The sequence below is a fragment of the Cinclus cinclus genome, chromosome 16 (assembly GCF_963662255.1).
Source record: "Cinclus cinclus chromosome 16, bCinCin1.1, whole genome shotgun sequence".
Taxonomy (NCBI): domain Eukaryota; kingdom Metazoa; phylum Chordata; class Aves; order Passeriformes; family Cinclidae; genus Cinclus; species Cinclus cinclus.
Window position 1 is genome coordinate 24,367 of NC_085061.1, and position 134,030 is coordinate 158,396.

At 39.3% G+C, this 134,030-nt stretch overlaps 7 protein-coding genes across 15 annotated transcripts; 1 reads left to right on the forward strand and 6 right to left on the reverse strand.

Moving 5' to 3' along the window:
* Positions 1-302: 302 nt before the first annotated feature.
* GNPTG (N-acetylglucosamine-1-phosphate transferase subunit gamma) lies at positions 303-9,539 on the reverse strand. Its single transcript, XM_062503410.1, has 11 exons — positions 9,499-9,539; positions 9,364-9,421; positions 9,040-9,107; positions 6,894-6,948; positions 6,701-6,784; positions 5,582-5,675; positions 4,181-4,295; positions 3,573-3,655; positions 3,191-3,319; positions 1,734-1,815; positions 303-613 (listed from the first exon to the last, which is right to left on the reverse strand). Exons 2-11 carry the CDS (start codon positions 9,393-9,395, stop codon positions 489-491), a joined length of 867 nt encoding a protein of 288 aa, XP_062359394.1. The 5' UTR covers positions 9,396-9,421; positions 9,499-9,539; the 3' UTR covers positions 303-488.
* Positions 9,540-9,593: 54 nt separating this feature from the next.
* On the forward strand, positions 9,594-13,675 carry TSR3 (TSR3 ribosome maturation factor). The gene is made up of 6 exons (XM_062503411.1): positions 9,594-9,686; positions 9,778-9,994; positions 10,824-11,017; positions 11,830-12,003; positions 13,390-13,453; positions 13,533-13,675. Exons 1-6 carry the CDS (start codon positions 9,605-9,607, stop codon positions 13,663-13,665), a joined length of 864 nt encoding a protein of 287 aa, XP_062359395.1. The 5' UTR covers positions 9,594-9,604; the 3' UTR covers positions 13,666-13,675.
* A 1,190-nt stretch (positions 13,676-14,865) lies between these two features.
* Positions 14,866-28,104, reverse strand: UBE2I (ubiquitin conjugating enzyme E2 I). 2 transcript variants are annotated; one of them, XM_062503370.1, is made up of 7 exons: positions 28,022-28,104; positions 24,026-24,104; positions 23,695-23,778; positions 20,943-21,015; positions 19,224-19,333; positions 18,977-19,056; positions 14,866-16,287 (listed from the first exon to the last, which is right to left on the reverse strand). In XM_062503370.1, exons 2-7 carry the CDS (start codon positions 24,089-24,091, stop codon positions 16,224-16,226), a joined length of 477 nt encoding a protein of 158 aa, XP_062359354.1. In that variant the 5' UTR covers positions 24,092-24,104; positions 28,022-28,104; the 3' UTR covers positions 14,866-16,223. The 2 variants fall into 2 exon arrangements, with proteins under 2 accessions (XP_062359354.1, XP_062359355.1); XM_062503371.1 differs by lacking the exon at positions 28,022-28,104 and adding an exon at positions 27,689-27,811.
* A 2,713-nt stretch (positions 28,105-30,817) lies between these two features.
* Positions 30,818-62,433, reverse strand: LOC134050627 (BTB/POZ domain-containing protein KCTD5). 5 transcript variants are annotated; one of them, XM_062503802.1, is made up of 8 exons: positions 62,200-62,433; positions 55,103-55,211; positions 53,953-54,044; positions 53,043-53,138; positions 49,867-49,983; positions 43,925-44,050; positions 41,395-41,453; positions 30,818-36,862 (listed from the first exon to the last, which is right to left on the reverse strand). In XM_062503802.1, the coding sequence occupies exons 1-7, from the start codon at positions 62,431-62,433 to the stop codon at positions 41,409-41,411; spliced, it is 819 nt and encodes a 272-aa protein (XP_062359786.1). In that variant the 3' UTR covers positions 30,818-36,862; positions 41,395-41,408. The 5 variants fall into 5 exon arrangements, with proteins under 5 accessions (XP_062359786.1, XP_062359788.1, XP_062359789.1 ...); XM_062503803.1 differs by lacking the exon at positions 30,818-36,862 and adding an exon at positions 38,621-38,746; XM_062503804.1 differs by lacking the exon at positions 41,395-41,453.
* A 215-nt stretch (positions 62,434-62,648) lies between these two features.
* On the reverse strand, positions 62,649-94,283 carry PDPK1 (3-phosphoinositide dependent protein kinase 1). Of its 4 annotated transcripts, none has more exons than XM_062503329.1 (14): positions 94,263-94,283; positions 83,111-83,380; positions 79,414-79,456; positions 79,087-79,224; positions 77,703-77,847; positions 75,311-75,408; positions 74,598-74,673; positions 73,091-73,159; positions 72,546-72,642; positions 71,112-71,285; positions 70,476-70,693; positions 69,598-69,655; positions 68,519-68,671; positions 62,649-67,923 (listed from the first exon to the last, which is right to left on the reverse strand). In XM_062503329.1, exons 2-14 carry the CDS (start codon positions 83,321-83,323, stop codon positions 67,816-67,818), a joined length of 1,590 nt encoding a protein of 529 aa, XP_062359313.1. In that variant the 5' UTR covers positions 83,324-83,380; positions 94,263-94,283; the 3' UTR covers positions 62,649-67,815. The 4 variants fall into 4 exon arrangements, with proteins under 4 accessions (XP_062359313.1, XP_062359311.1, XP_062359310.1 ...); XM_062503327.1 differs by lacking the exon at positions 94,263-94,283 and adding an exon at positions 94,064-94,157; XM_062503326.1 differs by lacking the exon at positions 94,263-94,283 and adding an exon at positions 93,998-94,087.
* A 185-nt stretch (positions 94,284-94,468) lies between these two features.
* On the reverse strand, positions 94,469-104,739 carry LOC134050644 (interleukin-9 receptor-like). Its single transcript, XM_062503850.1, has 9 exons — positions 104,661-104,739; positions 104,146-104,254; positions 102,692-102,885; positions 101,864-102,009; positions 101,347-101,530; positions 101,003-101,105; positions 99,871-99,955; positions 98,790-99,313; positions 94,469-94,670 (listed from the first exon to the last, which is right to left on the reverse strand). The coding sequence occupies exons 1-9, from the start codon at positions 104,737-104,739 to the stop codon at positions 94,469-94,471; spliced, it is 1,626 nt and encodes a 541-aa protein (XP_062359834.1).
* An 8,610-nt stretch (positions 104,740-113,349) lies between these two features.
* IL21R (interleukin 21 receptor) lies at positions 113,350-123,723 on the reverse strand. Its single transcript, XM_062503670.1, has 8 exons — positions 123,660-123,723; positions 120,478-120,583; positions 119,667-119,863; positions 117,881-118,032; positions 117,295-117,472; positions 115,909-116,005; positions 115,020-115,101; positions 113,350-114,506 (listed from the first exon to the last, which is right to left on the reverse strand). The coding sequence occupies exons 1-8, from the start codon at positions 123,712-123,714 to the stop codon at positions 113,601-113,603; spliced, it is 1,773 nt and encodes a 590-aa protein (XP_062359654.1). The 5' UTR covers positions 123,715-123,723; the 3' UTR covers positions 113,350-113,600.
* Positions 123,724-134,030: the final 10,307 nt, after the last annotated feature.

A 134,030-nucleotide genomic window follows, 5' to 3' on the forward strand; every position in this document is an offset into this window, starting at 1 on the left:
AAAACCCCAACTGCAGCCAAATACAAACCAACCCAACACTCCCTCTGAACCACACTTGGGTCCTTCCCCTGCTCCCCTTTCCCACGTGTTCTACGGCCACCCCTCCCTGGGAATGTCCTGGCACCCGTGGGTCCCTCTGGGGGAGGGCACCCAGCACGGATCCCCCCCCCCCCCCCCCCCCATTCCCCACTCCCCTGCTCCTGCGCCGCAGCGTGGCTCCCTCTGCCGGGGACCTCGGGCTGCCCCGAAACACATCGGAGCCCCCCGAGTCTCCACCCCGTCCCCCCCTCAGCCTTATTCCCTCACCCCCAAAATGAAGGCACAGAACCGCTCCAGCTGCCCTGGACGGCAGCACGGCCCTTGATGGGAACCCTCCCCACGGGTCCATGCCCTCAAAAAGGGACCCTGCTGGCACAAGGAAGTGGGGGACAGCCCTCAGAAAGGCTAGACGTTCAGTTTAATTTACATTCTGTACCACCCAAGCTTCTTTATACAGTGTAATTCCAAATTCCTGTATCGCCATGCAGGTGCTCATCGTCCGTTGACCCTTTAAGAACTGATGCTACTGCTGTAGCCAGTTGGTGACTTACATTTTCAACACTGGTATTTCCAGCTGTAAAATTTATTCAAAAAGACATCAGTTATTTTGGATTTTAAACACCAAAACATTTTTGTCAGAGAATTCAATAAATAATGTTGAAATAAGTCATCTAGAGTAAACTGAATTCTGCTTTTGATTATACAGTGCTAGTCTGCAATAATTAAAAGAACTGCTGCGATACTGAAAGAACTACCAAACAGGCAGAAATACTGTGCAAATTACATTGTTAGCAGTTTAAACGTACAGATAACATGTTCTACGTAATTTTTATAAAAGTTTTTTCCTAGGAATATTTCTCAAAGCAAAAAGAAAAAATTAAGTGTCTCACTAATTTTAAGCTAATTTAATTAGCTAAAAGGTTCTTTGTTTTGTTGAAGTGCCAATTCTGAACATACAATCTGTGAAAGATAAGTATTTATGTATATACATGTATTCCTGGACATTAAATTCTCCTTTAACAAGCAGTTAATATAATAAATGGCATGATGGCCTGGAAGGAATGAGGGAAAGCAAACAAACAGAAAACTAAACTACAAACCTCTCCACAAAACAAAAACAAAAAACAAAAAAACAAAACCCCCACTCTTTTGCAATTAATCAAGATAAGCTGTGCCCCTTCACAGCTAGCACCAGTCCTTCCTACTAAAAACTGCATGTGATATGGTACTTACCTAACAGAAGAGGGGGAAGAAAGAAATAGGGAACTTAGAAAAGGGAAAAAAACAATACAAGAAGATACAGAGAAAACCTCAAGTATTATAAAATCAGGCCTTGCGGATAAAATACAGAAAGTGGAGTTACTTAAAAGACATATTTGTGCTATTAATGATGTAATATTGATTTCCTTTTAAAGTGGCACATTAAGGACTGGAGACAAACTCCAGTTACAACAGCAGTCAAAATTTTTCTATAAAGCTAGAATTTCAAGTCATCAAAAGATTTTTTTGAGGACAAAGTCCTCAATTCCTTGTGCACAGGCATCAAAATCTAAATACTTATTAAAATCTTTGTCTAGGGAATTATACCTCCATATACACCAGATTATTTGACAGTTGCTGTAACTGAAAACAGCATCAGGGTACTCACATTCTGAGCAGACAACAGCAGAAAACAATGATACCAAAAGACTCACCAGAATTTCCTCTGTATGCAATACCATGCTGACCTAATAAAACTCTAAGTTTTTTTATTTCTTCAGAAAGTTGCTTGTATTCCTAAGAAAGAAAGTACATTAAAAATAGTTCTCCCACTTTTCAAATACATACCTAAATAGGGAGCTTTTAAGAAAAAAGTGCCTCTGCACACAGCCGCTACACCTTTTGGCTTTAAAGATCTTAAAATGCTTACTCCAAGAACACAGAGTAAATTTTAGAGAATGATATATGTTTTGCCAAAAGAGGAGGCAGCTTTTTTCAAGCCCAAGAGTAAAAATTAGTAATGCTTTCTGTAACTATTTCAAATCTGTCCAGTAACTATCATCCTATCATAGAACAAATCTTAAGTTTGATTCAGGACTACCCTTACTTTATAATTATCAAAATTCTGCAGTCTGGAAATTTGTCAGCTCCTCAACTCTTGACCTAGTAACTTCATATTCTTGCTCTCAGCAGTTTCTGTCAACTGACAGACAGGGATTGCTTAGCTCTTTTGAGACACAAGCCATGTACCTGAACTCTTAGAAAAGCCTGTATTTTTTGTTGTGTCTCAGTGTTTACATGCATAAAGACAGAGCAAAAGAATAAGTATTTAAGATTCTGTGGCTACCAAACCAGCCAGTTTATGTCCATTAGGCTATGATGAAGCCAGAAAAAGAAATAGAAATTACTAAATACTGTGTTGTTAAAGCGTAAAAAAAAATAACCATGTGACTGTTCCAGCTCCTATGAGATCAAAAAGGTGATCTTTATATTAAAGTATATTCAGCTTAACCATGGTTTTATTTCGTTATATTCACTAATTACTTCAGGGTGTTTGGTCTTTGCTGTGTTTTTCAAATAAAAAACAACAGCAACTGCTTCTCTGCACTATAATGAATTAATTCCCTTCCATGCTCTTTTTCTGATGGTCATTTCTCTTTTAGGCTGAACACACTTTCCAAGTCTGCTGCAGAACTGCTCACATACACAAGTCATTCAGAAATAAATGCAGCCGCTCTGCCTTTTGCTTGTGCAACAGCCAATGCATTCTTACAAAAGTCTGGGTAATTATCCACAGAGAGAAGTGTCAGCATTCTTGAGTTTGGTTACACGTGTACCTTCACTTCAAGTAATTTCTTCCTGTCTCCACTGATATTCCCCAGAAAGAGTACCTACAAGGTGTTCACAACCCAAGTGCAAACAATAATTCCTTCGTAAACCCCATCTTCTTACTGGGCATTCATTTTTTGCTGGTTTGTTTTTAACGTAGGGGCTATAATAAAGATACCAAATCACACTCTATGCAGGCTTTTGCATATTGAAACCAGAGAAGATAATAACCCCATGAAGAGATTAAGCTGAATACCAAGTGCGTTCACATAATGCCCTCCCACTGATACTGTCATACAGTAAAAAGATGGCATTTCCATATTGTAAATACTATGCTCTATACCTTACTGCACTTTTCCACTGTTTCAAATTCCAGAGTTATTTTCTTACTCTGTTTTTCAACTTCGTTTTCTTCTCTTGCTTTTAGAAGTCCTGCTTCCTCAAAAATCTCTTTCAGAATTTTTTTGTAACCCTAAAAAAGAAAGTTTCCAAAAGGTGATAGATAAATCTATTCAACTCTCATCTCTGCTTGTAATTTGCACTGGCCATTCCAAATCCTCAAGCTTCATTACCAGGTCATACAGTAGTTACAGAACACGAAATTTACTACTTGCCAACTGCAGAATATATGCATCTACTCCAAAAGAAGAACCTACAGAAGCCACGCTTGACTATTTGACAGTAATTGATTATTTACCAAATAGAGTTGGAAAAAATTAATGAACCTGATCAGTTATTAGTTCATCGTACAGAAGCTGCTCTGCTTCATCCCACTTCCTTTGCAGTGCTTCAGTCAGAGTTGGATAAACTGAAAAATGGAAGCCAAACCACGTAAAAACCAAGAGCAGTGTCTTGCATTAGTTAATTCCTCCTCTAGTGTCATGCACGAACTTAATGTCTCTACACAGTACACAGTCTCTACTGCTTTCAAGAGCTGGGCTTACACAAATTGCACAAATTGCACTTCATATGTTTAAAGTTTCTGGAGAATGACCAGTAATTTTTATTATTTCCAGATAAAAGACCTCATATTACTTCGCTCAATGAAATTCTAGCCAACCTTTTTTGTAATATACGTAAATGGGCAGATACTAGAGGGCTTATTCCTACAGTCCAAGAAAAGAAAAAAAAAAATCATTCACTGGGTCCACACTAGCAATGGCAATTTATTTGAGAAATACCTATAAGTTACGACTGGGATTTAATAAACACTTCATATTATATATAAACATTTAATACTAATTTATATTAAGGTACTAACTTAACCTAAATATGGATGCTCTGAGCATAGTGTAATATGCCACTGTTACACAAAGTATATTTTAAATCTTACCTAAAAGTGAGTGGGGATGGCACACGAGAGGAGTCTCAAATGTCAGAGAGTAAACACAAGTACTTGGCTCAGACACATAAGCCAATTTATTGCTCTTTCCACAAACAAGATGAACCTAAACATCAGTAAAAACAAAGATGAGAAAAAAGTCTACATGAAACAATACCATCACTAATGATCAGTTTGCTGTGTTCCAATGCCAGCAGATGCATTTCTGTACATACTGTCATGTCAAAGCTTCCAGCGCCTTTTTTTACTTTTTCCGAAAGAAAAAGCATCATAGCAAGCACATTGTCCATTTATTTTATCAAATGTGAAAACTCTTTTGTCTAATGGGAAATTATTCTCCCCACCAACTATTACTCCTTGGACTATTAAGCACCATGTTTACAGCAAGAATGAGATTAAAAAGGACGGTGAATAGGATACCCTTTAGAACCTCATCTAAGATAAGCACTATTTTCTTAAATTTTATTTCTGACGTCTGTGCTAATTTAAGAATACAAGACGCATCTGCAGAAACATGTTTTTATCTTTAAATATGCAGCACAATATTTCCTGTCTTGAAAACGAAATGCCAGTGAAATATTTCAATCACAATATCAAAGGTCATACAAGAATATGAATTCTTTCTGCAGCTTCTATGGGAAATAAAGCTGTTAAGCAGGGACCTCCGTTAGAGTATAACACTTTCACCCTGGCCAGGATACAGCAGCCACGTTGGCAGCTACTCACAAGAGATTCAACAAGACCAAGTGATGGGTACTGCACTCAGGTCATCACAACCCCCGTGCACTGCTCCAGGCTTGGGCAGGAGTAGCTGGAAAGCTGCCTGGTGGAAAAAGGCCTGGGGATGCTGGTTGACAGGTGCTACTCATCAGGCTTGGGCTCCAGACCCTTCCACAGCTCCAGTGCCCCTCTCTAGACATGCTCCATCACTTCAAAGTCTTTCTTGAAATGCCCCTAGCTCTGGTTCTTACACCATGCTTAGCCTCTCGGCATGCTATTGTTAACTGCCTAATTCTCTTCCCTCCTCCTTCCTGGATGTTTTTAATAGTCTGACATATTGAATTCAACAAAGAGCTCTTTTCTTTATTTTGCCCCAGACACAAATTACAAAGCCCTGTACTGTATTTCTACAGTCGTAATTATGCCACTCTATCAAGGAAAAAAAGAAGTTGGCAGTAACCAATGAGAAACCATTAATAAATGTCTTCAAAATTTTATCCTGATTCTAGCCTTCCTCTTCCACTCATCCACATAGTTCCTGTAGGAATTCATCTTTGTTTTCTATCACAGCTTAAATCATGACTTCTTCAGGGTAGGAATGTTTCAGTTTGTAATCTCACAAGTGCATGTAGAGTCATACTGAATGAATTAGCATAGTCTAAGTTATTATACCTTTGTCTGTCTGCTCTTAGTTTCACAGGAGTCTCCTTCTCTCATCCACATTCCAACAAATGTGTTGTTGTCAATTTCCCATTCATGCCAGATTCTGAAAAAAGAGGACACAATTTTGCTTTAAGTTACTGGACAGAAAAAGATGAACCATAAGGAAGAAAACCAATAATACCTTTATACCATCTTCAATTTAAGTGAATATGCTTCATTTTTGTCTTAGTATGTACATTTCCTACAGCAAACACCTTGGAAGTAGTGGTTTGTTATCCAGGTTGCTATATAGGACATGTCAATAGCACTTTTTGAGAGCAGAGCTTTGGATCAAATTTCAGTTTACAAACCATTTGCACTTAGAAATCTGTGTTTAAGTCCAGTGAAATACAGTTTATGAGTTGATTCCAGAGCAAATTCCATGAGGCTAAGTACCCGGTGCAACTCATTTTGATTGCAGGATTTTTAGTACTGGTGAGAAGACCTACAAAAACTACTCTACTTCTGTTAGTCCTAAAGCAAATGATAACCCTCAGCATAGTGACGTACCAGTTTCTTCACATAATGTATTACCATTTTGCACATAGGACAAAAGGAGACATCTATATAGAAAATATCCAAAAAAGAAAGGTCTGGTTTATACTTAGATTTATTTTAGGTATTATGATTTGGTGGTATTATGATCCAGGGTCTTTAATTCGGGATACTTTTTTCTTGGGTCTACATTGAGCATTTAATAATTTTTTATGTTTAACAACCATTAGACATAAAATACCTTTCATTTTGTAATTTTTGTATTTTAACTCAAGCTGCAAATAGTTAATGGACATGAAATCTGTGTTAATGTAAGCTGTAGTTAGGCATTACTGAATTTCTCACATGAACATATTACACTTGCAGTTGGCATTGGTTATTAATCAGTCTCCAGCTAAAATAGGTGGTTAGTAATTATCAACAAAAAAAATCTGAATTTTTCAAGAAGGTATTTTTATGCCTAATGCCTTGGGAGCTACCATGACCTAGGATGACCAGTGGAAGAATCCTAGTTTTAAAACTAACTCCATTTTGCAATCTGTGAAGTGGTCAGCTGACAACATAGCTAAAACGTAGAAGGTCTAAATGCCTCACCCTAAAATCCCACTATAGGCATTCCATCGAAAAGTCTGCTCGTGTTGAGTGACATTATGGAAAGGACAAAACTCGTATTTGTACCTTAAAAGGAGAGAAAAGAGAAAGAAAACAATAAATGTTTCAGACTGGAATAAAAAACTAGTTAAATTGCTAGTAAGTATATAAATAAAGATCCAAATCCATTACTCACGTGGATTCCACAAAACTGAAACACTTGCCAGCAAGCCTAAAGAGATGTGCAGGGCCTAAAAACATCACAACATGACAAAAAGGAAAAATAATGTTTTCATTCAATTTAAGCAAGCTACTGTGGTGACAAAAGCACAAGGAGTATGTGACAATTTTAGTTTTCTGCTGCACATAAGGAAATCTTTATCTTCCATATAAATTACTTCAAGTTCTTGCTAGCACTGCACTGGTTTGCGTCAAAATCTTTAACGTTTTTCATTCCCACTACCCGGTGAAATGGATACGCCTGTTTCGACAACAAAAATGAGAAACATTTGGAGGCTAGGTCCATAAAAGGAATTATCAGTGCAGATCCTGCCAAAATCTAACACTGAAATCACTGAAACTTGCTTGGCAGCTGTCTGTCTCCAAATTCATTAAAACTCTGCAAGTTTGTACCAGAAAAGCCTGTTTGTTCAAAACATTGAGAATACTGCACACTTGAGTTTCACTGAGATTCTCAAATTGGATACTCTTTTTTGCTGTTTGCCTTCATGGTCTGATCCAGGTAGTATTCAACAAGATAAACCTATTGCTGTCAGACAAGTCAGCAGCTGCAATTCTACTCTTGTAGCATTGACTATGAGGCTTGCTGTCAAAGGAATCCAAGATGTGCAACTTGTCATGTAAAAGAGGGCAAAAGGTTCTGAACTACATGATAGAGGAATACTTCAGTATCTCTTGTATAAGGAAGTTTTCCTTGGAATTACTAAATATTTATGAGGAAAGAAGAAAACGGATTACAAAGCATATAAAGTAAAACCTCATCCTGGATTCTAACTCCCCACTGTCAGGATTGTGCAGGTACTTTTTCCAAGTATCTAGACAAGCAGTCCTAAAAAACAAAGGTGAGACCACCAGAATCATGCCCTCCAGAATGCTTTAACCACTGGCATATAGGCAGGTTCTCTTTCCCAAGTGTTTTTCTGACTGTATAATCTTGTATTTCAATCTACAGATGGGCTTGGCCAAAGGGTTTGCCCCCCTACTACATGAAATCCATGCCCCAGTGATTAGGATGCTCTCCCTGCAGATGAAAAAAAGCAAACGTGCATTTACATGAGGAATGCATTAAACTCATGTATGCCTTTCAAGAGCAGATAGTGTAGAAGAGAAATTACCAGAACTATTACCCCAACTGTTTTGTAGAAGAGAAGAACAAGTACAGTTTTCATGCTAAAGAAGTAATTCTGCAAGGCAGGGTTCCATGCCCTAGGTTCATGTTCTATACACACAGTCCCAGTTTTTGGCTACATGTAACATCCCACAGCAAATAAAGAAGGATTTCTGGTGTGCTGTCCTATTTTCCAGCTACTTTGGGCATGTTCCCATTCAGCATTCTATTACTAATCCCATTTCTAATTAATGCACATTTCACAGGCAGTACATGCAGAATTATACACTTGGTTTGAGTTTATAAGACAAGACAAAAAACACTAAGCATAATCACATTCAATGTCATCAAACTCTTCTTGATTCTTAAACACGGTTTAAGTCTGTGCCTAAGGTTAGCAGAAGGACAAGAGTTACTCCCTTTTGCTAAGTCTTTGCCTTCAGCGTTTATCTGTTCTCCTCTACAGATGGCCTAGATTTTTTTACATTCCTGTTTATTTTGCTTGTGTGGTGTATTTATGTTGCAACATCTAGGCTGCGTGTGAAACTGATTCCAGGACTACCCTTAGGACTTTTTTTTTTAAACTATTTTTGGGTATTACCAGATGATGGGATGACTTTTATTTGATAATCTCAATGACATCAAAGATTGTGTCAACAAGAAAAGAGTGTTTACTGTGGGTCAAAAGGATCTGTGACAGGCTAGAAAAACACAGAATAAAACATATGGATAGTCCTGTCACAAAAACAGTATTAACAGCACTGGGACCCAGAACCACAGGTGAAGTTAATCTAGGTTTTAATGCTTTAGGAGCATAATGAAATTTATTTGCCCGTGCTTATTTCCCATGATGCTTATAAAATCACATACAAAATTCAGTTTTGTGTGCATAAATTCGAAATAAGGCTATTTGCACTGCAAACAACTGTTGCTAAACGATAAAAGCTGAAAAACAAAAATTAAAAAACAAACAAAAAAAACCGGTTGCATATACCTGATACTGCAGACGGCGACATCTTGGGCTGCAGCCTATTTGTCTGAGGCAAGAACGGGTTATTCAGCCTTTCAAAAGAAGTAAAGTTAAACGTTTAAGGATGAGTTATGCATCTGGCCGTGCACACACCCTCCCCTACCTGCGTGCCTGAACACCGACGGCCGCTGCCCGCAGGCCAACAGCGGGGTCTGCGGCAGCGGCCCGGGCCGGCACCCCATCCCCGGGAAGAAACGGGCTGGAGCGGGCACAACGGCAGACATGAACAACGAATCCGCCAAGTGCGGCTGAATCGCGGGACGACGCGGCGAGCACGCGGCCACGTACCCGAACGCATTCGGCTCCTCCACGATCTTCATCTTCCCCGCCGAGGCGAAGAGACCTGCTAGGAGAGACAAGTTGGGTGCAGCGGACGGACCAAGCCGCTGGCGCACCCGCCCGCGCCGCGGCCCCCTCACCCACCCAGCGCCGCGTTCAGAACCGCCAGCAGCAGCGCGGCCGCCATCGCCTCTTCCGCCGGAAGCGGAAGTGTGCGCGCCGCGGGGCGGTGTCTCCGCCGAGCGCGGCCATGGAGCGCGGCCGGCGTGGGACCCGGCGTGGGACTCGCAGCCTTGAGACTTTCGCGGCAGAAGCGGAGGCCGCGCTGAGAGGTGCGTGTAGGCGCCGCGAGATGCGGCATACGGGTCCTGCCTGGCTGTGCCGCGTTGCCGCTGGGCACTGATGTACGCCTGCTGTTTTCAGCTTGCTTGGAGGGCGAGAGGGCCGAGGATGCGGCCGCTCGGGAGGCCAAGTTCCCCTGCCCCCTTGCCATGTGGGAGCTCGGACACTGCGATCCCAAGAAATGCACCGGGAGAAAACTAGCCCGGAAAGGGTTGCTGCGAACCCTGCGCCTCCGCCAGAGATTCCCGGGCGTCGTCCTGAGTCCGCTGGCCACGGAGTACGTCTCTCCCGCTGACAGGTGCGGTCCCGGTGCCTGTTGGCAAAATCCGGGCGGCGAGGGAAGTGGAGGAGGCGCAGACTGTGAAGGAGGGCGGTTCAAATACCGTCCTGATGCTGTATTAGGGAGATTCATGGCCGAAACTTATACGGAATAAAGTTAACCTTCTTATTACATTACACAGATGTATGAACATGAGAAACAGAGCCCTTTTATTAAATCAACTTGACATTTTTACACAGCTAGTATCAGATGAGAAAAGCATCTGTAGATCCCAATGGAAAATAAAGGTGTACATCTTGCAGGTTAATTTCTTCAGATCACAGCCCTGTAGTTACTGTGTCTTTTATCATGCCACATTTATTTAAGTTCTTCGGTGAGACAACACAATGTGTTAACCAGAAAATTTTTTATGGAAAATGAGAACTGTCTTCAGATGTGTCTGCCGAGTTTTTATAACGATATACTTACTCAGAGAAAAGATTTGTCTCTAGAAGCAGAGACAACCTAGCAGAGAACCCAAATCGGAACTTTGGTGCAGTTTCAGGTGCGAACATTACTATTAACCACACTTCTCTGTCACATTTTTAAACCTAGAATTATTTACATTTCATTTTGAAACACATGGATAAACCTTTTTTTGCCATTTGCATGTTTGGAGGAAAACCATGCTACTGTTCTTTCTCATTGCATCTCTATTATAGGTTATTGGAAAGCATACAAGTTCTGATTGACAAAAGCAGAGATCGTATGCAAGATTGTTGCCAATATAAAGCATGAATTGGAATTCTCACTTCGTCAGGAAAAGGATGACAGTTTTTTAAATACAGTGATGTTTCTTTTTTTTCAGGCATGTCATTGCTCAGAGTGGAATTGCAGTCATAGATTGCTCATGGGCCAAATTAGAAGAAACCCCCTTTAAGAGAATGAGGGGGAGTCATCTGCGGTTGCTGCCTTACTTGGTGGCTGCAAATCCTGTAAACTATGGTCGGCCGTGCAAGCTGTCCTGTGTGGAAGCTTTTGCTGCAGCGTTTTGCATTGTTGGTAGGCTCAAGTTGTTGTTGGTAGGCTCATACTTTGTGAAGTATGTTGCTAGCAATTCCTACATCTTTAATAAATCAGAAGAGACAGTCTGCAACAAAATAGAATGTAATGCTGTCACGTGGGTTATCACTTTTGACTTTGGGATCAGACTGTGTAGCTTTCTTCCGAGTTCGTGTTATCAGTGGCGCTGAGGTGTCTGTGGAGTATTCATGTCAGGTACTAAACAGGACACAACCTGATAGTCCTCATTTTGTCTGGATGGTGCATAACACTAGAAAAACCAATTAGAAAAAAAAAGAGAGAAGACAACACGCATTCTTAGGCACCTTTGCCTTAATGAGAGGTAGCAGCTGGCTGTTAATAGGGCAATGTCTGGGTAAGAACAAAAGAAATTGCCCCTTCTTGTGATGTTTTGCACACTAATCACAGACCTTTGATAAGAGAAATGCTCTACCGTACTGCAGGCAAATCTTCTGAAAATACTGTATGTATAATTAGTCTTGTACTGAAGGGCTGCGGGACCTTGAATTCAAGAGCTTGAATCATTCATTACCCATGCAGAATATTTTTATGTAACAGTTGCCAAAAGGCTATGAACTATACTTGAATTCAGTTCTATGTTTCAAGTTAAACTGAAGTTTGAAAATATTTGTAATCTTTCCAAAAGTTTTAATCCCCAAACACTGAAAGAAACAGTGGCAAGTACCTTTTTATTGTATTGACATGTATGCAGATACTGAACTAGAAACAATGTAAACCGAGTGAAATCTCACACTGAAGAAGAAAACTGATAATTTTTTTTTCTGTTTTAGGATTCCCAGATCTAGCCACCATTCTTCTAAAGAAATTTAAATGGGGTAAGGCATTTATTGACCTGAACAAAAATCTCTTGGAAAAATACGCAGCCTGTCATTGCCAGGATGACGTGCTAAGCATTGAGAAGGACTTTTTAGCCTGTGTCCAAGAAAAAAAAGATGAAGAAGTAGGTAAGAGAAAAACACAGAAACACTACACCTGCCCTTTTTCTAACTCATTTCTTCGGTTTTCTCCTTGAAGCTCATAAAAATACTAGTAAGGTGGAAGATAAGTGCTTTACTGATGTGTGTTGTTCTGTCTTTATACTGTGCTAAGTGTGTTCGTTTGCCCATTTTTTTTCCAACTAAAACAGGTAAAAATTACTAATGAATGTATAGAGGATGTAAATGTATAGAGTACTGTATTCACAACTGAAGTGTGAAGCAGTTACCCTTATTTGACTAACCAAATTAGAAAACTTAAAAGAAAAAAGAAAATACGATGCTTCCTTTGTTTTATATACAGATGTTAAAAGCAGAGTATGAGTAAAAAGACTAGTAATTGAGAAGGAACTGTCAGAGAAATATAGGCATACAAGTTAAATATAGATAAATAACAAGTTAATTACACATAAGCCTAAGAAGGAGCTTTAACAGACATATTTATATAGTCCTCATTCGAGATGTTTAAAATCAAACCTATAAAGATAATTAAAATAATTTATAATAAGTACAAGTAGTTTATTCCCAAACTGCCAGTAATTTATTGGAATCCCAGTATTTCAGGAGGTATTCACAGGTGATTGCTTGGTTTCATTAAAGACAACACAAAGAAAGGCAAATAATCAAGTACATGTGAAAAAAAATATTATCCTAATTAACATTTTCCTTTCATGGTGATTAAGCCCTGTAAAAAAGGCCAGGGGCTCCTACTGTAAGATGATGGTTAACAGCCTTTAGTTACTCTAAACTTTGATCTCTTTGCCATGATACTGAATTAAACCATCCTCTTGGTGGAAACCTAACTAGGTAGATTAAACTGAAGACAGCTCTTAAGGGGCAACATGGCTGTGGCACTTAAAGCACACTTCCACCTACAATCCTATGTATTTTATGGCTGAACTGCAGAATCAAGGCTGTCGCGCCTTGTTTCACTTTTCTGAGGCAACAGTTCTTCCCAGATACTCCAGCCAAAGTAAGCTCAGCCTCACCCTGACTCAGCAAGAGCTAAACCTAGAGAGCTGTAGTTTACTTCTCAGTGGACATCAGCTAACTAGAGAGCTGTTTTAGAACTTAATCCACGTTTTCTTACCCTAAGCTTTAGAAACCTACTTACACCAACTGACTACCTCTAAAGAGTTACTGAACTCCTTGCAGGGGGTGAGGGAAAAGAGTGAAAAGCAACTTGGGTTATTTTCTCATCTCTCCTCTCATCAAACAACTATGGTAAACTTACGAGAGATGTGAACTACACTACTTTCTGTGCCTTCCCCTCCCTGGAATTCATCTATGAAAATGAAGGCAGACCATAAGGAAAATGTTTTTTTCATCTTCTGCATTTTTTCCTTCTTTTTACAGATCCATTTGATGTTGACTTAGGAAAAGAATTTTCTAATCCCAACAGGCCAGTCAATTCCTCAGGGTAATGAAATTTCACTTAAATACTGGTTTTACTTACTGTGAGCTATTTTGCTTTTATAATCCTGAGAAATGTTTTCCAGTCTAGCACAAAGGAACGAAGACTCTGAGGAGGACAGCGTGAGCAGTCCAGATGATGCCAGTGAAAGCAGTGAAAACAATGATGAGAGCAGTCCAGAAGAAATAGAAATCCCCAATAATCCCAAAGAGTCGTAACATCTTGTATAAAGAACTTTTCTTCTGAATACTTGAGTGTGTCTCATTGACCTTGTAATTTGGGGCTTAAGAAACCTTGGTCTCTAGGCAGGTTTGTAGGTCTTTGTATGCACGAGGGTTCTAGGTTCTTTAATTTTTAGGGAAGTATGGAATGTTGAATTAGTTACAAGTTAAAAAATAACCCTGGATTCTAATCAACCTATCCGGAAAGTGGTTTATAGGGGATTATTTTTAACTAATAATATATCCAGTGAACCTCTGGAAAACATGGACTAGGGAAAACATGGAAAACAAGAAAATATGACTAAGCTATTGCCCTGTTCATGGTGCCTACCACCTAGGGAGTCTCTGACTTTTTGCAGGCTTGAACCTGCCATATGTATTTCAACAGCTTTATCTATTTAGAATAAACTGAGCTAAGATTGAAAGGAAAAAATGCTTGGAATTGCTTTAACATCTCAGTATGTCTTTTCAGGAACTTTATTGCTCATTTTATTTACTCTCATAGTCCCAAGCATTAACACAGTGTTTTGGCACTTCACATTCAGAACTGTACTGTGAAATTTCAAGATCACAGGTTCATCAGTGCTATCTGTGTATTTTCATCACTCAAAGTGGCAGTGTACCAAGTAGGAAATACACATTGTCTGGCCCTTAAAGCTTTGTGGCAGATTCATACCAGCATTAGTATCTTAGGTCACTTTTCCCTATGCCTGCCACTTTGTATAGTGAAAATGAGCTGCTAGTTGTTGTCGTCTATATATTGAAATAGAATACTCTCTGGAGTTTAAAGCACCCAACTGAAACCTAAACTTTAGCAATCCTTCAGCAGAATTGGAGATACTAAGGACAATTTGTAGACTCACCCTAATAAATCAAAGTTCTTCACATCACAGGACTTTCTCCTCTTGTTCCTCTACTACTAGAGGGATTTCATACTAGCACCACTGGAGCTATAGCTGGGAGTAACAGCAGCAGTTTGAATGGTACAAATACTCAATATCCCTTTTAAAAACAAGAAGCACAAGTAAATTAATTCTACAAGGAGACTTTTCCTTTGATTAGTTTTTTTTTTTCAATAACTTCCCCACCCATATCAAATATTTCCCAAATGTGTTGTTTGATCAAAGTCTTCTCAGATAGTAACAAAACAATTCAACAGAATTTTTGAAGGACTGAGAACAACGTGAGCATGTCACCTACTGTAATCTGGGGGAATGCTTTTATTTTATAAAGCTATAGCAGTCAACTGCAGAGAAGCAAAACAGATCTGCGAACAGAGCTCTGTAACTTAGATTTAAGTGCTGAGCAGTAGTCATTTTTTAATAAAAGCACTGAATAAACTAAGCTCAGATGGAACAAAGCTTTTCACTTTTTTTTTGTTTTGCAGAATGATTTTGACTTAAAAATACAATTAAAATAAAAGCAGTGAAAGTTTAATAGAAGGCATATCAGCTTCACATACATGAAAATAACTTACATAATTTAACAGATTTCCTTTACAGAAGGAAACTGTAATTGCATACAGCACATCCTTTCCCTAGAAGCTATATGCATTAGCATATTGAAAAAGGCGCAAAATTATTTCTGATAAACAAGCACCATTAAAAATCCTCAGCATTCCTTGGTCAACTTCTATTATTGCTCGTATCAGTCTAAAGCTCGCATAATTTTATATTAACATGGTGACACCAGTATGCTGATCCCATTATGCACAGTAATTGGTCTCTGCCTAAGGAACTGATCAGAACTGACTTGGTGCTGTTACCACACACGGCCCAAAGGAAGGGCCACATACCTGCTCAGGGTCAGGGACACGCAAAACAAATGAAGCCAACATCTAAATAAAAGGTAAATGCAGCATCACAGGCCTTAAAAACAGGACTTGCACTGAATTGGGTTCAGAGCCATTTAAATGGCAGCCTTTTAATAATTTTAATGAAGATAAATGAAACAAAGCCCTTTATATAAACAGTTTATTTACTCTAAACAGCAACACAGACAGAATGCCATATAAACACAAAGAAAGTGATGCAGAATAAGGATGCTGGCTACCTTTGGATCTCAGAGGCTCTTAAGCAATAACAACCTAGTTTCTGAAAGATAGAAAAAAACAAATTCGGGGAGGGAAGGGGGTGGAGGGCATGATTTTTTTTTCATACAGCCAGCTAGAGGCTAAATATAGTTCTAACATTTTAAAGCATGCCTGCATCAGATAGCAAAGTAACTAGAGATACTAGTGAATTTATAGAAGTATAAAAGTTTATAATTTTACAGCAGTTGAAATACTGACATCAATATTAAAATAAAAGCAAGTTTTACATAACAATCAAAAATACAAAAGACTGAAGGAAGAGACCCTGTATGAAAAAACTGGGGGCAATTCAGCAAATTTAGAACTGTATACAACTGGCAAATATGGAAAATGGCACACATACAACCCCCTCCCCTTATGTGGGTATTAATTGTACATAGCAACATTACATTTTGCAAAAGTTTTGTAAACAAGTTCTTGCCAAACCAATCCCTTCCTTTTTAAGATGCTGCATGACATATGCTTATGATGGTGCAAACTTCTTGGCTTGTGCTCGAACCCTCTTTTCATATTCCACTCTGTTTTGGCTGAAAAGAAAAAGGAGAATTATAGCTGGAGAAACCAGAGTTAATGTCATACTGAAGAGAAATAGAAGTCATTGCTGAAGGCAAACCCTTTTGATAGCAATTCATGTAACACTACAATTAACGGTTTCTCTGGGCAAGTATGGTACTGTTCACCTACTTACTTCCCAAACATCACTTGTTAAACGATAGCACTGACTTCCTACTGTACCAGTCTCTTGAACAGGTTTGCACCTGCTCTTCTCAAGACCAACTGTATTTCACGTGCAAACAATCAGTCATTCATCTGAAGTTTTCTACTCCCCACTCACATGAAAAGCTGAAGTCATTAACAACAAATTCCAGTATTCTAACAGTACAAAGTGAGGAGAGCAGTTCACTAACTGCTGGTGAATTTAATATGGTTTTTAAATTATCATCTTTACTGCTTTGGAGAGAGAATTGTCCTGTTCCTAAGAAAAGGTAAAATGATAACGGTGTGGTAATTTCATCCTTTATCTCTACAGACCCTGACCCACAGACTTAGGTTTTTATCCTAATCTTCATTTGGGAAAAAAAAAAAGCTAGCTCAACATAGCTAAGTGTAGCATGCTTGCTGCAGATTCATTAAACAAGTACTACTTGAAGGAACTATGTCCAGTCACTGAGCCTGAGGCTCAAGATATAAAAGGGCAAGTTTTTTTGTTTTCTGTTCTTGTGCCAGCAATGGATAGTAGTAGCATAGTAAAGCATCCATTTATTTTCAGTTGTCCATTTTGTATTCTCTGTCACAAGTGTGAATTGAGCTAAGCAAAAATTTGCAACCATTACTCTTTTGCCAGAGATAGTTTAGAGTGACTAGATTTTGCAGACAGCTCGGCAGTAAATTTAACTTGCTTTCAGCTATGAAGGCTTGCTGCAGTGAAAGGAAAAAAAGGGCAGGAAATTGTATCCTCAGAATCTGACAGATTGAGGGGGAAGAAGAATGGAAACCAATTTTGGTCACATGCAATGAAAAATTGGTAGCAGAGATTGAAGATACTCTTTTCTCATGAACAAAGTTTATTCTACATTTTTTCTCTACATTACATTGCATTGCCACACGAGAACGTAGCCTAGCTGTTAAGTCTCACACCATAGAATCCACACAGAGGAATGCCTTCCATAAGAGACCCTGAAAGCCTATAGCAAAGAGGAGGAAGTAGATTAGCACATTAGGAGTGCTAAAGTTACTGAATGATAGTACTAAAGGTATCATGAGAATAAGTATTCTTATTTTGAATTTTTATTCTTGAAAGTTTAACAACTTGACTAAAAGATACCTATGTAAACAATGGTGCATCTTCTGCAGTATTTATCAACTGTGCCAACATGCATGCACAACACAGCTGTTTCACTTCTACTAGATATTTACTAAGTAGCAAGAGAGATGCTCTCAGACTGCAGAATAATAGTAAACCATCTGACATACTCTGCATGTCCAAGTGACATGAAAAGGATAAATGGGAGACTATACATCCTTGAAGTAACAAAAATCATATAATATTTCCAGTTCAACAGATATTTTTTCCCCCAGAAGCACTTTAAATAGAAACAAGACTAGCCAGGACTGGTTTTGTACATACAGGCACGTGGGAGGTGATTAAAAAAAAAATAAAACACAGACTATCTAGACTATCTAGACATCCAGAAGTATATTACTGAGGCCTCTCTCATCATTCCTAGCTCCTACAACTGTGGCCACTTCACTGTCTTCCATATGCACTGAACTCCATCAAGCCCTCAGTAAGTACTTCAAAACATAACACTGAGTGGAGCCATTAATTAAATGTAAGAAACACTACCCATCCCTATGCTTCCTTTTCACTAGGACCCTATAAAAAACCATATTTAACATAGCTTGCATGTGCAGTCACATAAAATGTTATTTTTCCAACTTGGCACTCTACCGGAGGCCTCTTCTGTCCAGAACTGTAATTCCACAATTCCATCTTGGTTCTTATTTCAGTAGCTGCCAATGCCAAAAGCATTTGTTTAATATGTTTTGCTTCCCTAAAGATTATAGAACAGATACTATTTCTAATAGTGGGAAAACTTTTAAGGTTAAGCCTAAAAGAACAAAAATCCTAAAAGTCTCTTCAGCTCACAAATTATTCCCTCTCCTAATCAATGCAAACTTCATTCTGCTAAAGCTACAGGCATTCGGTACTTTTCAACCTATTCTTTTGGAAGATGTAGTTTTCCCAAAATGCCATGTTTCTTACAGTGACCACAGCTCTCCTTTATCCTTCAGGCACAAGTTCTTACAGATACACACAACTGGGCAGAAGTAAGTTACTCCTGTACTGACAAATGTGACTCATTACCTAATCCAGTCTCCTCCTTGTCTCATGATACCATTACACCTCGTTCAGCCTTTAAGGGTAATGACTCTGTGTTGGGCTAGAACCACAATGAAAATCATGATATAAGGAGTCTCCACACATTATTGCTGTTGCTTTGCTGTTTAAAGCTCCACTAGCCTAACAGCCAAGAAGTGAACATTTTGTTCAAGTTTAGCACAATTTAGGCATCTCCACAGAATACGTGTAGAGTCATGAAGGTAAGAAAACTCCCCAGGTCATTTGTGAAAACATTTGCATGTTATACTACAAGTAACAAAACAACTGTAGGCAATATGACAGCTTTCAAGCTCATATGCAAAGACACTTACCAGTAAATTGTGTAAGCCTCTGCTTGAGCTGGGTCTTGAATATTTGGTTCATTTAGAAGTTCTTGTATTCCTAACAAGATCTATGGAAAAATGAATACAAGTAACAGGCATATGTTATGGGTATTACTAAAAGAAATTCAGTGAAAACCCGTTAGAAACCAATTTAGGAACAGGCAGTGAACATCTTTGCATCAGATAAGCAAACAAAGCAAAAGTGTTAAGAATATATCTAAGTACAACTAGTGACCTGTTTAATTGTGATTGCTGGCCGCCAGTCCTTATCCTCTTCTAAGATGGAGAGACACACTGTGCCTGAAGGATACACGTTGGGGTGGAATAACGGAGGCTCAAATTTACCTGATAAAGAAGAGGAAATTACTTGCATACAGTGCTAAGAGGAAGATCAGAGAGTTGGGAGAAGAAAACCCAAAAATCCCCAAACCAACACTGACAAAAGACTACCAAGCCCCAAATAAAACCCTACAGATTTCTGGAGCATTAATACCAGTTTTCTTCTTGGCTCAGCCTGTACCTAAAGCAGAAGCTCCATCATATCTATGATATCAATCCAGGCAATCTAACATTGTCTTTTTGACTGGTAATCTTTTGGTTAAGGAATGGAAACTGACCAAGTAATTCATAGTAGCTTTGTGAAAAAGACCTTTTAAAAACAATTCTCTCTTTTCAGCCTCACATACTACTATGTAAAGATACTACCCGTCACTCATCTCTTCTGTCCTCACTTTTAAAAAAATGAAAGTTTAATACAAGGAAAACTTAAAGTTCCTAGCATATTTTCCAGTTTCTTAGTTTCTTATGTATAATGAAGATGCAATGAACAACAGGAAGAGGAACCAAGTTTAAGTTACGACACTAAGTGAAGGCTTGTGCAGCTTTCCTTCCGCCACTCAATCTATATTCTGGCATTGGTTTTAATCTTCACAGGACTTAAAAGCAACAGCTGGCATCTTGAGTAAAGTAATGAGTACTCATTTTGCAATACATGAAATATCTACATATTAGCGCAGTTCTCTAATTCGTCTGACATCGCAAATATTCACAAGACATTACAGTCTTGATACCCTATGAAGTTCAGCAGTACTTCAGAAACTGCACTGCTCGTGAGTCTTATCGGTCACATATAAATCTTATTTTAAGGCATGACAATTCCTTTAACACTGTCAGGATGTGAAAACTGGTATTTTTCAAGAAACTAATGTGAAATGTTTTCAGTTAAGAGTTGTTTCTCCTTGTGTCACATGTATTTAGGTGATATCAAACAAAACGAGTAGCCAGGAGCTGACGGAGCTGAAATATGCTGATGAGCAATTTGTAAAAGATTTGAAAAACTGCAATTTGTAAACACTGTCATTGAGATGACAGCCAATTTAAGAACCAAGAAACCATGCAAGGCAATAGATGTTTTCACGCTTCTGTAATATCTAAGCTTGAGATAGTGCAAGGAAAACTCAGTTCAAAAACTTGGTATCTGAAGATATGAGTAGTTATACATAGTAGCAGAAAGAGAACAGATTAGTATTTTAGATCCAAGTTGATTAAAAGGTTCAAGTTATAGAACCCTTTATTTCCAAGTTCCCATCTTCTGAGTTGTCAGCTTAGAAGACCAACTTAACAGTAAGAACATAGGGATTTACTCTAAGCATGCCTATGTATTAGTTTCCAAGGAGTGCTGATAATGTAGGAGTATTTCAAGCAATGCTTTTGTCAAACTTTGAGGGAATCTACACACTAATCTCACTCCCCTCCCCATTTTGATATAATGAGCACTTAGCTGATTTCATGACAACTTTCTGAATGCAAACTGGGTGGTGAAAAAAGAAAAAGCAATCTGTCTTTAAAAGAAAAAACAAAACAACTGTAAGAAAGTAATAACCATTTGTAAGAAACTCATGGATTAATTCAACACTGTTCTAATAAACCTGTGCTTTTCTGTAATTTTACTTACATTTTGGGGGTGAAGAAGGATAGTCATCCTTGAAAAGCATCCGTAGTTTAAATAAGCCTCCTTCCCATGGTGTCTATAAAAATAAAGTTTATGCAGAGTTTCAGTTACAGCAAGGAAAGTCCAAATTGTCGAAAAAAGCTTACCAAGAATACAATTTCTCAGGCAAAGCACAAGACATTCTTCTGCTACACAGTAAAAAATAGCTGCCCTGCACTGTAGCACACTGTCTAGACCATGGTAAGCTATCCTACCTATATAAGAAGCTGAAGTGGAAAGGAGGGGGTTTCTTTCTTCATTACAGCTAGTAAGTGATGCCAAGTCACCAACACAGTCATGATCACCACCAGTAATTCCATATAAAACTAAAATTTTCACGCTATTTAAGAACAGAATACTTCTGAAGTTTTACACGACACACATACAATACAGAAATGGCTGGTGTACGCCCACTTCAGTTTGAGAAGATAGGATATGGATACAGCCCTTAGGCATGTGAATGCAAATGGCTTCTCTCGTGCCTTACAAGAATGTGGCTAATAAAACCACAAATGAACTAAAAATGTCGACAGGACTGTAGTACTGCTATGGTTAATGAGATTCACTAAACTAACCCTGTCTGCACTTGGTAGAATGTAGTCTCACAGACTCCATCTTTTTATATAACAAGAAATTTTAAGAGGCTCTTTATCCCTATCGAAAACTGGAAAGAGCACTCATGGGAGCAGTTCTCATGACACAGAGCAAATCAAGTAAGACGGCACTACTCAAAAGGCTCATATAAACAAGAAAAATACATCCAGCAATACAGACTGTCTCAAATATAAACAAAATGTAAACAAAGAAAAAAGCCCATCTTTTGAGTTCTGCTAGGAAGTGTAGAAATACAGAGAAGATTCTCATAGCCATAAAATGTACTTCTCTGTAACTTGCCCTTGCTATGGAAACACTGCAGTGGAAGTAAATGTTGGGTTGATTCTTCAAAACAACTGGAGTAAAGATGGTCTCACACCTTAAGAGCAAAACTGATCAAATCTTATACTCACTGATAGACAGATATGTTTGAAGACTACCTTGGAAGGAAATTCTTAATTATTTCCTATATGAATTATGTGATTTTTAGCTGAATGAAAAACAAAACAAAGCCCCCAAAAAAACTCATGAAAAGAGAAAAATCACTCCATCATCATTGGTATTCATTATGCAAAGTCTCAAGCTAGAAAAGGAAGAAAAACATGCCAATAATTAGTAAGATAACACATTTCCAGAAGTGAATGAGTTTGATTATATTTGCTATAGTGTATTTAAAGAACTCATTCTAAATTGCTGTAGTCAGTTGTCAACATCTAGAAAAATCTATTTTCCATAGCTTCTCAGAGGAGTCCTTTTTAGAAAACATGATATTTTGATAGAATAAACTACATATATTTTGTTTGTTTTCAGTCACAGAGGAAGACAAATAGCTTTTAGTAATTTACACACAAGATTAGAACAGTTGGTGAAGTTTTTATCATGTTGCTGATAGAGCAACATACCTTATGGGTGAAAGATAGCAGACACTCAGAAGCCTTACTAAGGCTTACAGTATGACAGCAGTATCATCAAGACCATACTGCATTATGGGACTACTTGCAGATGGTTTTGGAGTCAAATTTTAGGTAGCTAGAAAGCTATTTGCTGTCAAATGAGTGAACAGAGTATCCCACCCAAGACTAACACCAATTCAGTATTTAATCTGGTTGACAGGAAAGTATTGTGATCATTTCAACTACTCATCTCAAGGAAAGCAGCTGAGGTGTAGTATGCCTCCAAACAAAAAGACAATAGAGAGCAAGTGCCTGGACTGGTAGAGATGAATAACTCATGCTGCTTCTTGGTAAATATATTTTTTTTAATTAGCAGGAATCTCACCAGCATATCAACTTTTCCGGGTGTGCCATACTTCCCAGTACACATGAAGCTGGCTTTAATGCCTTGTTTGCTCCATTTTGTGGTTTACAGAAAGCAACACCATGAAAATTTTTGTATGGCATAAAAATTTTACCTAAATACTTAAAGGTGACATCTCGATAAGGTACATAAACTGTTATGCGGGATACCTTGTTTTTGCAGAACACAAGGGGATGAGTTCTTCCTTACACTGTGTTAGATTATTTGTTGGTGCTTCTTTAAGAACTAACGCCGTGCGCAGACAACTACCAAAACTAAAGTTATAACCATAACAGCACTGCTGTTCAGAATACTATGTTCAACATTCAACTAAGGCAGCATCACAGACCTTGCAGATTTTGCCTACACACAGAGTCTTCTCAGAATCTAAGAAACAAGACCATAAAGGTATTTAAGCAAGTTGGCAAAAAGCAGTAGAAAAGGCAAGGCAAAAAAGTCCCACACCAAAAGACCTGAAAGAAAGAATTAAAACCCTCAAGTAATTAATAGTAGTATTTCAGAAGAAGCAAGAAGAAGCAATAAGAAGCAGAAGACAACCCTCCAGTTTGTTCAGTACAAGACTCTTAAAGACTCCTCTGAAAACTTGTATTCTTAAGGTGCTAAGTGCCAACAGCTGAACAGGCTTACAGTGTACTTTTGTCCAATGTTCCTAGTCCACAGCTATTTTAGTTCTAAAGTAGCAGCAGGACACAAACTTTTTTATTAAACTACACGCAAGTTAAATTCTCAATTGTTGGTGTAATACATAAGCAATTTATGTTACTTTTCACCATGAAGGAGAAGTCAGGAGAATAGCAAGTCTCACCCCTTTCTTTCCTGGAATAGCACACTCCCAGTTCATTAGATTCATTGTGCCATCTGGGTTTTTCGTAGGTACTGCTACAAATCCCTGAATCAAGGCAAAAAAGACATAGGGTGAGGATTTTACAAGGCATACTTAAAATATTCCATGTTATATTTTATCTTCACAATGATTTACTTCTTTTTGCACTACATAGTTTTAAACAGATTTTTTTTTAATCTAAAAAAATATTCATTTTAATTTTCTTTTAAAAGACTATTAAGGTAATGAAAAAAAATCACCACCAGAACACTGAAACAACTGCAGTCAGGTATTTGGTGGTTTTCATACTTACAAATGGATGATCTTTTCTCCAGGCTTTTCTCTCCTGTGCAAGTCTGCTAAGAGCTATGCCAGACATATTCAGAGTCCCTCTAAAACAAAAGTAATTACTGTTAGCACATACTTTTAGTTATAGTGCAAACAATGCATGATGCTTTTATGAGCCCTGCTCACTCAAGAATTATTCCGACTTCTCATTTTCACTTCAATAACCTAGACACGTGCTTCTGCACGGCCCGCAGAATTTTTCATCAGGAATAACACCAAGTTTCCCCATGCCATCAAGCTCTTAGTTACTGGACTTGACCTACAAAATTTCATTCTTACCTTATTGCTTCATATTCATATTTGAACCCCACCTTAGAAGCAACTTTGACAGTAACTTTACAACAGAAACACCAGTTTAGTAATGGAAAAAGTGCTATTTGTGCAACTGACACACACTATTTCTCTCCTTCCTACACCACATCAGGTATGGCAAACTTCTTCTGTAGGCAAACACCTGCTTTACTCCCATTTCTGGCAAATAGCAATAAGAAATATTACTTTTTGGGTAAATTCCCACTAAAAGATAGTATTCCACACAAAAGCAACGGGGACAGAATTTAACAAAGTCATCTCAGTTTTGAAGTGATGCCACTATAAAACTTGTAGACAACAGCAGGAACAGGCAGCAACACAGAACTCAGCTAAGGAAGAGCCAGCAGCTCATTCCACAAGACATGTTTTCAATTCCAGCATAAACTGAAGAATATTTCTGCACCTTCACTGCCTTAGTAACAGCCAAGCATGGTGGCCACAACTACATAAAAAAAACATGCAAAGCACAGGTCATGCACAACTGCATGACACAGAACAACAGTTCTAGATAGGATGATTGCATGAATGGTGCTCTCAAATTCAGGGGAGGATTCTCCATTCACCCAGAACAGTACTCAGAGCAAGAGTTTATTTTTCATTGTCAAATTGTATCTAAAATCAGGGTTTCACTAGCCCCACAGTCAAACTCCAATGACGGGTTTTAATCCTTAATAACTTCACTTCTACACATTTTAAATAAGAGTTGATAATTGGCAGTGGGAGAAGTCAGGCCAGTTTGTTCTCACGTGTACCTAACAGCCTTTTTGACAGCAGCATGCTTCCACTTAACAAGCTCACAGAATGAATGAAAGCAGTGTTACCACTCTATTAAAACAAACACACACTGCTTTTAAGAATTATGCAAAATTTCACCTCTTAGTATGTTAATTACTTATAAGAAGTACTGCAGTCTACTACTATTATAAGCATATTAATTGTAGACCTTTAAAAATACCAGATTAAACAATTTATGCAGTTCCTAGGACAATATGTATTTTAAATCTATTCTTCAACCTTTTAAGCCAGTTTTTACCTGGATGGCCATATTCCCTAATTCACCTTCAAATTAGCAACTAAATTAATGTCAGATAAAGCCTTTTAAAAGGGACAATTTACACTCAGTGAACATGCACACACACAAAAATATTCCTATATTCAGTCAAATTTACCTCTAGTATTCCCAACATATACACCTGTATCTTAATTATGGCCAAAGATTTGCAGGACTTAGTGAATGCCTACAGAGGACATCAGATTTTAGTCTGTTCACAATCAGGGAATGCAGAGCCATTGAAAAAAATACCAGTGGAACCAAAAAGGGAAAAAACAAACAAACAAACATACAAACGAAAACCCAAACAAACAAGCAAAAAAAAAAACCATACACAAAAAACCCCCTCTCCCTTAACCAAATTATACGCCAAGTTTTAATATGTTGTGAGCCCATGCTCTTGCAAGCAATGTAAATGAACTGAGTATACAGCATACAGAATTTCAGTTGTACTTTTGGTACCTGGTAGTCCACTGTACTAATATTAACCTTCCCATCCTAGGCTGAGAAAACCATATGTGCTTATATACCACCTAAATATTCTTATGTAGTACACTAAACTCAGTTACCTTTTCTGCCAAAAGACACATTACAGGATGCTTTCAAATACATTTATTCCATTTTCCGTGGCTAACAGCCAAATAATTACAACATGCACCTCAAGGAAATGCATTTATCACTGGGTAGATAAAGAGTGTATCTTCTGCAGAACACCACTAATCCAGTAACTTTTCAAGCAATTGAAAAAAATACTGAGTTTTCAGGCCATGCATCCTACTTGCTTTTGTTACACACTATACTGTGCCCTAGTACAATAAAAATTTTTCTAATGCTCCACAAAGAGCTTTCCAAATCTTGAGGCATTTGACATAGTTAAGCACTGAAAAGTTTCAGCGTATATGAGAGACAACAGGCTTCACATATATGTATATTCCAAAACTTAAATTATATTGACAACAGACAAGCATCTAAAACCTCAGTCTACTACAAAATAAAGTTTAGACATAGAAGACTGAAAGCCCACTTTAAAAACTAAGATCCTATCAGTTAAGCATCCTCTCAAAAGCAATCTAACAAACTGTCAATACATACTCTCTATATCTCAATCTATTAACATACTACATTACCAGAAAAATTTTTGCACCAGAGGAAGTCTATTCAATCCTATTCTGCACATGCCACAGAAGTCTGAAAGACCAGTCTTCACGTTTTAAGTTTAATCCCCTAAATCTACCCCTGCCATTAAGAGGTAGTAATGTCCCTTTTACTGCCGTCAACTCCGAAAGTTAACAGAAACTTCCAAATTTATTCAGTAGCTTGCCTTTGCTGCTTTTACTGCCTACATTAGAAAAAGAACAAAATAAAAACCATCATGCTCATCACAGATGCAAATTCTTGTGTCCCATTACAGAATATCTTACCCATTTACACCCTCCAATGGGGTGGAATAACCTACTTTCACACACAAAATGCACGTCTTAAAAAGACTCGTTCCCGTGCCACTCTCTAAATACATCAACAATATGCTCTTTGAGGTTGAGGAACTTTCAGTACGACTTATTGATCCCAAGCAGCAAGAAAGAAAAAAAAAATATATCAATAGCCTCACATTTTTACTTTGCAGGGTAAATATTGACATAGGAAGAAATTATTATCGAATTAGTTTGCCCCGAACTACACAAACTTTATTTTTCAGAAAGGTGGAGAAATCCACGGTCTGAGCTTTAAACAAACCACGCTAACTCTACACTAAGATACAAAGTCTCCTCTGCTTGAGGGAAGAGAAAGGTAGAAGAAGCCGAGCGGCGACCGAAGTCGCACGTTAAACAGAAGATGCCGTGCCGCGATGGGCTCGGTGTTCGACGGCCAAGTAACCGGACAGGGCCGAGCACCGCCCGCCACCGCGGAGGGCCGCTGGTCCCGCCGGCCCCGCGAGGGGCCGCGGCAGCGCCCAAGGCCTGCGCGCGGTACCCCGGGTCCGCCCGCCGTTCCCGGGCAGATACCCGGCGGGGCGGGACCGGCTCGCGCAGGCCCAGCGGTTCCACGCCCTGCTCGGAGACCTCCGCCCGCCACCACCGAGGCCTGCGGGGAGCTCGGAGCCTCAGGCGGGCAGCGGCGCGCCGCCCGGCCCAGCCGGAAGGCAGGAGCCGCCGGGCCCGCACGCCCAAGGCCGCCTGTCCCGTCGCAGGCGAGGGGCGCCAGCCCGGCCCGCCCCCGCTCCCCGACCCCGGGACCACGCCGGCCCCACTCCCGGCCGGGCCTCACCGAGAGCCGCCGCCGCCGCGCGTGTCCCGGATCGAGGCCGCGCGAATGACCCGGATGTTCCCGCTCCCGCTGCTTTGTCTCCACTCCGGAGTTTCCCTCCCTCTCGCCTCGGTGCAGAGCGCGAAAGTGCTATTCTGTCCCTCGACCCGATCCGTCTGTGAACCTAGCGTCACGCTTTACGCATCCTCCAGACACAGGACCCAGAGGTGCCCCCAACAATGCCTGAGTATGAAGGACCGGAAAAAAAGTCCACGCAACGCTATCCCAAAGCCGATCACTTCCTCGTGCCTCCCGCTCCCACCAGCCCCAGCGGAAAGCTGAACCAAGTTTTACCTCTGGCGCTGTGGAAGCCGCCCGCGACTTAAGAAGGCTGGTCCGTCGGCAGGCGCGCGCAGGTCTGGCGGGCCGCGCTCGAGCCGGGCCGAACCCCGCCCCTTGCGCCCGGCCGAGCCGGACTGGAGGAGGGGCAGCTGCTCTGGAGGGCCTATCAGGGAGCTGGCCGGCGGCACGGAAGGCGGTCTTCACTTTGCCTCCCGCCCGCGCTAGTTTCCCTGACCTTTACGGGTTTTTGCTTCCTATTGCTTTGTTCGTTTAGTTTGGTTTGATTTGGTTTGGTTTAGTTTGGTTTCCTTTCCTTGGGGGGGAAGGAGGGCTGTTGTTTGGGTTTCTAAGAACGCATTTTTAGTGGCGAGTATGCATCACATTCTGTTCTCACCTTGAACTTCTCTTTCTTAACGAAACAGAGGAATTTTTAGTCCTAAAACCTATGCCTAGCTATGCATTGCGCTAGTCTGTGGCAATATTACTTGAACGATTACCTAAAGTTCAAAATGGTTTCTTCAGAACTCTAGAATTGACCATTTCAATAATCACCTAGATTCATTCTAATCAGCCTTTATCAAAATATATGCTGAAGATCACTCCACCTAAGAAATCTTTCACCAATAGCAGATGCCCACCGTAGACCAGGATAAACACGTACTCCCCTGTGTACCTTTACACACAATTCCATTTGCATTAAGAAAAACAGTGGAAACCATTAACACCTAGCTTACAGGTTCTCTCTCATGAAATCGTAGACATTATAGGCTCAGGGAATGTCACATACATACAGACCATAGACTACCAGGCAAGACTTCAGCACACTGAAAGATGAACAGCACTCTAAAAGGTGAATTTGCAGAATCATTCTCATCTTTCTGAAGTGAAACTTCCCACTGAAAAGAAAACTAGTGCCAAATGAACCCTAAATGCTGTAAAAGATCCAAACAGGTTGCTAATGACTCAGTAGTTTATGTCCCCTTTATAATCTGATTTCTAGTTCAGGGTAGACACTTGTCCCTTTTATGCTCTCACTTTTCCTAAGTGGTGAAAACACTTGAAGCAACAGATACACAGAGTAGGAATTTGGGTTGAAACTCATGCTGGCTAACTCTAAAGTACCAACACTTGCAGTAGGACAGTCTGATGAAAATATAGATGCATACATTGATTACTTGATTACTGTAATTGCTGTACTTGATTGCTACAGCAATGTTTGTTCTTAGCACTTATTAAATGTAGTAAATTAGTTTAGGAAAATAACACAATTTTACTGACATTGCTGGATATACAAGGAAATAATAGAATGTGCTTTGCACTTAAAACTGATTAAACTGTTAAGATGAAATTCACCTCATATGTAAGTGTAGAGCCTTTAAGAATTTAAAAACCACGGGTCTTAGCTTCTCAAATTCATACTAGCAGTTTGGAAAATAAGAGCTGCCCAATGGTCTTCTCAATACTAATATTCAATTATGAACTTCTCTGTAGTTGTAGAGGACACAGCTATCAAACTTCCGAGATAATTTCAACAACCTGTACTTTGTATTTAAATAACTTACTTCCTTCAGCCATTTCTATCCTTCTTATATTAAACTTATTATATTGTTTGCCTTATTAAAAAGCATCAATTTCCACTGTCTTAGTTTTTCAAACAAAGGAAGCACTTATATTAAAAACTGAAGTAATGGATTCTAGAATCTTTGATGTTAGGCAGGGTAGTCTTTCAGCTGTGCAGAAGAAGAGGTATGCAAAGTAATTAGTTGAAACTTCTTCATGTGATTATACATCCATAAAAGAGACAACTATTTCCTCCTGTAATGATCAGCAAGTCATAGCAACTGCAAAGGAAAATCATTTCCCCACTGATTTTAATCTGAATAGACCAAATTTTTTTTGTGACAAAGATTTTGGGGCAGCAGTAAAGGATACATCTCCTTGACAAAGGAGAAACTGTTAATGCTTTGAATCACTAAACAAATACGCAACTGCATTTTACATCTGAAGTGCTAAACTAGGAATTATCACAGGTGTCCTAATTTGAAAGACAGGTGTTTGCTAAGAAAGGCAGAATCCTCCCTTTGAAAATGAAAAGTGTGATCCCTCCTCCCTACAAATTATTATAATTTTGGAATTAAGGGAGCTCTCAGGCTAAGATATGGTGATAGGAATAACAGTTCTTTACTAGTATATCTAACAAGACAAACAAGAACAACAACAGCTATGAAATTAGCCACAAACAGAACAGTAACTCAGTCCCAGTGTTTTTTGGCTGCAGGCACCTTTTCCCTGAGCTGCAGTTCCCGGTGCTGGGGGCGGGCGGGTCCCGCAGAGCCGCAGGAGGGCTGGGGGTGATGGCAGCGCTGTCCCAGGGGGAGAGAGAGATGGAGAGAGAGCTCTCCGCTCACGGTGTGGGTCCTGGTGCTCAGCAGAGTGCTGGATGGTGGCAGGTTCCAGCGAGAAGGCAGCAGGGCAGGGTCTGACAGCAGTGAGGATGGCTCCCGCCGCTGGGATGGCAGGAATGGGTCAGAGGCGGCGATCGTCCTTCTCATCCGAACTTCGCGGGAGAAATGGGCCGAGCCAGAGCCTTCCGTCTGCTCTTCTGGCTGTTTGAATATCGAGGGGTTTCCCTCTTCTCTCCCCTCCCCTCTTCCCCTTGTCATTAGGGCCCAGTCAACAGGTATCTTAGCATGACAATGGGGAAAATTCCACAGAGGGAAAAGGGAAAGAACCAACCCCCAACAACAGGATACCACGATATTAATATCAATTAGTGCATTTAAAAAAGACAGATGTAAGACACCACACTTTAAAAGGGAAAAAACAGGTTTATTCCATGCAGTTTACAATACACTAGTGTTATGAAAAGGAAGTTAAAAAAATACCCACATACATTTCATTTGTTTGTTTTGAAAGTGATGGTTAACTGTAACCACCTTCAAATTATTTGGGAAGCCCTAGCAGATTTTTTTCAGGGAAATTTCCCTGAATTCAGTTTCTTGTCTGTGCTATGAGTTTTGGTTAATGCAAATCCATTAAAACCAAATCAAAATTCAAATTTTGCTGCAGTAAGAACACTTCAGAGAGAATGAATTGGCACAAAATAAAGTGTTATTGCTAATCCACTATCCAGGAAAAATATGTTGCAAGTATGGCCACTTGGGTATAAGAACAAACAGCTGATGCACAGGTAATTTTGAGACCAGTGATTTGGAGGAAAAGGTAAAAAGAGAAGAACATTTGTTGAATTGGGTAGGTGGTCCTAAACAGTGCATAGGAAGTAGATTTTTCATAGCTAGGTTGAGGCAACGACAAGGAGAGAAGCAGATGGAAAAAGCCACCATTTGATACTTCTTCAGTTCGGTGATCTTGTTTCAGTTCCAGGTAGAGAGGCTGGCAACATTCCTTCTAATTGTGTCTTGCCCCTTGCTTCATTCTACCAAGTACACATGAGCGAAGTTAATGTGAGTAAAGTTGTGCATAAGCTTTTGAAAAATCTTCAGAAGTAGCAAGAACCACATACATAATAAATACATTTACTCGCTTCAGATGAGGAGGCCTCAAAATCACAAACAGGTCTTAAGTCAAAATTTAGGCTCAGCTTCCTAAGGCGAGGAGAGCACTGTCACAGAACCTCTTCCCCTTCCACTCACTCCCAAAGTAGCAAAATAACTTTAAAAAAAGTTTCTGTCATTATAGTACTTATTAAGACACAACATCCTGAATAGCCTCTAATGAATCCACAAAGCTGTACTTGCAGCAGTATCTCTTCACTGAACTTTGAGATGTTTATGCCTTGGTAGACATTGCTAAAGTAAAGGTCAACCAAGTAGCAAAAAAATATTCTGCAACAAAGAAAAACTCTGTGACAATTTCCTGGGGCAATATCTTCCTCAAAGTTTCCCTATTGCCAGTGCTATTCATGAAAGTTAAGATTTCAGCAAAGGTAATAATGAAGTGGAGGGTAAGTGTACTGCCTTCTCTAGTGTGTTCTTCTGGATACTGAAAATCCAAGCCACATAGGAACACTTACATCTGCAATTGGTTCAGCCATTTGTAAAAAATATTTTAAATTCCAAGAGTTGAAAAGAAAACAGACTAGTTTTTCAAATGTATGTCTCTGGAACCTCAAATTAGCCCCGGAAAGCATTTTAGCCCTTAGCATTTCTGGTCTGAAAATGGAAAGGAGTTCCTTGTGATGGTCATTTAGGCAAACTGGACAAGAAGATCTATTTAGCCCTTTAAAGCCTCTGTTCATTAAGAAGCCTTTAAAGACAGCTCCTGATTTTTGTGAAACAAAAGAAAACTTATATGATACCAAGTTCAGAGAGCCTTCCACATTTTTTTTAAATGAATATTCGTACTATTTAAAGAATCAATAATTCTACACAAAAACCCACATAAGATCCCAAGATTGTCCTTAAAACTCAACATAACTGCAGTCTACAATGACTACGTGCAAACTACAATAAAGTAACAGGCAGCATCCTCAGGCTTAAGTACTTCAAAATTGTTGTGTTAGAAAATATAATTCTCCAATGACCACTCACGTTTTTAACCCCTCTGTCTTAGGATAGCAGACACTGTTAAAGGCATAACAAAATTTCACCTCTTTTCAAGAGCCCCACAGTTCAAGGGCTGATTGAAAAAGTCAATTTGAAAAACTTGAAACTTTTGATGTGGTGAGAAAGAACAAAAATAGGAGAATGGCACTTTCTGATTTTATCACATCTCAACTGAACAAAATCCCTGACTTCAACCTTTCATTTGACTTTGATCTTCCTCAAAAAGCCCAGGACAACCTCAGTCTTCTCCCAGTACTTCCCAAGGAACACATTCCAGTATACCTGGGTAATTATAATCCAGATTCTACTTAATTCCACTGACCCAGATACTATTGCATTTTTGCACTCCAAGTTAATTTTTGAAACATTAATAAAAAAAATTAACTAACGTATGTATGTTGCTGGTGGCAGCTCTCTACAGCTTAAACAGCGTCTGACAACTCTCAACCTCAACAGACATTCACAGAATAGTGTTCTGTTATGAGAAGCACTTTTCTGATAACACTATCACCCTACTCAGTGGACTTGTTCCCTTGGTTGCATGCCTGCAACCAAGTTATCTTTTGTTTAATCAGCCAGTTTTCATTTTTTCAAAACAACCTCTCTCAGAAAAAGAGAAGATTGATTCAATTTTTGAATCTGCAGGAAATAGTCCTGTTTCTAATCAATCATAACTGTGCATTCACATTGCAAAAAATGGAGCTACACAGCTGTTGTCTAAAGAAAATCTGAAAACAAAAACATCAGATGGATTCATCAAGATTCATTTTGTAAGAAATATCTTCTCCTAATGCTACAATGCAAGATGAAACAACTTCCATCGTTACAAGAAATCTGAGTTTGAAAAAAACACAGTAATTTTACAGCTTTGATGAGTAAATTATTCTGACAATGGAAACTTTTGTAAAGTATCAAAAAAACCTTTGAAATTCAATAAAGTCTTTGACATACAATTAAATTACTGCAGGATAAAAAATCTGCAATTAACTGTAATCCATGGAAATCCCACAGTAAATCGGACAAAATTCCAGGTAACCTTTGGGCTGGGAACTGCTGAGTCAGAGTATACATCTGGACTGTTATTATGTGACATTCATGTCTTTGAGGCCTCAGAATTACTTGTTCATTGCAAAATTCTGATTCACTTGCTGCTTGAAGAAGTCAAAAGCATGTAATACAAAAATGTCATCTCCAATAAAGGAAAATAACCTCTGAGAAAACTTAAGGCCAACAATATGCTGTTTCCTAACTCAAAGCAAGAAATTGCTGTAGCAAATTTGAACTTCTGCTTTTAATCAAGTTTTGCAAGAAGTCTGTAATGTAAATGCCTTTAAGGAATTTCACCTCTCTCTCTTCCTGTTTTATTCCTACTTCTATGATCTTTCCAAGCTCAGGATCTAAAGTTTTAACCTGGAATACTGTTCTGATTTAAAAATAGGGTGTATGATTTAAATGATAATAGTGATTCTGATTTAATAATAGAGTGCAAGAATTGTGTATGTCCAGAGTTAAGTCCAAGGGGTTTGCAGACAAAGTACTCCAGTTTAAACTCTACAGGTACATAATTTCATACTGCAAGATCTTAACAGATGAAGCAATGTTTGCAAAGCCTGGTGACGTAGATTGGACTCTAATGCAATTACCTTGTTACTGTCACTAACTTCATTTGAAACTGCAACAGTCAAACAAAAAGAAACAAAACTTATTTAGGGATAAATTCTTAATGCCTTGAAAAAAGCTGAAGAGAGCATTTTCATCTATCTGAAAGCCTCACATGATCACAAAAATTAAAGCAATAATGCCAATAGCAAGAACAGGAAAGTAGGTAGTTCAGGTGGTCTCAAACAACAGTGTATTTAAAATAATTTACAAGGTACCTGCCTACTAAAGCTCTCTCTATTCTCTCCTTCTTCAAATCTTTGTGAGGTATTGGAAAAAAATTGCAAAAAGTATTAAACACTCATTTCCCTAAAATTAGCTATGGCAGGGATATAATGTAAACTAAGCTGCAGGTGATCTTATCATAAAAGCACGTTTTTGAACCAAAAATATTCCAGGGGGGAAAAAAAACCCATACTTTGACAAAAACACTATTTTACATACTCTAAATTTGTTCAGTTTGCTCAGTTTGTTACTCATGCTTTGCTGATGCCATTCAGAAAAAAATTCACTTTATTTCATAGTCTGTCCTTTTTGGGTTTAATAAGAAAGGCAGCAGAAATGCTGATTCTTAAGGATCACTGTAAAACTGGTGTTTTAGGCAGTGAAATCTGCTTAGATCAATGCTGAATTACTCTGTAGAGCATGTCAAGAAAACAACAAGTAACATGGTTGGCTGCAATTCCATGAGGTGGGGAGTTCAGAGAATTTGGTGGAGTCATACTGCTTAAAAACACAGTGACTACTGCAGCAGAAGAAATGTTTTAATATGCAGTTAACACAGACAATTGTTATGCTTATTTTCAGAAACACAAGATAATCTGCCACTATTTAGGGGACATCTGTGTGCTCAATTTAAGCTGATAAAATATGGGTACCTAAAAAAGTATAAAAGTATAAACATTTCCCACTACACAATTACAGTTTTAGTAAATTAATTCAGTTTTAACTTCTTAAAAAAAGACAAAAATTGTATGTGTTGTGGAGGGGCCAGCAGCTTCCCGTGCAGACCACATCCAAGTCACAAAATGCATTACAAATCCTTTCAAGCATTAGGCACACGGTCAAAACATTTAGCCCATTGCTTAACCTGTTTAGTAGAAATGTTTCTTAAAAATTGTTCTGCCAAACTTATATCAATGCTTAAGTCCTTTAAAAAAAATTTAAAAAGTAGACCCTGGGTGTTTGAAAATCAGGCTTTTGTGTAAAGGACAACTGACAGCATATGCATAAATTCTGAAATTGCTAAGAATGAAAACTGTAATGTCTTTAGAATTTAAAACCATCTTGTAGCTTTCTTTGAAACTCCCTTCCACTGGTTCTGTGAGTCAATGAAGCCAAGTTTTATACTGTCCATTTCATTACCTGTTTTGAATATGTGCTAATGATCTCGCTCAAAACATAGCCTATGTCTTGTGTATTAGCCTTTATCAAGGACAAACTAACAAAGCTGCTTCGCATTCTGTTCAAACACTGTTCTTAACTGCATAGTTGAAACTCTATAGAATAAAGACAAAGGTTGATTACAGGTATCCTGAATATCCAAAGTAATCAGGTTTTTCAACTGGATGAGTTTATGTTCACACTAAGGTTGGTTTTAATCCGAGTCATAGAGATGGGGACCTAGGACTAGCCAGCTGTATTTCTGTAAAATGTTCAGCTCTCAAAAAATCTCTACCCTATTCCACACAGTTCAACGCTTATAGGCATTTTATAAAAGCACAAACACACATATGAGTACAAACACCTCCAAAGGAAAAGGATGTTCAGTTGGTCATTTTCAGTGAATTTTGATTCCACTTTCAAGCATGTGACCAGGACTGGAGCGTAACTTTTACAGGAGACTTGTTTTAACGGAGGGAACATCAAGAATAACTCAGAGGAAGGCCATTTTCTCTGAGTTTAGTTTTCCCTTTGGGTATTAAAATAAGCTATACATCCAGTCAATATATACACCGTTCAGAGAAACCTTTTCTCTGTTGTGTAACTTTTACATGTGCTAGTTTCAGTTGATCTCCTAGGCTGTTATTACATAATAGATTATGCCACAGAGCCATAAGGAATGTGCAGTATAATACAGTCAACTGGGGCTGACACTGATTCTAACACAACATATGCCCAAATACTTGTGTTTCTGGGCTGTAACATTTGTGTGTGAGTGTGTGTGTGTGTGAGTGTGTGTGTGTAGCACCAATTACATTGTCCTTTTAAAGTTTACAATGATTAGTAGGAAAAAGTCTCCAAACTGATCAACATTGGGTCATCCAGCACCAGACATTAAGTGCTACATGTCTCCGAGGAAAATATGAGTGCATGGTCATTTCTTTTCAAATGACCAGTGTCAATCAGCCAACAAGAGAGTACAACCATGCATTACAACCAAAAATTTAACACATACTCCCACACCATCTATTCCCATTATGTTATCTTGCAATGCTTCCAGAAGGTGACACCAGCTTATAGGCAAATATGGTTGAACTCAGATCAACAGAAAATTGTCTAAATCTGATTTTTTTCTTTTGCAGCCAAGCCTCTTCTGTGTGACAATTCACTGCATCTTCGAATATAAGAAAAAAACTGTCACCGTCCAACACTGTCTTCACATCCTGGAACCTCGTTCTTGCAAAATCTGAAATAGACCAATAAAAATTCTATAAATGAAAATTAGCTCACTGTCATTCCTAAAGCGTGGAGATCAAAGAGCAACATAATGACTATTTTAAATAACTGTTAATGTGTCAGGGACCTGGTTTGAGGACATTGCTGGGGTCTGTCCTTTTTTAGCTGAAAAAAGACAGATTGATACATGCGTATAATGCCTACTATCAAATACCATTAAAACAGGTGTAGAACACTGCTAGGAATTAAGTATTACTAACATGAATATTTAATACATTAATAAGACTTAAGAGTTGGCAATTGTAAAAAGTAAGCCATTGCACCTCAACATAGTTGAGAAGATCCTGAGGTCCTATGTAGTAAATTAACCTGGGTACTTTACTAGAAATGGAATTTAATCTTCATTTTTCCTGCTCTGGTAAAATATCCTAAACTTTCTAAAGTTTCAGATGCAAACTGTGTTCCATAAATTAGCACTGAAAACATGAACTAGCAAATCAAAATGTGCAGAAATGGCACACTGGGTGTGATGATGCAAGAAGTTTATTTTTAAAGAAAGACCAAGTACAACCTGGCAAGATTTAAATGAACAGCACCCACTCTAGTTCCAGTTTAACTATTTTTTTTTCTATTTTATTTTTTTATTTTTAACTATTTTTCTGTTCCTGTTTATTTTGGCTCCTCCAGACAGGAAAGGATCCAAGTCTTAGGACTGTCTGTTCAAGCAACAATATTTTAATGTTGCTGCTCTAAACTGAATCACAACCAGCAATAATGAGGTAAACTATCAAGCTTTGTAGTACTCTAGAATAATGTCAGCATGCTGCAGAACCAATCATGATAAAAGGCAAACAAAGCATTAAGTAAAGCTTCAAACACTGAGCTCAAGTACTTAAGAATGTTAATTTGTAAGTAGAAGTCTTACAATACTTCATTTTCTTTTGCTTCTTGATAGTTTTATTAGTATTGGGAAAGGCTCTTTATTTCAAAAGCTGAACGAAAGTAAAGGCACAATCCCTGGACAATGGCAGACCTGCCCTCAAGATGGAATTTCCATCTATTATGATCTTTGTGTAGCCTGATGTTACAACAAACACCCAGCAGCACATTCCAGCCCACAGAATCTGCCAGCACACACAAACACTTCCATCTCTGTGCTTGTACAGTAAAGGCTGGCAATTGCTTCACGCAACAGTTTCAAGTACAGTTTTAAATTTTAAAAGTTGAGGTATTTAGTTTCCTTTTAATATTGTTAAAATGACTATTATGTCTTTAATGGTGACTGAAGTCAAGCAAGGTCTCACCTGCTTTGCCCAGCTCCATGGGATTTTTTAGGGGCTGGAGTTCATAAAACACCCATTGCCACTGCATTCAGAGGCAGTGTGGTGTTAGCTCAAAGAATTAAAAATCCACTTTATCACTTGCTCAGTGTACTCAGTCCGACACCTGGATCTAGTTTTGTCCATACAAAGTTCTTTTTCATTTCAAAGTCAGCATTATTGCTTTGGGTGAAGCCAGATGTCAGCACAGCTACTTTGAAAAATTTCAGAAATAGAAAAGGGCATCTTCCACCAGCTCTGTCATGCTTTAAGCTACATTTTTAGAAGCAAAATGTGCTTCTAAACACATTTTTAGAAGCAAAGTAAAAACATTACTATGTGTAATAAGCAAAAAGCATTTAATATGAAACTAGGAAAGATATAAGTGAATCCTGTGGGGAAAAAACTGGCTCTATAAATTACTCAGCAACTGCTAGTGTAACACAAGCCAAAGAGACTAGATAAACTTACAGAAGATAGTGCCACTGATACCAACTCATGGTATCACAGTGTCATTGTATCTTCCATGCAATGACCTGGATGAAGGCTTGAAGCCAAAATTCCCAGACTGAGTTCTACTGGAAGGTGGGAAAATACATCACAAGCAGATATCATAAATGCTTCATACTTAAACTCCCTCCCCAAGTATTTGCTCTTGATCAAAGGAGAGAACAATGTACTGGAGCAGATGCCCACAATAGAGGATAACTGTCTGACCCAGCAAATGGAATCAGTAAATGAAATCATATCCAAGAGACAAAAACATGGCTGAAACAAATAGCTGTGCAACTAGAAAATAATACTGAATCTATTGATTTTGTAAATATTTCCGATTTAATATGAAGTATTTGAGTTCATTCATTCCTAGAAGAGTACTTGGAAGATTAATAGACTTAGAACTAATTTCTGTCGCATCAGGAACACATGCAGTAAGATAAAACTGAGCATATCTGGACACTGAACTTTGCACATTTTACTGAGCCCAGGAATCCCAACATAAAGCCGAAAATTCTATTCCATAAGGCAGTACTTTAACACACTTTTCTTGATACTTCTTCTGTAACCTGTATTTCTACTGAAAGGGAAATCATAGAATCACAAGAGAGGGTTGGAAGGGATCTTTAAGATCATCTCATTCAAACCCCTGCCATGGCCAGGGACACCTTCCACTGTCCCAGGTTCCTCCAAGCCCTGTCCAACCTACCCTTGGACACTTCCAAGTGATGGAACAACCACAGCTTCCCTGGACAATCTGTGCCAGATGTCTCACCACCTTAATGGTAAAGAACATGCTCATCATTATATCCATCTAAAGCTAGCCTCTTCCAGTTTAAAAACCTCACACCTTGTCCTGTCACCATGAGCCCTGGTAAAAAATCTTTTTTCATCTTTCTAATAACACTTTTTAAGTATTGGAAATGCAGCAACATCAGCCCTGGGGCTCTCTTCTCCAGGCCTAACAATCCCAACTGTGTCAGCCTGTCTTCACAGGAGAGAGGTTCCAGCCTGCAGGCCATTGTTGTGTCTCTCCTCTGGACCCACTCTTACAGGTCTTTCTTGTACAGGGAATCCTGGAGCTGGATGCAGCATTCCAGGTGGGATTTCATGAGAGTAGAGTTGAGGGGGAGAATCACTTCACTCAGTCTGCTGGCCGTGCATCTTTTTGTTGCAGCCCTGGATAACTGGGTTTTTAGTCTGCAAGTATTGCTGGCTCAAATTCAGGTTTTCACCCACCAGTATCCCCAAATCTTCTGCAATGCTGCAGTAAATCCATCTATCACCCAGTCTGTACTGATACTGGGGATTGTCCCAACTCTAGTACAAATCTGCTGTACTGAGGATTTTCCTAATCTTCCTATTTCTGTTCTATTTTCCCGATAGGTGCACCAGAGCCAAAGCTGGCTTAAAATTTCTAAACAATGTTGAATGAACTCTCATATTCTAGGGGCCTGAGTGTGACTGCTTCTTAGGGAAGCAGAACATGAACACTATTTCTTCCCACTCAAAATAAAGCTGCTGCTGATAGAAGAGTGTTTTAAGGACTGTTTGCCTCTCAGCTTAAGAATATTACCTTCAATTCCAGCAAAGTGCCAGTTTACTTTGTTTCAATAAAGCTTCAGATTTAATCCATTCCTTTCAGGCATTCCTGAAGACCTCGCAAAAGGCTTTACACTATCCTAGCACTAGCTGCTGTTAGCATCCTTTCAGAAAATAATGTAGGTTCTTTTTCGGCCAAGTGCAGCAACTTCATAGAATCACAGCATATCCTGAGTTGGAAGGGAAGCACAAGGATCATTAAGTGATGATCCTGGCCTTGCACAAGACAACCTCAAGAATCACACCACGTGCCTGACAGCACTGTCCAAACTCCAGAGATAAGTGTAAGGCTGCTTCACAGCTAAGAAGTTTAGGTATATAGGTGAGAAGCTGAAGTTTAGTCTCATGCAATGGTAAATATCTTCAATTTATACAGCTTCAAGTGACCACCCACACTATACCAATGAGCACTCAGTGGTATGTTATCTTCTACAAACTAGAGTGATATAAATGAGAGAAGTACTTAACAACACATTAGGAAAAGTGCCTAAGTTGTTTTTTCAGATGCAGCTTTTTTTTGGTGCCCTCTCACTTGTGACTTTTAATGTAACTTGATCTTCCTTCAGACCTCAAACTACAGTAGAGAGGATCCCTCCCCAGAGTTGTTTCCTGTGATAAATACAACTGTAGCACCAAGATCACACTATTTACTTATATTTGTCACATCTTTACTAAAATAATCCCTAGTTTCAAAATTATCAGTTAGGACCACTTTTGGACTATGTTGCACTTGAATCAAATTTGTTAAAATTATTGCCAAATCAGACATTTACTGAAAATGTATATGGTAAGTTTGCATCAGATGCCTCTACAGGGTTGCACATAAGGTAAGAAAGAAATTCATGAATGAAAAGCATTTCTGGCCCTAGAATCTACATGGAGAACTTCCCTTCTCAGCAAAGCTTTAAAGGTGCTACTCACAATACAGTTTATAAAAGCAATAGTAATTATTCTGTCAAAAAAGCAATATCCAGAACAGGAATTGTATTTGTGCCAACCATGCCACAACTACAATCACAAACACGCACACACTACCAGGACTAGCCGAAGGACAGCACTAGTGGGGGTGGGAACTGGATGGGGCAGAAAAGCATCTGGTTAAAATCCTAGGGCAGCTAGTGCTCACCATGACATTTACACTTAATCTGAGTCATTCATATCGTAATCCGTTTCTTCATCCTCACTCTGAATGTCATGCAGCATGCAGCACGTATAGAAGAAGGAAGGGAAAAGAAGAGATTGCAAGTGAGTCAGAGCTGCAACAAAGTACAATCCACTTACACCTGAAGCATCTGGCAATGACATTTATTTACTTTTACCTGGGACCTCCACTCTTTGTATAAAAAAGTATGACAGCTGACCATTTCAAGAAGGAATGTAACAGATTTCATGACATTTTCCTCTTCAAATATCCTGAAGTCAGCAGAGAGAAGCCAACAGTAAAGTCAATAAAGTGGTATGAAAGAGAAGACTGCCTGTGGGAATACAGGTTATCTTTTGGTAGTGCCATGGCTACCAGTAAAAGCTAATGGAACCATTTAAGATGAATTTCTTTGCTTAGGTGTATTAGAAGGTTACACAGAAGTAATCTACTAACTTATTATGCTGTTAACTAAAAAAAGAAAACACAAGAAAAAAGTCCATAAGAAGGAATGAAGGTGAAGTTTGATTAGATGGTTAACAGAAGATACTTTCTCCTATTCTGAAAATCCAGGACTATTAACTAAAACTGAAGTGCTTATCAATAAAAAATAAATACTGGCAGGTTTTTTTTTCTCTAACTCAATTTGCTGAAAAAGTAATAGGATGACTTTCTTGTAAGTCAGTCCCAGTACATGAACATATTATTCTGTATATAAAAGTGGATACCAGAATTTCAATCATATGAACTTCATGAAGACCAGCTCAGACACTACTGAGACTAGAGGATAATGCTCACTAAGAGGGAACTACAGAGACAACATCTTCCTGAGTCAAGATTTCTGAACACAGCTGTTAGAAACCTTTCAAGAAAAAAACTAAATTCTTTTTCCCTTTTTTCCCAGTCACAACATATATTTATATACAAAAATATGACCCTTTAGAAACATAATGTAGAAAAGAATTATTCATCAAGTATTGCCTATTAATTGCTAGGAACAGCTTAACTCTTCCAGGACAAAAGGAGGGAATGTTTGTATCTCCAGCCAAAATCAACAGTAATTCCTATTCATCACAGTGGTTAAATGATGCTCTGCTCTCTTCTCTGAAACAATGAGCAAGCAGCACATTAATGGAGATGTCTAATAGAGCCTCTCTCAGTGCTACTCCATTTACACAGTCATAATGCACTCTCAACTAGCTTTTGCTTTTCATCTTTAACACTTGCATTTGATCCATATTTTCTTTTACATTAAGGATGCAACGTAACTCTGGCAACTTCTGAAATTACCTGAAGATGCACTACTATTCCTTATGAAGATGTTTATTAGGCTCTAGAATATAACATTTTATTTCAGGCAGATATCTCAGCCCTAAGTTATTATCACACACCTCTAACACGTCACCTTTCAAAGTCTTCCTCAAGCATCCTGGCAAAAGCAGACCTTAACTAGGGCTTTGAAAGACTTAGACATGGCTTACCCAGTTTCACTGTTTAACCCTGACTACACTAATCCTTTACAACTCTTTGGAAGTTTTATCTCAACAGTGACTAACATAAATTACCTTATTTTATTAGGCATCCAACACATAGCTTAGAGTACTTTTACAGTGCAAATTATAAAAATTATTCCATATGTGTAGCTGCATAAGCATGTTACAAAGCATAGAAAATAATGAAGTTTTGTCTATTTGAGGCCTCAGTGCCAAGACTCAATTCCATTCTTAGCATTATTTCAAAATCAATTTCTTTGAAGGCAATTCTTGAAAAAGCAAGCTTTACCAATTGCTTTCCATCTACATAAGGGAAATCAAAAACTTTTAAGTCAACTACAGGTGTATCCAGTTTGTCGGTAGTCATCTCATACAAAGCAGCAATACAATGATAAAAGCTGTTCACTGCTCAGAACCCATTACAGAACTGCTCTGCCTTATGGCTAGTCAGCTGTGATTTTACATTTTCCTTTGTAGAAATTCTGAAATAAAACTGAGTAAAATGCTAAGATACTGTGCCCATTGCAATCTTTCTGTAAAGTTGGTTACAGAAAGCAGACTTGGTAGAACTCTGAAAACATTAACAAGTACCCTCATTTTATAACACATTGCACATGACTGCTTTACAGAGATAGGATTTTTCAAGTTCCATTCTTGACAGTAAGATTTCCTCAGCTGAAGTCAAGCAAGAAAAGCAGTTTTTAACTGAACCAGTGTCATTCAAATGTATAAGAAACAAAACCTCGTTTCTCAGCTGTGAAGAGCAAAGATCTGCCAATACCTGAAAAAATAGGTACTGAAAAAGTACAGAGTATTGTATTTAAATAATTCAGGCATGCATAACAAATGCATGCTGACTGTACCATTTACAGCCCCTCATACAACAGACAGGGAATTATTATTAGTCCTGAACAAGGGGAAAAAAGGACAGTTAAATAATGGTCCAGAACAGAGATCTATCATGACTTGTGAAGCCCACTCAATTCAACATAATTTCTTTAGTCCGATGTCTAGTAACTCACCTTTGCTTTTTCACTGGGTTCACTGGTTGTGCCATAAGGAGTGTTATGCAATTCCTTCGAGACAACACACAGAAATTCAGCCTGATCTTCATTTCCATAGTTATAGGAAGAACCAATACTGACCAGCTGAAAGATGAAAAAAAAGTCAATTGTATTTCCACATAAAATTAATTCCATAAAGTCTCATGATTAGTACAAACACTCCTCACTCAGACTGTAGGTTGTGCCTGAAGCATGATTCTTCATTTAGATGCAAATACAATTTGATGCTGACAAATACACTGACAATACACACTGATGATAAGATACACAGAGGGGTTTTTTTTAAAGTTACAGAATTAATGATTTACAGTTATAATTATCCTGTGAAAGAAAAGACTGTGGAGGCAGGCCAGTGGAGAAGTAGCCTGTTCTCCATTTCTGTTATTTACTGGAAACCTTCCTATCCTCCAAAGTTAATTTTTAAAGTTCATATGGCATGATTTAACATGTAAATGGCTGCATGCAGGAACCTCTTTAGCCTGAAGCGATACCATAACTACTTACAGAATAAGGGTATTTCTATTAAAACATATTTTGAAAGAACAAACACAATATTTGCATCCAACTGGAATACAACAAGACACAGTATGGTGGGACAACAAGAGTAACATCTGAAATTCATACATATTGCTAAAAGGCAGCTAATTAAGGAAGTGCTACAAGCAGAAGCCATGTATAATGAAATGTGACACATTTACAAGTTTCTACAGTCTCTATATTGAATGATAAATGACAATTTACTGAGAAAGAAGAATATATTCAACATCAGTACTACTTCTTATGCAGCATGTTTGTCAAATGGCAGAAATTGTCTTACCTTACACACAATACACTTACCTAATGCTAGAAGCTTTACATAGCCTGCCTTTCCAAGCCAGATTAAATTCAGATGTAGCTGGTTCATTTATTTTAAAGTTTTATTTCAAAAGCACAACAAAATAATGTGCGATCTACAAGATAATGTCAGATCTACTGACACAGAACAAAGTCCTAAAAATAAAACTGTTGCACAGATACACTGTGCCAATTTGTCATTACCCAAACTATATTTAAGATGTACAATAAGACTGCCCTATTCCCCAATCTCTACCATTTAAGTGCTCTAGAAATGGCCACATGGAACAGGCCTAACTTTTTTTTTTAGGGTAACAGCACTTAAAACACTGCAGTTATCTCTGTAAAGACAAATCATGTACTACCATTAGTGCACCAGAACACCAAAGACAATAAAAGATCTGTTAAAGTGTGAAAGATGAATTCAAGATGAAATCCTGATCCAGAGTTTGTACTTAAGGGATAAAATTACTTCCCCAACAAAAACTGAAGTTATACCAAGGTTAAAAGCAGCTTCCATATAGCACCGTAGAAGAAAACAAAGCCTCACTGTACTTTCTAAGGAGAGGAGAGAGATGCTCAGATGTTCCTGCACTTCAGTGTTCAGCCAAGCGAGCGCTCCCACAGATGGAAAAAGCCCGTGGCTACAAAGAGCAGCAGGCAGTGTGTCTGCATAATGAATCAACTTGATGCCAGGTCTAGGGACTGTCAAACATTTTTGGAGCCTGATGATACTACAGCACACAAGTGTTGTAACTATTACACTGTAACAACAGTGTGGTTTCTGTTGATCACAGAAACCTTCCCTGCCTCCTCCTCTTCTAACATCACTCTAGTTCTGTAAAATATATGCATAATCAGTAATGAATACGGCTGATCAAAAATTAATGTGTTAAAGACATTTTTTCAACCAACTGTATGATGAAGTCACAAACACTTAACACAAACATTGGTTTTCAGAAGCACCAATGCATATAAAGACACAATGCACCCTGAGATACTAAATCAGCTAATACCCTGCAGTCTGTACCCGAACGTATTTGTGTAACATAGAATCACAAAACCCACAGAGTTAACTAGTTTCTTAGTTGCACAAGATGGACTAAGAAAGTCTACTGAAAAGGCGGAAAAACAACCCAAATTTACTTCATATATTGAGATGATTTGTTGATTGTCTTCCCTATCAACAAGAACATCATGCACAGATTTTCAGGAAAAAAAATAGCTGTTAAGTTGCCTTAAACCCAACAAAGTGGTATAGCGTTTACACTATACTGTATTATATAGCAATTACAAACCATTTAGTATAAATACAGTAATTGCTTCAATTATTAAGGTAAAAGGTAGGACATTAAACAACATTTTTAACCCACTTAAAGGCTAGAAAACATTCAGAAAGTTTGTATACATATTTAAATAAAGCCACTCAAAATTCACCTTCTCTGAAGAGAAGTTTGAAGAACAAAATTCAAGCATACAATTTAATTAGTGTACAGTTGACTCTTCTTCTTGGAAAATGGCAACAACTCGTTATCAGATAAGCTATGATAACTACCAGAAGGAAAAATACTTCTTTACTTCTTGACACTCTAAAGAAACAAATGACCTCTCTGACAGCAGATACCATAAAAGACAAACATCAGCCAAATCATCAGTCCTGTTTCAACCAGGTTGACAGGTCTTCAGTTGATAGCAACTAACAAATGCTTCATAATCCAACCATGTAAATTAACCTTTTGCACATAAGTCTTTTTAGGAGACATGGAAGATTGAATACATTTAGCCAGTTGCTAGGACTATCAATTTAGCTGACTGCAAAATATCTAATGACTTTTTGCCACTACTGATCAGTTGATAAAGCCACTTTTGCAGAATTACACCCGAGTTCCTCAAAACTCCAACTCACAATACTCTCATAAGCAGTTTCATATGTGTGCAGCTAAAAATTTATACTTTGCATAGTAGCAACAGCATGCTGGAACTGTCACTGTAGTTTTCTGAAATTATCAACAACAAGGCTGATGACAGAAAAAAAAAACCAACGGAAAATGATTGCAGATTAGAACTGAACTGTTCTGTCAGAAACTGAAATCAGAAATATGTTTTATGATCCAAAAGTCACTTCACTGTTCCCAGTATTGGTGACAACACTTTTAGAAGGATGCTGATAAACTGGAAGAACATCCCTGCCATGTCTGTCTGCCCCCATACTACCACCCCCATCCCACCCCCCCAAAAGAAGCCAAAACACATCAGAGTAATCTGAGGTATGAAAAACAGATCAAAGGATTTCAGATTATCCAGACTACTGTTTCTCAGACTTTCTGAAAGGACAAACTGTTTTTGCTTTGAAGCCACATTTGCTTCTTCATGTGGCTTAAATTATCAAGAACCTAAGGAAGGATAAAATAACACATTGAAACTGTAAAGTCCAGAGATTTGTATGCTTTTATATATATATATATGTATATGTGCAAATATGTACATATATATATATATGTGTGTATATATGTATGCATGTATGTATATAACATGCATATATCTATTTTTCTGCATTGGTGTATTCCTTCCATGACTTGTTTCATTACATACCTCACCAAAGCAGTGTGATCCTATTTAAGCATCCCTGTGAGCCCCAACAGTGTCAGAACTGAGCACAGGAAAATGCCAATGCTACTTATCACAGAAAATGTATTAGATAAGGATGCATTTCTGCTTGCATGGAATAAGGGTTGTTGGTACTAGTAGGCTGTCAGCTGCAGCTAAAAAAAGGCAGGAATGGAAAGCAGCATTACTTTCATTTTGATTAAATCAAAAGAAATATAGTTACTGCTTGATGTGCCAATAGAGGTCACAATTTTCCTGAAAAGACAAAGAAATCACAAGAAGAAAAGAAATTTCCTGTCTCGAAATAAGGAATCTTATTTTTTGGAGTGAACTAACCTTATGCCTACCTGAACTGAGACAGATCTCAAAAACAGACACATTTCAGTAACATGCCGATACAGATTTGCTATATTGGTTTAATAATACTGATTCAAAATCTATGTAGTATATTTACCAGACAAATCAGCAATACTACTGCTATCTCAGATAACCACTCCAGGTTGCACAAATAGCAGCGCAGTATTCTTCTTCTCCTTTCTTTTTCTTCTCCTTCTTCTTTTCCTCTGCTTACCACAGGAGTTACTCATATTAACTAACTTTTCTACTTCACCACTACTAATTTCCTTCTCTATTTTATGATGGTCTGATTCTCAAAACCAAGTAAATTCTGTAACAATTACTCTCAAATTATATTTTAAATATTCTTGTACTTTGATTCTTACTGCTTCTATTTCAGATGTGGTGAACTCCTTGTATATTAGAAAGCTTGAAAAAACTGTCCTTTTAAAAAAAATTAAATTATACTATCAGCTAATAGAATTATAGAAAATCCTCCACTCATTTTTTAACAGAATCGTTGTATGAATCTAAGAATGGACTCTATACCTTTTAGACATATAATGCATTTGTTCTGCCTTCCCAAAGGATTTGCAAAAGGTTATGAAGAGACACATACATCAGCTCTTAAAACTCAGCACTGATGACTGACACCAGGCCGGAAATAATATTTATTTCAGGTCTCTTAATGCAATAGTGAGACTTCAAATCTTCATTTTTTTAGTTATAATTTTTATTTTATTTTATACCTGTATTAATTTCTTCACTGCCCTCCTCACCTTCCATTTTACAATGCTGGCTTTTACTTTGAGCTATCCAGGACATGACTGTCTGAATGACATCATTCTGCCTTTACCCTACAAATCCCTAACAAACCACAATTCTTTCTCTGTTGCCAGAAGTCTTAAAACCCCACATTTCACTTTCCAAATGTTACCTATACAACTGCAAGAAACAGACCGTGCTTGGTACACTGAAAGCAGATTCTGGAACTGAGCTGGGTAATAGCCCAGGTTTCCAATCTCCAACTGTGTGATTAAGTGCCCATATATAATCATAGGTAAAGCTTTGTTTTTACTAAGCCCTTTCACTATCATGTTATCTTCATAATGTTATACTCATTTTCAGACTAAATAACCATATATGCTGCAAGAAAAAGAACGAGCACTCCAGGCATTTTGCTGATGAAAAAAATTAGAGCACCAGCTTCTCAAATCAATTCACATACAACACTTTGAAATGCAGCACAGATATTTGAAAAACCAGAAACTGCCTCCAATGTTACTGAGAGCAAAAAACCTTTCCAAACTCACAAATATTTAGAAGTAACACAGCAATCGAAAAAGCAGAACAAGGCAAAAAGGATGGGAGGAAGAAAAAAAAAAAAAAAGGAGAAGAGAAGAATGAAGCCACAATTGTCCATTTGGATTTCAAGAAAATTTCCAAAGATGGAAAAAAAACCCCATAACAACAAAACAATAAAGGCAAGGAAACACCCAGGATGCTTTTTCAACTTGAGACAAGACTTTAAACTGTCCATTTTGCTCTCCCCTCACTCCTCCCTATTTTACTTGGAAAAAAACTCTTGTTATTCGTTATTCAAGTTTGAACACATCTCATCCACCTAAAAAAATAATAAAATTCTGAGTTACCAGAAATAAAGGGTTCAAACTCAAAATTTAACTTTGGTGGATAAAATAATCATTTTCCCAGTCTATCAAAAATGTCCCCTTCTGGAGCCATTGAACTCAAAGCTGTATTTTAGGGCTCCTTAGGTTTGAATTGTACCTCTTAGTTAATAAGTATGGATGAAAGACTGTTAATTTAGGAGGAAAATTTAAGGAAAATAAGTTATCTATTGAGAAGGTAAGAACTCTTCCAAAGAAAAACCTTGAACTAAATAACCAAGGGATTTTTGTTTGGTAGTTTTTCTATTATTTTTACAATGCGGTCATTCATAATGTGTAATGAAATATCATGAATATAAATAAAAGCCAGTCACAAATACACACAAACTACTATGTGTTGTACATCCAGAAAAAAAGTGGAATGATCTGAAAGCAGCAGAAACGCAAGGAGGCCAAGCATATCGGTGTGAAGGCAAAAAGAATGGTGTGACACACCTCACTGCAGCATTTCTGGAAGCATCTTTCTTCCCCTTTCACCTCCCGTGACACTATCAGCAGAAACTCTGACTGCTGATCCCGGCCACAGCTGTACTGGGGACCTATACTGACAAGCTGAAATAACCAATCAAAGTAAAACACAAAAAGAAACCTTTGTAAAGCTGAAGCACATACGTTATCCAAATTGTACAAGTAACAGATGAGCTCAAATGTTCAGGTAACACTTACTTGCCACTATAACAGGTTGTTATCAAGCTACAACTTTCATTTCAACATAAAATTTACTGAGGCAATTGCAAAGCCCTTTTTGATTTAAATGGAAGTTAAGAGTTACTGATAAGAAGACAAAAAGCTCCCCATAAACTGTGTTGTAGCCAACTACTCTGAAAAAAACCCCGAAGTTTGGTGCATTGTAAAAGTAAGCATTATTTTCCTGTCATACATTGACAAGTGGAGAAGGTAACATGGATAAGACTGGAAGGTGTTATGTAAAGCAATATATAAAGCCTGGGTATTAAATAGCTTCATCTTGTTCCAAATACTGATAAAATACAGCTAGGGAAACACAATAAGTCAACAAGAAGAAAAAACATTGAGTGGTCTAGATGAGTTTTAGAAGGAGTAATTTACAGAAGATCCAAGAAAATAACTGCAGTGTGAAAAATTGTCGTGTTCCCACAAAAATCGCTACCAAGAACACTGGCTAATAATTTAAAGTTCAACCTCAGCTGAATTTCTCAACCTCTTAGCACAAAACATGTTTTACCTTAATAACACAGGGCAATTCCTAGCCCATTTAAATTAAAGCATAGCCTGTCAGTGCACTTTAGAGAGATTAGAACTTTAAATTAAATGTGAAGAGTTAGACAACAATTGCCTATTCTGAGTAAACTGGAGATTATAACAGATGAGAAGGTCCATGAATAGCAACTTTATATATATCCTGCTATTGCATGTGAATAATTTTGAAGACAGCAGCTAAATACCATCCTCCTCATACAGTGAACATATTTATGACTGCATTATGGCATCAGACTCAGATTACATTAATCATTAAAATTTACATGACCAACACTGCTGCTGTCTAAAGCCTTTCTATTTAGCCACTTCGTATAGCCCACAGTTTTTTATTCTGTTGCATTGCCAAAATACTGGGGTTTTTTTCGATTGCCTGAAGAGGCAACAATTGAAGCCAAAAATCCTCTACAAAACAACCCACAAAAGTGGGACAGCATAATTTTTGGTAATAGATTTTGGACTGGGACTAATACATAATTGTACTGTTTTAGCAGAGCTTTTTCAATGTGTTCTTTGGAAAAGGGCATCAATACATCTGCATAAGTGCACCAACAGTTCAGCACCTTCCACTCCTATTTAATAACCATATACAATCATATTTAATGATAAAATTTTGAAATGCTAAGGGTAAAAAACAATTTTTTGCAAAACCAACCATTTGAATATTTTATATGTGGCTCATATAAAGAGCACAAGGACTCTCAGCCTGTAAGAAAATCGCTCCTCTGAAAAAGCTGATGATACCATCTTTTTTCACATACAGAGCATGGTGGGTACCACCCCAAAGACTGCTTCTGAAAGTAAGCAGGCTGCTCAGCAACATGGGCTTAGAAAAGATTACAGAAATGCTACAGTGTTTGAAGGTATTAACAATATAACTGTTTATGCACAATATTCTAATCGTTTTTCAAGTGAATGACGTCTGCTACAAGCAAGTCTGCATTACAAAGAAGAGAATGGCCTAGTGTGAGGTAATGAGATACTAAGTATTATGAGATCAAACAGCTGTTATGTTTATCTACTTCAAACTATGTGTCTAAAAATGTGCAACCTGGGAGAGGGAGGTAGTAAGAAGACAACTGGATGAAACAAGAAAATCACTGGATTCTTCCAGTTCTAAAAGAGACTATAGTAAGTCTTTCAGCATTTGCACTGTCAAAGCAGTATTACTTCCAAATACAATATCCCCGAGGGGTTTGGGATAGGTAAAAGACACAGTGTCATTAAATCTGTTAAAAAGTAAAGGAGGTCTATTTATAATGAAAGCTAGTTTCTCCTGACAAAGAAGAATGTTGAAAAACTTTTTTCCATGCACTGGCCAAAAAACAGTCATGTAATAAGTGAGAGTTTTTTTTATGGACTTAACATTTAGCTTGCAGCATGCCAAAAAGACCTGGTAATACTCGAAGCAGAGTACTGAAGCATAAAAAGCTTGCTCTCTGCCCATTTAACCTCTTTGCTCATGGCTGTCTCCACGTCACTAGCACCTTACACATTTTATCAAATATAAACAAAATATTCTCTTTTACATTTACATCATAAACATTTTTTAAATGTTGCTTTGTTGTGGTGTTAGAGTGAGACTGCATAGGATAATGGGCTTGTGCTTATTTCAACTTCTCCTATTGTAAGCATCAGACACTGAAAAAGGTGCTAGGAGATGAACACTTGTGTTTCAGAGTTAATAGATTCATTGCTCCAATGCATCTTAAATACTCTGCTGGATTAGGAATGTGAAGGATGACGGAGCTGTACAGTTGATTTCTTACTTACAGAGATTATCAAAGATAACAGATAGATCTTGGGATTTTACAGTGTGTTCTTGAATGTACACACAAATCTACTTTGATGCACTGCAAAGAACAAAAACATTCACGTAGCTCACAGCTATCAAGCTTCACATCCACACAGGTAAAGTTCACTCTCCTTTGCGTATCAGTTTTTTTATCTGAAGAACCACTCTTTGGGCCTGGCAAACATTTATCCACCAAGCTCATCTCTTTCACCCAGAGCTCTTCATATCTAACCTACTATTCATTATAAACTCATCTTAGTTAATTTTGGTTGATTCACCCTTCAACTGCTCACATGTACACACTGAAGAATTACATTTCAGACATGTAGCAGATGTTTTCATAGAAAGCCAGCAAAATTTACCTCCTGGAAAGCTACACTTTTTTTTGTTTGTTTGTTTTATGATAAATGCAAACACAAATATCACATTTTAACTTAGTTGTGTATGTTTATCCAAATTCTATAAATGACTGAATAAAAAGAGATGCATGGAATTTAATTTATATTCCTCTTTCACAAAAGGTACTTAATAATAACTTCTTAGAAGACTGTGTTAACTATATCCCATATGGATTTTTTACCTGTTCAAATTTCCAGCCATCGGACATTGTGGAAACCATTTGAGTGAGTTCCTCTTCCTGACACTGCAGCACTCTGTATACATGTTTGACTGGCACCTTCAAGAAGGAATAGAAGATGCTCAGTAGGGTATGGAATTCACTATGTTTGTAACTTGTCTGAAGTTGCCCTTACTCTCTAGAAATGGTAAGCAACACCACTTTGAACCCATCCAGAGCAATGAATAATTCAGACCATTTTAGCCGAGACCTATAGTAAATGCTATCAGAGCAACCCTGTGATCCAACAACCTAGCTTAAAGAGAATTTTGTCAATAACAATATAAGTTTGTAATATCTCCATGAAGACTCAGTTACCAGGGAAGCCTGAGTAGCACAGTTAAAGAACAAACTTTATCATACTCACTTTCATGGAGAATATGAGCTGCTATGAGAAGAGACAACTTTCTCACAGAGCTACAAAAATATATGACAGGAGCTAAACAGCATCTGTACATATGCTGCAAAAAACATACAGTATAAACAGCAGTTATACCATAGCTAGGCAACCTCATCATATTCAGAGCATTTAAAACTCGATGAGAAAGTTATGTTCTACAAAAGCTGTTCTTTAACATAACTATTTCCAGAAATGATATTATGACAAATTCTACTATTAGTGAACATTTTGGAATAATTATTTAGAATGTTTTCAGTTTTTGAATGAGATCTGTGAACTCTGTAAGCAGACTGACAGAAGCCAGTAATTAGGACTATTAATCCTTGTACTACTGGTTCCAGATCATCCTGTGATGGGGGCAACCATTCAGTATCTTACTGGGGAAATCAGGAGTTACATAAAAAAAACAAATGGAACCCTCTCACTACTTGTCATAGAACAAATAATCAAAAGAACATGAGAAAACAGCCTCACCTGTGATATTTTGCTGTCTCTCTCTCTTATTTTGTCCTTTACCAGTTTTATTAGAGATGTGATATTGTAGAATTCAGCCTCCTCTAGCACACCTAGTATGAAAACATTAATTGAGAAGAAAGACAGTGTAACTAAAGATTCTAGGCCAAAATCACCAACCAGTTCAAAAGATTATCCTCTCAACAGCTACAGAAAATTATTTCTTTTTCTCTATGGTAAGATAGTTCACCAACCTAACGATTCTCCCTTCTTTCAGATACACGTAATTCAATGTTTGGCACATTCTAAAAAATTGTCCTAAAAATATCCCATAGAAAACTGATGCCATTTCATGTACAAAATGAGGCAAGAAACAAAAAAAATGTGCACAGAAACTATTCCATAGCAGACTGATAAGACCACCTTACCTCAGGTCCTGCCTCAGGCTGTAATACAAAAGAGAAATTCAAATAATCCTACTGAAAATCTCTGCAGCTGCTAGCAAGCAGAAGATTTTTCTTCCTGTCACTTGAGATCTTAAGAGTTTGAAACAAAACCTTAAAGATACATACTGCCTCTACTCACATGTTCAAGGCCTACCCATTCTCCACACACAGTATGCTTAACAATGCATGGGGAAATTTTATTTAATACTATCTCCTCCCAGTACTGTTAAAATTGTATTTCTCTTTGATAAATTTCTTCAATATGCCAACAATACAGTTTTATTACTGTACGTTTTAAAACATATAGTAATATTTGTTCATCCTCCATTAGGGCAAAAGTGATACAAACTAGGAACAAGGGGAGAGAAGCTAGGGACAGAATTCAGTCTTTAAAAGTATATTTCAGACATCTGAACATGTCAGAACTTCACTTTTAGTTTGCTTTACATCTTCTAAAGCTTGTTTCCTAGGCAGCACTCTTTTGCTTAAAGAGGACTAAACCCAAGTATTTCGCAGTCACACGGGAAAGATACAAGATTACAAAATAAAAGGCATCTCCCCTCTTGTTTGAACACTTACTTTCCACCTGAGAATGGGGGTTGTGAAATCACGAACCATACTCAAAATGTTCAAATAACCCCATATACTATAACTGCATGAAACCTATCAGTTTTGCTTGAAACAGATAGAAATGCTATACTGGTTAAGGTTTAGAAATGTCTTACCTTCCTCTGCTAGGTCCTTGTTAATAACCAGTTTTCCATGTCTGAGATAGTTCAGCACTGGCCCAAAGTAGGTTGGGTCTCTGTCTATTAAATAGGCACCTGTTTCATCCTAGATTAGAAAAATAAACACAAACCAAACAAACAACACAAAACAAAGCAAGAGAACACCAAAATCCAAACCAAACAAACCAAAAACCCCACAATGATTTGAACATCCAAATGGCAACTGCAAGCTAATATTCATCTTGCAGCGAGCAGGTATTCAGATGTAGTCACATCTCTGAAAGCTGGGTTTATTAAAGACAATAAAAGGAATTAAATAATATAACTCTCATGGTGTCAGACTGACCAATCAAAACATCCAATACACAGCTTCTCTTATCTGATCAATCCCCCAACCCCTTATTAATAATTAAAAATATCATTAGCATGAAAGATCTCAGCAGTAAGAACACTGAAAGTTAAGGCTAAAAAATAGCACTTAAAACCAGGAAATTTTGTTTGGGAGCCTGAAGAGTCAGAACAAAGACTACATTCTAGTGAGCTTCAAATACCAGTTTTCCTTTTCATATTTTTCCTTTTTTTTTTTTTAATTGAAGGCAAACAAACGTAGTTCTTTTTAACCTCAACACTTCGCTATAAAAACATTAGCTTTTGTCTTAGCTCAGAAGTACAAATACTCACAGGGTACTAAGAACTGCTGTGTATGAACCAAGGGTTGTACATGCATCTTCTAAAAAAAAAACCATACACTGAAGATACAATTCCTACCTATCTCATGCAGACAAGTAATAGATGAATAGTTCAAACTAATACTCAGTTTACTGAACTGACTACAGCGTTCTGTGAATTGCAAAACAAGAAATTCACCTATAGAGCTGATATTCTTAACAAAGAGATAAAGAAGAAAAATAATAACTCCTATGTTACTAAGACTCTATGTGTGAACCCCTCCCATCAAGACAGTACTGACATACTTAGCACTGGCTGGAAGTCTAAGGAAGATTCACACAAAGATTTAAAAGTGATCCACTGCTCTTTTCTACTATCAAGTGGATTACTAACTGTATTAATCCATTAGTACCTAAGGTTTTGGTGCAATGGATATCCTACAGATACATACCGGAGCGATGTGGCAGCACCCCAAATACTTTTTTACTTATTCTTATTTTTAATATTCTTGTAGTTTACAGGAGATACTAAAAAAAATCATCATTACCAATAATCCTAGCTAAATGTGGATCATAATCCCTCAAAACTGTAGGTACTAGCAATGATTGCTCTTCCATATGAAAGAAATTCTACTGACTCAATCCTCTGCATTTAAACATTAATGCTTATATGAAAAGGTTCGATTGCTGAACTGTGATGCCTGAAAGATTACTCTACTTAACAGTACACAGAGTTCCTAAAATTTTTCATGGGAAAAAAACATGGTGGATGTATTTTCAGGTACATAGATTTATTTTCTGAATTACTATACTTGTGTAACCAGGATTGGTAGAATGTAGAAAGACCACAGCCTGAATTACAAAACCATAAACACTTTCTATAATTACAATTAAATGCTTTACATACCTAGACAGTGTAATTTGTGAAGAAGTGAAGAAGTGTATAATTTTGTATAAAATTAACTGTTTGAGACAATGTTAACATATTAAAACTGTCAGTTAATATGTTAGCGCTGTGAGTTAACCTACACTCAAACCACACAATGCTTGATGAAGTCTAATCACAATTTCTTCTGATCTAAGATCATGGTCTCACAAAAGCAAGACTATGCATGCAAAAAACCAGATGAAGTAGTATTGTTTTAGTATTTAATCTATAAGTGTATTTACATTACCCAAACACTTCAAGAATATACACTCTACAGATACAACCCAGAGAAATTAAAATAGCTGACAACTGTATGGATTATAAGCTGAAAAGTATTATTTAGTAAAAGAAAAGAAACCAATAAGGTTGGAAAGGAAGATCCAAAACAAATACAAAGAAACACTGTTTCAAAGAAAAAAACCTGTACTTGGTCATCATCTGAACTGCATTAAGGAACATAGAGCTTACAAAATTGGAAGTTTTCCCAGCTAAGAAAAACAAATCTACATAAATAATCTTCTTCATTAAGATGACTGCAATTTTTTTTTATGCTGCAGTGTTTTTTTTACATCATCTTCTGAAGCAATACCAATCAGCAGCTCTACACCACTAGAGAGATAGAGAGGTGGGTCACAGAAGCAAATTGATTATAAGCTCTAAATGAAATCTTAAGTAACAATGGCTACTTCACTCCTTGCCCAAAAGGCTTGAACTTCTTTTTGAAGGCCTATATGATTTTTTTTTTCCTGAGTTGATTTCTATATACTAAACAAGCTTCCAACAAAAACACAAAGGGAAGAAGCTATGTCAGATCTTCTGTTTCAACTTCCACTTTATGAGGTCATACATGAAAAAAAAAACATCTCAGTAGTAGTGTCACATTTTACACTGTGAAGCCTTTCAGACAACAAGGTGTCTTTAAAAATAATAAAAAAGAAGGCACACAGAAGTCCTATAATTTTTGCTGCAACAGAAGTTTGTTTTTTTACATTAGTAAATATCAACAGTTGAAGAACTCTAAATTCTAACAGCATGCAACCCAAATTCTGTCAACAGGTTTCACATGAGCATCTAAATTCCATGCAAAAGTTGCTTATCCAGAATACAGACATAGAAAATATGCATTAATTAACACTGAGAGGAGGATGTGTGTCTTGAAGACAGACCTGACAGCTCAGCTTCCTAAGCACCTTCCTATAGAAAATGCCATATCACTCCTCCTTTGAAGTGAGCTGCCTGAATATCCTTCAATGTATGCTAAGCACTTAATCATGAAATCACTAAGAAAAGCTGATTACACTAGATCTTTAAGAATATTTATGTAAACATAAATCCAAGCTGACACAGAAGTGTAGTCATCTGCTCTACCTAGAACTATAAAAATACAGGTTGTAAGTCGTTCAGAATATTATCAGGACTGTTTTCATCCACATGTATATGAAAACACACTTCATTATCACATGTAATTAGCATTTTGACACTTTTAATATAAATAATTTTATTGTAAGATAAAATAATAAATTGCAAATGTAATCCAATGTGATCTGGACAATTTAAACCGATAGTTAGTTTGCATGTACATAACTAGCTTTAGGTTTGCTAGCATATGTATTAGTAGACTTCGATGTCCCAGCTATGCAATTTCCTCTGCTAACTAGTAAATTGTTTTTCTACAAGCTTTGAGCAAATTTGAATGTTCACTGACACTAGTGTAGGTATTTTGAAGCCAGTTCCCAAACTTCAGGTGAATACCACAAATGTCAGTCAAACCTATATTCTAATAAGGTTTCAAAGTTCTCTCCCTTTTAGATGTATTTTATACAAACAGGTATTAATGTTTACCAGAACAGCAGCAGAAATTCAAGTTATACTTGAATTATACTGTCTATTCAGTATAATCACATCACCCCACACTCAGAGGTGTTTCCTGCAAATGTTGGCATTCTTCATAAGAAGACTCAAAACAAATGCAAGTTGTCTTTGTGTATCCAACCCTAAACTGCTAGTTAATCACATGACTGTTTGTATCTTTACCCAGTTCGACTTTTGCATTACATTCTTCTCTCAGCTTTTTATTCATTGTCTGTAAGTTCTAGGCCTTTTTCATGCATGTTTATGAGGACACCATTTAGAAGACAGCATTGCCCAGGTACAGTGAAGACTGCATTTGCTTATTACTGCTATCCCACACTAATGTTTAGTTCAAGTTACAAACACCATGGAATTTTAGAGGAAACCCAGTAACTTGCTCTTAAATTTTCAATCACCTGGTTCAGTGTGACTGTAGCTCACAGTTACATTCCTTTGAAAAATACTGACCAAAGCAATGAAATTATCATGGATTCCAGCTGCAAATGTTTTCACTTCCATCTTTATAGAGACTGAGGCTCACAGGAATCATAACAACCACTTACCCTGATCTTAGTTTAAAACACACAAAGAACTCAAGTTAATTACAGTGAAATTTACCCTTTAGAAACTAGGTACATACTTCTGGACTGAGAAGTCACTCCTTAAACTTCTTGCCAAAAAAAGGTTATTTCTTTAAAACTTTTCACCAAATCATATTTAACCTTGTGACTAGTCACTGCCCTGCTGTGATCTTGAATTGTGGATGCTATAATACAGTACAGGATTCCAGTAGGAAGCAAAAGGTGGACCAAATACATACACCTCCTTAATTGCATTTAATAATATCCCCAAGAATGGCATTAAAACACTAGCTGAAATGTCATAAATTTACTTCCAATTAATTATCTTCATTGGGATCAATACTGGATCTGGATGCACTAAAGTCCTACCACCAAGCCCTTGGCTCAAGGCTGTATGCTCTAACATGAATATTTTTTTAAATTACATCATTTATATATTCTGAGCTCTGACAAAGGCAGCAATATGCAGAGGAAGACAATAATATTTGGTACTAAATCTGTAATTATGAATAATTGTCTCCCCTATCATCTGCACTTTTTAAATACTGAACTAGTGAATTTTTCACAAACTGTGAAAAACTGGCCTAAAAACTATTTAGCGTGTCTGCAGACTAGCAGTATTTATCAGAAGTATATCAGTAACACAACCCACCTGACAAGTCAGAAATCTCATGGACAAATGAAGCATATCTGTTACTTCTTAGAATAATCACTACAATTTAGATATTTCCTAATGCTGACAGGCAAGGTTGTGCTACCAGGAAGACTTTGATTTTTCTAAAACAGTCAGTGTTTGTGTGCTTCCTTCTTTGACTAATTCTATGTCAACGTTAGAAACGCATTAAAAATCAAGCATGAATACTACTGCCAAAACCTTATTAAGGAAGTTTGACAATCTCCTTCTTAGGGAAAAATTAAAAGAATGCTAGAACAGTTTGCAAAAGAAAAACTGGTATATAGCTAAAATAGTAAGATGCTGCAACAGGGAAACATATGTAAATTATTAACAGTAATGCAGTAAAAACATTAAATTAAACGATGAAAAGGGGAGCAAGGCTGTTTGTCTATTTTTATGTATTCATCTCTTAAACAAGATTTAAATACTATGGAAAACAAATCCTATTCTGAACAGTAAATATGACCACTACTGCTCATTTGTTTGCTAAAATGATTCTCAAACAGTTCTAAATACAAAGCTGTGAGCGACACTGGGAAACACACTTAATTCAGAGAGTCAATATCACTTTCTTACTCCATCCAACACTAGTTTGGCCACAGGGTGTGCCAAAGGTTAATCTTTCTTCCATTACAATCGGAAGCATACCTGACAGCAAGAGACAGATTGTCCTATTCAACATTAGTACCTGAAGGCAGTTTAAAGGCCAATATGCTACCTTTCTTGGAGCTTCTCACTTCTTTACAGTAGCAAGCATTAAGGAAATCATAGAATCACAGAATATCCTGAGTTAGAAGGGACCCACAAAGATCAAGTCCAGCTCCTGGCCCTGCACAGCACAGCCTCAACAATCCCACCATGTGCCTGAGCTCCTTCAAGCTCATGGCTTGGGGCCATGACTATACCCTGGGGAGCCTGTTCCAGTGTTCAATCAACCTCTGTGGAAAGAACCTGCTCCTGATATCCAACAAAAATCTCCCCTGACACTGCTCCATACTGGTCCCTTGGATTCTGTCACTGGTCACACAGAACAGAGATCAATACTGCCCCTCAGAAGGAAGATCCAGTGATAAGCCTTCCCTTGGCCTCCTCCAGCTGAAGAAGCCAAGTGACCTCAGCTATTTCTCATACAGCTTCCCCTTCAGAAACGTTGTGTTCCTCCTTCAGATGCTCTCTAAGAGCCTTAGATCCTTCTGGTATTGTGGCACCCTAAAACTGGCTACAGGACTCAAAGTGAGGCCACACCCCAAAACAGAGCAGAAGGGGACAATCCCCTCCTTTGCCCAGCTGGTAATGCTGGGCCTGATGAACCTCAGAACACAGTTGATTCTCCCATCTGCCAGAGCATACGGCAGTTCTTTTAATCTTATCTTTTAATTAATAAACCTTAGTAGAATGCTTTCCTACTCTCTCCCAAACAAAGACAGTTGACCTATCAGTAAGCCGCCTACATTTTAAACTTTAGTTTTATAGGTTAGTTTAAGCTCTCCATAAAAACCTCAACCAAAACCAAAGACAACAACAAAACACTTTCCACACCACCACACTTCAACTTCATTTTCTTCTAACTCAGGAACATTACGTTCTGTTCCCTATCTTAAGCGCTCAAATATCCTTTCCAGAAGTTATGCCTAAAAAAATGATGAAATCTACTAACCTCACTGTAAAAAATATTACAAAATTTATATACAATAACTCCTTATTTTCAACCTGTTGGTTATAGGGCTATAAGCTGTTCCTTTCTTTTCCCTAACTGTACTGGAAAACATGTTTTGTCCGTGATGCTCCAAAATCTCTTTCAGAGCCAGCACTATATTCTTTCTATCCATTACTACATACCACACCGCAAATAAAATCTTAACTTTTACTAACAGTGAGTCAGAGTGAATATAATATTCACCCACTACTTGCAGAATATGCAAAATTTTTCTCCAAGAACTGCTGAAAAGACAGAATGCTACGCCTGAGAGGTTATTATCAAAAGTACTTTGCTCTGATTCTTGTAACTGAGCAAGCGAAAAATGACAGTGCAGAAATAACACATTGTCAGTGCATCCCACTAAAACTAGACCCCGTCAGACAACATTAAAAAATTACACAAATGTACAAACGATACTGTGCTCTCTGCTTTATTTATGAGCACTTTTGTTATTCACGAACCCAACTGCTTCGCACGACATCACTCATTAAGCAGCATTCTTCAAGAAGACTCCCTCCGCGGCAGCAGAGTAGTTCCTGCCGCCCCTCCCGGCGACGCCGGACCTCGCGCTCCCTTTACGGGCACGGCCGCGGCACAGCGGGACCGGGCACGGCCGCGGCGCACCCTCAGCGCGGCAGGCGGGGGGAGCGGGCCCGAAGCGGGGAGCGGGCGCGGCAGGGCCCGCGCTCACCTTGTCCGAGTCCAGGTCGGGGTCGGCCTGGCAGAGGCGGAAGAGGAAGGACTTAGGATCCCTGCAGAGCGTCTGTCGAGTGGTCAGGAAGCAAGTGCCCCCCACGTTCAGCCGGACCCACTTGCCGGGCCCCGCGCCGGACAGCGGCGCCGAGCTACACCGACGGCAAGGCCCGCCCGTGCCGAGGCCGCCAGCCGGGGGCACGGGGAACGCGCAGTGGTTCTCCGCCGCCATCCTCCCCACTGCCGGAAGGGGCCGCTTCGGCTACCGGGCCCCCGGCGCACCGCCCACCGGAAGCGGAGGTTGGAACAGCGCCCTGCCCCTTCTCGCCCGGCGCCCGAGCGGCTCGGGCCTGGACGCTGGCAGCGGCGCCCACGGCTGCGGCAGGGCCGCGGGCCCTTCTCGTGTGCGCCACGCCCCACGGCGGAAGGAAGAAGCGGAGGCCGCGCAAACCCTACATGCCTTTATTACAGACTACCAAGCACAAGTGAAATCCGTCATCCAGTCACTAACTACACATCTACAGCACAGAGATCTGTCGAGAACAGTCATTAAATTATGAGAGATGATTAAATCATCGACCAATAGAAAATTTATATAATAAAGCCAGAAAAAAGGTGTAAAATATAGTTTACAATAATTATTCACATTCAAGGCTGTACATCAATACATACAACACCATGGCCCCGAACATGAATTCGATCCAAATAATTCATATATTAGAATTTAAATAACACAGACTGAAATAGAGGCCAACAAGAGCCAGCAAATAACCTTAGAAGAATCAAAATACAAAAGTGTGTATCTTATATCATTGCAGTATTTGCTTCTGTTTTCATGAGTTCTTGGAAGAGGGGAGATTGTTTTATGGTTTGTTGAGGGGGATCAGGGGTTTTGTTTGCTTGGGATGGGTTTTTTTCTCTTTTCTGTACATCACAGTTACAGCTACAAACCAGGCAGAGCATAGCATGTGTAACTGACTGCCAACAACCTGGAAACAGCATACAACTATCAAAGCTGATTATGATTCCTGATTCCTATTTTTTGTCGTTTGTCAGATACAGTAATTTTCAGTTCTGCTACCATTTTGAATATTCACCACATCAAATCAGTTAGTACATGGCCAGAGGAAGCTTTGTCAAATGGCAATCATCTACACACACGGCCCAGCTGACAGATACATTTCTCTCTTGACCAGGGACAGGACTTGAGAAAATGGCATGAAGCTGTGTCACAGGTGATTAAGGTTAGGTGTCAGGAAAAGGTTTTTCACCCAGAGGGTGGCTGAACAGGTAAGAGGCTCCCCAGGAAGCAGTCACACTAACAAGCCTGCCTGAGTTCAGAAGGTGTCTGGCACATTGCTAGGGAGTCCTGTGCAGGGCCAGGAGTTGGACTCAATGACCTTGATGGGTCCTTTCCAACTCAGTATATTCTCTTTATTCTAAAACCAGGCTATTGGGTGCTTAAGAACCTCTCCAACTATTGGTTGCATAACAGTAATTTCTTCTATAAAAGAGGAAACATTCTGAAATAATCAATCATAAATGAAAAGATGACATTTTTGGGTCACAGAACTACTTGTCTATAAGCTCACTTGATCAACTGATGGACAATCGGCATTATGAGGCTCTGCAGAAGCATTTCCATTTGATTAATAAAATATTTCTGTGAAATATTACAGGCATTCAACAAAATTTCAGATACAAGTATCACACCTATTTGTGCAATTTACTAGTAGAATGATCAGAATCCATCCAGAGGCCTCATCTTTAGGCAAATATAAACAAAATATACACAAGTTCTCTCCTCAGCAAAGTGTTGAAATCAAATGTTTCATCCACAGGCCAAATGAAGTAATTGTCTTGACTTTACTAAATATTTCAAAAGAAAATGTACATGTGGGAAATTCTCATAATTTTTCAAAGTTCCCAGCACAAAATGTAATTGTATCAAGCACATTAAATTAAGCATCTTGAACTATGAAAGCTGATTAGAATCATCACAGCTTTGTTTCAATCCACAATTCTTTTCAGACTTTTATATATAGCAGATACTTCACAATTAAATCTATGTCAGAAGAAGTAGAGCACAGTACTGAGAGTTTGATCTTTTCAGCACCTAAGTGCCTAGCAAATGGAATCAAAACAGGCAGTATCAGTTTGCTAACAATGCCTCAACACCACATCTGAAGTAACTCCTTAATACAAAACCTTTACAAAACTGGACTTCAAGGAAAATGGTAACAAACTAATTTCTCGGTTTATTAAAGTAGTCTTATACTTCTTGTGATTCAGCAGTACTACTTCATCCTTTCTTAAGATCCAAACCATAGAAGAAGATGGAATTAACACCTTTATGAAGTTCAAATACCAACCAAAGCAAAATTACAACATTATTGACCAGGTTCTTCATAAATGATTGGCAATTATTCAAATTGCAAGAGATGGAAACAATCAACAGATTGGGTTTTCAGCAGGTCTCTAGTAAGCAGGAATCTTAAGAAGAGTCTTCAAGTACCTAAATTTTTTTCCTGCTTTAAAAACCTTGGACTAAAAGCAGAAAAATCACCTGGCCTATGTGCAGCTCTGAAGAACCTCCCTTGCACATTCCATTCCATGAACTCCCATGACCCACAGGAGCATTTAAAATGGGTATCAGCCCTTTATAGTATGCAGCACCTGCCAACACACATTTAAGTGGACAAACTGGTAAAACATGCTTGAATCCACGATTGCTTTGTGATGCCTTACTCCATATTCTTGTCATCTTTCAAACCCAGAGATTCTACATATAGTCCAAGAAATAGAAATACCTCTCCCAGTAAAGTTCCAGTTCCTTCCCAAAAAAGCAGTAGCTAAGTAAGACTGGATTAGGAATACTGAAATTCTAAGTGGAGTGATGCCTGTAAGAGATGCTCACAGCTTTCCAATCACAGCATTGTCAGTTAAAAAAAAAGGATTTATAGAATGCAGACATCAGCCTTGCAGATACCTTCTTGACAGTTTACTGCTACAAAGATCTGACTGGCTGAAATCTTTTGGTGGGCAGGAAGAAAGCCTACTGAGAGAAGATTTTCAAGGTGTGAAAACACATAATTACTTTGCTATGGTAAAATGACTAAAAATCTAAATATTACAGAAAACATGTTAATGCACACCTAGATTTCTACCTCGTTAACAAGCCAGTGGAGGTCATTTTGCCAGACTTTTTATGTGAGGCCAAGTTTTGTCACACTAAACAGCAGTGGCACTGTGAATCTCCATCGCTGTCAAACTCTCCTGTATAAAGCTGGGAATACATCTATGTACATCTCTATACCATAGATTAAATCAAAAAGTGGTAGGGTTGCCTCCAGTGGACACAACACATATCTGGAATTTGACAGCTGGAGAACAAATAGATAGCACTGCAACAGATTTAAAATACACATCATGTTGGTTAGAATGGTACGTACAGCTTACTACAGACACAGATCAAAGGTGCACTGTGCTATTCAAATTTGAGTGAGAATGAGTGTAGTTTGTATGTGATAAAATTTCTCATGATGCAAAGGGAACACTTTTCTGTCTTCCTCAGCCATTTAAAGGATCCCTTCTCTCCTTTAACACCAGACACAGTAAGCCAGGGATTTCCTTCTCTCAGTTTTCTGTATGTGGTGGGATGGATACAGAAGACTACAGGAATGCAGTTGCTCCAAAAGAAAAGGCAATTGCACCATCTCTTTTAAAGACTGGAAAAGCTGAACTGCCATCAACTTCAACCATATAACACAGTTTTTAAAAGACCAACAATAAATCTCTTTCACCATGTACAAGAAAATATTCAACAGTCATGTATTTTCTGAAAAATCTGGTAAGCTATTGTTTCTAAAATATTGCTTTTAGAAAAGCAATATTTGTGACTTTTTCAGCATTGTAGAGAAACCTTTCTTTGGTGGAAGGAAAAGCACATCATAGTATGACAACTCAAAATGCAAAGTTAATGGTATGTGTAGCAAGTGACTAAATAGGTGTGATGTTTGTACTGCTTTTAAAACAAGGAAGGAATGTCTTTGTCCAGACCTAGGTCATTCCCCTCTGCAAGGTTTATGAACACAGGCATGTTGAAAATACCACAGGGGAAGGGTTTTTTTTCCACACAGGAAGTTGTGTCTTTGTAGCACGACAAGAAATGTTTGACCACAAAATAAACAGTCATAATTTGAAGAGCATAAAGGAGATCGATATGAAAAATATTCTCATTATATAGATATGCTGCTTTAAGTACCATGTATTTTCCCCTTTGTATCAATATTTGCCTTTGATTTTCTCACCAGATTACTTTATTATCTATATTTCAATGTCTTACATTTTTTCCAGAGTTCCTGAATGTTTGGCCAAGGACCAAAAATAGAACTGACATCTCATTACACAATGAGACAAAAAAAAAAGTCAAGTAATCAATTGTACAAAGTTTTCACACTTCCTTCTCTACCCAAGTAAATAGGTTGGCCCCACTAAAAAGCACAACACATGCACACCCTGGAAAGAAAGCTTCTAGCCCTCATCTGCTGAAAAGGTGAAAAACTATTTACTATTTCAATAGTAGCCTTTTCTCCCCCATACTAACTAGCTTCTCTTAGTTAGCATTAGTTAAAAGCATGCTGGTGAGTTTATTGTCCCTTGATTAAACACACATATGACTTAAATTTAAATTTAAACTTAATGTTTAAAATGCTTCAGAAGCCAACATTTCAATTTTAGAAATCTGAGTGTGATGTTCAGCATTTTACTTTCTCAGAAGCTTTATCATTGGAGCCTGTCTGCCAGACAAATACACCTGATTCATTCACAATTACTAAAGTACCACACAAATCCTGCAACCAGAACTATGTTAGGAATCACACAAGGGTGCAACTGACCTGGCTACAAATGCCATATAGCAGTAAGCTGGGGGACTGTGAGCAAAAGAAAACCAAGAGGTGGTACTTAGGAGAAGCATATAAAAGCTCCCTGATGAAACAGTTTAATGATAATCTGAGAGTCACAGAAAACTCCAGCTGCATAAAATGCAAGGCTGGTACATGATTCGGCATGTGTGCGTGTGGATTGGTTTTAACTCATTTTAAGTGAAGCTGGTAATGCAAGGTCTATCCACTAGTCTGCAGCAGAAATGGAACTGAAGTGCACAAAAGCAAGATCTTCACTGCAATGATATGCGTGTGGAAGCCTCAACAGAAGCACAAAGAGCAAGCAAAGCAACCCTGAATTCCATTAGGTTTTTGCTTTTCTTCCTTTTTTTCCTTCTTAAAAAAAAAACAAAAAAACAAACAAACAAAAAAAAAAACAAAAAAACCCACCAAAAAAACCCAAAAAACCACACAAACAATCCCCCCAAAAACCCCAAACAAACAAAAGAAGAAAACCAAAAAAAAAAAAAAAAAAAAAAAAAAAAAAAAAAAAAAAAACCAAAACAAAAAAAAAAAAAAACACCAAACCCCCCCTCCCCCCCAAGAACATTTCAGACAGATGCTTCCCCTTGAGATGGTAATAGGTGGGTTGTAAAGATTCCTCTGATCGGCTGCACACGGAGTTCTAGCAGCAAGTAGGGAAACTGGGAAATTTTGGATGAGCTTTACTATTTTGCAGCATTCTGGTGGTATCTGTGCCGCCAAACTTCATGTATCTTTTTGCACCATTTATGAGCATTCCCACTTGGGTCCATCAGGTAATATGTCCTGTTTGGCTATAAGTGAACAACATTTTAATGATTACTCCAAACATAGTTTAACCAAAAATCAACAGTCGTTCTGCACCTACCAATAAAATAATTATTCAGAATTAGTTCGTTAACTTTCTGAAAGTTAAATTCAATTACAGCTGTATAACATTATATATTACTGATTAACCATACATCTGGCACCTGAATATTTTTAAGCAGTCAATTGACAATTTATTATACATTTCTCATGATTCTCTACATACAAAGAGGCTAAATTTTACAAGTCCTTAAGAACGTCCTTCAAAGCCCAAAATCCACTTATGGTTTATTTAAACACTAATAATAAAATACAGTTGCATTTCTTGTGATAAATGTGCATGTCAGAGTGAGTTCTTGTGTAATTTTTGTTTTATCATTTGATTTTGTCTGGGGGTGTGGACTTCGTGCCTCTTTTTTGTTGACTTAGTTCAGGCTTTTGTTTAGTTTTGTTTTAAATTAGGACTATGAAATTTTGTATGTAAGCAATTATACTTTCTCCAGAAAAATCTTTTTGATAACTTACAGAAATTGCCCAAGGACCTTAAAGCAATTTACAAAGAGATTTCAGAGAAAAACTCACCGTGTGAACAAAAAATGTCTTAAAATTCTTGGCTTCTGGACGCAACTCTAAAGACCATGGAATTTCTCCTTTTAGAACTTTGTTGACAGGATCCACATAATACAGGTGGGGTCCTTCTGTAAGCAGCAACTGGCGCCGACGTGCAAACAATCCCTAGCAAGAAAAGTAGAGGCAGCAATGCAAAAACAAAAAACAAAAACAAAAAACAACCAATGAGGGAATTAAAAATGAAAATTTACACATCTCTGAACAGAACAACAGAGGCAGGATAAAACCAGCTCAGTGCTAGGATGGTGTATTTGCATTTGGGAAGGTCTTTAATTTTACTTTACTTATTTGACCTCACTCGTTTTTAGGGTGTTGCAGTGCATTTCTACTACATGGCAAAACACAAGTACTATTTTAGGTATTTTAGGAAAGTATCTTCAAATTCTAGCAAAACATAAAACATCTAGTGGTACAGAGTGAAGCAGAATCTATTTCTCAAAGAAATTAATAGTCATGATTTTGCAAAAAAGAGACTACGAAGAAGCAGATAGTAACTTGGACAAAAGAGAACCTTCCTTCCTGTAAAGCTGATGCAGACTATCCTTGCTTATCTGTAAACTGCTGAAGTTAACACTTAAAGCTATTCTACCGCCACCTCTGCCTCTTTCAGGATAAAGGCACAAAGTCTGATCCAAGAAGAAGAAGGAGTTGAGAACATGGGCTTGCATTTAATTTTTTTGTACTTTTGGTTCTAACCACATTCAGACATGCATCAGGAGTGTTTATTAGATTATAACAGACTGGGAGGAGGAGGAGGAGCAAACACTCATTTGCTACAATCTCAAAATGAAAGTATCAATAGCAGATTTACTTCAGCTTTTCCAATAAATCAAGAGCACATCACTAAATAAAGAAAAAAACCTAACATTCTACTCACAAGAAAACACTAAATTTTAAAAAATAACTTGTTTATAGGTGACAAATTGTTTAAACAAGGAAGTTTTAAAATAGGCTGCTTATTTAACTGAAACTGTGCAAAAATTTGAGCAAAAAGCTCAATCTTGTTACAGGAAATTAAGAAAAGCCCTTACCTTTCTTTTGTCCACTGGCCCCATTTTTAGGATTAAGTTATTCTCTACAAACTGATGCCTTAGAAAAAGAAAAACAACTATTACTCCAAAAGTAATTCTTTCACAGAAACAGCTATAATGATCGAGCAGTTTTTCATGTCACTCCCTAGCATGTCCTTTTCCATGAGAGTCCTGAACAACTTTAGAGTACATGAGTTTTGGACTCTTCCTTAGCCCAGGCCATAGAGTTTTATCTAAAATTTGATGGGGGGGAGGGGGGGGTAAAAAAGCCAGCTAACCAAAAACAAAACTAACCAAAAAAACCAAAACAAAACAAAAAAACTCCAACAAAACAAAAAATCAACAAAACTAAACAAAACATCAACAAAAAATACACAAGAAATCCCCAAACAAACCAACCAAAAAACCCCTAACAACCCCCTCCCCCCCACCAAGGAACAACAACAACAACAATTCACACATGAGAGACTTCTCTAAAGAGTGAAAAGAAGCGCAGTTACATAGTCTGGAGGTATTTTGGTTAGATATCCACAAAGTATTATCATGCAAAAAATTCCAAAAACTTATGGCATCTGTAAAAAAGAGGAACCTTTTCTAGTTCTAGGACTGTAGAGCGAAGACTCCACAGGACAGGATAGCTTCATTCTGCCTATCTTATAAACACATCCCACATCATCTTCTAGACCTTGTAAATTTTGGAAATATAATATTAGGGTTTTGCTGCTATTGCTTAAAAAATAGAGGCCAAGAAAAATATAGTTGTTAATTGTTTACTTGAAAGTACTCATACTGACAAATATTAATTTAAATCAAAATCACTTGTTTTTCAGGGCTTTTTATTGCTGTGCAAGTTATTTAGCTACATTCAAAGATCCTACCAAGGATTTCCACCAGCTTGTTTTGCCAGAAGTAACCTCTTTTCATCTTCAGAAAATTGTAAATCCAGCTCAAAGGAATTGTTGTCAAGATCATGAATATACTGTTCAATATTTCCTCCTGATGTCTGTGGTGTACTTGTCTCTGCAGCAGACAGTGAATGGGAAGAGGCAGAACTAGAAACTTGCATGCAACCGAACTGACTCAGGAGATTGTCATACTAAAGGAGGAAACAAAAGTGAAGTAATTAAATGTCTTATTAAAAAGCTTATTTTGCACTAGACTGTGGCATTTCATTTAAGCATGCTTTAAATTATTTGGCTTTTGGGCTAAACCCCAGCCTATTCCCTTTTCATCAGCAGGCATTTATGCAAAGAAGTATGACTGATCAAAAGCAAGCCAGCCTTGTTTTTTCAAAATACTCACTTTTATCAGAAAACAAATGTTGATTTAAGTAAAAATTTAATCAGCAATCTTTTTTAGAGTCTTAATAATTAAAATCGTCATTAAAATGTAACTAATTAGTTTCAGTAAAAAAATTATATTACTATTATTTATTTATATTAATATTCAATAGTTATGCTACAATAGAAGTTTCAGGCAGCATCAGAGCTGAATATAGCAGTAAACAAACATACATTTCCGTAACAGTCTTCATCATCCTCTGACATAGCAGGTAAATATGCTGTAAGTTTAGGGGGTGTCTGAAGATGTAGGTTCTCCCACACAATGGATTCAAAGAAAGGGTGAGCCTTAAGAGGTCCATATCCTCCCATTTCTTCACAACCTAATCGGTTGGCAGCATCTAGAACCTAAGCAAATTAAAATTAAGATGCATAAAATAATGACAAAAGGCAAGCATTATTTGCATTTGCAAGGCACCATGTGAAAATGTGAAACCAGACTGTCCCCCTGCACTAAGCATACATATCTATAATATAAAGAGGTTCTTTATAATAAAAGATGTTATTTGTCAGTATGTCTTGTCAACAAGATTTTCTACTAGATCAGCTCACAGATCTAAGGACAGGAGCACTTCTTGAGGTCCACACAATTTTTTGGCTTTGCTTCTTTGTAAAGACGGAAACAAACATACAGAGAAGGCCTCATGAAGCACACCTCAATAATTTTAGTCCAACATCACATTCTAGGGATGCAAGAAGCTATGGAAACTGTAGTTGGTCTCAAACACCCTAAAATTACACAGTTCTCAGGATACAACCAGGTTAATACAACCTGGACTTCACCATTCAGGAGACACTGTCTTGGCCATAGAACTGTCTTGGACACTGGAATGTACGGTTCAGCCTTTTAGTATTTATCATCATCCACAAGGTTAAGTGTTTCCTCCTCATCCCCTGATGATATGATAGACTATTGAACTTAAAAAAGCTTATAACACCTAAAATGTTCTCTGCATATTCACTTGCATGCCATGACTATAATCTCACTGATGGAACAGGACAACTTTCTCTTCCTACTTGTCAAACCTTCACAGGCACAGAAATTCTTAGGCTGACACTATTGAGACATGTTAAGTGCAAGGTAACTGCATGCTAAAATGCAAGGCAACAAGATTTATATTGTAATGAATATATCTGCCTGTGATGTACAGAATGCTGTCTTCAACTAAATGATCCCTTATACAGCTCAAAAACAATCTAAGAACTATGTAAGCCTAAGTATTTCAATCTTAATTTCTGTTTGTAATGCAAAGTATCTAGAATTGTTTGCTTCCATGTCATAGAAAGACATTCTTTGTCCATACTTTAGAATTTTTAAAAAACAATTAAGTGCTGTTTAGTAACAGATGTTGATTTTCAAGACAGTCCCCTACACAGTCAATAATGCTCACAGATGTTCATATTATAAGATTTGCAAGAGTTCACAGAAACTTCCAGAAAAGAGAACTGCATAGGCTGAATGTTTCCAATGTCATCAAACCATTTAATGACAAATCAATTTCAGTGGTACCTTTTGGTTCAAGAAGTTAGGCATTGAGGTACTTGGTCAGTTATAAAATTGACCAAGAGAAGTGTACTACATTCAAGAAGAAAAGCACAAATATTTACCAATAGCTTCTCCACAAGGTCTTTTGCCTTGGGAAAAAATTTTTCTGGGAAGTCATACTCCAATTTTATTATCTTCTGGAATATAAGATATTCATTCCTGCAGAAGAGAAAAATATTAACTCGTGTTATTAGCTCTTATGGTTCTTTTACCTTAACCCAGATAAATTTTAAACAAGAAATCTATAACTTAAGTTACATTCCCATAAATCTTCCTAGGGTGAAGGGGTACTATGATCCTGTAAGCATCAGATACTTGAACAACAAGAAAAGCTCAAGGGACTCAGAGAGCATTGAGGATATGCCTTAAAAACTTCTTCACCTATAGTTATGTAGTTACCCATCATGGCACAAATTAAGTGTGAAATTCTCGGATAGCTTAAGGAATCTCTCAGCAGCTCTAGTTATAGCTGTCTAAGCAACTTCATGGCATCAAAAAGGACAAATAAGAGCAGGCATGACATTAATACAAGCTCTGCATCAAGAAAATACTGCAAAACTGGGAGTAAGGTAAAAATCCATGCAAATAATTAGCTCAAATCTCTTACCCAGCTCTAAATGGAGGTAATCCAGCTACAAGTTGATATATTATGCATCCCAGAGCCCAGAGGTCAGAGCTTCAAAACAAAGAGGAAAAACCACAGCATATTTTTGCAAAAGAAATCTTTAAAATGCAATTTAAAAAGAAAAATTCTTAACTTTCTGCTACTTAAAACACAGCATGAACCCAGTGGAAAAATCTGCTTTGTATAATTTTCACACTATTTTCACTTCAGCCCTTGACAGAAGAGTAGGCAAACAACACAACTTTAAAGACTGTAGAGTAACAGTCCCACAAAAACTGGAAGACAGCTGAATTCTCAGTCAAAATAATGGGTATGTATTGACTCTGAAATAATACTGATTATCCACATGACGTTTCAAAGATTCATCTAACTTAATTCAACATATACCCCTCCAGAGTTAAAATACTTTTCTCTAAATATTTGATTAAAAAAAAGATAATATATGACAATACAGTTTTTTTACCTTTTTCACTTAATGCTTTTCTTAAGACACAAACAAAAAGACAGGCTATAATGGAATGTGTGAGAAAGCTATGTTTTAGGGCAATGAGTATTGGCCTGAAAGAACACTTATTTTGTCTCAAGGTAAGCTATCTATAGATTTGATTAAAGCTCCAAAATCCTCATGGAAGACTAAAATATGAACAAACACTTAAAACTACTCAAATTAAAGAGTTTTCTGTACAAGTGAAGCATTATGCAATTTCTAAAAGGAGAGGATATTCTGATTAAGTCCTTCCACTAGCCCATACAGGCAAAAGCTCTTCACTAAAATATGAGAAAAGTCTGATGGTGTCTCTATCACTTCAAGAAATGCTAGCACAAATTACTACACCTATACATATAAATGATCCTTTTTAACTGTGATTTGTCATTGACTATCTTACTCTTCCATCACTGCAATAAAAATAGATATACACATTCAGTAGGTTACCATCAGCAAGCAATTTTAATGGGTTAAGCAATTTCTTAGGGGCATCACTCATATCAGGCAGAGAGAAAAGCTTTAAAATGTTGCAAATCTGAAGTGCAGTTTAGGAAAGGTAACTGCAAATTGATCTAAATACAAGTGAAAGAAAGCTGCAGCCTTCTCCTTAACTGAACAGCATGTGACATTCTGTTGTTACTACAGTAGGAAATACCACATTTGAGCAATCTTATATAAAACAGAATTAGAATAATTATATTACTTGGATATCAGAAAAAGTTCTTCTGATTTAGGGGTGAGAAATCCAACTTCACTTTGCATACCCCCTTCTCCAACAGCACCTAATCCTGTTAGTAGAACTCAAAAAAGTAGATGAACTGAGGAAACCAGCCCTCAGACAAGAAGCAATACCCGATAAGAAAAAAAAATTCAAACTCTCTTAAAATACTCAAGCATCTTGTTTGTTTAAAATACTAAGCTTGCTTGCTTGATTTATCCCATCCTCCCCATCTGACAGTTTCCTGACACAATCAGTAAAGTTCTGGAATATAGAGTCCTCACCTTTTACAAGCAGATTTCTCTGTCAGCAGTTCTGGAGAGACATACTGTGCTGTCCCCACAAATGAGTTTGCCCGCGCTGTTAAGGAAATAGAAAGAAATAAGCAAACACATACTTATGCATAAGCCAAAATACCCCTTCCCCATCCAGTTGGGCTGGGGAACCCATATTTATTTGGTTCAAGAAGCTAGGCATTTAGCTACGTACTTAAAGTCTACCAACACGTGTTTGCTGCAGTCAAGGAAAAAAAGTCAATTGAATTCAGTTCAGCCTAGTGGTTTTTTTTAGGCACCGTTTGCAGCACCTCTTTACAGGCTATTAGTAACATCTGTAGACACATTAATTCTACAACCTTCACGTTTGTGCAATTCTGACAGCCACTGGAGTTAAACTTGTAAGCAGAGTTAAAACTTACTGTATCATGTGAGACATGGTACCTATTTGTTTGTATTCTTATCTTGCAAATGAAAACTAAGTAATCTGAAGTAGTTCAACTTCACAGTATATTTGGTAATCTAGTTGGTATCCACTATACCAAACATTACCTCCTCTGACATAATCTAAGTAGTGATAGTCAAAAATGTTTTGAGATCTATTAGTAATTTAGGTGAGGTAATGATATTTGAAGGTTACAATCTGGTAAATACAGCATATGTACATTTTCAAAGGATCGCTTGCTATAATTATTGGTGTCACATAATGAATAACGGCAAACCTTGTCTGCTATCTGCAGATAATACTTTTGCTGTTCCAAAGTCTGTTATTTGAATGTGCATATCTTCATTTAATAGGATGTTCTCTGGCTTAAGGTCCCTGGAAAAGACAGATTTTTATACTCAAACAGCATGCAAATTAAAAGTTGAAAAACTGTCCATTGACTGAAGTATATAATGCTATAATAAATGATGTGGTCATTCTATAAACATTGTTACAACAACTTCTCTACCTTGTAGCTGTCAACCTGCAGACCAACAGATTTTGGTAAGTTCATTAATTAACTTTTTTAAAAAAACATCAAGTAAATAATCATCTCAAAATATGCCAAAACAGACAATCAAAAACCCAAATGAATTCCAACAAAAACCCCACCTCACAAAAACACACACAAAACCCCAAGCCCTTTGCTCCAAAGCCTTAATTTAAATAACATCTGACAGATTGACATGGCATTAAGATTTTCTATGTATGTTTCCTCAGTGCAAAACTCCAGTTCATCAAATGCTGGCAAATCCAGCCACAGCTAAATGTCCTGACCAGCTAAGAACCTTAGATCACCTCCATGCATGATCTGCATTTCAAATGCATGCCTACCATTTGCATAGACGCCACCTCTCATTCTGAATAAAACCAGACTTCACAGTATCACAAACACAAGAGATAGCAGTACAGAGTTAGATGTCAAGAGGTGCATTAGAAACAACTTAAGAGCATTTATTTACACTGATATGATATGCCTTTGGATCAACTTTCCTTAGTTGATCCAAAAAAGCCCTACATACTTCCCTCCTAAACAGAATCTTCGAATGCTCATAAAGAAATCTAGGACCATGGAAGTTGTTTTGTTGGACTGGTAAGAAAAAAACCAGTAAAAACTGAAAATTGTCCCTGTCAATCACTGTGCAACATTATTTTCTTCAGATTAAAGCACCCTACTATGGAGAAGTATGAGCAGTACATTTTAAAGTCTGGAAACAAGTACAGGGAGCAACAGCCCATAAAAATTCTGTTGATTTTCCTGTGCCTGTCCTAAGAGAGAATTAGAAAGTACATGAATGGAACGGACCCTTTTCACAATTAGTATGGCTTTTTAAAATACGTATGAATGTATATACATTGTAGTGTATACACACTTTATAAATATACTGTTTATATAATATATTGTATACCTATGTTAATACTGAATTATGGATCTATAGCTATTTATCTAGATACATAGAGAGTTATCTGTAATAAATTTGCCAGGGTAGCCTGACATCTTAAAGTGGTTTTATCTCCTGTCCTATTTCTTCAAGCAGCAAAAAATCACTAGAGTTTTCAGGCATTGCTAGAGCTGTGTCCTCAAACTTCTCACTAAGTTCTCTAATTGCACAATTTCACTTTTCTTTTGAGCTCCTTGTAGGGTCCTTCATATAAAAACAAGTATAAAGCAGCTCTTCTCTAATGTAAGATTTCCAATATAGGCTTAGTAACACTGACAATCATGCTACATTCATTTTAGAAGCATTCTCTCAGCTGAAACACATGAACTGTAAAATCAAAGTGAAACTGGGAGATCTTGAACTTCCTCCCTGCCCCTATAGAAAATCTTATGCTTTCAGTACTCTCCACATCCATCCCCCTCAGATTCTAATTCAAATTATTCCACAAAAACTTGTATTTAAAAGGGGAAACAGCATTATTTCTTTCAGTTTTTGTAAAAGCAATCAGAATTATAATCAGTCAGCTTTTTGCCAACTAGCATCTAGTGTCCCATGACAATTCCTTGGTAGCCTAAACCAAATAGATTTCTTACCCAAAAAGAAGTTCTGCAGCTGAGATGTCTTGCACTTAAAGCTTTATTTAATAAACATGAATGCCAAAACATGATTATCCAAACAATATATTACATCAAGAACTTCGAAAGTACTACTCAAACGTTGTTAATTTCACCACTTACCTAATTACTGGGCAGCTTTGTGGAAATTGTTCACCCCGTGTAAACTGATACAGATTAATTTTACTTGATTACATAGTACACATTAAGCCACACACAAAAAGAATTCTAGTTACTTTTGCTACATAACAGCACAGGAAAAAGGTAGCTAAGCAAAAAGTCAGTTTCTGGTTTTCAGGCCAATCCACAAAGCTTGAAAGACAAGCTTTTTGTAATGTCAATTCAAGGCCAGAAGGTTTTCTTACATTTTCCTGCTCAAACAGTTGGTGTAACAGCAACTGGCTCTCCTCCTCAAGTTTGCTATATTTAACTACTGATGTTACCTGTGCTAGGGCTGATCAAATGCAATTCGTGCTCTGTAGCTTTCCACAAAATCCACCTTTGCAAAGAACACTTCTAGAAAAAAAACCCCTCTCACAAGATCAACTGCATGTCTGTCTCAAGTTTGTATTACCTGTGAATTATTCCTTTGCCATGCAAATACTCCAGAGCTGATACAATTTCAGCAGTATAAAACCTTGTACAGGTCTCATCAAATGAGCCAATTTTGCGTATATATTTTAGCAGCTCTCCATTTTTGGCATAGCTAAGTCCAAAATCTGAATGTAACTTAGTTAAGGTTTATCTCTGAGCCACTCTAAAACAAAAATCTCCATATCTTATTCCAAAGAGAAGAATACTACTAAAAATATATGAACAACAGGGAAGAAGTTGGTTAATTTCAAACTCTACAAGTAGCAACCCCAAATAATTTCTTAAATATATTAACAACCTAGGACATGGGTCCAAATTTCTTAGCATAGCAAAAACCACAAAGGGTTAAGTTTTTCCAGAGAGTGACCTGAATAATTAACTTAAATTACATACATAATTGCCCTTAAAGAGAGTTATTTACAGTAATAACTGACAGAAGTTAAAAATTGTCCCATCACCTGGAAAGTACCATAGTAAGTGTTTACACTACAAAAGAGACCCTGTGAGCTCATATTGTATGATATATAAGGCTTGCCAGCATTATTAGCAGCCTCTGGGAAAACCAGAAAACTACTTATTGACCTCAGAAATAGATGGATCTATACCTTCATGCTTGGCACAGCCAATTCCAAGCAGGAGGTTCAAGAGGAAGTTTACATAACATTTTCTTCACAAAGTTAAAAAATAAAAAAAACAAATAAAAAAGCCAACTGCCAGGCAGTGAGCTTCCAGGATAAAACTGCACTTTGCAATTACTGCTAGAGAGATCTGGGGAAACAGTAGCCCAAACAGAGGATTCAGATTATTCTATAAGTACCTTCACCTTCACATTAAAAAAAAAAAATTAATAATAGCTCTAGTTGTAGAAATGAAACTAGTAAGAAATATAGCTGGCTACCCCTATTTTAAATGCAGAAATTACTGTGTTTTACTATAGATAGATATATACACACACATACATACATCAGGAATAGAACACTTCTAAAACACTTCTCATACCCCCCGATTTAGAATTCTTAAATTATTTTAAACTTGGATTGTTACAAGTTACCCTTCAACATTTACATGGACAATTTGTTTAATTGCTCCCCCTTGTCCCACAAGACACTTACTCTTCTCTTTGAGAAGACCCACTCATTCAATCTGATTAATTTCTGCTAAAAGCATGACTACAAAAATTGCATCACATACATTAGGATATTTTAAATACCTCGAGTTATTTCTGTTAGACTTCTGCTAACTTTCTAGACTAACTTCTGCTAGACTTTCTGCTAACTTCTGCTAGACTATTTTTCAAGGAACCAAAACAGGGCATTGTTACTCTTAAGAAAGTGTTATGGCAATTTTTAATATGCAAAGGATACAAAGCTTTTCATCATCCTGAAAGGTGAAGTAGAGTTTCACAAAAAAAGGATGATCCAGACGGGACATTACATCTCTCTCTCGTGTCACATATGGTACCTTGTTTTCTTTTATGATATGACGTTTTTCTAGAATTTTAACTTAATGAAAAAAGAGCAAGTAAAAATGCAAGTAGTACAAGTAAATGAAGCCCATCTTGTTCTGGAGTTTTTTGATTACATATAATTAACATGAATCCACTAATTCTGTTCCTTCAGCAGGTGTTTTGTAACTGGACTTCATTGATACTCTATTTTCAAAAAGTTCATGTAAAAGGAGTCAATACTTACTGGCATATTCTCTAGAACTTGCCAATTCTCGAGCCAAGACAACCTGTTGCCAAGAGGAAAGAAAGCATATTGTAACTGGCCACTAAACACATACCCTAATATTGATCTTCCTGTAGGTGTTTGGAACACAGCAAAATATTTAAGCATGTGTTCATATTATGCTGGCTTCAGCAAAACTTCTGCAGAAACTCAGCTCAGCAGACCAATGTTTGTTTTGCCAAAAGACTTACACATATAAGAGTGTAAATACCAGATTATTTTTTTCCAGAAGAATTCTGAAGATTGTAACATAAGTTAAAGTAAACAGCCAAATTTTCTTAAAGGGGGGAACAAAAAGCAACAAGTACGCTGAGGAACAGTCAAAAATAATTGCCTCAGTACTTCCCTTAATGCAGATGTGAAGACTGAAAGAAAATTTATCTGAGCAAAAATAAGAAGTGAGACAGAACTTTCAACTATTTACAATTTGTTAAAGATTTAATGAAAAAGAACAGAAGCTTTCCAATTAGTAGAAGCAAGGAATGAAATTTCAGGCAAGCATGTTTACATTTTTAAAGACAAAGGCTTTTGGAGGAACACAAGGCTCATTTTCAAGAAATAACTCACAAAAGACAATTTTAGAGACAATCTGAAATGTCTTCTTGCATGATTGCAAGCAATAACCTTATAACAAGAGAGGAGTACAGTTCTCTGTTCTTCTCTTTGTAGGTTTATCTCCATTTCAACACCTTGCTAAAATCTCAACTTCATACTGTTTTTTAAAAAATCACAACACCAGGCTTGCTCCTAATCCCTTGAAAAATCAGAGTTACTCCAAAATATTATTACACACCTGATGCTAAATGTTAGGTATTTAGGAAACCTAAATAAGACTTTTTTTTCAGATGTAAGAAGTGCATGCAGTTGCACTCTTTAGTACTAGAAAATTGACCTCAGTTCAGTAGCAATAGGCACCCTTAATTTTCTTTAAAATTTTATCATCTGAAAACCCATCTAAGTTTACAGCACTTGATCAATGAAAATTTCTATTAGAAATATTAGAAACAACCAGTCTGTTAACATCTGTGTCTCTGCATAAGGAATTTTTGAGATCCTTCTGTGTACACACATAAGACTAGATAAAATGTACAGTTGAATGAGAATGTTATTAACTTTTCTAATTTTTATACTAGGTTTCATCAACCATATCTACAATGAAAGCTTCTGAATTAATTAAATTAAAAGGCAGTCATTAAATAAAACTCCACATACACAGAGACCATTCTCAGATGGCAGAAAGGATCAGCTGACACAGATGAAAACATATCTTGGCTAACTAAGCTAAAGACTGACTCTCTTCCAGTCCTGCCTTATATCCAATTTTTTCCATTGTATTTCACAGGTGTTACTCACATACACTGATATTGAACAGCTGTGTTCTAAATACACTGAGCACTTACCTGATAGCAGGAGTACTTTGGTACCTTCAAGTTCCTTCCTCACCAAACAAATCTGAGCACACCATATATCTTAATTTCCTCCTAACTAATAATCCAGAAAACCACAGCAGACATGCACAAAAAAAAAAAAACCCAAAACAAAACCAAACCAACCAAAAAAAAATCCTCAGAGGTACATATTACTACAATGTCTCTGTTTTCAGGGGCCTGAATCTTATCCACCCTGTGGGAAGAAGTAATAATGAATGTAAATTCTATAGAAAGAAATTAGACATTAGCTGGACACCTTAAAAGAAAATAGAAAGCCATAAAACTAACAGAAAAACAAAAGCATTCACATAACATGTAAATGTGTAAGTTGTAAATTCAGACAACAGCAAGGCAAGAAATGCAGTTAAACATCCCAAATCGAAGGAAGAGGAGATAGGTAGAGCAGAGAACCCTCAGAGGCTACAAAGCAGAAATAACCGGCATACATCACAACCAAGCCCCACTCTAAACTTGAACAAATACTTCAGGCTGCCAGAGGTTAAATCTACATTTAAGAACTGGTTTTGGCCAGACAATCATACTTCCTTAGAGCTCCTGTTTTTAAGAAATGTCTAATTTATAGGCGGAAACAAAACCAGGGTGCAATATATATCTACCCACCATACAGAAGGAGGTGAGCTACACAACATGCCTCCTCAATCATGAGAAATATAATTTTTCCACCACATAACAGTTATTATTCTGAAAGAAGCTTGAAGCTGTGTACAAAGCAAGTAGATTCTCATTAGTTTAAAAGAGCAGAACAAGCAGTAGAAGGCCCTGCCTTTGTGTGTTTTTCAATATCAGGCATATGTCCAAGAAGTTGCAGCTGCAGAAGAAGATCCCACAAAATTGGAGAGTGCTCTGAAGAAAAAGCCACATCATGTATATCTCTGTTGAATTTAAAATGCAGCATTGGCACTAGGTAAGAGTTTGTGGTAGCTTAACAGAAGCCCAAGAAAATGGAATATATTCATTATGACCTAGAAGAAAATGTTTTACTCTGAAGCTGCCATTGGATATATAGTAATATGAACGTCCCTGCTTTTTGAGATAAACACTTTTCAGTTAGAATACTGGTGAGGATCTTGGGGAGCACAGTCAGATCTGACTCTACAACCATGTTTAATATGAACAAATCATATGCTTTTTAACAACATGTTTTCATAACAACAAAAAGATACATGCCCCACAGATCAAATGCTTTGAGGTTGATACATCAGAGGGTTGTGCTGCCATCCAGGGAGACAGGTAGCAGACTGCTGGACAAAAGTTTATTCAGAGCCTGGGCTATGCCCTATGAATTTCTCTACCTATATGGAACATCGGACTAACTTGCAGAGACCAAAAGCAGAAAAAGTATATTGCTGAAACAAAGTGTCCTGGTATGCCCAAACCACAACAACTCTCTTGAATTCTTTAGGGAAACCTGCAAATTACGCAAACTATGTGTTTGAGCCCAAATTGCCCTTGATGAGTACTAGAGGCCTGCATCTTAAACACTGCAGTACACTGCACTGGAACAACCAGAAAATCCCAACATTTAGAGACCTACAACCAAAAGTTGCATACAACAAATATCATATGAAAAAGACACAGAAATATTATTTTTTTACAACTGGGAAACTACCAAACCATCAAATGAAAGTATTAATTGTTCCATGGATTCATTAAGGTAACGCTTAAGTAATTCATTTCTGTGCAATCTGTGGATGTGCGATACAAATCATTTAAGGCTACTGAACGCATACATACTGATTGTGATTCATTAAGTTCTCAAGGACCAGAGGCTGAGAAAATACTGGAGAAGTATCAGTGTTCTTTCTTTCAAAAGCATCTGGCAGTACCTCCTGCTATAGACATGACACCACATAGTTTTTACCACAAGCTCCTAGACCAGTTCCAGTCCTTTATAGCAAACTTTCTACATAACCTATTATGGCTATCACACTTGCATTAGAAAGCAATGTTGACTGAACATCCAAGCATCAAGTCATTAGGATAAAACAGGACTTTTGATCAATTCAAAAGTAACTTAAAAAAAAAAAGTAAATCACCACCCATATTTAGGGCAATACTCAATTTTAATAGTTAAGCTTAAATCCACCATGTCCCATTCATTTACTCTTCAAGCTGTTCTCTCCACATTTCAATCTCATCAATCTTACACAACAAATTTTCAAGTCTGTCTAAGGTAAACTGTCACTTCTTATAAAAAGTAAAGTTACCGTTGAAAAAGATCCTTCTCCCAGAATTTTCCCGAATTTGAAGTCATCGGGTCGTTTCTTTCTAGGCTGTGGAGGTTGCTGGCCCATATGTTGCTGCAAGGAGTTTGAATTAGATCTTGATTCAGGTGCTGTGCCCTCCATGTTAGATCCCTGTCTGCTGCCACAAGTGGAAATGACAGATGGAGTGCTGGAATCTGCTTGGTTCCTCACCATTGAAGGGGATGAACAGGAGCATAACACCACGCTTGACTGGATTGGAACAGCATCATACTGAAAAGAAAAATTAAACTATTATTATTCCCATACCTGACATAATTACCGTGCACAACTGCACTGAACTTTCATACAAGGATCATAAAAATTCTTCTTTGAAAGGGCTATCATTAAAAATCTCTTTAGGAGGGAATATAAGTATTTATTTTGGAAATGGCAGCTTCAATTTGATAAATAACTGCATTTAGGTCATGCTGTCATATACCCATAGATCAAACATCTGAACACTTTAGTTCAAGAATGCTTGTTTTAAACTCAAAAAAATGCTTCTAACACCAAGTTATTAAATTTCATGGTATCTTCTCCTACAAATAATATGACTTTAAATTTCTAGTCATACAATGAATGCCTGTATTTATCAGTAACATTACTTCAAAGATCCAAATTACAATGAACTCTAAATGAACACATGAAAACCTTTAATGGAGACAAAGGACACATTCTTAATTTTTTACATGGAATTTGACTTTTGCTGGTAGTATTTATCTTTAGTACATATTGGGGAAAGACAAAAAGAAAATAGATAACATAAAAAGGCAGATCAGCTGGAGGGTTCAATAATCAGCAAAATCTAAAACTTTTTTTTAAGAATACTCTGATTCATGACCTTTTAAACAAGGGAGATTGCACTACTTAAATCGCACGTATGGCCACATAAAGACAACACAACTGCAAAACAAAAAGAACAGATATAGCCCAGGAAACAGCAAATACAAGATGACACACTCCTAAAACTAATTAATGTAATATACAAAGCAAGTAAGATCAAGGAACCTTGTCAAGCTGCTTTCTGCCCCTCTTGGTAATACACCTCAGTTAGTCTGTCAGGGACTGCTTCTGATGTTTTACTTGAAACTGGCCAGATAATACAAACAAGGAGGAGAGTTCTGCTAAACTACTGCATACAATTAAAAAATTTTATGTAAACAGAGGAAATATTTAAGAAAATTAACACTATGGCTGAACATTTTTTTGAAATCTCAGTATTCTAACATACATCCAGCAGAATGAAACTATGGCTTTATGAAAATCACCTAATCTCAAAAACAGATGTACTGTACAACCATGTCAGAGAGTCTGTAACATACATCATGTTACTGAATTAAAAATTACTTCGCACAAAAAGACTTTTTTTAACTCATGAATTTCAATTTGAAACTGTCTTCTGCATTTTTTTCAGAGGCCACCTTAGAAGGGAATTGGACTGGCACTCACTCATGCAAATAGTCTTAAGGAACCTAGCTCCCAAACAGGCGATTCCTCACCTGGCTGTGCTCTGTGCAGTAAAGAAAAGCTGCCTTTATTTATTGCTACAATTGATACTTTTATTATGCATATACACATGAAAGTGTATGTGCTACAGGTCACAGCTCCTTTTATGCCTTATACACATATATATTTTAGCTGATGTCTTCCACAGACTAACTATTGTCCCCAACAATTTCATATCCTAGATGAATCATTTCTCCTTCAGACAGCCAACTCAAACAGCAGCATGTCTAAAGACACATACTAGCTAGAATTAAAAACAGATTTCCTATCAAGGCTGCAGCAAGACTGACACAAGTATGAGTGCTGAGCTTCATTACTGAAGTGATGCCACTATAGAAGCCATTCCATTAAATGAAATACAGTAAATAAAACACACACACATACTAAATATCAGGATCTAAACTACGAACTGGCTCCAGTCACAAATGAGCAAACGAGGTTTTACAGGTAAATAAAGCATGAGCATTGCAGGGAGGGCCTGATTAGATTCCGCAGCTAGCAAGATCACCTTGAAAAAGCAAACAAGCAAGAAAAAAATCCACTACAAAACATCAGAGAGTACTGCGAGAAAGGGGGAAAAAGGTGCTGTATGTAGTGTGCTTCATTACAGAGCAGCTGAAACTAAGTCACAGTGAATATCAGGTATAGAAAAATCCTGAGGGAAGAGACAGGAGTAAAGGACTTTGTAGGAAGAGAAGGTTATTTTCGGCCAGAGTATAACTTCAATTAGTCCCCTGAGTTTCTCAAAAGAAAGTCAAGATTAGGAACAGGGAGAACAGAAGAACATGCAATAGATTTAAAATGATCAATTACCTAAGAAATGACAGAACTATGCAACTAGGTCTGTTACGTTGCACTTCAAAGTTTATAAAAAAAAGTAATTCCTATACTTGCCCTTCCACACTCCATATATTCTTTAGTATTTTGTCCTGTATTATTTACCTTCTCATTTTTATTTACCTTCTCAGTTTTATTTTGAAAGGCTCCAAAAAACATGTCTGCAGAAAACATATATGTCTCTACATATAGGCTTTCACACATACCAGAGACAGAATACAGGCCAGGTTATCTAAACTAACCCTGTACCATCATTCTTTTGTAAAAATCAGACTTAAGATCCTTCTTCTGCTAGATGTAGACATTTTTTAGTGAGATATGAAGTCAGTAACAGAAATTTAAAATGTTCTAAACTGCATCTGCAATTCTCAGAAGCTTGAGGATGTTCTCCTTTATCAATTATCAATATTTCTCAGCTGGCAGCCAGTGAAAGTGCAGATCCTCACATAGTAATGGCAGACTTTTCTACTGCATGTCATGCATCACCATGGGCCCTACTGATAACCATTAATCTAGTAATTCTATCTCTCTAAAAACGAGTCTCCAACACTACTTTCCCAAACCCTTAAGTGTTCTCCCTTTCATTTACTTTCATATAGAAGTAGTTTCATTCTTAGTGCAACATACTTGAGTTTGAAAACTTTTCAAGGAAGAAAATAACAAATCTGTTGAATCTATGTGGCATTATAGATCAATAGTCATATCAACATCTTCACCAAACAGTTTTCATTAAATAACTAGAAAACAAGATTCTTTTTAGTTACATATGAAACAAATACTAATACTGTTCTTTTCCCCATTTGTCTGCAAACAGTAGAAATAAACTTTTAAGTAAACTGGAATAAATGCAAAAAGCCCACTAGATAACACTCTTTTCCTTTCCTCCCTGCCACCTAAAAGGACACATACCTTTTTGCTCTGCAACTCAGCATTTTGATAACTGCACTATCACTACAGTTGTTAATGTATTTATATGCATCAAACATATACCACACTTCTCTAGAGCAACTACAACCACAACAACGGCATCTCCACTAGCTTTTTCCACCACAAAATCGCAACACTGCAACATCTCCGACACTACTTTGCTGAGACCATTCTATTAGCACTGACAGCAACAAAAAATACTTCTAAGGATTGAGCTTCTAAAACTTCCAGTATCCTTTACCTCTGTACTAAGTGACAACTTTACTTCTGTACTAACTGACAGGATGTTGAACACTGAAGATGACTGAGAATATCTTTGCTATTGCTGAAATTCTACTAGCAAGATCTATTACAAAGAAAATCAGTATGAACAGGGTCCCAACCTCTCAGCTGTCTGATAACACTGAGTCTAACTACTGGCCTTTACGGAATCTCAAGCTGCATTAAGACATAGGACAGACATGACCACAAAAACCTCTTCCATCTAATTACTTATAAGGTTTATTTCTTTGGAAGCAGATCTTGGTAACAGCAAGTATTTTTTACACAAAGCAACATGACCTTTAAACCTCAACTGGCACATCAGTTTTGATTATAAATAATGCTAATGAGATGATAAGATAGAAGATTGGCACAACCCAAAATTCTGCTAAAGGCATCTTAAGTTAGACAGGTTCTGCCTGAGCTGCTGTGTAAACTGTTCTGACCTTGTCATGTAAGCCAAAAGTTCTGAAACTGAAATTTTGTATTGCTTACAATTTAAACATTAACAACCTAGAGTCTAAAAGTGAAAAAAAATTAAAAGCTAAGCATTTACATTTAATACATTCTTTTCACGGCACACTGGTGTTTCAGAGGGTTGACAAAGATGCACCAACTGCACGTGATACACATCTCATATCTCATAGAAGAGCATCAGAACAGATAAAGGGACAATTAACAGCTATTACACACAGCTTTTCCACTGGCCTCCTCTCCTCCCATCTCTCACAATTAAAATGTTAACCTTCTCTTGTTCCCGAATACCTAGTTTTAACAGTCTCCTATTCAAAGGTTACTGTGTAACACACCCTGGGAGTTCCAGCCTATTCCAAAAGAAAACAGCAGATGATCAGGTCAGATACTTAGACAGGCCTGAATACATGTCCTAAAACTATGCCTCACAGTAACTAAAGAGAATGCAGAAAAAAGCAGTGTAGTTTGGAACAAGAAACTGAAGAGACAAACCCACTGATTCAGAGCAACAAAATAGAACTAAAGGCCTCACATTTCAGTGCAGGGAGCACAGTACAGTTTGCACCAATAAATACCAATCCCATAGAGGAGCTGTTTGCAGGAAGTGCAATGATTATTGCGTGAGCAATACTTAACACCAGTTTTCCTTTCATAAATTCTGTCTGTTGCTGCATCAGAGTGAAGTGCCCTGAATGAAGACAACCCAGATCAATAACAGCTAGTGTGCTTTCACAAACTGCAGTAAACATCAGTTCTCAGGCCTTATATGCTCATTTCTATTTATGCTCTGGATGTCTGTCTAAAAATGGGTTGTTACACTTTCTGCCAAGTGACCAACAGCATCCTCTATTAATTGTACATCTATCTGTATAGGGAGAAACAGTATACTGATTAATCCAACTCCACTGCATTCCAGTTTCTTTTTATATACAGTTTGAATATGCTTAGAAGTTTGTCAGATAATCTCAAGAATTTAACAACACATCTATCTGCCAACATTACTGTTGCCTTAAAGTAATTAAAATACTTCCCCAAAGAGAAGAAGCATTCACTAGAAAAGGTCACTATCAGACTTTCTTTTTACTATAATACAAAATCAAGCATGTAATGAATGGGACAAAACTCACAGTAAGGCAAGCCTCGGAAGTACTTTGAATGCATCACACAGCTAGTTAACTGTTCACCCACTTCACAGGTTAACTTAGACACCAAAATACAGTCATATTAAAACATCAGTAATTGGGAGGTATTTAAAGACATGTACTGTCAAGCTGAAAGTTTGAGCAGAGAAGTTCAACATGATTTCTAACAACAAACATTTCTCTCAAAAAAAGTGCATGTATTAAAATATATATACTAGGTTGCAAAAATATTTTCCCAAAACAACAGGACACATTTTTCTATAGAGTTCTTTGAAGACAATAGTTAAGCTATTTTCTTCAAACTGAAGCAAACAAACCCCACTCTGTGTATTAGTTATTTGTAGATATTTAAAAAGCATTCACATCAAACATTAATCTTGTGATCTTGTGCAGCAGCAGTTTGCATTTATGTTGCATAGAGCTGCATCAGCACACTTTCAAACCTCATCGACAAATGGTATGCAAAAGATTACTGTCGAGAACTTAAAATTTAGCACGGTAAGCCAACAAACTACCCCTTTCACACCTCATATCTCGATGAAATAGACTTTTGCAGTCCATTCAGCAAAACAGTCTGAAGCCAATTTGTCAGAAGCTATACTTTGATCAAGGTTCAAAAATGGTTACCAACTACTACATTTAAACTAACATATTAAAATAGTTTCAATTATGAAAATTACCTTAATACAAATTTGTTTTGCAAGAGAACATGAAGTCATACATCTACCTAAGGTGAAGTATTTTTGTTCTCAGACATTGCCACATGAAAAAACTCTTGTTTAAAGACCATTTTTATGAATTAACCACGTAAATTTCAAAAGCATTTGGCTGCATAGAAGGAGTGAGTTTTTGTTGCTGTTATAGAGAAAAACTGCTATGCTAACTGATCAAAGAAGTCTAGGCTCTAACCCACCAAAACAACTCTGTTCACCTTCACGCCCAGTGTCATTTGAAACCTCTCTAATGCTGGAAGGTAAGCGCTCATTGGAGCACTGCATAAAACCATTTCCCTCCAAAAAATCTTTCAAATATCTTGATAGAAATAGCTATAATTTTAAAGGCAACAAAAGAGCTTTAAAAATCATGTCCAATACATTTCAATATTAAAGACTGCACTAATTAATGGAAGGAGAAAGCTTGAAAGCTTCAAGTTTTCCCCTATTCAAACATACTATTTTACCTAAAATGGCTGGTAGCTCTGCAGTAATGGGCAACAGAAGTACTGCTTGTCCACTGACATTTCTTGCTTTGTGCAGTAAATCCATAACACACTTCACCCATAAGTGAATAATGAGGATATCAGCTTCATATTGTATCAGCAAAAATATAGCCAAGAGACTCAATGCTTTGGAAGCACAGAGAACACCTCTACATTCTTAGATTGTTTTGACCTTTAGGGAATAAAGGTATTATATCCACAAGACTGTTTTTGTTTCTAGCGAAATTAATTTTTCACATACCAAGCAATGCTGATCCAAAATTTTAGTTTATGCAAATGTCTTTCTCTAAATTTGACAACCTTCCATACAATGGTATTTCTTGCTACTGATTTCCAGGATTCTAGCTTCAAAATCAGGTAGGGATTAAAGATAATGAAAGGATTTATAAGAACCTACACATCAGCCAGTTACCCTCTAACCTCCTCTACTGCTAAGCAAAGTATTTAAGTTCCAATCATCTTCAGAGGCAGACTATTTAAGGCCTCCTTCCACGGGCTAGTGCTTCAAAACAAATCAGAAACAGGAAACCACTCAAATCTCCAAGAACCTAAAGTCAGCCTATGGCCCAAATAGCTATAATGTAAACAAGCCACTGAAAATTCATTTAACAGAAACAGATTGAGGCTAGCTCGCAAGAAAACAAAAGCCAGCTGTGATCGCAATAGTCTGGATCCCAGACTACACCACCAGCTACCTCACAAGGCACACCAATAATCAGGTGCTGTACAGGATAGATGGAGGCTCAGGCTAGCAAACACAAAAGGGCTTACTATGCCAGGCTCCTTGCTAGCAGCTATAGGAAGCAAAGGGAACAGCTTGGGGTGAAGAGCAGAGAAGCAGACACACCAAGGTAGCAGTATACAGATGGAGTGCATGTACAAAGGATTCATGGCACGGTCAAGAACTGTAAATTCCTGCAGGATTACTGAAGAACCAAACACCAAACACTGAATTTAGTATTTTTTCCCAAGAATGTGCTAAGCAAGTTAATCCTTGCAATTTTTCACCATGAAGAATTATCAAATATTTGCAAGGGAAGTATTTACAGCTTGTCTTTTAAGGCAGAAATCAATTCTCAAGTTCAATATTTACTCACACAGCAAACCACTTATTTCCTACAGCAATTCTGAATAGAATTCATATGGTGTGAAAAATAAGGTTCTAGACCAAATAGCTAGTTTTGTGTATTTTGTCGCCAGTCCTTTCAGACACATTAGACTGCAGTAAGTTTCCACAAGCTTACTTGCAAATAAGATGCCAGAAAGGGAAGTTGGAAGGGAAGAAAATCTGCTTATCCCCCTTTTTTCCTTCTTTATTATATATACATAATCTATATTGGCAACTTGCAAAAAAAGTTTTTTTCCATCTGAAATACTAGAAACAATATTTGCTTGGCATCACACACATTCTCTGGAAAGCTCCAATATGAGGAACTTGAAGAAGGATTTTATCTTTCAAACCTAGACTTTTCTAAAGTAAGGTCACTCACATATTTTATAAATGTGCTAGTTCTACAGCAATCCATGTAGCTTTTCTAGATAAATATATATTAAAAAATACAAGTTTACTGTTAAAAAATAGGTATTACTAAAATGTTTCACATATTTATAGACCAAATCTATTTTTATTCCTTTGCCAGTTAACTATATTTTTCAGTCTAACAAAGTGATTTTGCCCCTGGTTTCATGCCTTCTGTACAAATATTCCTGCAAGTACTTCAGCAGTCAGCATCCCTTTCCAAGCTTTTCGGGCAATGCTGCCTTCCAACTGATATGCTTTAGGAAAGTGCAATGAGCCTGAGCCTGCAGGGTATCTTACAACATACAGCTACAGTAATCTACTTAGAGTTTCAAGAGCAAAATGAAAAAGACTTTACTTCTGGCACTGTAATAGATCAATAGCCCAAAGAAAAATCTGCTTAAAAAAAAAAAAGCCTACCAAGATGGTAGAATAATTGTTTTGTAGAACATCACTATTATACTCAGATTATTCTGTGGATCATGTCCTTTCCAGTAGCTCAAAGAACTTCTAATAGTAGAAATACAAATACATATAAAACTGTTCCTCTTAAAACTTCTGATTTTTCCACCTTTGAGCACCTTTACAACATCCATGTCTTCTACTAATTTTTATTCCTGAAGCTTGCTATGATAAGGGATTTACTAAAAACTTATCTCAGTTAAAAGCCTACCCATGAGTGATAAAGACCAATCAACGCTTTATGATGAAAACCAAGGAGAACAGGACATTAAATACATAGGCTTGAAGGATTTTCCCTACATACCTATCTGGAAGTTTTACACCTACAAATAACTACAAACAGAACTCTAAACATAGCATAATCTGATTCTTAACATAGATGCAAAAGTTACTCTATATAAGTGCTGAGAGCCCAGTTCTCCGAAAAGTGTAGTTCATATTAGTTCCACTGGGGGAATAAAAAGAAGCTATCAATTTTGTTCAGCCAGATCCATGACCACACTATAGACTTTTTCAGGTCAGAAACACTGCTAGAATCTAGTAAGTGCTACTGCAGCTAAACATTCCAGCAAAGATGTTGCTGCAAATGAAGATGTTAATTATGATACTTCCAGACTCCTTATTTTGAGAGGAAGGGCACTTCTTGGTTTGAGACCCGATATACATGTAATATCATTAACAGCAAATAATTAAGACCACACTGGCACGTGCAACTAAAGCTGCACTAAAATACTTTCCTTCTTAGAAGTACAACTCCCTCCTTATGTCATGTCTTCAGAAGATAATGGAACATTTTAGGAATTATCCCTGCATACAAAAATACAGAAATTACCTGCTTTGGCAGAGAATTGCTAGAACGTTCCTTTCAAAGTTGAGCTCTATTCACACCTCCCCTCCCTAATCCCATTTATGCATTTACAATACAACATCACAGAACTCATTATGTCATTAACTCCATCGCATAAACATTAACAGTAACTTGTTCAGTCTCAAAAACACTGGATTTCCCATATTTTATATCATCTGAACTGCAAAAAGGTTAGTTGAATCAGGCCACCTCTATCTGGTACTGCCTGTCTGTTTACTCACCTGACCAGGAATATTAATTAAAATTGAAGAGAAGGAATTAAAAAGAATTATCCTGAGAAAATATCCTAATTTTTACCAAAATGGTCATCAGTTGCATTCTTAAATTTTTCCCTCTCTGCGTCTTTTTCTTACGGACAAGGACCTAAACTGCATATAGAAAAGGAACAGAAATGTAAGCATTTTTGAGAAAAAAAACTGAAAAAGATGGGCAATAAGCAGCTGCAGAAATACAAAGGGAAGCATACCCTCTGTTTAAGAGTCCAAGTAAACAGAAGTCATCTGTGATGCTAAGAAGCAGCTTTACAGAGCTGTATCAACTAGCAAGAAAGCAAAACTAATTCCTTTAACAATCAAAAATTGGTTTATCACATAGTCCTTAATGTACCAATTATGTGCTCTGTAGGACAATTCACACAGTACTTCTCATCTTCAGTCAATAAATACGATTGTGTGTAACACCCTAATGAAAAAAATCACTGAGCATGAAAAGGAGAGCATACTCAAACAGCACGTCAAGAATCAACACAGTTGCACCATTCTCCACAGAAAACCCTCCTTAGCCAATTCCAACTGATGAAAAGGTTTTAATTGCTGCAGAGTGAAGTTTGGTAACTTGAAACTGACAGAACACAAGACCCAAAGTACAGCAGCATGCACACAAGGATAAGGAATATATCACTGCTAGGCAGTTTTACCAACATGAGTGAAAGCTGGTGATTATTTTTCTTTTCATGAGGGAACGTCTATACTAACTGAACTGCAAAACTTACGACACAGAAGAAGATTTACCATTACCACGCCTATATACCAGCTACAACTCCATCTTCTAGATACGTCAGTGCACACAAAACGAATTTATGTTGTCAGACTAATGTAAACAACCGAGTTTGAAACAGCGTCCTGCTATGACCCTCACGATCTTCCTCACGCGTTTCTTTCTACTACAAAAGAAATCCATTACAGAATAACAAGCAGTTCCCACAGAGCAACAATGCCTGTTCTCCCAGCGGGAGACGGCCCGGCATAGCCACGCCAACGCCCCGCACCCGGAACCGAAAACGGAGGTCCGCAAGAGGCCGCGGTGCGGCCCCTTCACCACCGGCCTCACCTCCTCCCGCGAACGGGCTACGCTCGGGGGAGAACGGGCGCCTCCCGCGAGGCCCGCGGCGACCCAGGAGCGGGGGCCGGAAGAAGAACCGCGAGCAGCAGAGACAAAACTCACGGACGGCAGCGCCCGCTTACCCGCCCCGTTCGAGCGGGCGCAGGACGCGGGGCCGTTCGCTAAAGACCACCGCGACCCCGCCGTGGCCAGAGCGCAGGGCTCGGGTGGCCACCTTTCGCGGGCCGGCCCCGGCGCCCGGGCCTACTTATTCCCCCACCACCCCGAGGGCCGCGGCCCGGGGCGGACTCACCAAGGGGCTGCCGGTGCTGGCCACGGCCCGCCTGGCCCGCGGGCCGCCCCCCGCGCCCGGACTCACCAGGGGGCTCCCGGTGCTGGCCATGGCCCGCTCGGACCGGGGCCGCTCCTCACCCGCTCGGCGGCAGGCGCTCGGCCCAGCCTGAGCCAATGGAGCGCCCGCGTCCCCCGCCCCTGACGTCACCACAACAATCCCCCCCGCCGCAGGCGGGTCTTCCGTGCACTGCGCCCGCTCATTGGTGGCGGTAACTGTTACTCACCCTTGGGCCAGGCCAGAGCGTTCCCCGTCAGCCTCAGCGCCCGAGCCGAGCAGAGGATGCGCAGTTCTGTGGGTGACGCCCCCAGACAGCCGCGTGTGTGAGGGCGGAAGAGGGAGGGGCCGCCGGGCAGCAGTTCCCCCGGACGCTCACAGGCGGGGGACTGCCGGGAGTGCCGCGCTCTCGGCACAGCTCGGCACTCAAGTGCGTCATAAATGCAATTCTAGTGGTTGTGTTCGTTCCCGAGAACCCGCCTCGTCTGCGTAACAGCCGCGCTCCCTCGCCGGTTCTGACAGGCTGTTCTGCCTGCGGTCCGTGCGAGCCCGCGGTGCCGTTAGCGGCTTTCTGTCAGTCCGTGTGCGAGCCCGCCGCCCACAGACACCGAGAGGGATGCGCCAGCGGTGCACGACACTGCAGCAAACAAATTGAGTTTGTCAAGGCATTCCTAGAATTGTGAGGGATTACTCGAAAGATGAGGCAGGAAAAGACCATCTAGTTTACTGAACATTAGAATCTACAAGATACAGATATTTAGTTTCAGGTGGGGGTGGCGTGGAGGGTTAGGACAACTGCAGTGTCCCAGGGTTGGTTGATCCACTTTTTTCAGAAAGATTTTTTTTAATAGCCAGCCTAAATCAAATTCCTGTATGTTAATTTTCTCATCCTTCTGCAGACGAGTAGAACAATTGATCGTAATCTTGTAGTAGGTTTGATGCATGGCTCAGTGGACATGTGTGTTTGGTTTTTTGTTGGAAGCCTTCTGCGCTATTCAGACTATCCATATTTTAGATCGCTTTTGTGTAATTTAGGGCAGTGGTGCTGTAACTGTAGATACAGTTGATGTAAGATAGATGCAAGTGTACATATTGAATGATGCTGTGAAGGTTTTCACATATGTCAGTTCAAAGAGATTATTCTGGCAAAAAGGTAGATTCATGTGATCTGGAAACAATTTTCTCTCCTCTGTTTACAGTTTTTGGGTCTAACTAGACAGGAACATAATAGTCCACACAGCTCCTTGAACAGTTGAATTTATGTGTACGTTCTTGGATGTTTTAGAAAGCTCGAAAAGTATCAGACTCATCACAAAACTAGTAAAATCTGTGGTTCGTACACAGCAAGTTTACAGCTATTTCCAACATTATATAACCAAGAGTTGTGAACACAAAGAAAAGGAAGGAACAAATATGTCAGACTTGTAATAATATTACATGACTACTCGATTAAGCTATGTGTGCCAAGACAGTTCTGTGCAGACTCACATCCTGTTCCAGCAGGGCTTACTTGGGCCTATGTGATACTCTGAGATTCAGCTTCTTTGGGCTGTGTATCATCTGTAAAAACTATATGCGTATTCCAGCATGTATGAGCCAAGGCAAACAGAAATCAGGCAACAGCATCATTATAGGCAATTTTCTAGGTTCTACTGCTTAATATCAGCAAACTGTTAACATTTTCCTTTCCAGAAAAGCAAATGGTGTCTTTAGAATAGAGGTAGTAAAGCACACAGGAACAGTTAAAGTCATGAAATATCAGTATATCATAAACAATCCTTTGAGATGACAATGCTGTAGAGCCCAATGGCTTCATCTGGCAGAGTTTAGGGTACCAACCCTGCTGAAAAACTTGGACAATAGAAATTTTTATCTCCTTTTCAGTTGAAAACAAACTGAGAAACTAAAATTCATTAGAAAAGGGGACAACCACAACATCTACAAGTTTGCCATCAGTCTGAGGAAAAAGAGAATAAAAACCTGTTGTTCAGGAAAGGGAGTGAATAGTAGATAATGTGTAATGGATTGAAGAATAGAGCACACCATTTCTCTTCCAGTGAGCAACCTAGTTTTAACAATGAAGATAATGTTACTCATTTTAACAAAATAATAGCATACAAAAATTTGAGTTAAAGTTCTTAGCAAGTGTGTTAAATTCTGCAGGAACAGATTAAACTTGCCCTTAAGCATTTCTTGGGAAAATGAAACAAAACAGAAACACCTAAGCCAAACAAATGAACAACCCTAAACAAGAAAAAAATTGAAGCAAAACATAAATAATTGAAGCAAAACATAAATAACTGAAGCAGTCTCTGCAATGTTAAAAGTTATTTCTGAGAAGCCATTCAAGAAACCTAGAGGGCTTCAGAAGGGTAGAGTTTCATCCTCAAATGTAGGAAAAGTAAGGCACAAAATAATGCTACACCAAGTGGATAAACAGAAAAACAATATAACTTCCATCTTGGACAATAAAGTTTTACTTGCTGCTAACAGGGTAGATAGTGTATAATTTGACTTTGCTAGGGTTTTTGACAAAGTTCGATTTTCAAGGAAACTAAGGAAGCTAGTTGACCTAAATGTTAGCTTTTAGTCTTGTTAATGAATTATGAAAGTTTTTGATAATGCATTTGACTCTAATCATTAGCAATTCCTTGTTAAAGTGGAATGACATTTCATGGAGCATTCCAGGCTCAAACTTGGTCTGATTCAATATTTTTGTCAGTTTGGGTAATGAAATAGAAAATATGTATATTAGATTTGTGATATTATTCTGGGAAAGATTTTAGACACTTGGGGAGACAAAAATGAGGAGAAAGAATATTCTAACAAATTTGAAATACACTCTAAATAATATGAAATTACATAAAGTGTGAAGTATTGCACTTCAAATAAGAAAGCAAATGCATTGATATAAACTCTGAAATAATAGGTTACTAGCAATATATGGAAATAGAATTAGAGAGCTGCAGGGTACCAGAATTTACATAATTAATCAATAGTGAGATGTTACTGCAAATAAATACTATTTTAGCACATAATGACATACAGAATTGAAGAACGGCAGCTAGTACTTATTTCATTCTTCATGTAACAGATGAGGACGCAGTTGAATAGTATGTACAAGTATAGGCATGATGCCTTCAGGAAGATGTGAAGCAGCTAGAGAGAATGAGGGTGGGTAAACGCTGCCTGCTCTGGGAGACGTGGGATTCCTCCCGCGTCCGGGATCTGCCAGCAGGGGGCGGCCACGAGCCGAGGGGCAGCGTGCTGGAGGGGGGAACGGGGACACCGCCCCGGGGGGAACGGGGACACCGCCCCGGGGGGAACGGGGACACCGCCCCGGAGGAAGGACATCGCCACACCCACCCAAGGGGGCTATCCAAATATTACCTACCTGAAGCCCGGGCCCAAACACCATACAGGCAGCAACACAAAAACTGAACTGAAGACAAGCTGTGTCACTCAGACGTAGGTGGACGCTAAACAGAGCTCCCATACCCTGGGCAGTTTATAGAGTAGAAGTCCCAGTTGGGAAAACCAAACCAACAACCCCCAATATGCCACCAAAAACTAACCTACAATAAAACAAAAATCTTTGTTAGTGGCTTACAAGCACTACTTAAATATCTATAGCTTCTTTTGGCAGAAAAGGGGAAACCGCTATCTACTTTGTTCTGGTTGCACATGGTATATAGCATGCACTCAGTAGTCCCAGGATATGAGGCTTGACCAGAACCAATATTATATCTCCTTTTTAGACTGTAATTCTCCATGTGCCACTTGAAGGATATGTATCACTCTTAGAGGTGAAAGTCAGCCTTAGAATAGTTCAGAGATTCTGGAAGAAGCTGTGAAAAACCATGGCTTGAACCTTATAACCATCTCAAACATCCAAAAAAACGCCAAAAAACCCCACCACCACTACAAAAAAAAATTAAAAAACCAAACAAAATACCCCACAACCAAAAAAGAAAAACCCAAAGCCAAAACAAAAAACAAACCACAAAGCAAAAGAACAGGGGGGGAAAAAAGGCCTATAGTCTGCTTTATTCTTTAGAAAATTTGTAGTATTTCAGTGGCTGAATAAAAATGAGGCTTTGTTTTTCCAAAGACCAAATTGTAAATAAGTGGCATTTTGATTTTAGCTACAACAACTAATATATTCCAGTAATTCCAAAAAAGCAGCTAAAAGTTTTTAAGAGTTTCACCCGGAGAACTATTGTTGCTGGAATATAGTTTCCGCCTCTTAACCATCAGCCTGTCATCATCTGCAGACTCAGTACTTAGAGTCTTCCTATCTTGCCCAAATGGATACAAGCAGCAGTGTCTTTGACTTTTCATTTCTCTCAAGTAATTTCTGACTACATTCAATCTCTCAGTTTTCTTTTGTTTCTCTATTAAATGAAGTTTAGTACTCTCCCTTCCATAGAAGTCTGACCTGCTTCTCCTTACTCATATCTGAATATAATTTTTCCCACCCACATTTTGCTAATACAACTAGTACAGAATACCTTATTAACAAAACAAGATTTAATGAAAATGGTTAAATTTCTGTGCAGACATGTTCATAAGAAAGGTCTTCAAAATCTGATGGATTTAAAATACAATTTATGTGACAATTTCAGAAAGCATCCCTCAGATTCTGAAGATTTGAAATCTGGGACACTACATCAAACTACACTATAGAATCTAAAAGTTTGGGATCTTTTGGGCTACACAAGGAACTTTGTAGGCAGCGTTCCTCAGGGAAAGTCACTGATCTTTCTGATGTTTAATATGACCATTGCCATTAGAAAGCTCCAGTAGTTCAGCAGAAATCAAACCTCCTGTGGTATCATTGTCACACAAAGTACAATAGTCACTTTCACTGAAGAGCACATCTGCTATTCCCAAAGATTCTTGAAGCCTAAGAAATTCACCCTTTCCATGCTGTGAGTGAGAGGGATAATTCCTTCCAACACAAGGGCTCTCAAGGTTGTCTTTAATTATTTCAGAGATTTTCAGGCCAAAGGTATCACCAGTGTGGTTTGGTGCAAACAATAGCCCTGGCCACAACTCTATCTCTTCTGCTCTTATGTACCAGCTGGGGACATACTGCTGGCTTGGACCTGAGGCAAATGCAAAGTTTTCTTCTGCAGTAGCCATGTCTGTGCTTCCTGTAGGTTTCAAAATCAGTTCTTGGGTGTTTAGATCAGAAACTCTATCTGTAGTCCCTTTGCTTGAGTTGCTGGCCTCTTCTCCTTCAAGTTGGCTACAAGCCTCATTCAGTCCAACCCAGTCCTAATGAAAGCATCAATACATTTTAATCAATAATATTAATATTCAATATATTAACAATATTAATATTAAATTATATAATAATCAATAATATTTTGCATAGTTATTCCAAAATAACTTTTTTTTCTTTGTGACTTTGGCACAATGGTTATTGTTTAGATGTTTAGTGCAAATCCAACAGGCAAAGTCAGAATAATATGGTAAAAAACCTACCAGCTAATTTCACAAAATCTTACGAGAAGTTTTACAAGATTTCTCCACCAGAATATAATGCAAGCTGTTGGTATTGTTTTGGTTTAGAAAAGGTGAACTTTTTGCATTCAGTCTGGGAGCCACTGGAGGAATCCCACTTCTAAGGAGTAAAAGGCTGCACAGAAGCTCTGGTGGTTAACCAGTGTGTGAAAGCAGGAAAATGAGAAACTATGAATTTTCAGGAAGATCAGAACCATGTATTAGTAACTCTGCTCAGGTGCTAGAATTATTAATCCTAGGGAAAAAAAATCCTCCTGTCATAAACAGAGGGTCATAAGAAAGAAATTATTTATAAATTTATTTCTTACCTTAAAATTCCCATTGTGCAAACTATAGAGTGGCTGAAAGAAAGCAGCTGGTGTGGGAATGTTAAAGCAGGTGAGGCTTTTTGCCCTAAAGTGAGAAAACAACACTTAATGAAAATAGAGGGTTTTTCTGTGTTCTGTCTCCATGATGCTGGTTAGGTGAACCCCCCCACACTTATGTTAGTAAGATTGTACAAGAATCCCACTCATCATAATTTCTGACTTTTCATGCAATTATTTTTCTGGCACCTGTGCATGCATTTAATGTTTCGAACCTGAAGCACAGTCTTATAAGTTTCTTAAGAATTTGTCACAAACTTAATATACTGGTCTATTACTCATTGTATGCACCAAGCTATTTAAACATCTGTTTATCAGCTTGCTTGATCTAAACCACTGTTTCTGAAGTTAAAATGTTCCAGTTTCATTACATTTAAACAGAGAAATTCTGCCAGACATCCTTGCCCCTTTATTGGAGTCTACCCTAAAAAATATTTTAATGTGTGGACATCATGTATTCTGTTTCTCTAAGAATGATGTGTATATGGAGCATAGCATTGTATGTCAAGGCAAAAAAAAGGAGGTAGGAGATTTACATATGCTCTACCAGCATAAAAAATTACAGAAATGGTTGAACCGAGGTTCTGAAAACACTTTTTTCCTCTGTACAACTTGATCTTAAATGAACGAGTGAGTTTAGTTTGCCTATACTGGTATTTTACCTGCTGACTCCTGCCAGGAGTATTACTTGTGGCTTACTTACTGACTTATTACTTAGCATTAACATCAGTTTAACCACCTTTATGGGTTGCTGTGTACTTGCACTTGTAATTTATCTACATGAAACTTCAAATATTTCCATTGGCTTAAATTTCTTTAACTCCAAAATACTACCGTCCTTGGGGTTTAGCCAAATTTGGGAGTCCCAAAGGTACTTTGGTCTCCTTAAGGACTGTATAGTGGGTCATTAACTATCATGAGCTGAGGAACATGTCACATTCCAAGAATGTCAAAAGACGTTTTGAAAATACCTGAGTCTGTGCAGCAGGAACAGGAAGGAAAAGGGATTTAACAACTCTTGATTTACCCTTTTCAAGTCATAAAGATCAAGGGGAACTTAATAAAAATCACATACCTTGAGGAAAGCTTGCAGTTCCAGAATAAATAGAGTAGAGTGCCAAAACTCAGAGGAATGAATAAGTATTGCATAGTTTTCAGATTTAGAATCTTTTCAGGGACTTTTGGGACATCTGGGAAAAGAATCAGTATAAAAAATTTTAATAAAATTCTGGAAGTCAAGATAGAACCCTTAATAACCAAGGACTGCAAATGAAACAGGCAGCTAAAGGCCTTAAGGAAAGTAATTTGCCTATGAATACTTGAAGAAAGCTAGTTCTGATTTGAAAAGCTTCATTTTCATTTTACTTTTTTTTTTTTTTTTGAAGATGGGCATGAAAATAAATAAGATGAAAACAACACTCTTTGTACCTGCTCTCTGAAACACTGTTGTCTGACTCCACTCACTCCACTGACTGTGGTACGAATTCTCATTCTCAGAAACTTTGCAGCGAACCCTTGCAGCATAAGGAATGCCACTGTGGAGCTCTTTGGCTTCAATTTCTACCTGTGACAGAGAACTGGGTAGTGTCTTGTTCCATGCAACCTGCAAAGTATCACAAAGCTTTGCTGTTAATGAGACTGGGCAAAGGGATGATCTTTTAAATTCTCTTTATTTATTGTTTTTTCCTTTCTCTTTTCTTTTTCAGATTTTCTTTTCTTAGATGCAAGAAGAGGGCCTGAATGATGATGCATGCAGGGGTCATGAGAAGAAAAGTTATTGAACTTCAGTATTGATGTTTTATGTAAAATCTCTCAGCCTTAATATGGGAAACCAGAAAGGCCAGCTTAAGTCAGCTAGTGGAGAGCCCTGAGCTGAGTGGCAAGGCCATTGTAGCCAAAGAACAAGGCAGAATCACTGTATGCCTAATCCAGTTACCTCCCAAGACATGCTGTACTCCTTATACTGCAACTCATATTGGAGAATTTCAGCGAGGTACCAAGGCACATTCCACACACTCCACCATATCTGGCACTTGCTGGCAGTGGCATTGCTCTGGATGTTCAAAGGTGGATCAAGCTTTACTGCAAAATAGAGAAGATGGGGTTTTTTTCACAGTCTTTGGGACACCACGAAAGAAAATGTGTGATATTAGAGTGAAGTAATGGAAGATAAAGCTGGGTCTAAAGAGGGACACTAGCACTAGCAGTAGACCAAGTTAGCTTACAACATCAGAACAGCTACAGATCTGACATAAATTAATGGTAACTCCAGTAGTCCCTAGGGTTAATCTTGCAAGCAAAGAACCACTCTGGATATCACATTCTGCCCTTACAACGTACCACTAATATGGATAGGTTTTGAGCATTTCTATCTAGTACTAGGCTGTAGGACATTCCAGTTAAATCCATGACTCCTCATTACATAATTTCTTAGAGAAGAATAAAACAACAAAACAAGCAAATAATTGAAGCAATCCAATTGCAAATTACCCAGGGCACAAGGAAACATGATGCAGATGAGAAGTATTGTTGAATGGTGCTCCAGAGCCAGCCCCTCTGAAGTCCAGGAAAAGTTAGCATGGAGAAACTCAGCATCCTTACTGGTGCAGTTCACACCGTGCACTCCCTGGGGATGGGCAGTCCTGATTGTTTTCACTGTTTTCCCTTGCCACCTCTGAGACATCCTTTGTTAGGCAGCATATCTGAACTATCCTGAAGCTGCTGGGCAGAACCTCAGCTCACAGCTGTCCTGATTCATACTTACTGTGATTGCGGGGATTGTATTCTGGAAAGGCCATGTATGTGTGATTATGTCCAAAGAAGTTTCCTTGGAGAGAGACTCTATAACCATCTGTTTCCAAGATCTGGCTGGCTAAATGAATTGTGCAGTGGTACTGATTCTGCATGCTCTCTGTGGCAGTTAGTTTGCAGCTGGCATTGTGACCCTTTGACCAGAGGCTAGAAGAAAAAGAATAAAAAGGCTGAAAGTTCCTTTTAAGTCATACAATTAAGTACTTTTCAGTTTATAGATGTGTGGCAGCTTAGCACAGCACCACACTCTGAAAAACCATGAACCTCTTTAGTGCAGACAGCAAACAAACCACCAATCCAAAAGGCAGATGGATGGCAGGGCTGGATAGGGAGGAAGAAGACACCTTTATAACCTTACTGCTGAGAGCACGAGATCTCACAGGAGTTGCACATAGCATCCAGTATCTGTTCCCCTCTACCTCTGAAAGTGAGAGAGCTGCTGTCACTGCAGGAAAGCAGGTAGGTAGGGGGGAAGGAGTGGATGGACAGTTGGTTACAAGTGCATAGCACAGAGGTAACAATAAGCTGTATATTAAGTCCTCTTTCACTACAAACAAACCAGTACTGACAGCAAAACATGTTGGAAGTTGGTTTGTCTTTTTGTGGCTTAGCCATTTGTTAGCAATTTTTTCACATTGTATGTGATCCTGCAATACGTGGGATATCACAGTTTATCAGCTTGCCTATCTTTCACTAGATTTAAAATCCAGTATTAATAAGAGTTAGGCTATTTTTCACTTAACTGTAGCAGAATATGAGGCATCTAATGTCAGAGTGGCTTGGCCTCATGTAATAATTCATGGTGGTCATGACAATGTTTCTACATAACCTAAACACACTAATCTCAGTTAATTAACCTTTCAGTTAGCAAATTATTCACCCGATTTCTTCTATTAGAGGAAAAACTATTCAGATAATATTCTAAACATCTTATTAAAGCTTATAACTGGATTTGTATTTTTATATTTACTAATATGCATTAAATCATTTGGTGTTTAATTTCTAGGCAAAAAGGAAATAAATTATTAGAAGCTGATTAAGCATCTTTATGTAGGATGGGCTCTGGAAGTTCCCAGATCATGGGGACCAGAGGCCAGGAAGAGAAGGTTCTCTGCTCTGAGATGCCTGCCAGAAGGGTTCACTGAACAGATAGAGAACCCACAGCTGACAGGAGATCATGCAGCCATGTGCACTTGACCTTTGCTGGAGCCCCTGAGGCTGTGGGAGCACAATAGAGAGCAGCTTCCAAGGTCTGGGGTGATGAGGTGGCAGAGCTAGCTGTGCCATAGGTCTCCTGCTGTGGAGGGAGCAAAGCCCACAGCTGGGCTCCACCTCTGCTTCTCAGCGCTGTCCTGACCATGACAGGGCTGGGGCTGCCACAGACAGCGCCTGGTGTGCAGCTCTTACTTGGTGAAATGCAGGTGGAAAGGTCCATCACCCACGGGCTTCTCCGGTACCCACATGCAGCTTACGGTAGTCACGTAATTATTCAGGCAGCTCAAGCCGCCAGAGAGCTCTGCAGAGGAAGGAGACCAGAACTGGATTCATGCATCACTGGATGATGCCTTGCTCAATCCATCAAATAAATGCATTACTTGCTAATACTTCTATTCCTGACACTGCATCTGATCTTCTTCATCATGTTCTAACTCTCTTGTAATACACTTCACTGCATGAGGTGAGTGTAAGATCATAAAGCAGGGACCTTGGCCAGCGGCTACACTTTTTCTGGTGCCCTGCTTGTCCAGAATGTGCTCAGTCCCCTAGGCCTGGCATTGTCAGCCAGCTGTACTGGTTCCTGGTACCTGGGAAAGGGCAGTCACAAGATCTTGGGCTGCATACTGAAGGATCTGTGAATGAAAAATGAGCACAAGCATGTAGCTGTGTTTGTACAGTGGTCCTATTCCAGAATCTCCTCTTACCTCTCCCTCTTCCTCCACCAAAGAGCAGCACAGCAGCAATGCACAGCTGGAGGCCCAACTGCCACACAAGTCCTCCCATTGCAGATAGTATCTAGAACAGAATCATCATTAAGAGCAGTTTTGTTGTTATTTCTACCAGTGGGCTGAAGCGTTAACTACATGCTTCTGCCAACCTGACAAAAGCTGATCCTGAATTTGTCAGAGAAGGCACCAACTCAGCTATGTAATTTCTTCTATAGGAACTACTCTTCTTGTGTCAGTAAACAGTACTTTGTGCCAAAGCACCAGCTGCCTGAAAGGAAATCTACGGTTTCTGCAATTTTATCAAGAGTGGGAGAAGATGTGGATGTTCTTTCCTTCTTTCTTCCTGCATTTTTATCATTTGTTTTATGACAATTTAAGAAGAGCAGAGAGCCACAATGGGTTGGAACCAATGTTCTTGTTTCCCCAAATCCTGTTTCTGACTATAATCAAAACCAGATGCTTAGAGAGAATCATAGCAATAGAGCATAGATGTTAATCTCAGAGCATTCTAAGCCTCCAGACATTTGCAGATCAGGGGCCTCCTGGAGCAACATTATGTCTGCATATTCAGAAAATAGACACAGAGAATAACTGGTATGATCCTGGTCAAAGTACTCATTGGGAGATATAGAATACTTAGAGCCTAGTCATTACTCCAATTCATTGAAGAGCAATGTAAAGATGTTTGAAGTGTATCTTCCCCAATATGGGACACTACATCTCTACAAGGTTATACTGGGCTCACTCTCTTTTTAACCAAAAATTCCCTTCTCTGAATTGTCTCCTGGTGAAGTTTTAATTTAAAATCATACTTTTTCAATAAAGTTTCTGATTTGATGATTTTATGGCAACATTTAATATGAAGAATATGAACCTGATCTATTCAGCAGTATGTGGTGTTTTAAAAAGATATTTCCAGTCTGTATTATTTGCTGTTACCTGAACACAGCAAATGAGCCCAACACTGCTGCAAGGAGAGTACTGCTCCAAAGAACCTGAAACCCAGAAAACTTGGAGTGAGTTTGTAGTCAGAGACCACTAATCAGTATAATTAAAAACAGTTTCTTGAAAATTCAAAAAAAAAAAAATCCTGAAGAAGTAATGTTTGCACTACTTAACTAGCACAGACACTGAACTGAGCTGTATGGCTGGGGTAACAAGAGGGTGGAATGTTCCATCTCAAAAGAGCTTGGGTTAGTTATTATTAGAAAAAAAAGTAAAAAAGAAAAATATATCAAACAAATCTTGCCAGAGATTATGAGCTCTCCAGAAGCTGGGGAAAAAGGAAGGAGTGTCAGGACAAAGAAAAATATAAGTACATCGTTAGCACAGGTCCAAGTGTATATAGCCTGACTATAAAATAAGATTGTGATTTCTAACCAACAAAGGGTCTGAAGCACTCTTGAATAGAAGTGAGCAAGAAAAAAGCCTAATCTTAGCAATCATTAGGATTGTTTTACTGAAGAGATTAAGAGACCTAATCTATGACCAAGAATATCCTTCCAGTCCTGAATTTCACAAAGCTCAACAACAGCATCCATGTATAACTTCTTTCATGTGATTATGCCTGCTTATAGTGTCCCTTGTCTGAATTAAATTGTAAAATAATCACAATGTTTCAGAAACTGATCAAGAGAAAAGGATTATTTCTGGCTTTCACTTCACCACCTCTTCAGTTATAGGTTCTTCATAAATATCCTGTTTTGCTGCAGACTTTCTTCAGGGTGGGGGTTGTCAAGAGGAAGTGTCACCATTAGCTGATTTTAGCTGAGGGAAGCTGTGAGGCATGAAGTCTCTCCTGCTTATCATTCTAATCAGGTTTACTGTTGGTCCCTGTGATAAATACAGTAATACTGACTAAATAAGAAATAGAGAGAGCTGCATTAAGTAGAATTATACATCTGCTTACAAGAACTTGTTCAGGCACACAAACAAATAAACAAACTTAGGTCAAGATAAGTAAACCAGGACAGAATGTTTCCAGGTAATTGCTACTAATTTGATAAACTCCCCTCACTCCCATGCAAGGAGTTCTTTGTTCAGTTCTGCAATGTTTGAAATGTGTTAGACATTTCTGGCTCTCTAGCTCACCTGAGAACAAATACAGCATGTTTAAATGCAAACTTTTGTGTTAGAAGCCATAAATGTTAGCTATAGGTATGTGATGAACACTGAATTCTGAAAGACTTATCAGAAAATAATTTCAGGAAGCAGCACATAACCAGCTGAATGAGATTCTGCAGTACATTAATGCAATTAGAGGAGCTAGCATACAGACTGTGGATACATATCGATTAAAAGAAAATTTATTGCAGCTACATGTGGCATTTGTAACACCATTAATTAATTTCTTCTGTTGGAATCAACACTTTTAACAAAAAATTGCTGTCAATATGAAAATGCTTCTGAAAATGGCTATATGAATGATTTAGTCCTGGGTAACTTTATTCAGAAACCAACAATTACAGACCAAGTGTATCTCTAACTTAGCCAAAGGAAAGGCTAAGTAGTAATTTCACATTAGCTGTAAGTATCTTACATGAGAAGATGATTTCAGGTAGGAGAAAAGTGTTTACTTTTCTTCTTTTTTTTTTTTTAAATCTATGAGAGAAAGATGGAAAGAGTCCAGTAGCTGGACACTGAAGATAGATACAATTAGACAGAAATGAAGTGAAGAATTTCTACAAAGGGGCATAATGTTGCTGAAACCTCTTGCTTAAACACATGCAAGACTTGTAGTTGTCCTATTAGCTCAGATGGAAACCCAGTACCAGCAGTGCAGGTACAATTACAGCAGCTGCAAGCAGTGGAAGACAAATCAGTCTCTTAGCTGGATGTCTTGGGGACCACACTTCTTATGTTCTAATGTTCAGTTTCTGCATCATTGCAAAGTTGTGGGTGAAGGCAGAAAAGCTGTTTGAGAACTAGTGTCAAGAAGGGAGAATTACCTTCACTCTGCAGGAAAGAGAGGCAAAATGTCTGAGATGATGCCCTGAAGTGATACACTAGGTATGCTGCCAGCAGTCTATCAGGACCAGGAGGTGGTAATGACCTTGATTTCCAAAGTGGTCTCAAGTTGGTTGCAATGGAGTTTCCATCCTTTCTGTATGTTTCCAGGGCAGAATTCTGCCTGTTATCTGAAATGAGACCTCGCAGCCGTGCCTTTCCTCTACCCTCCTGTAGTTCCTGCCTCCACTTCCCAAAAATAATTTTAAGTAATTTTAACCAGAATTTGTCCAACACCGATTTTTCAAATGCTCTCAACTGCTTACTAACAGAAAGATGGATATTATTGCTTAATCTATCACCAGAGATTCCTATTCTGGAATTCGCCCCCAGATTTGGGGTCCAGCTGAACACACAATGAAAAGATAACATTTTCTCATAAGAATTTGTAAGGTAAAATAAATTATTTGATAGACAACACTGAGAGAGGAAGTAGTACAAGCCGTTGACAACACAGCCTCAGCATGTGGGTAGCCTAGATATCATCTAGGTTTTAGAAACTCTGTAAAGCAGAGCTTTACAGGGAGACTTGAAGAATGAGGTTGATGTAGCCCAAGAGAATTGTGAGCAGCACCTTCAATATGTAAGCAGTAGCATGGAGCACGATTAGAAGTAGATTTAATGATCTAGTGGGAGGTAGAAGCTGACATCACAGAGTTAACTTCTAGATGGGGAAGCAAGAGATGACAAGAGGACAAGAAGAGGCTGTTAGTGACTTTAAAAGAGGGGATAAAAAGCTTCTGCTTGATGAGATAGAGAACGAGAGATAGAATTGTATAGATAAATGTAATGGGCTCAGAGAGATGAACACAAAATAGGATTTTTATGTCTCTAACTTTTGGATAACTACAAGTAAGATCAGTTTTACAAAAGCCTGATAAAACATGAAGTCTCATATAAGAGCATGAACAAGGATTTCACATGCATAAAATTCTTCAATATGCCCGGGTATCCTTTGATACATATGATATTGTATGCCAGCACACAGCCAGGAGTTCTAGGTTTTATTTTATTTCTGTCATCAACTTTTTTATAAGTTGATGTTGCTTAACCAGCATTATTTTGTCTTGTTGCAGCACATTCACATGGTCTTGTATGCTCAGCTAAATCTTAAGAGGAAGCCAGAAGCTTCAGGCTCTGATTTTGCAGTGGCTCTGGAATCTTCCAAAATGTATTTTGCTCATTTCTCTTCCCAGAGCAAGATTCTGATGTTGACAAGACACTCAACAAGGTCTAGCAGTGCATATTTTCAGCCCAGAAAACCTGTTGCATCCTAGACTGCATCAGAAGCAGCATGACCAGCAGGTTAAGGGAGGGGATTATACCTCTCTACTCTGCTCCTGTGAGACCCCCAGTTGCAGCACTGTGTCCAGTTCTGGGGTCCTCAACATAAGAGCATGGAGTTGCTAGGGCAAGTCTGGAGGAGGCCACAAAGACCAACAGAGAACTGGAGTCCCTCTGCTATGGAGACAGAATGAGAGAGTTGGGCTTGTTCAGCTTGGAGAAGAAGGCTCCAGGGAGAACTTAGAGCCCCTTCCGGTACATAAAAGAGCTATAAAAAAGCTGGAGATGGGCATGTAGTCATGGGGCAAGGGAGAATGACTTCTAACAAGTGGAGGCCAGGATTACACAGGGTATTGGGCAGAAATTTTTCTGTGAGGGCAATGAGACACTGGCGCAGATTGTCCAGAAAAGACATCACTATCCCATTCCTAGAGGTGTTCCAGGTCAGGTGGGATGTGGCTTGGAGCAACCTGTCTAGTGGAAGGTGCTGCTGTGCATGGCAGAGGGTTTGAAGATCCCTTCCAACTGAAGCCATCCCAGGATTCTATGATACAATGAGTGGTGCACAGTGGGAGCAGACACAGCAGATTTGGACCCTTGAATGCTCAGTTTCCACTCCTTACATCTTAGCCACTAGTCATAAATGACCTGCTCTCCCTTGGCCATGATCCCTTCCTTTGCTCACACCTCTTCCAGAGGCAGCACAAACAGGCACCAAAGAAAGGTAGGACACTGGCTAGTACCTACAAAGTACAACAGTGACAGACAATAGCACGACTGTGCTAAAAGCTACACCGCCTCATCCACTAAGATTACTTAAAGTGCACAGTCTCCAGAGCAATCTGTTATGCTGGTATGTGTAATTGGAGGGGTACCTGCTGTAAAAAAACATCCCTGTCTACAAGAAAAGATTTTTGTAGGTCCTTTAAGAAAAATTAGTGATACCTTATCTACCTTCTGTATACCTAGGCTTCTAAGCACATGTCTGACAGAAGTACATCAAACGTGCACAACAGGCTCGCCTGACACTTATCCTGGGGAATAAGGAAAAAGTAGTTGGATTTTCTTATCTGCATAGATTATCTGAGAGAACCCCATATAACCAGCCTTTTTCTGTCTTCAGCTTTGGAGAGCCATTTTCCCAACAATTTGATGCCTACATACAGCCATGTACTTTTAGATGTGATCTACTTGGATCTCAAAAACAAAGATGCTACGAAGTATGACTGCAATAAAGCAATATTCATACACACGCATATACATGCACACACAAATTAAAGAAGTATGTTTATGTCTTTAAAAATCCCAAACACTGAGGACTATTTTGGCTGAATTCCTTTACATTCATCTCTTGCAGTCAGAGAGGAGTACCTTGTTCAAGATGGTCCTTCTTTCAAGAAAAATCCATAAGAATTAATGCAATAGTGGTGTTTTGTGCTCAGCAAACTATCAGAAAAAAAGTACAAATACACTTCTGGTCCTCAGGTTCCTAGGTCAAGAAACAATATAGAATTCCACATTTAGATAAAGAAAATATTTTTCAATATTTAGCTCAGTAGATGTCCCCTAACATTACATACTGGAACGTCTATAACAGAAATATGTTAAACTGTCTTACCAGCTCAAAAGAAATGTTACTTTTCACACTGCTTCTGTCCCTTGATAGTTTAAGCTGTGTGGTTTGATGATCAGGCAGTAGCAGCAGTGGTATAATAAAGCAGATTTTAAAGATAATCTCAAGAACCAATGAAAAACTTCTCTGATTATCAGATTGAGTTAAAGTAGCTGTATATGTAATTTCTCATTAGTCATGAAGAAACAGGAATTTCTGCTAAAGGGTTAACATTTAAAAGGCCAAGTGATTTGCTGAATATAAAAGTATCTGCTTGCAACTTTTATGTAAATAGGTCAACAAAAGAGCTTTCTAAGTGACCTAAAGCCATTTCCCAGCCCTGAGTGGATGTGGGGATAAACTGCTTCCACCCAACACCTGTGCCCACTGTGCTGAGACCCCTGCAGCATCCCTGAGCTGCCCTGTCCTGTACTTCTTCCACAGCTGATTGCTGCACTGTGCTCAAAGGGCATCTCTGGAAGCAAAGGCAAACAAGCATTGCAGTACTTCCTTGTCCTGATCCTAGAGTGTATAAGGAACAGATCTTCCCATGCCCAGCAGCAATGATGCAATGTCAGTGTTACAGCTGGGAACCATGAAGTCAGTCCTGTACATGGGTCTAGTGCCAGAGAACAGAAAGAGAGAAGCAGTCAAAGAACAGACTGAGCAAAAGTCTGTCAGTATCAGGAGCCAAGATACAGGGAAACAGGGGCCATGCAGAAATGGAGATGGACATTTCCAGATTGATACATCAGAAGGGATTGTGGTGCTTCTCCAAGTACCTGCTTTTTGACCCTATCATTCCTGGGGAAAAGAAAATTTCTAAATTTTGCTAGATCAGGGACATCTGCATTTTGTTCCTAAGAAGCACTGAAACCACCCCCCTCAAAACCCTCCACATCCACAGTGACAACTCACTAACAAAAAGCTTAAGTTATACCTTGCTTCAAAAGGAATAACTTCCCTTGTTTTAATACCCTTGTGTCACACACTTGTTCATGAAACCTGCCTCCTAGGTGAACAGAGATAACTTCCAGCCCAACATAACACCAAACCATCACCTTCTATCAGATGTACAGACAGATAGTGTTCCAATAAGAGAAACAGTTGCTTCAGCAGTTCTGAGACCATCAATACAAACAGAGAGAGCACACAGAACCGAGATGTAAAGAGCCCCAGAAAAACAACCAACTTTCTCCCTTAAGCAGCCCAGGGCCAGTTACCACAGTGTAGCTTTCTAAAGCGAAAAGAGCTGAGATGAAGTTGCAGAAGACTGTGCTGAGACCATCAGAAATGCTTCTGTCCAGTACACGTTCACATCAACATGATCACAATGCAAGCAGCCCTTGTAGGACAGTGTGAGGCAGTCAGCTCATCAGGGCAGTGAGGCTGGGGCAATCCTCTGCTGCCTTGTGGAGGGCATGTGAGGGACCAGTAGCAGCAGAAAGGATTCATCAGCACGTGCAAACAACACCTCCCATGACTTACCACAGCAGATGACAAGAAAAATGGAAAATAAGGAGGGAAGAAACCAAAGAAACTAATATATCTTAGACCAGTACCCAGGAAGCCATTGAGCTAGGGATGTATTAAGAAAGTAATAGCAACATGGGCAAAATCAAGTCATGCAGGTCCAAAATCAACATAGCAAATACCATGGCTGATCAGAACATTCAAACTGGAGGATGTGGATGCAATGCAGTTCAGTCCCAGCACTCACGTATGAAAAAAAACAGCTTCTCTTTACTACAGTGCTCTCTCCTGCTTAGGGAGCTGTGGGGTTGCCTATAGTCTCAGGTAAGAGAAGAGGGTGAGGGAAGGGAGTTCATTGACGTCACAGCACCAACAGATTATTACTACACTGTAAACATGTATCATTTACTGCAAAGGTCCTCTCAAGATGTGACCTTCTGGAGCCAAGAAGCCTATAGGTTAGTAGCACTATGCCTATGTAAGACAAAGGTCTTCACATTCAATTTCAGTGTTACAGTGACTTTTAAAGACAACTGTTCTGAACAAATCAGAGCTACAGAGATGTCAGAGAGAAAAACAGATTCAAAGTTGAAGTACAGTTTCATATTCAGCTTTATTAGCTAGCAGAAAATGCTCAAAATCTGTGCTACTGACCTGTTAACTGCAGCAGAGCAAGTCCAAGGCAGAAGTGGTAGGCATATCCAGGTAGGACACCATTTTGATAATTATGGCAAAATTCTAAAAGCTGCTCAATTAATATGTTTGAAAAGTACAGGGAGAGAGTCTGACTCAATAGAAAAGCCTAGGAACAACAGTTTGTTTAGAATGATATATACTTTGAAGACTTTTCATTTGCAGACTTCACCTGGAAAGTCTTTCTGAAACCTGAGTTGTGCTTAGTCTCTACACATATTTCTGTGATGATTACATAAGAATTAGTTTTGATCCCCATGGACAGGTCTGGAGCCCTCTGTAATCAACAAACAGTTAATTTTTTAACAGTTAATACAGTTGAGTTTAAAGAGCCAAAGCTAGTAGAAAGAAAAGTAACATCACATGTTGTTCGGAAAGAGTAGGGGAACTTCTATGCAGCAAACATGCTTGCCATGGGTTATGATTCTAAGTTTCTACGTACAGCCAAACTCTCAAGTCATGTGAGAATACCTCAGAAAATAACTTAAACTTCTGTACTCTTTATAAGGTTACTGCAAAACATTTTGCATATCTACATAAACCAAAGGATAATTTTCAAGGTACAGTTGTTTTTTTCTGACATCAAAGGAGGGATGATCTGTGATTCTAAAAAAAAAAAACCCAACAAAATTCAGAAATAGTCAATCACAACAAATTTGAGACATTAATAGGAAAAGTGGGAATAGAAACAGGTGTATTTCTGTGGACCTAACAGGTATCAGTTTATGCAATAGAGCTTACACAAAGTAAACTTTGTTTTTCTTCTGAATTTCACTAATACTTTGCTTCTGGCACACTATGAAAAAGGCCCCACACTCATCCAGGCAACATCAAGGTCCTTAGTTTGTCTATGTCCCACTGACAGGGCTCTCAGAACGGCAGGAGACCCACTGCTTGACGTAGCTCCGTGGAAAGTCTTGCCCCTCCTGCTCAAGAGGGATGGGCCCACAAATGGTCTGACTGTTTTGCCCAAATTCAGAGTCAACTGGACTTCCACAGTCTGAGTCCACAAAGCCGCTGTCAATAGTGTCCAGATCTACACAGATCAAAGGACAGCTGTCACCAGGCCTTATATTGTGAGGGAAGAAGTCATTGGACCCTTCACTGTAAGAAACACTTTCACCATCAGGAGAAGGTAGAGAACCTGGATTTTCCAAATCCCACTGATAAGGCTGCAAGCAAAGGGCTTCTAGGATGCTCCCCACCCCTCCTTCCACTCCCCTTTCTCCTTGCTGGTTGACTGGGATACTTGTGCTCCTCAGGTGGTCTGTAGACACAGAGCCTGAAGCAAGTATTTTATCCTGTGCACTCAGATCAACCAAATGGAAATCACTGCATATCTTTCTGTCTTCCTCACCAATATTAACCTTGGGGTAACCGGGTTCTCCAGCACTATCATTTTCCTTGTTGGTATGCTCATGTTCCCTGTACGCATGATTACAGCTGTGCTGGCACTCACAAGATGTAAATTCATCAGCCACAGTCACTGTATCAATTGACAAATGCCCATAAGACTGGTCCTCAGTCCCACCACTACTGTTTACACTACACCACAGGGACTGGCTACCCTGACCTGGGGCAGTCAGGCAAGACGCACAGGGCTTGCAAGGCAGATTCTTTCTCAGGTCATGCAGCTCTTCCTGTGGGGTGCTGTTGGAAGGATGCATGGTGTAAACTTCTAGGACTTCTGGAAGGACTATTCCCCATTCAAAGAAATCAAAAGTCATTTTCCTATGGGATGCACCAACCCACTTCTGCAGAAAAGAAAACACAGGGAGAGAGAGGTTAGCATCACAAGGTTTGAGGTTCCACAAAAATAACCAAATTTCTTAGGCTTTTAGAGGCAAAAAATCAAACCCTAAAATCACTGACTCCTCCACTATAACCAGAGGATGCTGTTATTATGAGACAAGCAACTGCAGGAGAACTAACTGAAGTAATTGAAAATAGTTAGCTCTGAGATGTTTGCATGACTTTGCAGTTCTCTTTGGCACTTCTGTCAGGATCCCAGGCTTCAGAAATCACATGAACTCAGCTCACACATTGAGACAGCATTCACAGAGATTAAGGAGTATAGACAGAGCATAAAGGCCTTCATGGCACTGAACAGATACTGGAGAGCTCTGGTTTGTATATGTGGAGACATTTGGTATTCCTTTGAGGTAGATTTCCCCTTCTGCTGCCCTAATGAGAATCCCTTGCTCAGGATAGCGTGATGGCCTTTTAGTCTGTTATGTGCTTCACTCACTTGTGTAGCCCATTTATACCTTAAAATCTCCATTATGAGCCATGTAAAGAGGTTTGAAAAAGGGAGCAGGGTCTGGGATGCAAGCCATCTTCTTCCACAAGCTAGGAGAGAAAAGAGAAAGGCTTTGGGGTTAAGCACACATTATAGATGCAAAGCAAGGTATCTCCAGGTCCACTTCAACCAACTGGAATCACCTGCCCAGCCTGGTGAGTTAGCAAGTGGCTGAGGTTCTAGGGATGTCTTCTGCTGCCAGAGCCATCTAATAGCCTTTCTTGTGAACCTCACTGTAGGCGAGGCCTCAACACTTGCACACACATGTTCACACTAAGGTTAGAGGTTCCAGTTTTTTTCTTCCTGGAAAGCCACCAAGTGCTAGAAATGAATTTTCACTGACACTGGGCTGGTTTGTGGTCTGCTGGCCAGAACTCTTCCCTATGCAATTCTTCTGTGGATCTGGGCTGTGCCAGCCCTATTGCTGCACCAGCCCAGCCCTCCTCCATGTCAGCACCCCATATCTCTTCAAAGGCATGAGAAGCCTCCAAGAAGGACAGAGGCCTCCAGAGAGCATTGAGGGACCTATGTCAGCTTTGGAAACGGGCAGCTAGCTCTGGCTACTGCTCTATCTGGCAACTGCAGAGCATAGACAAGACCAGAACAGCTCAGGAGGCTGTGTGGCCCTTGCTTCATCCCCATGCATCACCATCTTGTCCCAGCCAACGGAATGGCAGCAGAGTCCTAGAGAAAAGCAGGTCACTTGGGACAGTACACGAGCCAGTGACCATTCTTGGCTGCCCCTCACAGCTGCCCACTCATAGATATAAAAGTCTCAAAGAAGTCAGCATGTGAACACCCCATCTTTAATAAGATAGAATAAAAGCATTAACTCCTGCCTCCTGAAGCATTCTTACCTCTGCTGTTTGGCCAGAAATGTTGTGATTGAGGCTGTGATTGCCATGACAATACCAAACAGCAACAGCCACTCCATGCCTGCTGTCTGTGTCACTGCTGGAGAAAGAGAAAAGGTCATTCAGGCTCACCTTGCATTTATACCCAGATCAATAAACAGGATACGGTGAGGAGAAAAAGGGTTTTTGGAATGGAAAGTGTTGTCAAGCACTGGAACGGGCTGCCCAAGGAGGTGGTAGAGTCACTATACTTGGAGGTATTCAAGAGACTGAACATGGCACTTACTATTATGGTCTAGTTGGTGAAGTGACCATTGGTCAAAGGTTGGACCTGATGATCTTGGAGGTCTTTTCCAACCTAAATGATTCTATGAGACACCCTTAATTTCTATCCCAGAGATTCTCTCATAGGGATACTGAGGCTGTAACCCAGGCATCAATACTCCAGATGGGTCTGACTGAGGGTGCTCAGGGATGACTGCATCAATAAAAGGAGCAATACATCAGCTGCCCTATGACTTGGCTGTACCACAGATAGACAGCCAACATAGGGCAGGATAGCTCCTTGCCACAAAGAACCCTGGTGTTTCTGACTCCTGGTTTAGGGAGACCTTCACAGATAATTTGTGAAGTGAAAGAGTGCTGATTAGAGACAGGCTTTGACTAGATGACTACTTGGTGGCTGCTCTCCACCTGTGATGAAAAGGAGCACCTTTGAGATCCAAAACTCAGATATCCCTTAGCAAGTGGAGCCTGGCCCTGCTGCCACTGAGCCAGGTAAACCCTGTAATACTTCAGTTGGAGCAGCAGATCAGTGAGAGCAGGGAAGCTGGCATTGGCCACTTGCTCTGTTGGAGCAAAGGCTCCTTATTTTCATAGCCTCTGCTCCACCATGACAAGCATCAGTGTACTTCTGTGTATAAAGTACTGTGAACTCCTTGCAAAGTGGTGGCTACCAAACAAAACACCCATGCCCAGCATGACCAAACATCAGAGTCCAGGCACAGAACTCAGGTTTGAAAGCAGGATCCCCCTTCCCTCAGCTGAAGACAATGCTAAGACCCAGTAGAGGAGATCTCCCCATTTCTGAAAGCTGTAAGCCAGACCCTGGACATTTGACACTGAAAAGGAAGCTAGAGGCTGCACTCCTGCACGTGGCATTCAAATGTACAGCCAACCACACCAAGCACTCTTCCTCTGCCACACAGTGAGAACGTTAATACTGACTGCCCAGGCTTGGGGTTCATATAACTAGTAAGGAAGCTAACCATACCTGTCCTTACTGGACTGTTTAAAATTTGTTCTAATTAATTAGATTTTATTAAATTTCTGAAAGCATTCTCTGATACTGAACTAATTGAAAGGGCAGGGAGATCTGGCAGCATGTACCGGCAGGGCTGGTTTTCAATGACAGCGGAGAGCTCCATTCACTCCAAAAACCACCATAGCTTCTGTCTTCCCGGGGTCTAGCTCTCACTTGGAACTCATACTCAGTGTTTGCCTGTAGTTCCCATGGCAGGATCAGCAATGTCCGTTTATCTTCATGAACAGATTTAGTCTTCTGAGCCTGTGAAAGATTAAACACCAAATACTAGAGTGACTGCTCTTACTTTGCTCACACTGCTGCACAGTAAGGATGCCTGCAAATGAACCTCTTCTGCTTTCATGTTGTTTCTGCAAGGCCATGCTCTGACTGGTCATGCAGCAGCTGCATGCAATCCTAGGGGAGCCCTCCAGGCATCCAGCATGAAAATCAAATGGACTGTCAGCCTTCCTCACAGGATCTAATGCTTCTCACACAGCTTCTGCTTCTCAATTAATTTTTGGGTTTGCCTGTTTTCAGTCCAGTCAAGCAGGGAGACATTTCTTCTAAACCATGCAAACCCTTCTTTCCCACCGGTGGTACTATCCTGGTTGTGCTGGCCTCCTCTTTTCTGGTACACCCCACCTGATGGTAAAGTGACATCCTGCTTACCTCCCAGGTGTCAGTTCTTCTTTTGTAACGCAGCTGATATTCCAGGTCCTCATTCAAAAAGTAGAAGGAAGAGTTCTGGTAGATGGTTTCCCAAGAAATATTGTAACCCTCTGAGAACAAAGCGGTCAGGTTGAATGGAGGCTGTGGTTTTACTGGAAGACAGGATAGTGTTACCTTCCGTAAGATTACTACAGTTAAGAAATGACTCAACATGGTATCAGCAATGAAGAGTGAGTCGGGAACAAAGCTGCCCTGGACATGGTGGGCCTTCCTATACTAGACAACATCCACATCATTCCTGCCCTAAGCCATGCACAGTACCTCACATGTAAGGAGCATAATGAAGTCAGGACCATGTTTTTCCTGATATACCTTCTGCTGGTCTCTGAACCTCCTCATTACCTATGAAGGAGGAAAGATAGTACACAGGACTAATAAACTCCTGGGAGATTATGTAAAATGTAGAGCACCTTGTTCTTCTCATGACATAAAAGAACTCTGAGTAGTCATGGTCACTCACAAAATTGGGCAAATACCGCTCAGTGTAACAGAGTAAAGAGGAAAAGCTGAGGCAGGGACACTGCATAAACCCACAGCAGTTCCATGTCCCAACTGCCCAAATAACAAGCTTTTGCATCCCTTTTGTATATTGAAAAGCAGTAATGCAAAATTCCAGCAGTCTGCAGGGCCCACCACTGAGCTATGGTGCCTTTGGATGAGGACCTCTAGGAGATATGCAAAGCACCACTACCCAATCTCTAGTCTGTCAGTGGGAGCAGGGAGGTTTCCTGAAATGTTAAGGCATTTGTCAAAAAGACGACACTTCTCAAATAAAGTTTAATTTCAGAAGAAGCCAGACAGAAAAACCCTTTTCCTGTTTCTGCATAGTACCCATCTGCCGGGCCAACCACTCCCTTTCTTCACAGTTTGCTACACAACTCAGAACATAGCAACATTCCACCAAGTCAGCTACATGATTGCATTCAGTCTTTGTGTCATGCTGGAGAAATGAATTCCCTCAGAAAGGGGAACTGCCACATCCAGTACATCTGGGACACCTTGTGCCGCCCAAAATAATGTCATGTTGGTTCAGGTGTTCACTGCAAAAGCCTTTTGGGAGCCTCCAGCTCCTTGGATATTGCAAAAGAGCTGGAGAAAGATTTTTAACAAGGGCATGTAATGATAGGACAAGGGGAATGGCTTCACAGTTAGAGAGGACAGGGTTAGATGGGATATCAGGTAGAAATTCTTGTCTGTGAGGGTGGTGATGAACTAGCACAGGTTGCTCAGAGAAACTGTGGTGGCCCCATCCCTGGAAGTGTCCAAGACCAGGCTGGATGGGGCTTTGAGCTTTGTGGTCTAGTGGAAGGTGTCCCTGCCCATGGCAGGGGGTTGGAGCTGAATGATCTTTAAAGTCCTTTCTAACCTAAATAATTTTAAGGATTCTGTCATTTGTGAAATTTGTAATAAAGCAATTCCCCCTGACCTTTAGAATCCAGCCAAGAACAAGCTTTTGCTAAGCCTAGGTATGAGACTGGTCTAAGCTGGATATTTATCACCTACTCCTTCATGGGGAAAATGAATTTCCCCACAAAAAGCATGGACCAAGCCATCTCTGAGCACAGCCTCAAGCATGATAGCAATAATAAGAGCACAGTGCTTTATGTAGATGAGTGTACAGCAAATGTAGCCCCACACTGCTTGCTGCTACTTTCACTCCTTGCCCAGACTATCCTAGCACATAAAGTCAAACAGTATTTATCAAATTCACCACTTTTGTACTTACTGTTGTCTGACAAATAAAAGTCTTTGGAAAGCACGTGCTGCCTTTCAGCTGTCTCTGTAACATTCACCTGGACTTTGGTATCTGCCAGGAATTCAGTCATGTCCACAGTGCACATGTATTGTGTGTGACTGGTGTTCCTTGACAATTGCAGGAGACTGCAGGCAGCCACAATATTTTCTGGATCTTCCTCAGGAACCCTAAAAAAGGCAAAATGAACAAGTCTGCATGTATCACATGCTGTATTCATTTGTTGCTGAACCACCAGGCACAGAAAATTATTACAATGAAAAACCAACATGTTGAAATAATAATAATAATAATATAAAAATATTTGAACTTCAACAGATTTCTTTTTTCCTTTCTACTTGCTCTACTTAGCATCTTTGAGAAAATCAGGAAAGTGTTTCTGGAAAGGAAAGCAGCTGCTCAGGGCTACGCAGCCCAAGACTGCATCCACTTCATTGCTGGGGCAGAGGAGCAGCAGACTGAACAATCTGCATGAGACCTGCCAGTGCACACAGGTGAACGTTCACTTTTCACAGCAGCAAAGGGCAAGGTTTGCTATGCTAAGGAAGGCTGGAACCAGCATAGCAGTCAGCAGCAAGAAGCACAGTCAGCAGAGACAGGAACCAGGGGTCCCTTGCTAGGAAATAAGGCAGTTTGTAACTGGAGTACGAAATACCAAGTCAAAAAGCAGCATGGCAGCAAAACCAGGATTTCTACCTAACAAAGATGACAGAAGGTCACCACTGTGCTATGGCCACGCAGAGGCCCCTGCTAGCTGGACTTGGCTCATCCCACCAAGACGTACCATGTTGCAGTGAGAGTGTATGAACCAGCACCCAACTCATCTTGCAGGATACAGGACAGGGTCTGTACATAGTCCACAAAACAAGTGAGGCCTTCACAACATGTAGCTATCAGTTTGGAAAGAGAAAACATAATATCAACTTCTGAGATAAAGCAAGAACTTTGTATCAATACATGCATACCTCGGGGTTCCCACCAAGTTGGAAGGGAACTGACCAGTCTGGGACAGCTGTCCTCCCTCCTGCTGAAAGTCTTGAGTTTTGGGGCATAAGACGTGTTCCAGCTCTACAGAGTGACAAGCCTTCGACAGCAAGGTGTCAAACAAAAACCTATTAAAAATGCTGTGGCAACCAAAATCAGGAAATGCCCGAACTGTGACTGAATTTTCAGACTTATCCCTGTCCCCTGTCATAAATCACTACAGCAGAGTCATATATTTCTGCAAGAGTCTTGGCTTATAGGGCACATAGAAGAGGCATGAAACTCAATAGGAAACAGCATATTAAACATTTTAATGATACCACTTTCTAAATTAAATACTGTTCTTTGTTAGTCTGGTTTTCATTGTACATCAACATAGCACTTTACACATTTTTAAGTGCTTTTTGAGTAATTTTTTCTTTGCCATTCTATTGTCTGTTTTCTAAAGACTTATATCTGCAGCATCAATACTTTTTATGCCCAGCTCCAGAGCCCTGAAGTATGTTTTTCATTAAATTTGGGAATAAAAAATATTGCAAGTTTGTAGTTACTATAATTTCTATAAAACATTGTGATAAGTGCAATTTATTAATTACAGACTTCTCAAGAGTACTTGAGAGGCAATTGTAGAGCTTACACTGGTCATAAGGAGCATCAAGTAATTTTTTGAAAGTGGTCACAAAACAGCATTTATACTTTTGTACTTGTTCTGCAGGAGTTCTGCTCACAGAGCAGTATCCAGTATGTGTTTTATGAAAGTACAGCTGTTGTGTACATAACACAGTTATCTCCCTGGATTTCAAGGCAGGTAAGATAGTAGCACAGTGAGAAATGTGAATTGACAGCCCCCTCCTGAGAGCTCACTGGGCTGACAAGAACCACCACCATTACATTAGGAATGGCTGTATGAGGAGAGGCCTGTAGGAGATGCAGCATGCCATGGTGTTCAGACCATGCCTACTGCAGTGACCAATCATTTCTGACATGTAAAGTATCACTCCTTTTTGGTGGGAATAAAATTATCATCATCTAGGTAAAACTCAAGATTGTTACATGCATGCTTAAATCAAGCATGGGTCCTCCCCTACCATAAAGGCTGCTCCCAGCCTCCTGAGAACACAATACATTGCAGCTGTCAGGCAAACAAACCCTTTCATGCTAACCATGCTACAAGCTCACTTCCCTTTGCTGTTCTGCTGCTTTCTTGGTTAGAGAAGCTGCACTCCCTGCTTCCTCCTTCCCTGTTGCAACATGCTTTATGTCCAGAGTGTTGTTTGCTAATGTGGTATGCTCAACAGCCCCATGCCCAATCTTACAGCTGAAGCTGTATGTAGAGAACCAGCGTGGAATGCAGACAGTGTGCGCAACGATGGGCTGGAGTCATCTGTTCCACCCTCCAGATCAAATGGCTGTCCACACAAACAAGCTGTCTCCATTGACAGTCCCAATGCACAGCAGGCGTTTTCCAGCGAAGGGTGCAGCCCCCTTCCAGAGTGGGGTCAGTTCAGAGGAAAACAAAGTCCAACTCTTCCCTGCTGAAGTCACCCATCACAACATTTACTTCCTAGTCCTCACATATCAGAGCACACACTACTCTCCCTACAAGAGCTTTGGGCAGCACTTATGTTTGCATACAGGATCCCCCTTAATCCAAAGATTTAGGCTGTGGCAGAAGAAATTTGGGGATGTTTGTGACAGACTGGTCTCAAGGATGTACATAGGATTATTTTAAACCCTTGTTTTGACTTTTAATTTCACACCGACTTCAGAATTGTGTTCTAAAATTTTCCTTAAGTTTTCACATTTTGTTTTGAACCCTCAATAGATTCTTCTGAGGGTCCTGGACCAAGCACTGTTTAGTTCAGAAACCTGAGCAACATACATTTTTTTCTTTTAGCCTAACTTTATTCTCCTGAAAAAGAATGGGGTTAGGAATCTCTTGCATTCCTTCAGAAAGGGCAGCAAGCATTAATAGGCTATTAAGCAGCAGTAATTCTGTTCTTGTATGCTATTATGTTAATTAATCAAACAGACTACTATTCCTAGGTAGCTGGTAAGTTACAAGGGTATCTTTGGTCAAGAATCTGTTAACAAAATTAAGAGGGCAGCTTTTTACTGGGAAAGGAATAATTAAATGTCCTAAAATCAGTTAGTTAGATCTAGGATGAAATGCCTGTCCTTGGCAGCTTCAGAGACAAAACTTGAATACTTCTAACAGTAAGATCTAGATTGATCCAAACTGAAATTAGTGCATGGTAATTCCCTGGCTTGCATCACACAAAATTCAGACCAGACATCACAGTGGTCCCTTATGACAGGAAGATATAATTCTGAATGCATCTTTTTTCCTTATTTAGGTCTGGGGCAATGCTCTGCCTACAACCAGCAGGTAAGATACTAAACTTGCATCATACCCTGCAGACATGGTTATCACTGCCTTTTTCTGTCCAGCTGATCTGTTTAGAAAATCAGCTCTGAGTCAGCTGGAGTTTGCAGTGTGGGTAGGAACCAACAAAAAAGGAGGGAGGACTGTATGCACAGTCCAGTCCTAAGCAAAGGGAGTCAGACTAGAAGCAGTTAACTCCACTGACCCTGGCTCACCAGTCAACAGCAACTCTGGGGATATCCTGGTCTTGGCTACCAGAACCTTTTCTACAGAAAAAGGTATTTTTGGTGGGGGAAATCCTACTCTAATGTCACTAGAAGACATTTCAGTTCAAGGCAGGCCCTTCCTCTGCAGGCTCTCCGCTGGTGCTGCCCCCCAGAGCAGTATACAGCCTGGCTGAACTCTGCCCAGCTGTGCACCTTCCAGTACCTGTCCTCCACACATTACTGCATGGAGCTCTCTCCCCTGGGACCTTATTTTGTGCTTGCTGTCCTTTGGCAACCTTGTGCCATACACATCTCATCAGAGCTGGAACATATGGACACTAAGATAAATCCTCTGGGTGTACAACCTGAAAGAAATATCTGAGGACTTACTGTACTGGAATAAAAGGCAGAAGAAAATATTCTGGAGCCATTGTTTGTTCCTCATAGTGGTTGTCACTGGATGTCCTGGAGAAGAAAATGACAAAACAAAACAAAAAAAACAACTGCAAACAGGACTCCCACAGTCAGTTTAAAACTCTGCTCAGACATCTATTTGATTAAGGTAGAATTAATCTTGCTTTCATTTAAGCACCTAAAAGTAAAGAGCTTTATTTAGACGATTAATTTCAGCTCTCCTGTGTGTATCTATTCCACGGGCTGAGGGGGGGATGACCAACAGGTGCCCAACTTGCCATAAATGAGGTCAGTGAAATCTTTGCTGCTTGCTAGCACACACATAGAGAAAGCAGCAAAATGACTGCAGCTTGGGCTATCTCTTGGGTTAATTGCTAACCTATTTTTTTCTTCATTAGTATCTTGAATCTAGGAATAACTTGCCACTAGAAGTGATCTTGCTGCAGATTAAACAGCTATGCAGTGAATTAGCCAAATGGAGTCTGAATATCAGTGTGGGTCTGTGTGAGAAAAGCTAGTGAGAACTCATTGATTTAGCCTACCCATATTTAAATAAGCATAAGATATCTAGTTAAGGGCTCCAGAAAGGCAAACCAGAGAAAAGAAAGAAAAAACCTCAGCCTCCCATGTAGCACCCAGGAGAACAATGTACAGTACTGACTGCAGAGAGAATCTGCCCTGATGGTTTAGTGAATAGAACCAAGAGAGTAAAGTCTTCAGAGAAGATGACAGCAGGATGTTTAAAACAGAGGAAATGGCATCACATACTAATGACTGCTCAACCCACAGCCCCTCCTCCAAGAAAAAGCTCTCAAGTCCTATAATGCATTTAAGGCTGTTTTCACAGCATTTAAACATTTATAGAAACACATGGATGTTCACAGAAAGACTTAAAATGTGCCCCCTGCAGAGTATTGGCTGTTGATACCTAGTACAGACATCAGCACCATTTTCTCAAGCTATTCTTAAATGGGACAAGACTTTGGAGAAGCAATGTTTCATAGTTTCATTGAAAGCAAGTTGCAAGGATGCACAGACAACAGGAGGGGCCCATATGCCATGCCACATAGTCTGATCTACCCTTTTAATCTAAAAAACTATCACCCCTTGTCCTGTTGCAACACACTCTGCTAAAAAATCTGTCCTTATCTTTCTTACTGGCTCCCTTTAAATAATAAAAGGTTGCTGAAAGGTCTCCTCAAAGCCTGCTCTTCTCCAGCCTGAATAAGCCCAATTCTCTGAGCCTGTCATACATAGCAGAGGTGCTCCAGCCCTTGAAGCATCTCTGTGGCCTCCTCTGGACTCACTACAGCAGCTTCACATGCTTGTCACACTGGGGGTCCCAGACCTGAAGGCAGAACACCAAGTGGGGTCTCAAGAGAGCAGAGTAGAGGGGGAGAATCTCCTCTATCAGCTGCCCACATTGCTGGAGAAGAACCCCACACAGGGGTTTCTGGGCTACCAGCATATATGCCCTGCTTATGGCCAGCTTTTCATCCACCACTGCCCCCATGTCCTTGTCTGCAGAGCTAGTCTCAACCTGTTTGTCCCTCAGCCTGTATTAATATGGGGGGTTGCAGGTATCCAGGTCCTGGGGTATCTATGCTGCTTCCGCCACAAGCAACAAATACCCAGGCAACCACTCAGCAGAGAGAAACCCATGAAGACTTTAAGACTTCGGGAACATTTGTGGTGTTTAAAAATTTCCCAGGTTTACTCAAATAATGAAAGCAAAACAAATTTAGCAGCCACCAGAAAGCCCCTGCAGCTTCATGTGAGCTGACAGACATGCTCTCTGGGTGTCAGTGCCCATGTGAGACCAGCAAGACTCGCCACAGACGCTGTGTCACACCCTGCTGTAGAAGCAATGATGCAGCTGCCCCTTCTTTCCTGCCAAACAAACCCTGCCCATGAAGCTCCTTCCAGCTCAGTAAGGAGCCCCAGGCACCCTGCCATCCTCCCTCACCTGTTGCCAGTGGCAGGGCAAACTCTCCACCTTCATATGCCAGCCCTTCTTTCTGCATCACACATTGCCTTGAATAAACACCTTTTCTTGACCCCTCTGGTCCAAGCTCTCCAAGTTTTCTCTGTATACTAACTCTTGTCATTACCACTACTGCTGGTGGTACAGTCCTTAATCACTGAGATACAGTCCACTGTCTAACTCCACCTTGTGATCTCACCCATCTTCCACTGCTTTTCTCCAAATCCTCATTCCTTTAAGGAAGGCTTGCTGTTATCCTGCCATCTGGAACCTGCTCACTTGACTTCATGGTAAGGCTGGCTGAACCATGAGCCCATCTCAACACCACTTTGTATTGTGACTGCCACACTCCACACTCTTGGCCACCGTGAAAAAGAAAGACAACTTTCTGCCAGAAAAGATGGAAGGAAGGACTGGACCCTCAGAGAGGTCTGCAGATCCACCATGTATTTCAGAATCCAACTGGCAGGGCTTCTGATGCTTCATATTCATGATATTGCAGTAGCTCCCTGCTTTTATGTTCACTCCTGCCTAAATGAACAGAGCTGTGCAAGGAAAGTCATTGCTGCTTTTGCCTATTAGACTGTGGTTTCTTTCAAGGGCCTCTCCTAATTTCCTTCCTCTGCTCAGAGAATGGTACCATCAACCTGAAGGGACAGACAGGACTGAACAGGATAAAGTCAAAGCAAGGTGCCCAAGTAGCTCATTGGGTAGATATCTTACAGAGTTAGCAGAGGCTGCCATTACACAACGGGGAAAGGTTAGTATATAGCCTTGTAATCTAGAAGGAAGATTCCTGAAGAAGAGCACAATAGCAAAAATAAGAAAAACATCTGGATATAGGATTTAGGATCCGCTAAAATAACTGAAACAAAGAGATGTAATTCCTCAGCTGGGATGCCATTGTCCCATCTCTTACCCTTGCCGGTGCCCACAGATGAGTCCAACATTTGTCTCCTCTTTCTCTACCTCGGTGTGGTAGGAAAGGACTGTGACCTCTAAGAGCACCATAGCCAGTTTCTGTACTGCTGAAACTGTCTGGCCTGCTGGCTGTGCTCCAGATTGTTATGACAAGACATGGGCAGACAAGACATGTGTAGAAGAGCTGGGAAAACTGCAGCCCTGCAGCAGCATCTTTGTGGTGTTTGATGCCAAAGACCTCATGATTTCAATGGAAATGTATAGAAGCCTTAATTCTGAAGCATGATCCAGTCAGGCCCCCTGCAAGCTTCAGTCCCAGTTTATTATTGGGACCCACACCCTTCCTACATCCCTCCATTTGTTACACACTTCCCATTTGCTTCCATCTGTCAGCATGTGATTGTTCACCTGAAGGAAAGAATGACAGTGGGCAATGAGCAGAGGCAGGAACTTATTCTCAGTCTGACATTAGAAATGTCCTTCCTACCACCTAATTTCAGTTTCTTGGTCTGTGAAATGGGGACTCTGAATCAGCTTCATGCATCCTTGTAACACAGACTTGCTTCTTACTAAATGTCAAGCATTGTACAGCTGCCAAGTACCACTTCTGCAAACTCTGTAGTATCCTTATGAGACCACAGCAATCAAGCTGAGTAGCCATTCATAATACACACATGTAAATGATATTCCAAGTTTTTAATACTCCAGATAAAAGGAAATAGGACTAATACAGATAAACATTTATGAAGGTTATTTCTGTTAAGGATCAAGAAATATGATGGTATAAGCTGCCAAACAAGGATGAAGTCTAATTTCACAGTTTGGAGTGTTTCCAGGAAATGTATGTACTTAAAAAACAAAACAAACCCCCCGAATGACAACAAAACACAAAACCAACCAAACAAACAAAGCCCCAACAATAAAACAAACAAACAAACAAACAAAAAAAAAAAAGAAGACCAAACCCCCAAAAAGACAGGGAAAAATGATGGTATTTCCAAGCATGAGAAAATGAATTTTTGCACCCAAGCAAAAAAAAGGTGGAAGACACAGTCTACCAGTTATATGCCCAAACAAGCTTTCTTCTTGAAAAAAATCATTACCAATGCACACTGCCACCTAATCACAAAGATGAAGCAACAGGGGGGGCAAAGGGATGCTCTGACTGTCCAGAGGCTAAGAGCAATGACAGATGGAGCACAAGGGCCACATCAGCTATAAGAAATATTTACAGTGAAGTTGTGATATCAAGCAGCAACAAACTGGCAGCAGGGAAAATTGGTGGAAATACGGACATTACCTGCCCTGTTCTGTGCATTTCAGCCCTCCAACACTTCCATGACCAGCCTGGCTAAATCATTAACTGCAGACCCCACCTGTGGAGCTGGGGAGCAGCTGAGTCTCCTCAGCACTGAGTAAGAGCAAAGCCTACTTGTGCTTTGGGGCTACAAGGGCCGTGCTGTATTGGAATACACAGCAATAAATTGAGATTGACGTCACCACTGTATCAGTATTACTGTGCCAACAGAAGGATGTGGTGAGAGGAGGTGATGAATTCAGGTCCAAACACCCACACAACATTTTTACTGTACTGCTCTGCTTTCTTACATGAGAAAAGGGTGGGAGAGCTTATAAAATCTCACAAGCCTCATATCTAAAAGGTCATTGTGGGGCTGGTGGACTTTGACTTGTGCAGTGAGGAGGCATCAATGTCAAGGTATTAAAGGGCTAAGCCAAACTGCATAGTACAGCGTATGCCACACTGGAGACAGTCAAGTACCACTGTGTTCAGCTTCCATCCATTCCCCAAATGGTCCCAGGATCAGGGCAACTGCACCAATCCTCAGACCACAGGCCCAGAAGTTATGTGGCTCCTACACAGGTGAGAGGCTCACCCCTGTCATATCTCATGCCTGCGACTTATGCCTGGGTGGATCTCTTTAGACTGTAAGGTTGATGGAGCCTCCCTCAGTGCCAACTCGCCTAATCATACCTTTAAAAGGGCTTCAAGAAGCCCATACACACTCACTGTTTCCTTGGACAAGAGGGAAATGAGCAGCACTATGGTGGGATTTGGCACACACAGCACAGGGTGGAGGTAGGAAGAGCTAGGAGCAAGAACAAGGAGCTGTAATAACCCAAGAAGACTGCAGCAGTGAAGCTGGCACAAATTAGCAGGGTGTAGGATGAGAGAGCTCCATGTTCAGCCTTCCATGCCTCTGACTCACCCCGTGAAAAACAGATGTTTTGTAATGTTCAGGCCAGGGCTCTTGACCATGCTTTCCAGGTAGTTTTGAGCTGGTTGTACACTACATGGTTATAACATGCATGGAGAAGGTCACGGGACTTAGTCCAAAAGCTACTCTTCATCCTGTTTAGCGCAGCCTCTGTGAAAGACCAGCTCTTCCTTCTGCATGTTTTGTGGATCACTTACAGGCACAATGTCAGGCCCAAGCTTCCAGAGAAGACTTGTCTCAGCTGATGGTGCCTGTGAGTTGTGGAGATTGTCACCACTCTTGGGTGCAGTGTGGGACAGTACAGGGTTAATGAGGCTGAGTGGCTAAGTCAGAAATTTCCCAAGCTCTTAGTAATATCTTTCTTCTGTGAGGAAAGCACAGCGGGACAGTGGTGTAGCTTTGGCCCCCTGATTACACAGGGCTCTCTGAGGTGTGTCAATACTGTTGTTTGTGCAGAGGAGGGGGGGAAAGAGCAGCATGTGTGATCAGTCCAAAGAGTGATAATCTGGCCATCATAAGCCACACTATACACCATGTGATAATAAGCATTAGATCTTACAGAGATAATTTTAAGAACAGGAACACTGGTAGCACCGTAAGAACAATGGCTTTATAAATGTAAACACATTGCACTAAAACGCCTGTTTTCCTCAGATTTAACGCATAAAAAGTGTAATTTCAGCCCAGCCTGGAGCAGTAATATTCACCAAGAAGCAAGCGTGAAGGGCACACAAGGGAGGGCTTGGTAGATTCTGTTATTCATTACCCAAAACCATTTTGCCATCACTGGAAGAGGGGCAACATCTGAATGTATTTATCAGCAAGAATACACGACAGAAAAACAACATTCAGAGCTGACAATTCCTTTCTTTAGGAATAGAACTAGTCACTTGGAGTTATCATGTCCATGATTTGAAGAAAAGGAGAAAAATCTCCAGAGAAACAGTACTACCTCTGTACTTTCTTCCTGTCATAACAGAATTAAACCAATATGCCCAGCAGTATCAATGATACAGACCTGGCATAACTTTAGGGTCAAAGGCATCATTACTGGCTAGTGACATTTAGGAGGAAGATAATCATACACTACAATAAGTAAAAAATGGCAGGAGAACAGCTGAGACATGAGTAACAGTGGTCTGCTGGAAGGGAAAGCAATAGAAGACACCACCTCAAAGCTCAGGAAACAGTCTAAAATATGAATGAGCTAGGGAGAAAGCGGAGGTGTTAGTCAGCAAAGTAGCAGGTTGAAAAACACTGAAGCTCCACAGGTGGTGGCTGTGAGCTGACAGAGGATGCTGCAGTGGAGAGAGGAGTGCATTGCTTTCAGCCTGGGGAATAATCAATGTAACCTGCAGAGACCCCATCCCTCCTACCTCCCTTCTGCCTTTGCCTGTTATCTCTGCCAGCCATCAAGACTGGGGTCAGCCTCTTGTTTTCCCCAAGATCCATCAAGTCTGAACCCATCCTGCATGAACGCTGTAGTAAGAGGACATTGCTTTGGCTCTAGCCAAAGGAAAACAGCTTACCTTCACAGAGCTGTGGTTATGTACATCTTGCTCACAAGGAGGAGACTGCACAGAGGCTTGTGTCTTCTCTTAGGAAATAACCAGACACAAGCTGGTAAAGAGAAGCAGGAATGACTGTGCTTGTGAACTCACCCTGACCATCTGGAACAGAAACCTGCAGCTCTGCTCAGGCTCAAACCCAACATCCGCAGCTGCACCATGCAAAGCCTGCCCAGAGCATCTCTGTACAAGACTGCCATGCCTTCCCACAGTGCTCACCTGAGTTGGCAGTGCTGGCAGAACTCCCTGCTCCTTTCATGCAGGTTGGCAGAAACTGATCCCCTTAGAGGTAATATCTATCAGCTTGTCGACAGATCTCTGCAAGTGGGGATGCACCAAGACCAGAACTCTACTGCTGGCTCACAGCTATTTATGGCAAGATCCTCATCTGCATGGAGCTGTGTTTTACCACAGCTGTCAAAAATCAGCATGTCCCATCTATCCTGCCTGGCTGCAGCTCTTCCACACTTGGGGCTGGTGCAGCAATGGAGCAGCCCTAGGCAGCTCCAGGCACCTGTCATAGGGTAAAAAATACACCAGCTGTCTTCAACCTCTGGCTGTGGCAGCATGTGCAAAGCAAAGGGCTCACACAGCAAGGTGCAGAGGGGTGGCCAGCTGCATCTGTAAACCACAGAACATGCAGTTCTAACACATTTAGTGACTTCTCATGTCACTGGCAGCAATGTCTTTAGGAGAAAAGGCAGGAAGGGAGTGGCTTCTCAGAAAACCCACTCTTGTAGCCCCCCTCCACTGTAAAATCTTGCTACACAAACCCAACATAGGAGAAGAGGCAGCGGTTTTTAAGTTTTAGGAACAGCTTCATCAGAAGTGGGAAGAATTCCTAATGCTTCTGATCAAGAGCGTCTGTTGCAGGGGCCCAGCTCAGCTCAGAATGAGGCCATGAAATAGTCAGCACATATCAAACTGTGTATGTTAATGCCCACTGTAGTGGAAAAAACAAAGCATTTCATGGCTTCATTTCCCACCCCCCCCCATGTTGTGAAGGACCATGCTATGTGTTCCTGAAGCTCCTCAGCCACACAGTGGAGGGGGAAGATCACCCAGCAGCGAACTGCCCTGCACAACCCTCAAGCCCAGAGTCTGCCAGACATGCACTGGTCAGCACTTGCAGCACAGTACAAGCCAGCCCCTCCAGACTTCAGCTGGCTACTTACCACAAGCACTGGCTCCATGGTCAGCCACAGCCAGTGCACACCTGGTTCCCACAGAGTGTCTCTCAGAAACTCTCTAGGGCATCAAAATAAGAACTGGGGACTGGTTATAAGGCTGACCCAGGCATGGAAATTCTACCCCCAGAATGCAGTCCAGTGTTTTCTCACCTCATTATAATTCTTGTTGCTGTGTGGGTGGCTCATTGCAAGTGAAACCAGCAGTAGCTGAGCTGGGGAGAAGCAGTCAACCTCAAACCCTTCAGTTTATATCAAATTTCCCCATTTCTAAGAGCTGGGGAAACAGTACCAAGTAGGAAAATCCCAGTGCTATGTATTAGTCACCAACTTGGTAGCCTTGTAGAGGACAAACACCACACTATTATAAATGCCCTGTTCTTTACAATTGGATAGAGACAGGATGAAAGAAATGGCTGATCCATCACCAAAAGATCTCTCACTGCTGCTCACTGGGACAGAAGCTCCTTAGGATGCCTGCCATGCTCCATGGACTGGGGCAGGTCTAGCACAGTAATCTCTGTACCAAAGACAGGCTGTGACTTACAGGCTGTGCTGTAACAACTCTTGCTATGACAATTGCCTCTCTCATTTAGAATATAGAATCTTAGGTCTCAAGCACAGATGGTCAGTTTTACAGAGAGCATTCTGGCTGAGAGCAAAAAAAGAACAAAACAGCTGCTCCTCCCTTCATGCAGCCAGTTCCCCAATCTGTTCAACTAGGGCTGCTGCCAGTTTTTCTTCTTTCATCTTGCACTCTTCCTGAAGGGACAATATGGACACTTCAATGTTATAGAAAGCCAGAGGAGGGGCAGACTGGAAGCAGAACAGCAAAAGGGACAAATAGAACAAAGTACCTTTGGCCAGAGTTCAGCAAAGATGTAAAGTTCCTCTCAACAAGCTTGTCACAAGGAATGAAAACACTCAGGATTTAGCAATCCAGCAGTGCTGCTGATAGCTGTTATTAGGCACTCTGGGAAAACAGGCCAATTAACTTTGGTTGTGTTAGTGAGGTATCTGGAAAGTGCCCTCTTACTCACTAGACTGTTTTTCTTTGCTTTGGAGAAATCTGCTTAGACAGTTCTCCAGTTGAAAACCAAACCATGCAGGGTCACAAAGCAAGATGCAGAGGGCAAGCTATTTAAAAAACTGACCCCTTTTTCACCCTAAATTAACTTGTCCCTACCACCAAGAACCTGACTCCACATCCTCAAGGTCCTGGTCTATACTCGTATCACCTCCTCCTGATTGATAGGAATTTGGCACCAGCTGATCTTTACAGGCGTGTATTTCCGAGGAGCCAACTCTGTTCAGAAAAGAAATGAAAAATAAGCCAATCCTGTGGCATTTCTGCAGTGGAAAAAGAGTGTATCTGAACTTGTTTCTCCTGAACTGTGAATGCACGAGCTTTTTTTCTCAGGAAACTACTTCATTCATGGTGAGTCAGATTGCTAGTATTTGGTAGACACTCAGGTGAGAAAGATGTGGAGGTGGAGTGACTGTGAGCAAGTAATAAATGACATTATAACTAGGCTAAAACTCAGCGCAAACCTTCACTGGCACAGCAGTCTTTCAAAACAAACTGAAAACCACTGAATATACACTTACCGTGATCAGTGATTCTCTGTCCTGGCAGGAGTCCTCCAGTTGCAAAAAGGACATGCCTGGAGGGTACCAAAGCTCCCCTCTTGGGAGTGCAAGCTGCCTCTCTGTATAAGCATGCTGGTCCCTGGGTGGTGACCTCAGTCCAGAACCCCCACTGCCATCTCCAAGTCTCAACTCCCACTCACCACCCAAGGGGCAGACCACCAACTTCAGCTAGAAACCTGTCACTTGAAACCCACGTGGGTTTCATAGCCTGGTAATAGCTATGGGTGGCAAAAGTAGTAGGGCTGGAGGATGGAACATGAAACTCAGCTTGCACCATGGCTGTCACAGGGGGAGGGTGAGCCAGACAGCTGCCACCCTCAGCCCTCCTGTCTCCAGTCTGGGTTACACAAAGACATAGGAACAGGGATCCCCCTTCTCTGACAGTTAGGTTCCATTTCACCACAGAAATAGTGAAGGAAGAGAAAGGGAAGAATAACCCCACACAGAAAGCCATCTTACGGAAATCTGCGGACAGGAGGGCATAGCTATGTGGAAGAAAAAAGCCAGGGAAAGGCAGAATGGAGATGGGGGTCAGCAGAGAAGCACGGGCTGCAGCAAAGTTGGCCTGAGCAGACCCATCCAGCCAATCCCAGCCTTCATGGAGGATTTCACAAAGAGCACAAGAGAGAGAACAGGAGTAGAAGGGAAAGAAAGGACCACTGGTGTCCCTACATAGATACCTCTACTACTTTACTAACTTGGAAGAGAGATTTACAGTACCAGTTGCTGTGCTTAGCATAATGGTTTCCTTCCTTATGAACATCAATACAAATACAGTTTTCTAAATGAGAATAAATGTA

What these genes read in the sequence shown, in the direction of transcription:
- TSR3 (XM_062503411.1), top strand. Translation starts at nt 9,605, where the DNA reads ATGGAGCGCGGCCGGCGTGGGACCCGGCGTGGGACTCGCAGCCTTGAG. An exon ending in TACGTCTCTCCCGCTGACAG is followed by an intron (nt 9,995 to 10,823) that starts GTGCGGTCCCGG and finishes CTTTTTTTTCAG; the next exon opens with GCATGTCATTGCTCAGAGTG. An exon ending in AAAAAAAGATGAAGAAGTAG is followed by an intron (nt 12,004 to 13,389) that starts GTAAGAGAAAAA and finishes TTCTTTTTACAG; the next exon opens with ATCCATTTGATGTTGACTTA.
- LOC134050627 (XM_062503802.1), bottom strand. Translation starts at nt 62,433, where the DNA reads ATGGCGGCGGAGAACCACTGCGCGTTCCCCGTGCCCCCGGCTGGCGGC. An exon ending in CCGACCTGGACTCGGACAAG is followed by an intron (nt 55,212 to 62,199) that starts GTGAGCGCGGGC and finishes TTTCTAATCTAG; the next exon opens with GATGAAACAGGTGCCTATTT. An exon ending in ATGGCTGGAAATTTGAACAG is followed by an intron (nt 49,984 to 53,042) that starts GTAAAAAATCCA and finishes TGGTTATTTCAG; the next exon opens with CTTGTCAGTATAGGTCCCCA.
- UBE2I (XM_062503370.1), bottom strand. Translation starts at nt 24,091, where the DNA reads ATGTCTGGCATAGCTCTTAGCAGACTTGCACAGGAGAGAAAAGCCTGG. An exon ending in GGAGAAAAGATCATCCATTT is followed by an intron (nt 23,779 to 24,025) that starts GTAAGTATGAAA and finishes GCCTTGATTCAG; the next exon opens with GGATTTGTAGCAGTACCTAC. An exon ending in CAGCAATCACAATTAAACAG is followed by an intron (nt 19,057 to 19,223) that starts GTCACTAGTTGT and finishes ATTTTTCCATAG; the next exon opens with ATCTTGTTAGGAATACAAGA.
- LOC134050644 (XM_062503850.1), bottom strand. Translation starts at nt 104,739, where the DNA reads ATGGGAGGACTTGTGTGGCAGTTGGGCCTCCAGCTGTGCATTGCTGCT. An exon ending in AACTGCAAGCTTTCCTCAAG is followed by an intron (nt 99,956 to 101,002) that starts GTATGTGATTTT and finishes TTCTCACTTTAG; the next exon opens with GGCAAAAAGCCTCACCTGCT. An exon ending in ATTAAACATCAGAAAGATCA is followed by an intron (nt 94,671 to 98,789) that starts GTGACTTTCCCT and finishes TGTTTGCTGCAG; the next exon opens with TGTCGTGCACCGCTGGCGCA.
- GNPTG (XM_062503410.1), bottom strand. Translation starts at nt 9,395, where the DNA reads ATGAAGATCGTGGAGGAGCCGAATGCGTTCGG. An exon ending in GCCTATAGTGGGATTTTAGG is followed by an intron (nt 5,676 to 6,700) that starts GTGAGGCATTTA and finishes CTCTTTTTTCAG; the next exon opens with AATCTGGCATGAATGGGAAA. An exon ending in ATGAACTAATAACTGATCAG is followed by an intron (nt 3,320 to 3,572) that starts GTTCATTAATTT and finishes TTTCTTTTTTAG; the next exon opens with GGTTACAAAAAAATTCTGAA.
- IL21R (XM_062503670.1), bottom strand. Translation starts at nt 123,714, where the DNA reads ATGAGGAACAAACAATGGCTCCAGAATATTTTCTTCTGCCTTTTATTC. An exon ending in TACACTCTCACTGCAACATG is followed by an intron (nt 119,864 to 120,477) that starts GTACGTCTTGGT and finishes TGCCTTTTTTAG; the next exon opens with GGTTCCTGAGGAAGATCCAG. An exon ending in TTTCTGGCCAAACAGCAGAG is followed by an intron (nt 115,102 to 115,908) that starts GTAAGAATGCTT and finishes TTTCTCTCCTAG; the next exon opens with CTTGTGGAAGAAGATGGCTT.
- PDPK1 (XM_062503326.1), bottom strand. Translation starts at nt 94,087, where the DNA reads ATGGCCAGCACCGGGAGCCCCCTGGTGAGTCCGGGCGCGGGGGGCGGC. An exon ending in CAAGCTGGTGGAAATCCTTG is followed by an intron (nt 69,656 to 70,475) that starts GTAGGATCTTTG and finishes TCTTTTTCTAAG; the next exon opens with GCATCAGTTTGTAGAGAATA. An exon ending in AGACATTTTTTGTTCACACG is followed by an intron (nt 67,924 to 68,518) that starts GTGAGTTTTTCT and finishes GTTCACTTATAG; the next exon opens with CCAAACAGGACATATTACCT.